General features: G+C 40.7%; 2 protein-coding genes across 3 annotated transcripts; one reads left to right on the top strand and one right to left on the bottom strand.

Annotated features, from left to right (window-relative positions):
• Positions 1–4,444: 4,444 nt before the first annotated feature.
• Positions 4,445–19,995, bottom strand: cenpx (centromere protein X). The gene is made up of 5 exons (XM_060844793.1): positions 19,927–19,995; positions 13,699–13,750; positions 13,006–13,059; positions 10,110–10,198; positions 4,445–5,243 (listed from the first exon to the last, which is right to left on the bottom strand). Exons 1-5 carry the CDS (start codon positions 19,960–19,962, stop codon positions 5,229–5,231), a joined length of 246 nt encoding a protein of 81 aa, XP_060700776.1. The 5' UTR covers positions 19,963–19,995; the 3' UTR covers positions 4,445–5,228.
• A 403-nt stretch (positions 19,996–20,398) lies between these two features.
• pcyt2 (phosphate cytidylyltransferase 2, ethanolamine) lies at positions 20,399–85,660 on the top strand. Of its 2 annotated transcripts, XM_060844461.1 has the most exons (13): positions 20,399–20,584; positions 41,897–41,985; positions 43,930–44,091; positions 44,284–44,350; positions 45,201–45,285; positions 52,839–52,883; positions 70,239–70,377; positions 71,912–71,994; positions 72,675–72,752; positions 72,887–72,952; positions 77,001–77,066; positions 80,984–81,072; positions 84,114–85,660. In XM_060844461.1, the coding sequence occupies exons 1-13, from the start codon at positions 20,502–20,504 to the stop codon at positions 84,232–84,234; spliced, it is 1,173 nt and encodes a 390-aa protein (XP_060700444.1). In that variant the 5' UTR covers positions 20,399–20,501; the 3' UTR covers positions 84,235–85,660. The 2 variants fall into 2 exon arrangements, with proteins under 2 accessions (XP_060700444.1, XP_060700445.1); XM_060844462.1 differs by lacking the exons at positions 20,399–20,584; positions 41,897–41,985 and adding an exon at positions 43,498–43,566.
• The last annotated feature ends 22,684 nt before the right edge of the window (positions 85,661–108,344 follow it).

Here is a 108,344-nt window from a genome sequence, read left to right as displayed (position 1 = left end):
AACAAGTAACAAGACTTCACAATGTTTGTTAATTTAAATTAGCTGGTTCTGATACGTTCATATAGCACTGTGCATGGCAGGGCAGTTTGCTCACATGCAGGCAATACTGATTATTTATACAGTCAATGCTTCCAGCGTTCAGAATTTTACAGCGGCCTTCAAATTGGTCAAATGAACTTTGTCAATAATTATTCTCCATTGTATAATTGTGTTTTGTTTCTTGTAAGCTGCTCCGTGTATTTGGAAATTCAAAAACTGCTGGTAAATTGACCGTAGGGTTGCTCTCAGTCAGCTGATGAATTTAAGGTACATTTTTGAAAGACAGTGTTGGAGTTGAGAAAGATGTTGGTAAATTGCTCTACACAGCCATCTTGTGGCCATAATCTGGAAGTACATCATGACAGGTGATGGACTAAAATCCAAACTTTTGTTTTTTCTTTAATCATTCATGGTATGAAGGTGTGGCTATCTGAGCAGCATTTATTGTCCATCCTTAGTTGCTCAGGCAACACCTTGTTGTGGGTCTGCAATCACATCTCGGCCAGACCAGGTAAGGATGGCAGTTTCCATCCCTAAAGGACATTAGTGAACCAGATGGGCTTTTCCCATCAATTGGTAATGGATCCATGATCATCGTTAGACTCCTAATTTCAGATTTTTAAAAATGGAATTCAAATTCCACTCTGTACTGTTTCAGGATTTGAACCCCAGCCCCAGCCCAGCCCCAATATGGGCCTCTGGGTTCACAGTACAACAATAATAGCACTAGGCCATCACCTCTCCTCATAATCATCAACTGGAAAGTGCGACCAAACAATGTGACAAGCTGCAGCCAGGTCTCTGGACAAGAAGGAAATGCCCCACACAGCATTTTTGACACACACAATCTGACTTCGCTGTTGGTTCCCTTTAAAGAGAGATACAGCTACTCTCAGGGGTTGGGTAAGACAGGATTAGATCCTTTGTTTAAAATAAAACAAAGAACTGCAGATACTGGAAAGCTGAAACAACAGAAATTGGTGGAAAAACTCAGTATCTGCGAAGAGAAAATGTTACCGTTTTGGGTCCAACAAACCTTCAGAACTTAAGGCAGCTAAAAAAAGGTAGCATTTATGCTGAAGACAGCGGGTTAGTGAGGGGGAAGGTGGGCACAGGGTAGGTGGAGGTGGAGCTCAGAGAGAGAGCAACAGGCAGACAACGGGATGGATAATGGTGGGCCAGGGAGAAAGGAAAACTTGCCATGGGGATCATACATAGATGAAAATGGGTTGACTGTGCTGAAAGCAGTCCATTTCTCAACATTGTTTGGAGTGGTTAAAGGATATGGAAGATGATGTTCCAGCCCTAAACGTTTTGAACTTGATATTGAGTCCAGAAGGCTACAGGATCCACAAGCAGAATATAAAATGCTCTTCCAGCTTGTGCTGAGCTTCACTGGAACAACATTTCGTTGTATATGTTTGAAGTAATCCATTATGTACGTAATGTTTATTTGGCCACCCTGAGAAAGACAGTTCTAACGTACACATATTTAATGAAAAGTTAAGCATACTTTCTGAAGGATGTAAAGTCGACCTCTGTGAAGTTGAAAAAATGTCATTGTAATGTGGATTCATAAAGCTGCTACAACTAAAGGCAGATGGGTTTTGCCACTGTGGTCAACAATGCAATAGCAAATGAGATAACTTAACTGCTGAAAACGTCAGCATTTTAGTGAATGAAGAAGGAATGTTTGGATTACTATGTGTATTTGGATGAGAGTAAATTTCTCTATTAAACAAGATATTAACATGAAGGATGATTAGGATGAATCCTGATGAAGGGCTTATGCCTGAAGCGTCGATTCTCCTGCTCCTTGGATCTGCCTGACAGACTTTTCCAGCGCCACATTCGGACTCTGATTGGAATGAATGTCTGCTTTACAACGTACTGGCATCAGAAACTCCCTGATCATTTACACAGTTGTATAACTGCTACAACAATGGTCAAAAGGTTCCCTGCAAAGCCACATAAACAAGTCTTTATTGGTCAGAATCTCTATTTTTCACATTATTTAATTTCTACTACCACCTATTCAACAGAAGTCTCTCCTCCTTCCACTACCTCCCTACTCTTTACAACATTGGGCAACTTGCCACAAGTAGTTTCTTTGATAGAGTAAAATGATGTTCACTGAAAACTAAAGGTTATACTTATTCTAATTCAAAGTCCTGAAAATCTTCATGTTTCAACCAATATCCTTAATCAGCTGTAAAACAATTACAGTTCTGTATTTATGGCATATTTCCTGAGCGATCCAATGACTTTCTCTCATGTGCAGTCTTAGAATAGTTGACTTTATGTCTGAAGGCAGAAACCCTCATAACACTTAAAATGTATTTGTGATGCCAAGGCAGTAGGCCAGGTGTTGTCTAATGGGATTAGAATGGTTCCTGATGAAGGCATTATGCCCGATACATCGACTGTCCTGCTCCTCAGATGTTGCCTGACCGGCTGTGTTTTTCCAGCTCCACACTTTCCCACTCTGACTCTCCAGCTCTGCAGTCCTCACAGAGTTCGCCACCAATGTTAAAATCTCAGGTTTGTATTTCAGGGTACAAGAATAAAATCTAAGCTTACAGCTTTTGAAAAGATGTGTAGCTTGGGTTGTGGATGCAGTCATAATTCATTCGCTGTGCTGGTGTGATTCACAGAGACATGCCAGAGAATTCCTGGAAGCCTGGCACTCCAACTGAAACTCAAATCAATAAACACATTGAACTGTATCCCATCTACAAACCACTCAAATACAGAATCGGAAGTACCAACAATACGGGGAAACACAAATAGCAGGTGGGACAGACCACCACATTATCAAAGACGCACTGACTAGGTCACCTAACAAGGCAATGAAATGTCTGCAGAAAAACACACCAGCTCAGCAAACATATCTACAACCTCAAAATCTATGCTGGTTAGGATGGATCAGAAGCCTAGTAAAGTAAGGGTGAATCGCTGTCGGGAGTGAGGTTTTTTTTTATTTGTCCCAGGGATATGGGGGTCGGTGATTCGGCCACATTTATTGCCTATGCCTAACTTTCCTCAAAAAGGTGAATGTGATCTGCCAGCCAAATGTGATTGCTATCTGGTATTGAATAAACACCATGTGAATACAAACCATATGACCCACTTACAAATAATGAAGATTTGAAATCTTCCTTCTTAATGTGATATGATAGCATAAGGAACGCACTCAATTTTCAATGACTGTTTTACAGTTTAACAATGGTGTTAATGTAAATGGTAATGATAACAGTATATTTGCTCAAGCAATATTTGGTATGCACAATTTGTAATTTCTTATGTACTAGGATTAAGGGACACGAGTTTAATTTTTAAAGTTCATGATATCTTAGGTGTGGTATAATAGATTAAAATAATTATTCACAATTGGATGAAGTTATAACTGTAAGCATTAAAAATCAGCTGCTTTTGTCAGAAGGTTTTGATAGCTATGGAGTTACAGCCCAATTAACGACAGAAGGAGGTAAGAATAGTGTAATTGGAGGTAAGCAGATTATAGCTAATGAAGCCAATACTGAGGCTGCCTTTAAGACCATAAGTCATAGAAGTAAACCATTTGGCCAGTTAAGTCCACACTGCCATTCAATGAGATCTTGGCCGATCTGATAATCTTCAACTGTGTTCCTGCCTTTTCCCTTACTAATTAAAAATCGGAGTATTGAATATACTTAACAACCCACCACAGAAAACAATTCCAGATTCACTTGCCTCAAAAAAGAAATCACTTCCCATCTCAATCTTAATTGGGTGACTCCAAATGGAGATGATGCCCTCTCGTCCTAAACTCTCAAGGGGAAACAACCTCTCCACATCTACCATACCAAGAAGCTCATTAAGAATCTTGTACGTTTATTGGAGCATTAGTCCACATGAGTAATGCTTGAAAGCAGAATACCTAAAAATCAGATGAGTTCATTTTTTTTGAGCAAGTGTTTTCCAATTTCCTACCAAAAACACAAATCTCCAGATGGTTCGATGCTAAGCTTCCTTCTGGGTGAAGGAAGAACCAAACTAGTACAGGGCCATTTGGCGATGCAGCTGGTTTTCAGCTGTTCTCGGGATTTCATTAGTGCATCATTGCAAATGCTAACCAACCCGAACACAGCCTGTAGCACCTGGTGGTGCTGTTCATGCAGACTCTTGGCCTTGTCCTGGCCTGCTGAAGACAAAGTCATCCTTTAAACTGTAGACTTGTAATATAAAAAAAAGAGTGGGGGAAAAAAAAGGAACAGTGAAATTAGTCAGTAATTTTTAATTAATACTTATTTATGTTTACAAAATAATGAAAATAGTCAATCACAAAAACAAACAATTTTAATTGATTTCAAATGAACAATTAAGGGTGTATGTTGTAGAACGAACTTTTGAGATGAAAAAAGCAAGATACGCATCAATGTAAAGATTATTTTGTAGATCAGTTCATATTGACTTCACTGTTAATTTCTCCTTACCATTTTGTTGGGAAATATAGTTTCAGCACAATCAGTCCAAGTGGATTAATTGAAATAGGTTTTATCCAGGAGTTTATCTTCTGACAGTTACTCAATATTTATATTTCACTCAGAGTGGCAATGCAAATATAAAAACAGATAAGTACAACAGCCAAAAATTATTTTTCTAAACTTCTATTTTTAATTTATTTGTACGAGAAAACTGTTACAAATGGCATACACCAGAAATACTAACATTAGAATCATTTTGTCTTTGATATTAATACCTCTCGACTGTAAACTTTGAGCCTTAACCCTTCGTTTCCAAGTAACCATGCTATTGATTTTTTTAACATGCATTTATGAATTGATTTCTATTGAATTGTAATTTCAAAACTTTCAGAAATCCATCAGTGGAAAATTACACCATTAGGTCCACTTGGAAATCAAAGTTTAAAAGCTCAAATGCTACAAAGCATATTTTTGCAGGTCTTGTTTTGACTGTACATAAATTAAATTTTAGATTTGACAATTTATGAATGATCAGGAAAATAGGAACAATTACTTATATAAAATAACAGTACAATATATAATTTAAATTATAAACAACTGTGAACAAAGACCCATAACTTCTATTACAGGGGACTGATTTCAAAAAACGATGTTATCGATGTGGCGATCGAATGTTGGTGTAATATTATAGATCAGCAGTACCTCATGGGAAAAGTCCAATTTCTAGAAATCCAAAAGCTGTAAGAACAAGATGAACATTTAAAAAAAAAAGACAAGCTACAATGAAGGTTCACAAATTTTAGAAATCAAAATGAAATGTAACAAATTTCATTTTAACTAAAGCTCAAAGTAATTGCTGCCCTACAATTAATGGAACAGATCACTTAAAGATATTGTTGTGAAGATGTGGGTGTATTGTATTTTTAGGAGAGTTAGAAACTAGAAGAAATATGTGACAGCACAATTGTTCTCAATAAGGTAACAATGTAACACTGGGTCAAAAGCTAGATTAGCTGGGTTGCCTGGAAATGACAAAACATTCAAATTAGGCCAATCAGTTTAAATGATACCCTGAAAAAAATACCAAATTCCAATCAAGTTTGAATTGAGTATATTGACAATCTTAAAAGCCCATGACACAATCCAATGCATTGGGGGTATAAGACCAGGGAAAATTGAACAGTTGGGAGGAGAACTGCCAGGCTAGCAGCATGTAACGACTGCCCATCAAATAGCTCTCTTAAAGGTATCTTTATTGGTCAGTAACCTATGAAGCAGAATCCACAAGAAGAAAAGAAGACAGGAATTCAGAGAAAACTGAATGCTGCCTGGTTTTGAGATAAGAAGTTTTGTTTTGTAAATCTTAATCGCAGGTTTTCTTGGACTAGTATTATACAGGGGAAGGTAAAAGATAGGAGTTGTAAATATTTTTTTGTTAATTATTCTGTTATACTTTAAGAAATAAAGTTGTTAATTTTTACTTTAAATAGTGCTCGACTTCGAATTTTCACAGATTACTGCACAGGATAAATCTTTTCTGTGTTGCTGATTTTAAATCAGCAGGAGGGTTTACCCTGTGTCGTAACAATATATTAGGGGAAAAAAAACAGAAGTTGCTAGAAAACCTCAGCAGGTCTGGCAGCACCTGTGAAGAGAAATCAGAATTAACGTTTTGGGTCTGGTGACCCTTCCTCAGAACTCGCAGCATCCACAGTTCTATCAGTTTTCACTTCAGGATATCTGTTGCCTTTCATACCCAGCTCTATAAATTGGTGGTCAGGGAACTTTTCTGGAGTCTGCTTTACTCTATTATACAAGTCCTACATAAAATTTCCACCAAGTGTCTTGTAAAGGAATAACAACATCCTCTAACATCATGGGGCTATTTTCTCATTCAAGAGAGACGACTAGTTGGGGTTGAACTTGGGGTCAGATCAGGAGAGATGTTGAGAAGGGGGTTGTTCATGGTAACCTCAATCATGTGGGAATTGAACCCATGTTATAGGCATCAATCTGAATCACAAACAAGCCATCCAGCCGACCAAGCTAACTGACTCTCTACACCAGATGAGGTCATCATGACGGGGCTCTCCTCAAACATGCTTCTTACCTGAGCCATAGTAACAATGTTAAACCACTACTGGTCATATTCTCTCTCGCTCTCTCTATAATTATAGCATCCCTGTGGTTCCCTAGAACTATAGCAGCCTTACTGACTTCTTTCAAAAAAAGTCCTCTACAAGTATACACTTCCCACTTCAGATTAGTATCTGGCACCCTCTGCTGGAACCCTCACTGCTTCTCTACTCCCTATGCTGTGGACTGATGTTTACTTACATTAATCTCAACTAAACTACCCTGTGCTGCTCAATAATCAAATCTTCTTTCAACTCAATTCATTAGATCCATGTGAGGCAAGGGACACAAACAAATAAATGCCTAGAATATTTACATTTATCATTTTCTAGTTAGATTTTAAGAGGTTAGTTTCAAGAAAAGGATTAGCATAAAGTCAGGATTTATAAGCATAAATGAGACAGGAAGCTTTACTATAGTTTCCCTCTATATTTTAATAGGCCTTTTCAGATAGTTGGTAACTCTCTTAACTGATACAGGTTGTATCATAATAGCGATCAATAAAACATCATGTTGTACCTGTTAAAAAAAATCCCAACTTAGTCATACAGTCACAATTCTACTTCTATTTTCTCTTATGATCAGATGCAGTCTTCTGACTATTGATTCAATGTTATCTTAAACTTCAATAACTTGAATAATTTAATTTTCAATTTAAAAGTGGTCTTTTGCTTCTCTTTCAGGCTTAAATTCACTTTCCCTCCCCTCTATTCCCTCCCTCCTTCCGGAATGGACAGAAATCCTTTGTCATAGCCATGAACACACATTGTGATTAGAAACATAGAAAAGTTTATTGCACATTCAGCCTATCATATCTGTGCTGAAGTCATTCTCATGCTGATTTTCCTATTCCATTTCTGATTGTGGTTCATGGCCCCCTATTTAGGGAAGTAAATCAAACATTCCCCATTACAGTCCAACCAAAATGCTCGAGCTTCATAATTTTCTTTTTAAATATTAAATGTGTTACTTAAAATTTAGATTCATGTGCCTTTTTAGAAATGTTCTATCATCCAATCAGCTTTATAGAACTAAGTGTTTACTGTGAAGATTTATAAATTTTATTCTTTTGTTTGGAAATTGGAGATTCTAAAATAGAGCTCAAGTTAGTTTGTTTTTTTAAATCTCAAAGTCAGTTTTAACAGAGTTCAAATATCACTTCCCAGTGGGTATGTGACTTAAGCTAAATGACGAGATAAACTCCCTGGTAAAATAATTGCTAAAGTATTTACAAAGTTTTCGGGTTTTGTGACCTATAGAGATGTGGGGGGTGCAGGAACCTCAATCAGGTTCAGTCCAGAAGAAAAGATCCATTCAGCAGAAGAGCAGCTTTTAGCTTTGGCAGTCTTTTTTTAAAAATGTATTCATTCATGGGAGAAGGGCACCATGGACAGTAAATGCAAGCCTAGCCAGCAACCCACGTAACCTGTGTGCAAATGCTTTTAAAAAGTAGATAAGGCTGGAAGAAACCCAAAGCTTTTCTTAGAGTTCATTAAGAAAAATCAGTGCCTGAGCCTGTGCCTGCATATCCTCTGCTCACAAGAATCTTGCTTTTTAGATATTATTACTTACTTCTGAAGCAGTTGGGACTTGAAGCCAGACCTAGTGGCTCAGAGGCCAGGGACACTATCACTGTATCATTAGAGCCCTCAAGGCTCTTGCTTTTTAAGATACACCTCCTTTCAATATGCCACCTGTCACCACCCTCCCAACAACTGCTCATTTTTCTGTATCATTTACTCTATGAAACAGTTGAAGTCCCTTCAAATTCATAAATTTCCCCTAATTTGTTAGTTTCTATCTCTTTATATTAGCTCAGCTGGCTGGATAGCTGGTATGCAATGCAGAGTGATACCATTAGCTTAGGCTCAGTTCACACACTGGCTGAGGTCATCATGAACTGCAGTGATAGGAACGGTGGATGCCGTTAAAATAGTGGGAGTTTAAGGAGGGTTTGGTGGATCAGAACAGTAGCCACTGCTTTGGATTGTGGCAGCATTGGTGAAGAGGAACTGCTGTGCATTAGCAGTTTTGGATGAGCTCAGAATATTGAAAAAGCCAATCCTAGAGCAACAAAAGCATGGATGAGTGTTTCAGTAGCATTTGTTCAGACACAGGAGTGGAGACCAATGATATTGTAGAGATGCCCCTAATTTGCCATCAACGGACTATTAAAATGGAAGAGAGACCTAAAGGGCAACTTTTTCCACACATAGGGCGGTACCTGTATGGAATGAGCTGTCAGGAGAAGTGGTGGTGTATGAATAGGAAGGATTTGGAGGGATATGGGCCAGATGCTGGCAGGTGGAACTAGATTGGATTGGGATATCAAATCGGCATAGACGGGTTGGACTGAAGGGTCTGTTTCTGTGCTGTACATCACTTTGACACTCTGATTCTATAAATCACTAAGAATACTGGCATAGAACACAAGGTGCTTTTATCAGCTGTCTGGAAAAAGGAATAGCACTTTACCTCTAAGTGTGCTATGACCGTCTCCTGACATATGTAGCTACATCAACATTGTCTTTATATGCCTTCATTATAGCACCTTCTCAAAAAGCCACCATGTTCATTTCCATCAAAACAACACAATAACGCAGCAAGCCTCTTATAAGCCCCCATTACATCCAGAACATTCAGAAAATCACTCCTATCATTACAAAATGCTCAACATTTAACCAGACTGCATTTGCACTTCCAAATAATAGAACACAAAATTCAACAGTGGGAATTTTGTTACACAAGATGGAGTTGGTTACAGCAGCAGAATGCCCTGTCTTTGTTAACATGTTGCCAGTTTGAACACTTAAACATACAATCATGTCTTAAGAACTGCAGCAACTTGTCATGGTCTATTTAAGGAGGTAATTCAAGTGCCAACGTATTCCTTCAAATGACAGTATAACAGCAGAGTTGTAAATAGATCCGAGTTGTTTGGGTGTTGTTAACTTGTTCCAAGTAAGCAGTAATACACCCAAGTTAAAAGACTTTGAACTCCAACCATGCAAATACTTTGAACTCCCAATTGTGCAAAATTGATGTACTTTGACAAGAGTAATTTGATTAATGTCATCTGCAAAGTGGTATCTACTGCCGTTTCTCTCCTTTCCCATTTTCTGTTTGTTTTACTACAAGGAAATCATGCTCAAAAGGGAAAGATGCTTGCTGTGTGCAGAACAGATTTTGCTGACAATAGTAAGAAGAAAATTCCATCATTTCTAATTTAACATTCTTAATTAAGATCCACAGTGCATGTTCCTACTCAGACTGTTTAGATTCTCCCATTCAAAACGGTGAACCTACATACAAGCTACTCAACAGATATTGTGGATAAAAATGGTAGGCTGGACAAGCTAACAAACAATCACATTTTTGGAAAGGAACTGCCAGCTACACTGTTTTAATTAAACCAATGTTTTTCTTTCTTTACCCTGTTACGAACGTTAAGTAATTGTTGTTACATACCAGCTGGGGCAAAATCTTCTCAAAATGGTCAAGGTCTGCTGTCCTAGAATCTTCATTAGATGCCTGTCTGGCAGTTCGTGCTGCTGCCTCTGAATGTGATACAAGTTTCATGTTAAATTGTGTAGTGTGTACATCATGCAAAACAAAAGACTTTGAAGCTTTTATGGCAAAAGTATCAGTTTATTCCTTCCAGGAAAACCCTCTAGTGTGTTGAGTAACATTTCCAATTATTGTTGACATGAAGAACATCAACATGTTGGCTGCAACACCATCAATCAATAAATGAAATTCATAGAACACTTTTAAAATAGAAAGGCATCAAGGCATTTCACATAAATCAGACTAGCATTGACAAAGTCAAAAGAAATATGACAATTGACTGATGGTTAAAAATATAGATATTGGAAATAGCTTAGGGAAAGGTAATGCTGACATCCCTTAAATGAGTTTTTAAAAAAAAGAGCGGTTTGGGGAATAAATTATAGGATCTAAATGAATAAAGGTAAGACAAGCAAAGAAAGTGGAGAATACATGAGGTTGTCATTGGACTGCTGTAGTTCTCAAAAGATTACAAAGCCAGAAACTACACTGATAGAAATGGCAGATGCCATCAAAATAACACTAGCGTGGGAATTTAAGGAAGGTTTGGTGGACCAGAGCAGTAGCTATTGTGTTGGACTGTGGTATGATGGGTGAAGAGGACCTGCTGTGCATTAGCAATCTTGGAGGAGTTCAGAAGAGCATTGGAAAAGCCAACACTTGAACAATAAAAGCATGGATGAGTGTTTCAGTAATACAAGTACAGAGACAGGAGTGGAGAGTAATGACATTACAAAGGTGGAAACAGTGGTGAAGAAGATATGCAGTCAATACTGAACGGAAAGGGCAGGGCTGTGAACAGTATAGTTCTGCCTGAAACAACGCCTTGGTTTTTGCAGCCTACAGCAAAGAAAGCGTAGTCACCACTTACCTAGAAAACATTTTGTTGAGATCTTTGCAATCTCAATTGATTGTGGTATCATTTACTGGGGATTCCCACTGTTGAATACCAGTGAGATCATCATCAGCCAATCAGGAAATAGAGTTTTTTTTAAGCAAAGATCAGAATAATGTTTTGGACCCAGAGTCACAACAGAAGTCGAAATATCAGAACAAAAAATTTAAAAGTCTAGCTTGTATAAATCTAATATTTATTAAGAAGGGAAACATTTAATGACATGCACATCTCTTTCGGAGGTAGATTGGTTGTTCAGTGGTCATAATTATTTAAATTCCCACTAAAAACCCAGTTACACTTCAATGAACAAGGTACAACTTAATTTTTCAGTTCATGCAGAAATGGTTATTTGACAACAGTGAGGTTGAAACAGCCCATTTCATGGTCTCTACCAAATGCACCATCCTAATGCAAGAGGGAATATGTTTAATTAGTTTGCCCTGTCAGTCTGCTCTGCAGGAGTGCCACTTTAACTGCTACACTAACCTCTCAAAATAGATGAAAAGGGAGTTTCACTTTTCCCTAAACACTGGGGATTAAAATGGGTGAACTTGAATACTTCAGCCCTTAACTTCCATGTTAGAAGTGATTCCTCACCCAAGTTGCCTTCATTGGGATTCTCCCTTCTTTCCTGCTTTGCTTTTTATCTTCTGCAATTCTCTTTCCTATTTTCTCTGTTGGAATTGCACTTCTAATCGTGGCTGTTCCAGTTTTATCAGTTGCCAGTCTCTACATATTAGCTCAGTTAGCTGGACTCAGTCTGGCGATGCAGAATGATGCCAACAGCACAGGTTCAGTTCAAACTGGCTGACAGTTCACCATGAATGTCCTGTCTTCTCAGCCTTGGTCCTCGCCGGAGGCCTGGTGACCTTCAGATTAAACCACCACCAGTTCCCCCCACCCCCTCAAAACACTCTCTCTCTCTCTAATGATCGAACAGCACTAAGGTCTTCTGGGACTATGGTGACTTTACTTATATCACTGCTAATTTTTCTGTCCCTGGTTTTCTGGCTTTCAGATGGAACCTCACCTCTGTGTGCCTAACTACCCCTTTTAATTCTTCCAAGAATGATGCTTTCAATTTTTTCAAAGTTGTCTTGATCGACAAAAACATTCACATCAAAAGGTAGACATATTATAGACCCAAGAAAACTATTTTTGCATTTTTATTTTTTAAAGAAAGCTTTAGGAACAATTTAATTTTCCTCTACTTCAATTCTTTCATTCACCAGTGGGAACTGCCACAATCTCAGAACCCTCTCAATTGGGTGGGTGGGGGGATGATGAATTAGGTCCTGTCTTTTAAACCCCCTCGTTAGCCACAAAGATTTTTAATTCCTTTACTATACAGCTAAAAAGTTGTACTAATCAGAAAGAAGAACTCAATTATAAGGTTTTGAGTAGAAGATGAATTCTTATTATTTAGCAGCCCCACAAAAAAATAATAAAATGCAACATCAAATATCAACAAGTGCAGGCATAGAGTGTAAAAAGGGGAGAGTGTATTACTAAAAGCAAGGTCAAGTATAGACATCATGAAATATCTCAAGAATCAGATGGAAGTCCAAAACTGGTAGTCTATTTTTACCACTATCATAACAGTGCAATCAAAGTAGGATTTCCCCTCCCCTGCATCCAATCTGTTTAATTGGCTGAACATCTCTCCTGAAATTGTATTCAAATCTTGATGAATTGTTTTGTTTGTGTTTTACTAGCTTGTAACTTACATTAACTGTTGCTAATATGTTCTAGAAATGTTCCTCCATTGGAAAGAATGGTCTGTTTAACTAATTCCACCCTCATGTAATGAACACAAAGTCCAGTACATTTGATTATTTTATTGTATTGTATCACACACACACACAGAGTCTATTAAAATGACTCATCTTACATGCTTACCTACAACAAATATTTTCAGCATTTCAGACATAATGATGACAGCGTCACTGTTAACTGTAAGTAAATACAAAATACAACATTTAGTCCTTGATTATGAACCATACAGCCAGTTCAAAGCACATTACTATTTCTATCCATGACCTATATTCACTGCAAATGGTTCATGTCTCTGATAGCAGAACAATTCTTTATCCACATTCTGACATCAAAATTCCAGGAACAAATAAAATATTGTCCAAAAGGTGCTCACTCCCTATTCTCTCCAATTTCTGTTCAAAACATCTTTTGTTTTCCACAACCATGGGAGGTCTGAATGAGTTCTCATCCAATGGAATACATTTTGTCAAATTTATTTTTTTACTGAGAACTGCACTCAAAGGACTTGAGTACAGTCTAGCAGTTAATTGTTACAATGTACAACCTGCTCTAGATTTCACCATAAGAGGGAAAATACATTACATCAAATATACAAGTATTTGTCTCTGGCATATCAACTCAGATTACACACAAACATCCTGTTGGAAGTTAGAACTTGAACTTTTCCCCTACTATGCCACACTGCATTAGTTGGGTGGACTTTAGCACCTTACCATTCATGGAAATCACCCTTTAACTATTTGTTCATTTAACAATCGGAAAAACAAAGTACTTTTATTTGCTATCCCACTTTGATCCATTCAAAAATGAACATACCTTTGGTTTTCTGATCCTTAAAATAGAAGTATAGTAGTTTACTGACCAACTCCTGGAACAGAAAATAATATGTTTTGCTGAGCAATGCTCTTAAGAATATGTGAAGCTAATAAATAAACATACACAATTCAATTTTTCTCCAGCTCAGATGTCTATTTTTCTTAAAAATAGCATTGTTGATGCATGGAAATTCATCACCATGTGTTCTTTCATATGTTCAGTTGAGTGTGAATCTTAAAGAATGATTGAATTTGAGGATTGATTTATAATGCAAGTCCCACAGCAATGGAAAATAATTACCGTAAGGCTGACCATGACGTTTTGATTGTGCTCGTGCAAGTTAACTTAGCAAATAGAACACTTTGAAAAATTACGAAGTCTTGTTAAAATCAAGCAATCCACAACATGTCATGTAGTCAATCAAACAAAGTGAGCTAGCTGTACTTATAGCTGGCATTATGGAAATACTCAGCTCTTTTAGTCACTGACAAATTTGCGAAAAGTACACTTGTACACTAACTACAGGTAATACCTCAAGCAGCCTATGTATTCATCTTCAGTCCTATAAAGCATAGTTTGTTACAAGACATAATGCAAGAAACATTTCAACATGTTGCATAGCAAATTGACTTTAAAAGGAAGAATCTAATCCAAAGTGGTCATGCACTTCAAATTTTGATCAAAGATATCATCCTTGCTTCAGAACAGCTGGGCTACACATATTTTACTTGGAATTTCTCCCCGTCACAAAACCTAAGTAGGGACAATGAATTATAATTAGCAATCTTCTTCAGGATGTCTTCGGGAGCAAATTCTGTAAAAATCATCTATTCTCAAACTCATCCAACTGGGGCTACTATGTATAAAACATGGAGACACCTGGAGTTTTAAAATCAAACATTTAAGTCAGTTACAATCAACCAAATTAATATTCATCCCTTTAAGCACAGGAAACACATTTTGACACTAACATGCTTTAGCACGATCCATATATTCATTTTTAAAAATATTGTAAGTAAAACTGCACATGCAAAAGCAAAAAGAGTGAATTTGCTTATTTTATGGGCGGCACGGTGGCACAGTGGTTAGCACTGCTGCCTCACAGCGCCTGTAGACCCGGGTTCAATTCCCGACTCAGGCGACTGACTGTGTGGAGTTTGCACGTTCTCCCCGTGTCTGCGTGGGTTTCCTCCGGGTGCTCCGGTTTCCTCCCACAGTCCAAAGATGTGCGGGTCAGGTGAATTGGCCAAGCTAAATTGCCCGTAGTGTTAGGTAAGGGGTAAATGTAGGGGTATGGGTGGGTTGCGCTTCGGCGGGTCGGTGTGGACTTGTTGGGCCGAAGGGCCTGTTTCCACACTGTAAGTCTAATCTAATCTAAATATTACTTCATTCAAGCAGTGACAGTTCAGTGCTGATTTAGGTTGAGACTTCACAGTACAATGAAATGGATGGAACAGAAAAAGTGGGTGATTTATAAGGACGGAAATACTACAACTGTTTTGTGGACTAATGAAAGGCTATTCCTGCATGTTATTCAACACACACAGCTGCAAAATGATCAATGCAATTGGGATTTCCAAACTTTAGGGAATTTAAGAAGGTGGAATACTGGGACCATAAAAGTTTTGAGAATTTCTCATGAGTAGTCACAATGGACAGTGCCTGGTCAGCTTGAGTGGACCTGAAACCTACTTCCTTGCCCTGCTACGATGGAGATTTGTGCACTAGGTTTGACAAAGAACTGAAGAATGTTTCCATTGAAGTGATGTTGTTCAGTAACATTTGAGAAGACACATAACTACCACATAAGTAAAAACAATGACTGCAGATGCTGGAAACCAGATTCTGGAGTAGAGTGGTGCTGGAAAAGCACAGTAGTTCAGGCAGCATCCGAGGAGCAGTAAAATCGACATTTCGGGCAAAAGCCCTTCATCAGGAATACAGTTGCAAGCAAAATGCAAAAGTTGAAAACTTCGTATAAGTGGGAATTCAGTGGAGAGGTAGATGTGTGCGCTCCTTTTTACATGTAATACTTGTTGTGGTTTATGTTACAGTTAAAAAGAAAATAATTTCATATACCTGACTTCAACTAAATCAATAATTAGTTAAAATTCTAGATGCTACATACAAGTTGATGACTTGCATGAACTAAGCAATTCAACAAAATACAGATGACAGCACAAGTGGTGTGTCACAAATGCAATATGTGGGAGTTTGTGGAGAACACTGATTCATAGATAGCCCCATCAACAATAAGTATCTACATCTTGAGGAAATTTAGCTCAGAGTTGATGAATTAGAGTCTGCCCCCTTCCTCAATTTGGTGGTCTGTATTGCCATTAGTGGGCTTTGCATATAAATTAATCAATTGGAAAACATGAGTGATTGACTGGTGGTGGTTAATAAATTGAAAACAGACAATTTGATGATGGAGGATAAAAATAAGTAACATGAGTGATTTGGTGGTGTGTAATTTATCCAGCTTCTCTGGATAAATTAAAAGAAACACTGAATAGGCAAGTTCCTTGTGGCACAGTGGTACTGTGCCAACCTGAGCCAGGAGACCCAGATTCAGGAAAAAACAAACAAACTGGAGTCTGAAGCGCAGACATTTTGGGCAGAAGTATAATTCACAGGACATGTTAATCCAGGCAGAAATCATACATTCATAGTTGGGAAGTGTTGCAGATCTGGTAAACAATCAGGTCAGGAAGATATGACTGTGAGTCAGGTGGATAAGGGGACATCTGGAGATAACCTTTGCTGTTATCCAACATGTATTAGGTTCCTTTTGCTCATATGTTTGATGTGAACATTCTGTGGGTAATCTCTCCATGATTTGTAGAAGTGGGAAGAGTGAGACAAATGAGACAGGAAAGGTATAGGTAGGGGTAGTTGCTGTTCCCTATAGTACCCTGAAGAAACAGATAACGAGGGTTTTAATTAATAAAACAGGACAGAGTAGAAGGTTCAAGGAGAAATTTATAGGAAAAAAGTCAATGCCAAAGAATAACGTCATATTTGGTTCAAGATAAGCAGAGAATGAAAATAAAGGACAAAGTTGAAGCAATAGTACGAGAAAAGCTAATTCAGGAAATAAGTTAAAATCAAAGACATTTTTTCTGAGTGTACAAAACGTACATAACCAAACAGATTTATTATACAGTGATAAGTGAGGTTTGTTTTAATAGCCGTTACAGAGTAGTTTCATGGTGAACAAGACTGGTACCTGCAGAATTCTCTCCATCCAACTACAAATTTGTATAAACCTGGGTACAATTAACTGGAGTACAGCTGCACACTAGTCCCAGGATATGAATTACACAGGAGCACCTCTGATGGTCTACCATTATTCTTCTAGTTTTAGCTTGCACACTGATGCCCACAAAATCAACCAGCACCACTCCATTAGTTCTAAGCTTTCTGTACACTCGCAGAAAACCAGCTTTTCACCACCTTTAATATTTCCAATGCCTTTGTGTCACTTGATTGCTCATCTGTTATCGGATTGTGGATTAGCCAAAAAAGTTCCAAGAGTTAAATATCAGCACCATTGTTTCAGCCTCTCACAAACTCCATTCATCAGCTGCCAATTCCATCCCTGGTTACTACTTCAGGTTGAACCAAGTAATTTTCCAGCACAGCAACCATAAATTTATCTTTCAACTCCATCCATAAACATCGCCAACCACCCCCAAGTTTTACACCTTCATAACATTATCCAACGTAACTATGCACAAATCTCTCTCCACAGATGCTGCTAGACCTGCTGAGTTTTTCCAACACTTTTTAAAAAAATTTCAGACACAGGGTGACCTCCATATCCACCGGTTTCCATGGTTTCAGTTACCTGCGGGTTACTGCGGTCGGAACCAGGGACCAGCAGGCTGCCAGGATAGTAGGCTTCCCTTTTAAGTGAATGGGTTCGCTCCTATTTGCGGCTTCGGGCTTCTGCAGTAGGCCTTGGAATGTATCCCCCTGTGGGTATGGTGGGACTACTGTATATATTTTTTAATAGCTATGTTGTGGAAAAAGGTCATTGGCCCAACACGTCCACACCGAACCTCTGAAGAGTATCCCACCCTATAGTTCCCAAGGCTAATGCACTTAACCTACACATTATGGGCAATTTAGCATGGCCAATCCACCTAACCTGCACATCTTTGCACTGTGGCAGGAAACCCATGCAGTCACAGGGAGAATGTGCTAACTCCACACAATCGCTCGAGATTGGAATTGAACACAGGTCCGTGGTGCTATGAGGCAGCAGTGCTAACCACTGAGCCATTGTGCCACTCCACCCAGCAGCAAGATAGACATGTTGGTGGAAAATTCAATGGGCCAAATGGCCTCTACCTGTAGAGAGAAGAAATCTATGATAGCACAAGAACTAGTGTTAGAAAGCTGAGGGCAATCTCGTAATCAGACAAATCAGTCCAACTCCCAAAGTAGAACACAAAACTGCAGGTACTGGAGACATAAAACAAAAATAGCAATTGTTGGAGAGGTCTGGCAGCACCTGTGGGAAGAAAACAGTTAACTATTCAGGTCCAGTGACTCTTCATCAGAACTCCAACTCATTAGTCTATCAAGCCAAGTCTCTCCAAAGCCTTCCACACCCTGGTCCAGTTCTTACCTCTTGTATTTAATCACAACAAAAAGAAAATGACATGGCTCTCTAGGTCTCACTTCTGCTGACCACTAGAGTTCAACTGATTCTTATTTCAGCATTACTGTACTAACTACAAACAAAGACCTGAAAAATGAATTTTTGGGTGATAAAGGCTAGATCAGAGTGGATTTGATTAGATTTAAAAACTACGTGGTTTGATTGTTTGAAGTAAATACAAGGGACACGACAGTATACATTTTGGGCATAAGCCCTTCATTAGGAAGGTGGGAAGCCCCGTGGAGGCTGAGAGATAAATAGGAGGGGCTGGAACAAAAGGTAGCTAGGAAGGCAATAGGTAGATGCAGATGAGGGGTGATGGTGATAAGTCAGAGTGGTGGATGGAGCGGATAGGTGGAGAAAAAAGATGGATGGAGGGGGGGTTCAAGAAGGCGGTACTGAGTTGAAGGGTCTGGGATAAGGTGGGGGGAGGAGAATTGAGGAACTGGTGAAATTGACGTTGATGCTGGGTGGTTAAGGGTCTCGAGACGGAAGAGGAGACCACATCAAGAGCAACAGACATATCCAGACACCTTATTTACTGTATCTGTTACTGTCGGTGTGTTCTCCTCTACAATGGGGAGACAGGACGCCAACTTGCGGAACATTTCATCACCAGGCCTCAAGCACCAAATAACCTCACTGCCGTGGCTGACCACTTGAACTCCCTCTCCCACTCCGCCAAGGACATGCAAGACTTGGGCCTCCTCCACTGCCAAATTCTAGCAACGCAACACCGGGAGGAAGAACACCTCATCTTCATCCCTAGGGACCCTCCAACCACACAGCATCAACGTTGATTTCACCAGTTTCTTCTCCTCCCCTCCCCTCCCCTCACCTCATCACAGACCCAACCTCTCGACACTATCCTCTTGAACTTCTCCCACTGTCCATCTTCTTTCCCACCTATCAGCTCCACCCTCCTCTCTGACCTAGGTAAGGGGTAAATGTAGGGGCATGGGTGGGTTGTGCTTCGGCAGGTCGGTGTGGACTTGTTGGGCCAAAGGGCCTGTTTCCACACTAAGTAATCTAATCTAATCTATCACCAATCACCCACCACCTGCATCTACCTATTGCTACCTTCACACCCCCAAGCCCCACCACCTGCTCCCATTCATCTCTCAGCCCCTACTCCTGATAAAGGGCTGATTAAACATTGATTCTCCTGCTCCTTAGATGCTGCCTGACCTGCTGTGCTTTTCCAGCGCCACACTTGTTGACTGATCTCCAGCATCTGCAGTCCTCACTTTCTCCCTGAAGTGAATACAAACCGTTCAACCTGCACTTACTTGTATTTATTTTGGGGGAGGGGAAGGGGGGAAAAACAGAGACAGACACAGAGACAGAGAGAGGACAACAGAAATTGCTGTGAAAAAACTCGCTGGCCTAGCAGCTCTGAGAAAGGGTCACTGGAACCGAAACTCTGATTTCTTTCTGCACTGATGCTGCCAGACCTGCTGGGTTTCTCCAGCAATTTATGCCTTTGCTTCAGATTCGTTTGGAATTAGGGCGGCTTAATAAAGGCAGGGCAATTAGCGACGCTGCCTCGACGAACTTACTTTCTTGAACTTGGCGCCCTCTGCTCCTCTCTCCATCCTCCCACCTTCCCGCTGTCAGCCACTGATCCCACCTCCTCCCGCTCACCATTGGCCCGTTCCTTTATGACGTCGGCGCGCCTCCGTCATCCCGCGCCTTCATTGGACAGTTCCGCCATTAATCATCTGTCCGCCCGCCCGCCCGTTAAAGGATGGGGAGAAGGGGGGAAATCACCTGACAACCGGTTTTTAAAAAAAAGCTGATAGGTGACCGCTACTTGGTAAAATCGTTGAACATTCTGTTTTTTTTTGGAGTGTGAGTGTATATGCACGATTTTAGGTGAGACTAATATCAAACACCCCCTTCTCTTGGTTCAGCCGCCCTCCGCGATCTGCCTTTCAGCGGCTCTGCGCTGGGGACAAGAGGGCTCGCGGTGACTCCGCCCCTCCTTCCCCGCCCGCTGATTGGCCGAGCGCTGGTGGCGTGAGGCCGCGACCGACGTCACGGAGCGCGAGCGGCGGCTTCCAGTAAATTCCTGCGCTCGAGCGGCTTGGCCCTCCTTGGCTGGAGAGAGGTGGTAGCAGCAGCAGCAGCAGTAATGATTAAAAACGGTGTAGCTTCCAGCGACAACTGCTCCCCGGAGAAGAGGAAGCGGACGGTTCGGGTCTGGTGTGATGGCTGGTGAGTGAAAGCGAGGAGTGCGCTTTAATTCTCGCTGTCACCCGGCACCTTTCGCTTTTAATTTCATCTTTGGAAGAGCGTGAGGCCTCCCCCTTCCCAGCCCTTGTTGTTTAATTCACTCTCCTCTGTTGAGTAGCAAGCAGTCTGTGTATCTTAATTTTGCTTTGGGTGCGGTAACGAGAGGTCTCCTCATTCCCAGCCCTTGTTGTTTAATTGACCCTCTGTCATCTCCATCCTCTCCTGTTCAAGTCTCCCTCGACGCTTTCTCCCCGGACACACACAGTCGCTTTGGGAAAAGGGGGAAGGAATAAGTTTATTTCTGTCACCCTTGGAGCCTTGATTTCAAGGTTGACTCCAAATGGAGTGTGCACCGACCCTTGTGTTGCCGGTATAAGGCAGGACCTGTTAGGGATCTGATCGTTTGTGATGTTTCTGTGGTAACCGAGTGCTGGCTTCCCCTGTGTTTGGATGAATTGCGTTTGCATTCGTTCACTTTTTTTTTCCGCTCAGAAATACTATAACCCAGGCACAAACACGCCAAGTATTTGAGGCGAGTGACCGCGGGTCCATTTAAAGGGAAACTAGATACTCGGAGCAGTGAAAGGTGCAGCTGGAAGTGCTGCTGGAGTTAATTTAAGTGGTGTTGGTGTTGGGGGGTGGAATAAGCCACAGCATGGAGACCAATAGCCCCAATGACATGTTTTCATGTCCCAAAACACATACTGACGTGACTTGCGTTGCGGACACCTCTGCCCCCTCTTTTGCCCTTGACCCATGCCTGTGGTTGTGCTAAAAATTAAGCTGTCCCCGAGTCACGGTGACATTTTGGAGAGTTGGTTTTATTTTACAAGGGAGGTGGGTTTGTTTAGTGTATTATGTAGACAGCTTAACTGGATACACAATGATTTGTTGAGGTGGGAGGAGGCTGTGACTGTACAAGGTAACGAATTGTGGAGTTTACCATTCCCAAGATGAGAGAATTTATGTGGGATGAACTCAGATTTCTCCAGTTTCCTCATTTCCCCTCCCTCCACCTTGTCTCAGTCGCATTCCTGATGAAGGGCTCTGGCCCGAAACGTCGAATTTCCTGTTCCTTGGATGCTGCCTGACCTGCTGTGCTTTGACCAGCAACACATTTTCAAGTTGATTATGTTACCAAGGCTTGACGATCAATATGTAACTAGTTAATAAGAAGAAACCGATATGTGATTTGACATGGATTTGTGTATAAAAATACAATTGTAAGTGCTGAAAGCCCGACTGTCCAGATAAGGGTGACTGTTGTCCCTTGCATTGCAATAATAAAGGCACTGTGTATGTGAGAAACGAGAATACTATATCATCTGACTGAACAAAGAGGCCTCGGAGTGCAGGTTCATAGTTCCTTGAAAGTGGAGTTTCAGGTAGAAAGGATAATGGAAAGTGTTTGGCATGCTTTCCTTTATTGATCAGGGCATTGGGTAAAGGAGTTGGGAGGTATTGTTGCAGCTGTACAGGACATTGGTTAGGCCACTTTTGGAATATTGTGTGCAATTCTGGTCTCTCTCCTACTTGAAAGATATTGTGAAACTTGAAAGGGTTCAGAAAAGATTTAAAAAGACATTGCCAGGGTAGAAGGATTTCAGCTATAGGGAGAGGCCAAATAGGCTGGGGCTGTTTTTCCCTGGAGCTTCTGAGGCTATGGAGTAACCTTTTATACAGGTTTATAAAATCATGGGGCATGGATGGGTTAAATAGACAAGGTCTTTTCCTTAGGGTGGGGATGTCAAGAATTAGAGGACATAGGTTTGTCATCCCATTTTCCCCCCCTCAGTCGAAGCAAAAATGCTCAAACAGTATAGTTTTACCTCCTTCGTCTTTATTCCAGGCCCTGCAGGGGGAGAGAATGATCACCCATATGCACAGAGACATAAGTTCTCTGTCCCTCTGGAATGGCATTAATGAATTATATAGTCATTATACAGGGAGAAGCATCCAGATAAGACAACATACATATTGAGTGGGTGACTGTTACAATCAGTGAGCATCAATAGTAAAGAGCTGAAAATGTGTTGCTGGAAAAGCGCAGCAGGTCAGGCAGCATCCAAGGAATAGGAGATTCGACGTTTCGGGCATAAGCCCTTCTTCAGAGCTTATGCCCGAAACGTCGAATCTCCTGTTCCTTGGATGCTGCCTGACCTGCTGCGTTTTTCCAGCAACACATTTTCAGCTCTGATCTCCAGCATCTGCAGACCTCACTTTCTCCTCAATAGTAAAGATTAAGCCATCTGCTGTTACGCAATGAATGTTCTTAACTTTAATTGGCTTTGCATAATGAATACCTTTCACCTTGTTAACTAATCTTACTGGTTGCTTCCAATATTGTTAAATGGCTCTACATAATGTATGCTTTTCTACGTTGTTAACCCATTACCCTTGTCTCCAGCTCCCCATTGTTAACTAAGTTCTTATCTGATCTGACTCATGCTCAGCTGAACCCCTTGTTTAACAAAACTCAAATTTCTCTGCCTGCTCATACCCTATATACATTCTCTGGTTTAAGGTGAGAGGGAATAGATGTAAAAGGGACCTAAGAGGCAACATTTTCAGAGGGTGGTGCGTGTATGGAAAAAGCTGCCAGAGGAAGTGTTGGAGGCTAGTACAATTACAGCATTTAAAAGGCATCTGGATGGGTATATGAATAGGAAGGGTTTAGAGGGATAGGAGCCAAATGTTGGCAAATGGATATCTAATCGGCATGGATGAGTTGGTATGAAGGGTCTGCTTCTGTGCTGTATGTCTCTGACTGAATGTCTTTTAACTTGACAGTGATACAGGTGTCCAACTTGACATCTGCATGCATCATTGGTTTGCAAGAAACTAGAGGAATTTGATCAAATTGGAAGCAACTGCTTTTTTTAATCTGATGCGTTCTCTTTAGTTCATGGAACACATTTTAGTCATTGCAAGACTAAAGACGATATCGTGTCTCATCAGAGAAATTCAGAAAGCATTCAAGTTGGTGAGGAAACAAACAAAGCAAATTATATGTATGCTCCCCACAACTCTTGAAATGAGTTGAAACAGATCAAGAAAGCCTGGATTGTCGTTGAGTTGTTTAGATTAGATTCCCTACAGTGTGGAAACAGGTCCTTCAACCCCACAAGTTCACACCAACCCTCTGGGGGGTAGCCCATCTCCCTCTGACTAATGGGCAATTTAGCATGGCCAATTCACCTGACCTGCACATCTTTGGACTGTGGGAGGAAACCCACGCAGACACAGGGAGAATGTTCAAACTCCACACACAGTCGCCTGAGGCTGGAATCGAACCTGGGTCCCTGGTGCTATGAGGCACCAGTGCTAACCACTGAGCCACCATGCTGCCCCAAAATAACTGGTGTAATTGACATCTTTTTGGTTTGTCTTTGTTTACACAACCTCATTTGGTTTGGAAAAGTTTAAAAACACAATTCTGTATTAGATTAGCCATGCTGGGTTGCAAGAAGGGCCTGGATGGGATGCTGTTCGGAGTTTGTGTGGACTTGTTGGCCAAACGGCCTGCTTCCACACTGCAGGGATTCTGTGTTTCTGTATTTTCTTTGAAAGTGCAAGATAAAAAGCATGACTGAAAGAAACTATTTTACAACTTGATTGTAAAGAAATACATGTCTGGTTCATGACACACAATGCTGAAATTGTCAGGGCAATATTGAAAATATTTTATCACGTTTTATACTGATTGTAATCACTAAGCTCATTGAGACACTAAATTCATATGTAAGGCATATAGGGAAATGCTGTGAATGTTCTCAACTCAATCTTCATAAAGTGAACATCTGAATTTCATGAGGTTTGCAGTTTCCACATTTGTCTGTTTGTTTTGTATCAAGCTCAAACACCTGTCTAGTGTTATACAAATTGAGTAGTTTTCTGCTAAAGTTTTCCATTAAATTGCTTGTCTTCTGTGATAACTCGGCTAAGTTACAGAATCTGTAAGTAAACCATAAAGCAATCTTGAATGGTCTGTATAGCAGTAACATTAAATGGATATATTCATTGAAGCACTGTTCTTTTGACAGTAAATAAGTGATTCTTCCAGAATGTTTCTGCATGTTAATTAGAATTGTATAAAATTGACTCTCATAGTTAGTCCCTACAGGCAGTGAACAGTTTCATCAAAAGCTTCCTCTTGAGATTCAAATGTTTCTCAGTTTTTAAAAATGTCACACCCCGAACACATTCTGTATGCCAGTTGCTGAGAGAGTGATGGTGAAACAGTGCTCACCCTATTTTTTGCATAGCAACTATGCATCAGCTTTGTTTTCATCAGCTGTTAGTCTGGATAAAGTAAGAGCAGCAAGTAAAAATGGACTATTGTTTAATCAAATATTCAATATATATCAGAAGATATCAGACATTTACGTTGTGAGCCTGTTGTGAAATGTTTGTCATAATTAGACTTGTTAATATTGATCCTGGATATTACAATTATCAAAAAAGATGAAATTTCCAACCAACTATTGGGCTTTATACAAATTCATAGAATCGTGCTTGTTGGTATGTTCACCAAGCTGGGAAGTTGATTTGCAGATGTATCGTACCTTGCCTAGGTGATATCTTCAATGCTTTGGAGTCTCCTGTGAAGTGTTGCTGTACTGTGCCTTCTGGAATTTACTTGGTCCTGTTCCTGCTGCTTTCAGTTATTCATTGTAGTGGCTGGTATATTGGGTCTAGGTCTATGTGTTTGTTGATGGAGTCCATGGATGAGTGCCATGCATCTAGAAACTATCTGGCTGTCCTCGGTTTAGCTTGTCCTATGTTCATTGTCTTGTCCTAGTCGAATTTGTAGTACTTGTCATCTGTGTGTATGGCTACTAGGGACAGCTGGTCAAGGTGTTTAGTGCCAGTTAGTATTCACAGATGTGGATTGCTAGTTGTCTGTCTGTATGTCCTCTATAGTGTTTCATGTAGTTTTTTTGTATGGAATCTTGTAAATTTTGTTTGTCTTGCATATGATAGGTGTGGGGTTGTTTTGTTCTAGCGGGTTGTTGTTTGAGCATGGTTGTCGGTTTATGGGCTGTTATGAACCCCCTAGTTGTAGACGTCTGGTTGTTGGATCTGAGACAGTTTTTATTATAAGTAGCATGGCTAGTTAGGTAGTGACATGTCCTTGGATTAGTGGTGCTGGAAGAGCACAGCAGTTCAGGGAGCATCCAAGGAGCAGTGAAATCAACGTTTCAGGCAAATGCCCTTCTTCAGGAATAAAGGCAGTGAGCCTGAAGCGTGGAGAGATAAGCCCGAGGAAGGTGGGGGTGGGGAGAAAGTAGCATAGAGTACAATGGGTGAGTGGGGGAGGGGATGATGTGATAGGTCAGGGAGGAGAGGGTGGAGTGGATATGTGGGAAAGGAGATGGGCAGGTAGGACAAGTCATGGGGACAGTCCTGAGCTGGAAGTTTGGAACTAGGGTGAGGTGGGGGAAGGGGGAAGGGGAAATGAGGAAACTGTTGAAATCCACATTGATGCCCTGGGGTTGAAGTGTTCCGTGGCAGAAGATGAGGCGTTCTTTACCTAGTGGCATGTCCTTGTCACGTTGTTTGTTAGGCGTCTGCCGGAGAAGTTGAGGGAATATCGGTTCTTGGCAAGGTGTTCTTCTCTTCATAGGTTGGAAGTGCTACAATGTCTGTACCCGCTTTGAACAGGGTCCTAATGCAGCTTCTCTTGTGTATTTCAGTTGTAGTTCAGCATCTGGTCTGTGTGCGGTGTTTCTGTATGCTTGTGATGCATACACTGTTCTGTATTCTTTCTGCTATCCCATCTAGGAATGGAAGTTGATAGCTAGGAGGAAACTAACAGATAAATCTGATCCCTGCGAGCATGGTATTGATAATCCAATATGTGTTCTCGATTTCTGTCAACAGGCAGCCAACAGACACAAGGCTGTGCTAGCCTAGGGGTTCAACTACAATAAGAGGGACATAAAAGCAACAAACCTCTTAGCTGCACTAGAAAGTACGCATTGAACTAATGGATTAACTAAAGAGACACAGCAAGCAGTCAGAAAAACCATTGTACCCTTGCTAACAAAGGGTACAAGCCTCAATACCAAAGACAGAGAAGTCTTTAAAAATGACAAGAACGTAATCATACTATCTATGGATAAGAGCAGAATGATGGGTATCATGGACAAGACTGAATATATTCTGAAAGTTACTTGCAGATACTGACACATACTTACAGATGTAATGACCCCATGCCTCATAGCACCAATAGAATAAACAACACTACGGAACCTACAAACATAGAGGCCAATAACCAGCATTGACCTGTAAAGGATGAAGCCAGAAAGCAACAACACCCCAAGATTTTACAGATTACCCAAGGTACACAAACTAGATATACCGCTTAGATGCATTGTGTGGTAGAGTTCCTGGGAATGCCACAAACTGACAAAAGAACTTGAACAAAACTGAAACATCTTAGCAGCAGATCCAAACACTACTTACAATCGTCACAGGAATTCCGAGATAGCATCAAGAACATAAATGTAGACGTTGGCAAAGTAATGGTCTCATTTGATCTAAGGGCACTGTTCAGTTCAGTTGACAAAACTCCAGTCAGAGACAATAGCCAATCTGATCAGATGACCTGATGAAGAACCTATCAACAAGGACTGCATTCTCAAACTACTAGACTTGTGCTTGATGACACACTTCATATATTTGGTTGTTAAATATGAACAGACCAGTGGAACACATGGTCGCACCCATCTCTGGGCTCATAACAGAAGCAGTGATGCAAAGGCTGGAACAAACAGTCCTCAAATCTAACCCAAATTCTGGATCTACGTGGACAGCACTTTCTTCATTAAGAGAACAAATTGAGAATACCCACCAGATTGTCAATACCACGCTCACAGGGATCTGATTTTTAGGAGAGGAGGAAATCAACAATCGAGTCCCAATCCTGGATGCATTGCTAGAAAGAACGCATAACTCTGAATGCACCATAAGTGTACAGAAAAGCCATGCGCACGGACCAGATCTTGAACAACAACAGCATCCACTGGAACACGAGAAGCTGCATTAGGAGCCTGTTCAAAAGGGCTGCAATACACTATAGCAGTCTCGACCTACAAAGAGAAGGACATCACCTCTATGGAGTCTTCACCAAGAACAGATATCCCTGCAGCTTCATTCTCTGATGTCTAATAGACAAACAACTTGACAAGACTTGCCACAATCTAACTCACGAGCAACATCAACTTGTATAAAAAAGTCTCTGAACTGAAAGCCAGACTTCTCCAACCACTTGGATTCATGACAGCTCAAACCGAACAGCTATGCTCCAACAACAGTTCACCAGAACAAAAGACTATATACCCATCACGTGCAAGACAAACACAATTTATAAGATTCCATGTAAAGACTGCATGACACACCGCATAGGACAATCTGGCAGACAACTAACAATCCACATTCATGAAGACGGCACGGCACGGTGGCACAGTGGTTAGCACTGCTGCCTCACAGCGCCTGAGACCTGGGTTCAATTCCCGACTCAGGCGACAGACTGTGTGGAGTTTGCACGTTCTCCCCGTGTCTGCGTGGGTTTCCTCCGGGTGCTCCGGTTTCCTCCCACAGTCCAAAGATGTGCGGGTCAGGTGAATTGGCCATGCTAAATTGCCCGTAGTGTTAGGTAAGGGGTAAATGTAGGGGTATGGGTGGGTTGTGCTTCGGCGGGTCGGTGTGGACTTGTTGGGCCGAAGGGCCTGTTTCCACACTGTAAGTCTAATCTAAAAAAAGACCAACTAGCCACTAAATGCCACGATCAGCTGCCTCTAGTAGCCATACTCCGATCGCAAGAACCGCAAGTTCAAGTGGTATAACACACTGATCATAGGACAAACTAAACAGAACAGCCAGGGTATTTCTAGAAGCATGGCACTTATCCATGGATTACATAACAAACACACAGACCTAGAACCAATAAACCTGCCACTACAATGAACAATCAGGAATGCAACCAAATAAATTGTAGAAGACAGTACAGTAGTGCTTCCCAGGAGGCTCCAGAGCACTGAATATATCATCTAAGCAGGTGATGAAACGTCTGCAAATAAACTTCCCAGCTCCACAAACGTACCCACAACTATGATAATCTACACCTGAGCTGCAAATCATAGCATCAGTTTAACTAGTGATTGTCTACCTCATTGGCTTATCTTTCAAAGTATCCTAAATATAATTACTAAAATTAAAATTTATAGATGTAGCCACAGGTTGGTATGTTTGTTCCATAGTGCCAATATCAAGCTTGTCCCAGACTGCAAAACGCCATGAGGTTACCCCAATCAGTAGGAACATAAATAGGAAGGGAGAGATGTAGTTCTGCATGCAGAGTTTAGGGAGCAAGGTAGGAAATCGGTCTGTATAAAAGTAGTGATGTGAAAGTTACCTCCAGTAGAAAAGCCAGATGAATGTTCAAATTGGAGAATTTAGCACATTAATTTGCAGCTGGACATCCAGTGCAGGAGGACTGGAAGGTGGAAATATTTTAGAATTTTGAGAAGTTTGGAATTAGTCTTGGGGAAAATGGGACGAGTATTGATTGGGTGCCATCTAAGCAGAGCCACACTTCCAGAAGGCATTTGATAAGGTGCCATAAAGGTTATTGCAGAAGATTAAAAGCTGTTGTGAATCGGATATCATATTGACATTGATAAATGATTGGCTGGCTAATTGGAAGCGGGGTCATAGATCACTTTCTGACTGGCAAATTTTACAAGTGATGTGCCATGAGGGTCAATGCTGAAATCCCTAACTGATCCCAGTTTACATAAATGACTTTAAAGATATGGAAGGCATGGTTGGAAGGATTAAAATATTGCTGCTATCATAAAGGTAACAAAGCAAGTTGAGACATGTGGCTCCAAAAAATGGAAATGGACATAGATTTGGAATATGGAGTATAATGCAGGAAAACGTGGTGGTGTCCATTTTGACAGGAAATTTGTTTTTTAAAAAAAGCATAGTCTAAATAGTGAGATAGTGAGGCTCAGAGTCAGAAAACTGAATATCCTAGTCCATGTATCACGAAGCTAGCATGCAAGTATAGCAAATAATTAGGAAAGCTGATAAAATGTTCTCCTTTACCAAGAGGAATATGAAAGTAGACAGGTTATACTTAGTTATACAAGGTACTTGTGAGACTCCTCTGGAGTACTGTGCGCTGTATTGGTCACCATTTTAGTAAGATGCAAAAGTGTTGGAAACAGTTAAGAGAAAATTTATTGGACTAATATGTAGAATGGACAGATTGCCTTACAAGGCAAGAGTAAACAGGCTAGACCTACCCTTTAGAATCTAGAGTTAAGAAACAACTTAATTGAAATACATCACATCCTGTGGTGGATGCAGAGTGGTACTTGTGGGATAATCCAGAACTGGGATCACTGTTTCAAAATAAGGATCTCCTATTTAAAACAAATGGAATTGTTTCTGAGGCACATGAGTCTTTGGAAGTCGCTCCCTGAAAAGTTTTGAATAGGTTATTTTGTCAGCAAAAACCTTTGCTATCCAAACAAAAAATATTGCATGCTGCCTTGAATGCCTCGTGAATTTGCCTCCATGCATTTTCAAGCCGTATTCATGAACACAACTTGCTGTGTTTTTTTAAAAAATCTGTTTGTCACCCTTGCTTCATTTGGACATTAATTTTAAATCCATGTCCCCTTATTCTTGTTTCTTTTACAAACCAAAATGGCTGTACCCCATCTGTTTAGCTTGATCTTGATTTTGAAAACCTTGATCACATCAGATGAGAAATGAAGGTGCCAGTGTTGGACTGGGGTGGACAAAGTCCACTTTATCTGATGAAGGAGCAGTGTTCTGAAAGCTTGTAATTTTCAAATAAACCTGTCAGACTATATTCTGGTGTTGTGTGACTTCTAACTTTGTTTCCTCCCCGCCTCCCCAAGTCAACACTGCTGCCTCCACATCAGATGAGATCTGATCAAGGTTTTCAAAATCATGATCCGTTCGGACAGCAGAGAATGAAGCCATTTCTGTTTGTAAAAGAAACCAGATTGAAGGGGCATGGATATAAAGTGATTTCCAAATGAAACAAGGGTCAGGTTGTAAGTTTGGTAGATTTTTGTTCTCTGTTACCTTGCATTATGATGAAACAGCATAGAACATCAATGAGCCTTAATTAAGTGTTGATGTTCTGTTCTGCTTGCTATTTGTATCTTGGTCTGTTATGGTGGGTGAAATCACTTCTAGCTCTTTAAGAGTTTGGGAAATGGGGTCCAAATCTGTTTATTGATGGAGTGCTAGTTTGAATGCCAGGCCTCTAGGAACTCCTGTACATGTCTCTGTTTAGCCTGTCCCAGGATGGATGTATTGTCCCAGTCGAACTGGTCTCACTGGATATTACTGATAGTTGGTCATGTCTTTTGGTGGCTGCTTTTCTGCCTATCTGTCCAATGTAATGTTTGTTGCAGATCTTGCAGGATATTTTGTACTTGACATTCATTCTGCTGGCTGTTGGTATGGGGTCCTTTTTTAAATTCATCAGGAGCTGTTTCAGTGTGGCGGTAGGCTTGTGGGCTACCATGGTGCCTAGGAGCCGGAGTAATATGGTCCTCGTCTCCAATATCTTTTCGTGTATGGCAGGGTGTCTAGAGTTTGTATGTTGTCTTTTTTTGTTTAGGTCTGTTATGTGGGAATCTACTTATTGGGTACCTGTTCCAGAATACTGCGTACCGGTGTTTTTTCTTGGCTTCTCTTTGTGTGTTGTGGCTCGTTTTAAATGTCCTGATGCAGCTCTATTTGTGGGTGTTGGGATGATTTACTCCTGTAGTTGAGTAGGTAGTCAGTGTATGTGGCTTTCATGTAAACTCTTGTTTGTCGTGCTCCATTGGCTTGGCGTTCTACAGTGATGCCTATGAAAGGGAGTCTGTTGTTCTCTTTTTGAACTTTGCACCAGTAAGAATGTTGTTTTGTGTTTCTTCTAATTTGTTGAGTTTCATGATATATCATCCACATAGTGGACTCAAACCTTGGGCTGGATTGTGGGAAGTGCTGTTTGTTCTAACCTCTGTGTAACTGCTTCTGCTAAGAGTCCTGATATTGGTGATTCCATAGGTGTCCCATTGATCTTGTTTATAGGCCTTGTCATTGAAGATGAAGTGGGGTGTGAGGCGCAGGCCTCCTAGTTTGAGGATGCTGTTCTTGCTGATGTAGTTGAAGCTGTCAGCTTTTTGTGTCCTTGGCTAATCTAGCCGTGAGGCCAATGTTTCTTTGGCTAGGATGATGTTTATTGATGTGAGTGGTGCCATCACGTTACAGGACACCATGGCCTAGTTATTCGTTACCTTGGTTTCTTTGTTAAAAGAATTTCTGGGTGGAGTGGATGGGGTGGCTTGAGTCTTCTAGGTGTTTCAGTTTGCGTTGCAGTTCCTTTTCTAGTCTGTATGTTGGTGTACTGGGAAGTGAGACAATGCGACTGAAGGTGGGGGGGATGGCCTTGTTTAGTACCTTTTTTTTAGTAATCTGTAGAAATTGGTGTTGGATTCTTCAGGTTTCATTCTTTTGGAGGCCAATTTTGTTAATTTCATCTGTCCTGTGAAGTTTCCTCTGAATGCTGTAATACAGTTTTCTAGCTATGGAGTTGGGTCCATTGGACATTATTTATTTAAATGAACCACAACACACTGCAGCACCCAGGGACTAAGAGAAGCCAAGGAAAAACACCTGTACAACGGGTACCCAATAAGCACATTTCTACACAACAGACCTAAACAAGAAGAGACAACACGCCAGAAACTCTAGCCACCGTGCCATACATTAAAGCAGTCCCAGAGATGACGACCAGACTACTCTGGTCCCTAGGCATCATGGTAGCCCGCAAACTTATCACCGCATTGAAACAGCCCCTGATGAATTTAAAGGACCCCAAACCAACAGCTAGCAGAATTAACATCCTATGCAAAATACCCTGCAAGGACTGCAGCATACATTTAGACAGACTGGCAGGAAACTAGCCACCAGGATACATGAGCACCAACTAGCCACCAAAAGACATGACCAATTATCACTAGTATCCATACACACAAACTGCAAGGGACACCATCCTGGGACGAGCTAAACAAAGGCACGCACGGTAATTCCTAAAGGCTTGGCATTCAAAGGAGGACTCCACATTAACAAACGTTTCAATTTGGACCATACTTACAACCCCTCAGAAAAAGAACCAGAAGTGATATCACCCATCACAATAGACCAAGACAGGTAAACAGCAAATGGGCCGGAACACCAGTGCTTCATCAGAAGTTCACTGATGTTACCTAGCATGGTTTTGAAACATCTGAGAACAAATCTACCAGCTCAGCAAGCAAACTTACAGCCTGAACTGCAAGTCTTCTCCAAAACTGAAAACAAGGTTGACAAGAAAAAAATGTGCTGAAAATGTGTTGCTGGTTAAAGTGCAGCAGGTCAGGCAGCATCCAAGGAACAGGAAATTCGACACTTCGGGCACAAGCCCTTCATCAGGAATGAGGTGCCCGAAACGTCGAATTTCCTGTTTCTTGGATGCTGCCTGACCTGCTGCGCTTTAACCAGCAACACATTTTCAGCTCTGATCTCCAGCATCTGCAGACCTCACTTTTTACTCAAAGAAAAAAATGTGGACTTGACCTGATAAAGCAGCGCTCAGGAAACTTGATTTCACACAAACCAGTTAGGCTATAACCTGGTGTTGTGTAACTTCTGACTGGACCTCATCTCCAGATTCTTTTCTCCAAGGAAAACAGTCCCAACTACTTCAATCTAACTTCATAGCTGAAGTTTCTCATCCCAGGAACCATTCTTTTCACTCTCTTCTGCCCTTTCTGAATTGCATTCACATCTTTCCTATAATGTTGTACCTGCAGTTTTATATACCATACTCCAGCTGAGTTCTAACAGTTGTCTTGTACAAGTTCAATAGTACCTCCTTGCATGTGTACTGTATGCTGTCACTAATAAAGCCAAGAGCAGTGTTTTGTTTTAATTGCTCTCTGCCACCTTCAGTGACTTGTGCATGTATCTACCTAGGCACCTTTGCTCAACATCCCCTTTAGAATTGTACCCCCTGTTTTGTATTACATTTCAGTGGTCTTTCTACTAAAGTGAATCACCTTGCGTTTTGTAGCTTTGGAGCTGATCTGCCACCTATCTGTCCACTCCAGAAACTTGGAATTACATGCTATCCTCCTCCATTTACAGTTCTTCCAATTTAGTGTCATCTACAGAATTGGAAATTGTCGTTTATCACCTAGATCCAAATTATTAATAGTATCAAACAAAGCAAGAGTGCCAATGAGCAACGTCATCTTCCAGCTCAAAACATCTATTGAACAGTGTTCTTCATTTTTATATCACTCTACTAACTTTGCCCATGCTGCCACTGTCCCACTTTATACTATGACCTAAAACTTTGCGAGGTCATAATTTGAGAGGCACTGTATTCAGTGTCTTCTGGAAATCCATGTATCATATCATGTCATAATCCTCGTCCTCGGCAACACTTTTTTGTTACCTCTTCAAAAAAAAGCTTCCAAGTTGGTTGAACGTGATTTCAGCTTTAAAAAAAAATACATCCCAAAGCTTTTCCATGTGACTATTGATTCTATCATGAATAATTGTTTCCAAATGTATTCCTGCTACTGTAGTTAAACTAATACAGAATACTGGGATTGCAGTAGAATAAGAAAAAGTCAAGTACATTCAGAATAAAGAGGGAAGCAACAAAACCTAACAGCATGCGAAATCTTGGATGTTATCGGGGTGGGGGAAGCTGAATTCCGAAATGGAAAAAGAACTTGTGTTAATGCTAGTTTAGCAACTAACTGGAGCTTTGTGTCCAATCTGAGCACTGCATTATTGGAATAATCAGAAGCATTACAGAGCATGCTTGTAAGATCCATGGAATGGGTCCAGAAATGTGAGACTTCAGTTGCAAAGAAAGAGATTAGTAAAGGTGAAGCTGTTCTCCTTGGAAGAGATATTTGAGAGGAGTTTTGATAGGCTCTGTCACGAGGGACAGCACAAACATGGTGAGAGGAGGGGAGAAGAATTCTTCTTTGAAGGATTAAGAACTAGAGGATGCATGATTTTAGATGAATTGGCAAAAGAGCCAATGACATTGAGGAACAAAAACAGCAAATGGAGGAAAAGTTCAACAGGTCTGGCACCCTCTAGAAGAGCAAGGGTCACTGGACTTGATGTTAGCGCTGCTTTCTCTCCACTGGTGATACCAGACAGTTTCTCGAGCGATAACTTTGTTTTAGATCTTCAGCATAAAGTCTTTTGCTTTACACTAGAAGGAATATATTTTACTGGCATTAAATAGCTAAAATCTGGAATGCACAGCCTAAAGGTGCAGTGGCAAAAGATTCACTGTGACTTTCAAAAGAAACTTGGACCATTATGTGAAAGGGGAAACAGATGCTGGGTGAAAGAAGCAAGCAGCTGCCTGTATGGCTAACAAGTAGTTCAGAGAACATCAATAGCATGAATCTGATTCCTATTCCAGATGTAGACTTGGGGACTTAGTGGAAGATTACAGTGAACCCCCACTGTCCAAAACCAAACTACAATACAAATCATCTCCGAATAAAGCATCAATAGGAAATGAGCCAAGGATTTGTCTGGTAGAGTGAACGTGGAATGGAACAGGCAAAAGATGGGAGTGGCTCTGAGTGAGTTACTTTTTCAGAGGGCCAATACCGATCTTGCAGACAAATTTTTTGTGCTAACTTAGTTTAGTATAAGATGTGTTCATGTTTATAAGAATATATTATTTAGTTCATTAATATTTTTTAATCAACAGACACTGGTAAAGTTAACGCTCAAAGTGGCCATCTTTATTCATGTTTATCGGGCTGCTTTTGAAGAAATGAGCTGATTTTGTTTTAAATAAAAGTATTTAGCCTTCATATTGAAAGCATATTATTCCACACAAAATGATGCTACTGATGGTACAGCTGGGGCAAGTCAGATCTCAGTAAAATATAGCTTGATTTTTTAAAATATTTTTGTACCAGGACAGGTTGCTCTGACTGCTTCAGATACTGGTCATGATTTGGAGATGCTGGTGTTGGACTGGGGTGTATAAAGTTAAAAATCACACAACACCAGGTTATAGTCCAACAGATTTAATTGGAAGCACACTAGCTTCCAATTAAACCTGTTGAACTATAACCTGGTGTTGTGATTTTTAACTCCGATACTGGTAGCATATACAGTACTGACCCGTAGCCTACCTCATGCACCCAGAATGTCTTGGCTGAAACCCTTCAGGGAGAAACCGAGGACTGCCGATGCTGGAGATCAGAGTTGAAAATGTGTTGCTGGAAAAGCAGGTCAGGCAGCATCCAACTGGAAAAGCGCATGCCCGAAACATCGACTCTCCTGCTCCTTGGATGCTGCCTGACCTGTGCTTTTCTAGCAACACATTTTCAGTTCTGAAACCCTTCATGTAACGGTGTTGAGGCTGCAACATCTGTTGTTCAATTTTGTCATCTGAGGTTTCTTTTGTGAGCTGGAGCAGGGGGAACCCACAGGTTCTGAAGGGCTGAGTATGTCTTGCTTCTGCCCCATCTGGTATTGGTGTTCTTGATGCCATTGCACACACCCCTGCCCTAGATCTGGGAGGATCAGATTTAGGAGCAAATTACTGCAGATTCTGGAAAGATTGCTGGAAACCTCAGCAAGACAAGTCGCATCCACGGAGAGAGTGTTTTGAGTTGAGATGACATTTCAGCTCTGAAGAGTCATGTAAAGTGTGCTGGGGACAACATTTTGTGCAATTGTGGAGGGAGTGGTGTTGGAGTGCTGGGGGAGAAACTATATTGATAGTTCAGATTAAGTGATCAAAATGTGAGAATGGCAGAACAACTGTCTGATTACCAGACTGGAAAGAACAGACAGTCCTACTGAGGAGGAGGGGGAGAAGAGTATGGCAGAATGTAACCAACCAAGCTAAAAGAAAAGATGAGAATGGGTTCACAATCTGAAGGTGTTGAACTCAATATTGAGCCCACGGGCTGTAGCGTGCCTAGTCTGTAGATGAGAAGTTTGCACTTCTCGTGAGTATTGCAGCGTGCTGAGGACAGACAGGCGAGCATGTGGGCAAGCTGCTGTGTTCCCCAGCTGAGGGAAGTCAGAGTTCTGCTTGCGCACTGATTGGACATATTCCACAAAGCAGTCACCCCGTCTGCGTTTGGTTTCTCCAGTGTAGAGTGGGTCACATTGGGTGCAGTGAATACAAAACAAGTTTGGAGGAGGTACAGGTGAAATGCTGCTTCACTTGGAAAAACTGTTTAGGCCTTTGGGGAGGATGTTAAGGGATAGGTGTTGCATATTCTGCAGTTACATGGGAAGGTGCAATGGTATTGGTTAAGGAATGGACTACAGATCCCAAAGGGAAGAATCCCTGCAAAATCTGCTTTAACCTGATGTGGTGTCATTGCCCCAATGCAACTCTGCTGGAGCTGTCCATGTAATTGTGTGAAGGGTGGTCCTATCATGTAAAATGCAACATTTTCATATGCAGGTATTTGGGTTGAGCTCTACAGGGAGATACTTGAAAAACCAAAAAAAATTAACTTTAGTCAAACTTTGGTTAGAGCGTGCTTTTTGATTACTGACCAAAGTCCTGCCCTCAGTGTCAAAAAGATGTGGAGTAGCAAAATCCACAATATGATCCATATGCATCTCTCCTGCAGCCTATTGGCATTGATGCTTTCAAATCTTTGCTCAGTAAGGATATGAGAGTAAGTGTGAGTGGGAAGTTGGGAGTGAAGCTTTGAGCAACAATGAAGTTGCAAGAGCATAAAGACAAAGGAGCAGAGTAGATTATTCAGACCAAGTTTGTTTCGCCATTCAGTTGGATCATGGCTGATCTGATCACTCTCAACTTCACTTTCCTGCCTTTTCCCTTTTTAACCCTTGACTCCCTTATTGATTTTAAGACCTCTATCTCTGCCTTGAATATACTTAATGACCTGGCATTAGCAGTTCTCTGCAGTAAAGAATTCCGAAGATTTATTACCCTCAGAAGGAATTCTTCCTCCCCCTTCTTAACAGTAACCTTATCTTGGAGTAAGGGATTGATGAGGTAGTTAGTAGAAAAAGTTGTAATTTAATAACTATTTAGTAGGTAAAATTACTAATATTTATCACTTTATCTCATGTACCATGATAATTTATAGATTTATTGGGATTGGTTTATAAGGTATCTTTCAGTTGCAACTTCTCATTACCCATGTGATGATGCTGCTCCTTCAAGGTTATGTTGTCCGTGGTTTTTTCTAAAAAGGGGTTGTAAAAGGTGGAGGATCTGATTTTGTCTGGATTAGGCCACTTTGATTGCTGTAGACAGTACCTGTTAGCTGCAATCAGGAAGAAGCACTTTTAGGGATTTTGTAAAACACTTTGTACAATGAAAGGGGAGTGGCCAATTCTCCTGGTCGACGGGTTTTTCTAGTTTGGTTTAGTTTTAAACTGGGGACCTAGAGAAACGGCTGCAGTGGAAGAGATTCTATGTTTCAGCCAATGATCCCTGGCTGACAACCCCCCCCCCCCCCCCCCCCCCCCCCCCCCCCCACCATCTCTCCTGTAAGAACCTGTGTATGTATTTACCTCTTGGCTAAGGGGGTATGTTTGAGATGTTGCAGGAAATCGGAAGAGCATCATTAAATTGCCATAGAGTTGCTTGGGTTTTCAGATAGATTGTTATTCTATATTCTGTTTTATTATGCTTGTTTCATTTGATAGTCTGTAAATAAACTTTTGTTTGAAACTGTAATTTGACCAGCTGCATCACCCCTGGAATATTCATCCTATACCTGCTTAAAACAACTCAAAGCTAGGGTCTAAGCTACCTTTTGACATGTTTTGAGGGGGTCTGGTCTGATTTATAACATTTTCAGGCTTGAAAACTTCAAGTTTTGTAAGCATTCTGTCATTGGTGTTTGCCTCATGGTTATTAGCCTCTGAAAGTAGTTAAACTGAATATCTTCCATGTCTTAACCTGTACTGGAACAGTACCTGACGTGCTCTAAGAATATTAAAATGTGGCTTCATCTGACTTGTACTGTTTTGGCTACTTTCTTTAGCATTTTTTGTTAACTTTTATATACTGATAGTTTTCCTATAATGCAATGGTTCTTGTGCAACCCTGTAAGATAGAAACCTCGTGCTTTAGAAGCAGCGCTTAGTGTTGGCGATGTAGTCACTTCACAGCCAACGCGTTTAAAAGTTTGCTCTTTAGAAACAGTGTCCCAATTCGTCAATTACATCACATTAGTGAATTTGTTAATGGAGCACATGTTATGGCAAATCGATCTATATGTATAGCATATACCCTGTGTATGCTTTATGGTTGGACCTTCTGGGCACTACAAAAAAATCCCAAAGTCTTTGAATATTATCTCCATGTGTAACACAGAATTGAAACAAAGTATTTTCTTTGTGATTGAGTGTTTAACTATCTGCTGTAAGATGCATACAAATACAAAGTTATTTAGCCTTTCTAGTACCTTCAGTCAAAATGCATTATATTTCTTCCACCTCTTCCCACATCTTGACTTCAAATACATGGCAAAATTGAAAATTTGACTCAGCAAGATGGTGGCGATTCTGTGGACAGCTCTGCCTAACAGCCAAGGCATACTGGTGTTTTTTGCCATTCCTGGCCAGCTTGTGGTGGAATTGTTAGTTTAAAACCTTAGAGCACATTTGTTAATATTTGAGTGGGAAGGATGCCAAAGGGAAAAGGATTGAGCAAACAGTAGCAGGGAGGACACTCCCCTGCAGCACCTACCACACCAGAGACTGCCTCAGCAGCAGCCTCTCCTGAACCTCCCGGGGACCTGACAGACTTGCAGGAATTGGTTGCAGTGATGGAGAGATATACCTTGAAAGTTGGGGCTGTGATTGAGGAGATCAGTGGGGAGATTCGTGCCCAGGTCCAACCTATCTAGTCCATGCTGCAGAAGCATGACCAGGAGATCCAGGGCTTCTTGGAGAGGCAGAGGGTCAAGCTAAGGCCTCGGAAGCTGCGAGGGAGTAATCATCCAGTCTGATCCAGGTGCTGGGGCGAGAGGTGCAGGCCTTGCGAGACCATATCGATGACCTTGACAATCGAGGTCGGAGGATAAATCTCTGAATTGTGGGCTCCCTAAAGGTGAGCAGCCATTCAGCTTCTTTGGAAGTTGGTTGCCGAAGTTTTTAGGCCTTCACATGGAGTCCAGCAGGCTGCAGATTGAAAAGGCTTATCGGGTTACAGTGCACAGGTCAGGGCTGGTGCTAAGCCCCCACCTGGTCCTAGTGCACTTCCACTCATAAGGACAAGCAAAAAGTGATGTAAGCTTCTAGATTACTGGGAAATGATCTGCAGGCACTGCTCTAAAAGGAGTCAAAAAAAATTCACTTTTTCCAGGATTTCTCAGCAGCTTTAATTCGAAAGAGGAAGTCTTTTGATGAAGTTAAAAAGGCTGAGGAACCTGGACATCCGGTACTCCATGAGATACCACGCAATGCTCCATTTCAGCCATGAGGACTCAGTTATACATTTGACTCAACAGATAAAGCCAGAAACTTTGTAGACACTTTAAAATAGATGGACTGGCCTGAAGAATACAGTTAATGTTTGTTCTCTTTTCCTTCCTTCCTTCCTTTTTTCTCTTGTTTTCCCTTTTTTTTAACTCCTTTCTTTCTCCCTAATAATTTCTCTTTTGGAAGGGAGGGGAAAAATATACTTGGGATAAGTTGTTCCATTTTTTTGATAACTGGATTTTCTGATGGGAAATTTTGTGGATGTTCCCCTATGGGCAGGGGAAGAGTCTTCCATTCAAGGTCTTATGGTTGGTTTTCTACGTAGTTTTTTGGTAGTATTAGTTGTTTATAGTTATGATAGAGTAGTTTTTGTGTATGTATGTATGTGTGTGTGTATATATATTTTTTTCTTCTTCAACTGAGTCTTTATTTACTTGTGCTCAGCACTTTGAAAGCAGGGTTCTCCCTCCCAGGGGTTCAAGGGTCTCTGAAAGGGGATATGACTAAGTGTCTTATTAAATGATGCACCTGGAACACCAGGCGAAGTCATTTGTCTGTTAAAAGGAAAAAAGTGCTTTCTGGCCTTGAGGGAAAGGGGTTGATATTGCTTTGTTGCAGGAAACCCATTTTGATGCAGAACACCTGAAATTACATTGGGGGGTTATGACTGGGTATCCTTTTCATCCTTTACTACTAAAAGTAGGGGAGTGGCAGTACTTATCCAGAAAAATCTTCCGTTCACATTATTAGAATAGGTGAAAGATGAGCAGCCAAGCATAGATGTTCTGTATTGTGTTTTATTGTTTAAATTTTTCATTTTTTAATCTGTTATTTACTTATTTATTGGTGTTGCTTTGCACAGTTAGGGTTTGTTTTGTATTATAGGGTAGGTTAGTAGTTAGTAGACTGTAGTTGTATTGTAATTTTTTTATTATATTGATTTTGGTTGTATTTTTCAATTTTGTAAAGTTAAAAATTTGCTAATAAATATATTTTACAAAAAAAAATTAACATTTGCTTCCATTTGCCCTGAGTAACCCATGCTTGTGTGCATGACATGAATTCAAACTTTTTTACCCTTTTTTCATCTGTGTATCCTTGTTCTTGTGTTGTGGCATAGCTTGAAGTTCAATTCTGGAATAATTCGGAGTCCTTTCAATGAGAAGCATCCCAGTTGCAATCATTCAAATGTTGTAAGTTCTGGAATGAATATCTGTTTTGGGCAAATTAAATAACAGGCAGTTTCTGAGCTTGGACATTGAACTGAACTTCCCCAAGTAGTAATTTTTGCCATTATGTAATAGTGGGGTGAGGATTGTTGGAAATGTCACTTTGCTTTACTGATTAGAAATCCTTATCCTTGGACAGCTTAGTATCTAATATTTTCTGCAAACTAGATTAAATATAAATATTTGTAAATTTTGAACAATTAATCGCAATTAGTAAATTGTAACATTGTGAATACTTGAAGAGACAAAGAACCGTTTATTGCGTATTTTGTCTTTGTGCCAAAGATTCTGGAAATATTTGAGAACATGATGCAAATAACACAAGAATGATCAAGATCAAATAAAAAAAGACTTTTTTTTTAAAGGCAGAGGAGAAACAAGCCACTATTTTCCAATGATTTTAATTTTAGCTAAGATTTTGGACAGTATATATAATGCTTTGTGAATTATTATTCACAAATGTTGGAACGTGTACTATGTTTGTTTGTCTGTCTTTCAGCTATGATATGGTGCATTATGGTCACTCCAACCAGCTGAGGCAAGCACGTTCTATGGGTGATTACCTCATTGTGGGAGTGCATACAGATGGTAAGTTGCAAAGTCACTATTTCACACTGCTTTAGTTGTAATCACCCAGAGCACATTGCTTCCATAGTTATGGTATTAGTTGAATACTTAGTTGTTCAAATCAATGATCTCCACTAGTTTTCCTTGTTTTGTAGAAATAAAATTCAACTTTTCTACAAGTGCAAAGCCGTGATTTAATGTTTTTAAAATACTTTATTTAAATGTGCCTGCAATAATGTGACTCTCAAACTGTTGCTTTATGTCAGCATGTAAAAAGTGAGGTCTGCAGATGCTGGAGATCAGAGCTGAAAATGTGTTGCTGGTTAAAGCACAGCATTTAACTTGAACTCCGCACCGCCCTCCTAACCTGCAATCCTCTTCCTGACCTCTCTGCCCCCACCCCACTCCAGCCTATCACCCTCACCTTGACCTCCTTCCACCTATCACATCTCCTCATTCCTGATGAAGGGCTCTGGCCCGAAACGTCGAATTTCCTGTTCCTTGGATGCTGCCTGACCTGCTGTGCTTTAACCAGCAACACATTTTCAGCTTTATGTCAGCATGTTTAGTTTTAATATTAAAAGTATAAAATGTTGTATGCAGTACTTATCTGTAATCTGCCAAAGAGAATCAACTGTCTTCAAGCTTTCTTTATTTGAATGTGATGTGGAGGTGCTGGTGTTGATCTGGAGTGAAAAAGTTAAAAATCTCAGCACCAGGTTATAGTCCAACAGGTTTATTTGGAAGTACAAGCTTTTGGAGCACTGGTCCTTTGACTGGTAGTGGACCAGGATTATAGGACACAACATTTATAGCAAAAGATAATAGTGTGGAGGCAAGCAAGAAAGCCTCCATGAAAGAAGTAAACCAGAAGAGTGGTCAGTAGGATCAGGATAATGAAAATAACATTAGTGCAAAGTACAGTAAGGATAAGAGCATGATTTTAGGAAAGAGTAGGGTGCTTAAGGATCATTATATATGCAGCCAGAAGACTCTGGTAGGGTTCTAAATGAATACTTTGTGTTAAAAATAGAGCAAAGGCAAAGAGGAGATTCTGAATGGTCTGACAAGCTTAAAAGTAGAAGCGGAAATTAGGTGAGAGAATGATGAAGTTGATCATTCTTCTTTTCTTGATGTTACCTCGGTAGGGATCAGCTAAGATCAAGGATCAAATCTGAAACGCCCTAGTTTGTTTGGCTGAGGTACTGTTATGTTTTGGCCACCAGAAGTATTCGGGAAGCTCTTGCAAAAGTGACGTTTGCAATGTGTCTTTGTCAATAGTTATAGGTTCCGTGCTTGCAATCCATATCATCCATGCTCCACAGATGCAGTGCTGAATTTCTATTGTATGAAATTCATTCTGAAAGAATAATTAATACATCGGAATTTTTTAATTTAAAATTATCTTACAAGGTACTTTTTTTTGTAATCTATTATGGTAACAAGTTCTGTATTTATCTTGATCTGTTTATGGGTAAACATTAACTTCAGTCTCTCATGCATATTAAACTGTTCCCCAGTTCTTGTACTAAAATTAATCCTGAACACTACTTGATAGTTTGACTCCTGCGTCCATTGAGTTGATGTTTTCTGGAGGTTTTAGTAAGGTCTTTTTCCTCTCCCCTTTTAAATGTCTGTCTTTCTGTCTCTGTCTTGCAATTGGATATTCAGTGAAATTTGAGGATATCTCTCATCTGTAAACTGCATTGATCACTTTATGATCAATCAATATTTTGTATGTTGTACCAAATGTAAAAAGTACCAAATGTATCCTGCCAATGACCCAATTGTTAAATTTAAGAACAGTATGTTAGCACAGTGTTACATATTACTTTAAATATGCTCGATAGGTCATTATTTAATGTGCCTGATGTGACTGGGGTTGGAATACACCTGGTAATCATTCCATTCAATTTTCCCTTTTTAATTAAAAAGAAGCTAATAATTAAACATTTTTTATTTCAGAGGAAGTTGCCAAGCACAAAGGTCCGCCTGTATTTACACAGGATGAACGTTACAAGATGGTCCGTGCAATTAAGTGGGTTGATGAAGTCATTGAAGGAGCACCGTATGTAACAACACTTGAAACGCTGGATAAATATAATGCTGATTTTTGTGTACATGGAGGTATGCTGTGTTCAATGATGTAATCAGCTTCTTTTGTCATTCAAGACTATAAAATTAAGATTTTAAATATCTATGTTTGAACCTTTTTTGAGACTTAGAATGAAATATATATTTCAGACACTTCTGTAGATGTTATTCCATTATTGCCTTAGATTAGTATTGAATTAAATTTTTTGCTCAACTGTTTTGTAGATGATATCACTTTGACTGCTGACGGAAAAGATACTTATGAAGAAGTGAAGAGAATGGGCAGATATAGGTAACCATGCTGCTTAAAAGCCAAGTTCTGGTATTTTTATACTTGTCAAAGGAATTGTTATAATAAAAACATTTAGAAATTTGAGCCTGCTCCACCATTCATCGCGATCATGGTTGATCGTCCAATTCAATAGCCTAATCCTGCTTTCTCCCCAAAATCAGTTCAGAGGGCATAAATAGAAACAAAAAGTTTGTATTCTTTATTTTCATGTTAGTGAAGAACGTAGTGCCACCTATAATGAAAATTCTACCCTTGCTCTCCCTCAACAATGCCTTGAATTTATATCGTGCATTTAACATGGTAAAATGTCAGGCACTTCAGAATAGCAGTATCTAACTAAGTTGGATACTGAGCCGCACAAGGTTAGCTTAAAACAGAGCTAAAACCTTGATTTGAAGAGAGGCTTTCTAAATCTAAATCAAAAGGCCATGGCGTTTGAAGACTCAACCATCAGTAATGAAGCACTTTAACCAGTAATGTACAAGAACAGGAGAAGATAGAGGTTGAGTGGGTTGAGTTCATGGAGAAATTTGGAGATATGGATGTGGATTTTACACTTGAAGTGTTAACAGCCTGGGAGCCAATGTTGGTCAATGAGCACAGTGGTGATTTTGACTTGGCTGAGTTCGGATATGTCTTTTTTAATAAGTTCAATTTTACAATTGGAAAACTAAGGCCAACCAGGAAAATACTGGCTTAATTAGGCCAAAGTATGAAATGGACTGGCTGAAGGTTTCTTCTAGCAGTAAAGGAACTAGTGCAGGAGCAAAGTCTTTTATAAATCAATTAAGTGAGAAGCGTGACTACCAATGCTCGAGCCTTTCTGATTTTCTTTTAAAACAATTTTCAGAGAGTGTAAACGCACACAGGGCGTTTCTACTACAGATCTGGTTGGCCGAATGCTGCTCATGACTAAAGCTCATCACAGTAACATTGTGAGTAAATATAGTTTTTTAAGGAAGCGATTTTTGAGCCCATATGTGCCAGATGTTACTAATGTTGGCATTGTGTATTTAATTTGTGAAAGCCAAATAGATTTGTACTTGAGTGCTTTAATCCCCTATGCTAAAACCAATTTTAAAGAACAGATCCTATCTAATTTTAATGTCAGCAGATATTACAGATATGAGTTATTTGCTTTGAAAATTGATTATGTTGTGTTAATGTCAAGGAGAATTATAAGCTATGATACAAATAACTAGATGTTAGACTATAATGTAAACTGAGTTGGTACAAGTGTTGAGAGTTGAACAGTGTAGTGCTGGAAAAGCATAGCTAGTTGGGCATCATCTGAGGAGCAGGAGATTCAACGTTTCAAGCACAAGTTCTTCATTCCCGATGAAGAGTTTATGCTCTAAACATCAACTCTTCTGCTCTTCAGATGCTGTCTGAACGGCTGTGCGATTCCAGCACCACACTTGTCGACTCTCATCTCTAGCATCTACAGTCCTCGCTTTCTCCAAGTGTAGAGAAGAAAACTAAGATTGAAATATCATGTGCCAAATTAAAATTCTACACTTTTAGTAAAAGTGACTTGTCTAGTTCTGATTTGATTTGATTTGTAATTCAGCAATACCACTTAAGCATATTGCTGAGCATTTTAAAAGGTGCTAATCTCAAAGTATAATTGTGGCATGTTTTAATATTACAAAATATAGCTTAATTGACTAAAATCCTCAAGCAAGATACTAAGCATCAATGCTTTATTGCATAGTATAATAGAATAACTACAAAGCTGAAAGCTTTATTTTGCCATATTTCGTCCACTTTCTGAATCAGATCAAAACAGGAAACTATTCATATTTCAGAGGAAGATGTGACTTGGAGATTACATGATTATAGATGAGGAAGGCTATCTTGCAGATCTTAAAGTTTCTTGGATTCATGAATTAAACATCCACTTTTGTAACCTGCAATTTCTTGTGAAGGATAAGAAGGCTAGAATGTGCAAAAGAATAGGTGGCATCACAAAAAACTTGTGTTTTTGCAACATAAGGTTATAATCTGGATTGCACTAACTGAAAGGGTGATGGAGACATTTAAGTTGTGGCTATTAAAAAGGAATTGGATGAACATCTAAAAGAAAATTTGCTAGGTAGAAAAGTGGATTCACTAAAATTTCATTTTGCAGAGAACAGAGGTAGGTTTGATAGGCGGAATAGCTTTATTTTTCTCTCTTTCTGTGGTTCTGTTTCTTCTGATACTGGACTATTGCTTCCTTCAGAGTATGTGGATGTTGTATGACTCTATCATGAAGAAAGATGGGAGGGGATGAGGGAGCAATTGTCATGCTGATTAAAACTAACATTTTTGTTACAAAGTAGCACTGCTTTGTTGGAATTAGCATGATTTAGGATCTTGATCTTATTATGCCCTGTATCTGAATTCTTGACCTGTGCAGTATGGTAAATTTAATTGTTATAAATTTGACCCATACTGTTGATTTTGGACATTTTATTGCAATGGGAGGTGATTTACAATTTATCTCACTCTTTCAATAACTTTTTAAATGTTAAACTTTTGGGGGATCCAAGATGGCGACGATCTAGCAAGTCTGAGTCTACAGTGCTCCTCCCAACACTTGGGCAAAGTGGATCACCCACCCCCACCGCACTCACCAAATCATTTAAAATAGCTGTTTAACTTAATTAGTTGCTTAATATTAAATTTAAACAATCTAATCTTCAGTAAAAATGACTAAAGGGAAGGGAGCCTGCAGTTCTCAGCAAGCAGGAACCCCTCCCCCACCCTCCAGCTGCAGCAAAGGCGTCAGCAGCCGCCCCGGGGGACTTACCTACAGTGGCAAGCCTCGACAATCGAGGTCATCGAAAAAAATATTCGTTTGCTGGGCCTTCCTGAACGGGAAGAGGAAGGCCAGCTTACAGCGTTCCTCGAACAGTGGCTGCCATAGCTTTTAAATCTGGAGGCTGGATCAGGCCAGGTAAGGGTAGAATGGGCCTACCGGGTTGCAACACATGGGCCCGGCTCGAACCAGCGTCCCCACCCGGTCCTGTTCCGGCTGCAGAGCTATAGGGAGAGGCAGATACTCCTAGAAGCCTCTAGAAATCTTGGAAAAGATTCCCAAGCCATGATCTATAAAGGATCCAAGATCATGTTATTCCAGGACTTTTCCCCAGCTCTGGTCTGAAAGAGAAAGGCATTCGATAAGGCGAAGTGTTTAAGGGACTTAAGTATTCAGTGCTCCTTACACTACCCAGCGACGCTACGCTTTAACCATGAAGGATCCGTGTATAACTTCGGATTGCCGGAAAAGGCTAAGGAATTTTTGGACTCTCTTACAATTTATCTAAGAGATAATGGATGTTGGTTTGTTTTCCCCCCACTCTGGTTTATATCCCCCCTTTTTCTTTTTTTACCTTACTGTTTAATATTATCTTGGGGGTTGGGGAGAGGTGGTTACCTTATTCTATTTTACCTCTGTCTCTAGGAGTGGGGTTGTTTTCCCTTGTTATTTTATATTATTATTATATTTAATTATTATTTGTTGAGGTTGTAATTTTGTAGTTATGTTTATACATGGTATTTACATTACCAAATATATCCAGGTGGTGGTTTGTGGGTGGGTGGGTGGAGGTAGGGTGCTCACTGTTAACTCTAGCTTTGTAGTATATTTGAATTCTCCTCATCCTATTGAGGAGCGCCTGGGTCAAGGGTGGGGCACTGGTTGGGAGCGGATACGTTGGACCTTTGGAAAGGAAGTGACACCCCCTGGGAGCAAGGGGGCAAATCTCCATTTAAATACGTTTTTTTAATTTAGAACTAGTTTTTTATTATACTGTTGTGTATTAGAGAGCCTTTATTTTTGTGAATTTTTATATGCTCTATGCTCGGGATGATCTGGATGGGGTTTCCCCTCCCGAGGGGTCTCTGATTTGCCTGGACGATTATGGTTGATCAGTCGGTTAAGTGGTGCACCTGGAATGCCAAGGGGAGTAATTCGCCAGTCAAAAGGAAGAAAATACTATCCAATCTCAAGAAAGAAAGAGTTGATATAGCTCTCCTACAGGAGACACACCTGTTGGATAAAGAACACTTGAAATTCTGACAGGGTGGATTTGATCAGGCCTTTTTTTCTTCTTTTAGCTCAAAACGTGGGGGAGTTGTTCTTATTCAGAAGAATTTCCCTTTCAAAATCCTAAATCAGAGAAAAGACTAATCTGTACGATATATTCTGATTAAAGCCCTTATAAATGGAGAGAAATATGGGATTTAAAATTTGTACTGGCCCCCCCCCCGGGCACGCCCCTTTTAAATTTATAACGGAAGCCTTCTCAAAATTGGTGGCTCTTGGTGCCCGTCATACAATTAAAGTCTCCCCCTATGGGGGATCCAGAAATAGATAGGATTCCCAAGAGTACTGCAGGAGTATCTCCCAGATCTAGACAATTAGTGGATCTGAACAAAGAATTAGGATTAGTAGATGTATGGAGATGTCTTCTTCCACAGGGTAGAGATGTTTGTTATTACTTCAATCCACATAAATGTCATACCAGAATTGATATGTTTTTTGCCCCCTCGATTCTTTTAAATTCCATATCATCCTGTAAAATAGGTAGTATAGCAATTTCCGACCACGCTGCTGTATATATGGAAATAAAGGCGAGGAACAATGGGACATCCCCTCTGCATTGGCGTATGGGCCCTTCCTGATGAAAGATAGTAAATTTGTGAAGTACTTCTCTCAAGAACTTAAATTAATTTCTAAAAAAATTTTAGGTATGGCTAGCAACCCATCAATGATGTGGGAGACCATCAAAGCTTACGCGCGAGGTTTGATTATCTCCTACTCAGCGACCCAGAAAAAATTAAAGGGAGAACAACAGCGTCTGCTCGAAGCTCGCTAAAAGCAGCTGAAACAGCATACGCTGACAGACCTTCTATTATCAAATTGCGAAGGAGTACGGGCCTTAGGACAGCTCTAAACACCACGCTTACCCAAGAGGCTAAGAGGGAAATATTATTTGCAAAACAAAGGTTATATGAATTTGGCAACAAACCGGGTAGATACTTAGCATTTCTTGCAAAGGAAAAAAAGGCCCCTCAAACTATCATGTCTATCAAGGAAAGTACAGGTATTTTGACTCATGATCATAAAAGGATTAATGCAATCTTTAGAAAATTTTATTCTGATTTATATAAATCGCAGGATTATGAAGACAGGACTAGGAAGATGCAATCATTTTTTAAAAATTTGACCTTTCCGGACCTCAATCCAGAACAGGTATTGGTCTTAAATGCTCCCCTAACAGTCCAAGAAATCCTTGACGCAATCGGGCAACTTCAGACCGGTAAGGCACCTGGCCCACCTGGTTTACAAGCTGAATTCTATAAAGAATTTATAGGAATGTTGGCTGGTCCACTTATGGACATGTATAACTATGCATACAGTCAGGGCTGTCTCCTGCCTTCGCTGAAAGAGGCAAATATCTCTCTTATCCTTAGGAAAGGATCCAGAAGATTGTGTGTCATACAGACCAATATCCTTGCTAAATGTAGATTTAAAATCCTTTCTAAAATGTCAGCATTGAGACTAGAAAGGGTATTGCCACATATCATAAAGGAGGATCAGACGGGGTGCATTAAGGGCTGTAGATCATCCAATAATATTAGAAGGGTTTTGAATATGATTCAAGCCTGCCACCAGGGAAAGATACCAGGAGTAGTAGTCTCATTAGATGCGGAAAAGGCATTCGATAGGGTTGAATGGTCATATTTGTTTTACACATTGGAAAGGTTTGGCATTGGAAAGGTGTTTACCAAATGTGTCTCGACACTGTATAGTGATCCCAAAGCGGTTGTGGTTACCAATGGATTAAGTTCGGATTGCTTCAGTGTAGATAGGACATCCCTGATGGCAGCCCCTTTCTTGCCATTGTTATTTATGCTAATAATTGAACCACTAGCAGAAGCTATACGGACTGATCCTAATATAACGACCCCGAGGATTGGTACAGGTAAACATAAAATTACCCTTTATGCAGATGATCTTCTATTCCTCAGTAATCCTCTGTTGTCCGTACCTCCCTTAATCCAAGTTATTAATACATTTAGTGCATTCTCGGGCTATAAAATTAATTTCTCAAAATCGAAGGCTATGCCAATGGGTGGCCTTGCTATAATACCCCACTTAGTGAACAGATCCCACTTTCCCTTTCGGTGGTCCCTGGATGGTTTCTTATATTTAGGCATTTTTATTACCCCAGTATTTGGTCAGTTATACAAGGCTAACTTTGTGCATTTACTGGAAAGGATAAGGCAGGACCTCCAGCGACGGGGAGACCTTCCAATTTTTTGGTTGGGTAGAATAGCACTAATTAAAATGAATGTCCTGCCCCGTCTCCTATGCCCCATGAGAATGCTTCCGGTGATACTACCAAGCCTGGCACTTCGTAAATTATATGGCTGATTGGGTTCCTTTATCTGGAATCATAGCTGGCTCCTCATTAAGCTGAAGAAGCTACAGCTTCCATAGGCAAGGGGAGGATTGGACTTCCCAGATTTTAGGAAATATCAGTGAAGTTCCCTATTAAGTTACATAGCTGATTGGGTCTTGTCTGATCCGCAATCAATCTGGCTGGACATCGAGGCTTCGCAAGTAAAATGCCCACTTATTAACCTTTTATTTTCAGACAAGGGGAAAATCATTACGGATCACTGTAAAAACCCTATAATACTAAACACAATTAAAGCTTGGAATATAATGCGGCAAATTGAGGGCAACTCACATAAAACATCCCCCTATGCGCCAATAGTGGGAGCATGGGGATTCCAACTGGGGTTTACAGATGCCACTTAAACTCTGGAGATCCAGGGGTATCTCATGTCTAGGGGACCTATTTAAAGATGGGGTCCTGATGATGTCTTTTGAACAGCTGTGTCAGAAATTCGGATTACCTAATGGAGACCTCTTTCGATACTTCCAAGTTCGAGATTATATACAGAAGAAGACTATGTTATTAGATAGTCTTTTTATAAATCAGATAGAGAATGTAGAGTACTACAACCAATGGGGGTATCTTCCGTCAGTACTATTTATCATTTATTACATGAAGTATTGCGAGATATGGACAATCTGCTTAAAACATGGGATCAGGATTTGGGACTAGAAATCTCCTCCTATAGAAACGGGGAATGATATTTGGGAAAACACCAGAAGAATCACCATCTGTAACAGAACTCAGGCTATCCAGCTGAAGATACTTCATAGGGCCCATATAGCACCGGATCGATTGGCAAAATTTAAGGCAGGAGCATCTCCGATGTGTCCCAAATGTAAAAGAGGTGGGCACTCTTGTACATTGCCTATGGACCTGTCGTAAGATCCATAGATACTGGACTAAAGTAGCAAGTACCCTGACAGAAATTTTAGCAACGGAAATCAAAGTAGACCCTGTATCTCTCCTTTTGGGCTTTTCGAACTTACCCTCCCTGGATATGCACAGGAAGAGACTCTTTTGTATTATTTCTTTCTGTGCAAGGAAAAATATTTTGGTAAACCAGGTGGCTGAGGGCTCCCCCCCCCCCCCCCACCACTCCCCGGACTTACAAATTGGCACAGATTAATGATGGAATGTATTCCCCTTGACTTCCTTACAAATATGGTGCACCGAAAGACCGAATTATTTCATAAAATATGGCAGCCTTACTTGAATTATATGAATACAGATATTTCAGCTATCCTAACAAGGTATTTTATTTAATTGAGATTACGATCCTGGCTGGTCCGGGGCCCCTTGGGAGAAGAATCCCGCACGAATACAGGTTTTGTTACATTTGATGTTAACACATTCCGAGCATGTATCTCACTACCCAATTTGTTATCCGTTTTTTTTTCTTTCTCCTATTTGAATAATGTAAGAGACTTAAATATACACTCTGGTAAGTTGTAGATTAGATTAGTAGTTTTTTTTTCTCTCAGTATTTTTCTTTTGTTAAATTTTGGTTATTATTTATTTAAAATTTAATTGTATAATCAATGTTTGTACTTGAGTTTTATTTCTTTTTGTAAATTTGTAAAAATGTTAAATTTCTAATAAAATTTAACATTTTTAGATATTTTTTAAACATCCCAAATATCAGTGTTTAAATTATAAACTTCATTGAGCAAGAGGCTTGCTATTTAAACAGCCTCTTCCTTTTTATTTTTAATGCCTGGTGAAGCATTTTTGCCTGCTTTTCAACTTATTTCATTTATTACCTAATGTGGGAGTTTAGACTTTTCTACTCGGAACCAAAGAGGCATCTTCTATCTTACATTGCTGTTATATAGATCAATTCAGTGATTTTTGTGAAATTAGTTTCATATCTAGAAGAAAAACTAACTTTCAGAAATTGGCCTCCTATCTTGAGGTTCTGTACCAACATCTAAGGAGAAATGGTATACAAATAAAATGTTAATTTTAATTGAATGAAGTTTACTAATTAACTTTGTACAATTATTTAAATATATAATACCCAATTTCTACAGGAAAAAAATTCAGACTACCAGGAGCACACTGACAACTTTGGCAAGGTATTGATTTGTTTTTTTTTTCTGTATTCGTTTGCATGCTTTCCTTTTGTTTTACATAATTTTAGGTCTCCTTTCTCGACCTGTCTTTAATTCCTTTGAATTAGCATAATTGTGTTCCCGTACTTGAACGTGTGTTACGATTTCTGCACAATGTAACTGCTTGCAAGAAAATCAGAATTTTTTCCATGGTAAGCATTCTCAATGCCCCTCCCCCAAGTCCCTCCTTCCTACCTTTTATCGTGGCCTGCTTGGCGCACACCCCTCATTCCTGAAGAAGGGCTTATGCCCGAAATGTTGATTCTCCTGCTCCTTGGATGCTGCCTGACCTGCGCTTTTCCAGCAACACATTTTTCAGCTGGTCTCCAGCATCTGCAGTCCTCGCTTTCTCCTAAGGATTTATCTGTCAAATGTAATTTTAGAAACTAACTGGATGGCAATGAAAATTTGCATTGCCCCAACTTCCAAGATGCTGGATTGCAAGAACTTTCATAGTTGTGTATATTGCTACTAGAGGGACTAGCATATCAGCAAAAATCATCTTTCAAATAGAAAAATGGAATGGTAAACTAAAAGTTCAAGATACTTTATGTTGTAGGAAGTTCATGTTTATTCAGCAGCCTCTGGAATTTTGGAACAAGCAATGTTTTTCTGTACTTTGCTGCTCTTAACAAAAGTTTTAACATTTTATAATTAACTGGTTATAAATTGGCCCCATAGTTTTCTTTACCCCATGAGGTTACTCTCCAATAACTGGTATTAACTTAAACCCCCTTAGGATGTATGATAATATGCTTAAAGTTTACTTTTTCATAAATTATTCATGGGTTTCTTGAGTTGATGTAATATGTTTTGAATTTTCAGAATGTGATTGAGGTACCACATATTAGGCTACTTGACCTAAGAATCCATGGTGTTTGAAGGTAGTATATTAGCATGGGTAGAGGACTGGCTAACTAATAGACAGAGTTAGGATAAGGAGGGAGATTTTTGGAATGACTAATTCTACTTAGTGCCGGAAGGGCACTAATTCTACTTGGGGCCACAATTATTAACAGTAAATATGAATTGGGTGAGGAAAGTGAATGTACTGTAGCCACGTTTGCAAATGACGCAAGTATGAAATAAGGTGCTAAGGATGATAGTCTACAGAGGGGTACAGACATATTAAGCAAATGAGCAAAATATTTGGCAAATGTGGGAAAATATAAGGTTATGCACTTCAGTAAGAATAGAGGAGCTGAATATTATTTGAATGAAGAAAAAGTGCACAAAGCTACAGAACCGAAGGATTTTTGAGTTCTTGTGTATGAATCACCAAGCTAAAATCCAAGCTCCGTAAGTAACAGGGAAGGCAAGTGGAATTTTTTTTATTTCAAACGAAATGGAGTACGAAAGTAGGAAACTTTTGATAAAGGCACGAGCCAGACCAAAGGCTCGAGCGTTGATTAGTTTAGGGCCCTTTTGCCTACAGAAAGATGTTCTGACATTGGAGGTACTCTGGAGAGCATTTTGATACAAGAAAGGGCAAGTGTGGCTGTGTCACAGAATGGTGATGTCTAATAAAGTAGTCATACTTTGAAATAAGTTTACAAATAGATCTATATTCGGTGTTCAAGAAGTCATCTCTCATTAGTAGAAGTTAATTTTGGTTATTCTAAAAATTAGGAAATTAGATGAATTGAGTTTGAGTTTCTTTGGTTCAGTTAGGTAACCATATTGATTTCTCTTTTTATTCTCTTTATGATAGCCACAAAGCTATCTTTTTAGCATGTGTGATCTTAGGAGCAATATGTGTGTATGTTCCAACCGCAGAAAATGTTCAGCTGAAGTAAGATGTTTGACTAAATATTTCCACTAGATGGCAGTTTGTGTTACTTGTTCTAACTGTCTTGGTCTGCAATGCCCTTGTGGTATTACAGTACTTGACAAATTTTTCTTCAGTTTCTGGAAGACTAAAGCTCTGAATACATCTGACAGCATGTCCAGAAGTGAATCATTATCCAGCATTTTTCAAATCAGCATTCCTTCCACACCAAGTTTCTCACTTCAAAAAAAACTAATCTCCAACCTGTATTAGTTGATTAACAAAACACTGGTTTATTCTTTGAACAAGTAAGCTCTTCTAACAAAAAAAAGGATAAACTGCTTAATACACAGCGTGTATGACACAGTAGCAATGTGTGACCTAACAAGGAAAGAAATTAAACAATTAAATCTGAGACAGTCAAAATCTCTGAATTTTTAAAGCAATGTTTGGCGGAGCTTTCAGAAATGGTTCAAGGCAAGTATGGCTGTGCTGAAAATGTGTTTCTGGAAAAGCACAACAGATCAAGCAGTATCCAAAAAGCAGGAGAATCGACGTTTCGGGCATGAGCCCTTCAGGAATGAGGAGAGTGTGCCAACAAGGCTAAGGTAAAAGGTAGGGAGGAGGGACTTGGGGGAGGGGCGTTGGAAATGCGATAGGTGGAAGGAGGTTAAGGCGAGGGTGATAGGCCGGAGTGGGGGTGGGGCACCGCATGGGCCACAGCTATGCCTGCCTCTTCTTAGGATATATGGAACAGTCCATCTTCCACAGCTACACTGGCACCACCCCCACCTTTCCTCTGCTACATCGATGACTGTATCGGTGCTGCCTCGTGCTCCCACGAGGAGGTTCATCCACTTTACCAACACCTTCCACCCCATCCTCAAACTTACCTGGACCGTCTCAGGCTCCTCCTTTCCCTTCCTAGACACCTCCATTTCTATCTCAGGCGACCGAATCAACACGGACATTTACTATAAACCGACCGACTCCCACCGCTACCTAGACTACACCACCTCCCACCCTGCCCCCTGTAAAAACGCCATCACATATTCCCAATTCCTTCGTCTCCGCCACATCTGCTCCCAGGAGGACCAGTTCCAATACCCAACTGGCCGCCTCCTTCAAAGACCGCAATTTCCCCCCAGACGTGATCGAGCTCTCCATCGCATCTCCTCCACTTCCCGCTCCTCTGCCCTTGAGCCCCATCCCCTCCAATTGCCATCAGGACAGAACCCCACTGGTCCTCATTACCACCCCACCAACTTCCATATATATCATATCATCCGTCGTCATTTCTGCCACCTCCAAACGAACCCCACCACCAGGGATATATTGCCCTTCCCTCCCCCTATCGCATTCCGAAAAGACCACTCCCTCCGTGACACCCTTGTCAGGTCCACACCCCCACCAACCCAACCTCCACTCACGGCACTTTCCCCTGCAACTGCAAGAAATGCAAAACTTGCGCCCACACCTCCCCCCTTACTTCCCTCCAAGGCCCCAAGAGATCCTTCCATATCCACCACAAATTCGCCTGCACCTCCACACACATCATTTATTGCATCCGCTGCAACCAATGTGGCCTCCTCTATATTGGGGAGACAGGCCGCCTACTTGCGGACCGTTTCAGAGAACACCTCTGGGACGCCCAGACCAACCAACCAACCCAACCACCCCGTGGCTCAACGCTTCAACTCCCCCTCCCATTCCACCAAGGACATGCAGGTCCTTGGACTCTTCCATCGCCAGACCATGGCAACACGACGGCTGGAGGAAGAATGCCTCATCTTCTGCCTAGAAACCCTCCAACCACAAGGGATGAACTCGGATTTCTCCAGTTTCCTCATTCCCCTCCCCCCACCTTGTCCCAGTCTCAACCCTCGAACTCAGCACCGCCTTCCTAACCTGCAATCTTCTTCCTGACCCTTCCGGCCTATCACCCTCACGTTAACCTCCTTTACCTATCGCATTTCCCAAGGCCCCCCCTCCCTACCTTTTATCTTAGCCTGCTTGGCACACTCTCCTCATTCCTGAAGAAGGGCTCATGCCCAAAACGTCGATTCTCCTGTTCCTTGGATGCTGCCTGACCTGCGCTTTTCCAGCAACACATTTTCATGATCTCTAGCATCTGCAGTCCTCACTTTCTCCTGCAAATATGGCTATGGACTTGGAGCCTTCATGAGAGAATTGTTTTTTAATATTTTTTAAAAATTGTGCCCTGAAAACCAAACTATAATTGGGTAATATCAGTGAATTCAAAAAAATGATATGATAGCTCAGTTTGTACTTATCCTAAACCATCTGTACAGGCAAAGCATTAACTCTGATGATTACTGGAATTTGAGCATCACTAAAGCAAGTATAGTACAAGCTTGAAGGCTGAATACATCACACTAACACAACTAAGAATGCCTACAGTTGGGATTCAAATCCTGTGTGTAGTCCTCATGGGAATGAAGGATAAAAAGTGAAATTCAAACCCACGCTGCCAGTTACAATGATTCACAACTATCCACATTTTGTCCTGAAACAACAGGTTAATAAAAGGGCACTTTGCCTGGGAGGCCTCAATGTCTAACCATCTCGACACAGAGTCCTAACAGGCCCAATCACACTGAAAAGATAGAAGGGAGCTCAATTGATATCTTCTGCCGTCTAGGAGATCCACTCATCCCAATCCCTGGGGCATTTGCAATTTTGCAGGCTTGATAAGGGGCTGCTTATGGCACCAAATAAAAGAACTAAACCAACTATTTAGTTTCTGAAATGTTTATCGAGGAAAAAGCAAGTCAAGCATCTACAGAGGGTACAATAAAAGTGAGGAAGAACATTCATTTTAATAAGAACAACTTGACTTAACCATGATATTGGAAGGGCTCCCTGTCTTTGAAGGTCTTGTCCATTTGTTTAACAAGAATAAACAAAATTAACTTTGAATACCTGATCAAAACTAGGGGCAACCGAGGCTCGAGTAAAGAAAGCCTCCCTGTGCCCATTTAAAGGGGGACCCACCTTCTTCATCCGGTATCCCCCTAAGACCCCCATAGGCATACTTCCAATTTTGAAAAATTGATCTCGTAACCTGAGAAAAAGCCAAATAAATGAATACATCATACAAATATGGCACTGAAACTGCTGGGTTTGAAAGAAAAATAAGAACAATATCCATGTGTAATGTGATCTAATGCATCTTTGACCCTACCTTTTGGGCCAGCTATGTTAGGGTTCCCATGAATGCCCTCTGCCAGTGGCTCAATCACCAATGTGAACAGCAAAGGTGAGAGGGGGCAGCCTTGCCGACTGCCTCTATCAATGTTTAAAATGATCAGACCGTATAACTTTACTGAGAACTGTCGCTAGAGGATTACTGCAAAAGACCCTTTCCCATCTAGTAAACGCTTCACCCAGGCTGAACTGCTCCAGGGTATAAAAAAAATACAGCCATTCTACCCAGGCAAATGCCTTTTCCGCGTCCAAGGGAACCACCAACTGACCATTGCTGACACACTTGAATCATTTTACACAGTCTCTTAACATTATTTTTAAAATATGCGACCCTTTTATAAAGCTAGTCTGATCCTCCTCAACAATAGAGGGCAACAGCCTTTTCAACCTCCATGCCAGAATTTTCAATAATATTTAATTATCAGTTTAAAAGCGAGAAGGGTCTGGAAGAAGCAGTCTTCCAGGTCGTCCCTTCCTTGAGGATAAGGGAGATATTCACGTCTCTCAAAGATGGCGGGAGGCAATCTGACTATGAATAGTTATACATGTAAACATACTGTCAGGACCAATGCTAGACAAGTTCTTTATAAAACACTCACTGGGCAATCCATCAGGGCTGGGTGCCTTACCACTTTGAAATTGCCTCACCATCTCCTGTATCTCTTGGGCTGTTAACACACCACTAAGGAGAGATGCCTGTTCAGCAGATACACCAGGAAGATCCAAATTCCTAAAAAAAAACTCCATCTTATCCCATCTGTCCTCACAGCATTCAGAGTGGTAGAGTTCAGAGTAAAACCTCTGAAATGCTGCATTGATTTTTTTTTTAGTATTGTAGGTAAGAGTCCCATTCCTTTCCATAATAGAAGCAATAGACTGGGAGGCATTCGAATATGCCAAGTATTTACCTGGACTATCACCAAGCTCAAACAGCCTCTGCTTTGCATCAGAAAGTTCCTTCCTTGCTGTATGCACTAACTTGGTGTTAAAGGTGGATTGGAGAGCTGTGATCTGCTGCAGCTTAGTCACAAATGGTCTATTGTAATAAGGCATCTCAGCTGCCTTCAAGCAGACACTGCTGCTCTCCCTTCTATCGCTTCGGGCTGCCAGAGTGAGAGATAATTATCCCTCTAGCATAGGCCTTAGCAGTCTTCTCAAGAATGGACTGATTACTAGCTGCACCTGAGTTGGTGACCAAAAAAGCTTCCCCAGAGAAGTATTCTGCAAACTTGCTGGATGAAAGGATCCATTCACCAGTACTGTGAGCCCTTTAATCTTAACCATTAACTGCACTGCTGCATATCTTTTAAGATGGCAATATTCCCAATTGAACAGGATACCACCAAATCTTAAAAAAAAGCCACGGGACTTAGGAAATGATCAATCCTTGTGTGGCATTTGAGTATTGGAAAAGAATGTAAAATCTCTGACCATGGGGTTTAAACGTCTCCCAATCCCAGTTCCACACAGTTCACCCAATTGCTTAGATTATGAAGAAAGCTTTGGGGGGACCTTTGGGCATTCTATCTAGCACAGGATCCATAAGGCAATTAAAGTCACTCCCATAATAATATGTCGCAGTGCCAAGGCCATCAGCTGAGTGAATCAGTCAGAAATTTAAGGGTGGGCCAGAGGACAATAGACATTCAAAAGACCATATTCCTCACCTTAAGAATAACAAACTGATCATACTTATTAACATAATCTATTAAATTAAATGGGAGACCCTTCAGGAGGAGTATTACCACTCCCCTGCTTCTACTACTAAAAGATAAGATAAGAAAAACACCTGATCAAACTCACCCTGCTGCAACTTCATGTTCCTTGTCATTAACATTACCTTGTCATTCTCCTGCAGCAGGGCAAATCCACGCACTTCTTTCTAAGGCTCGCCAACACCTTTTTTTTCTTAACTGGTGAATGAATGCCTCTGATATTCTAGATGCACCATTTAAGAATGCTGCTAACCGTGATCCTTTACAATCACCTTTGACCTGCCAAGAGGAAGAATTCATTTTGTAACATGCTGAGCATGCTCAAAAGGAAACTGAGTCTATTTACAAAAAAAAGAAAAATCTATAAAACACAAAAGGTACAGGTTTTCCCCCTGTCCACAGAGGGCACTTACATTTCTCTCTCACACCTTCCAGCTTGGCTGCACCCCAAATCTAAGCAATGGAAGAAGCCAAACAAAGGACATTGTAAACACAAAGATATAACAAAAACAGTGAGCACTCTGCCCATTCCCCACAATATGTCAATACCACTGTGCATTGGACAGAAGAAAAACTCACCAACAACCGTTTCTTTGGAAAAGAGTGAAAAATATCCAAGAAGCTTTTGGCTTGCTTCAAGGAATCCAATGACTGCACAGTCTCCTCGTAAGTAATGTGAAGCACTGCTGGATATTTCATCAAATATTGAATACCGAAGTCCTTTTAACCTTCTCTCAACCTCATCAAGCGATTTCCTCTTAGGAATCACTGCTGCAGAAAAGGCTTGGCAAAACATTATCTTAGACACCTGCTAGGTCAGGGCCTGCAGATCTCTCCCCAACCTTCTACAAGTTTCCATGACTCTCTGCTTGTCCCTATAAACATTGAAATCATATCAGAACTGGGTAGTGGCATTGATCCTGACCGGATCTGCGCACCACACCCGATGAGCTCTGTCAACCTTCATCCGGATCCCAGCCAAGAAATTGTGGCACCCAGGCTTCAAAAGAACTTGCTGGCTGCCTACTTTCTACTCCCAACGACCTGGATATTCACCTACCTCTATTTTCCAGGTCATCGACTTGCTCAGTCAGGTCCGAACCAGTTTCTCAAGGGCCTGGATCCGCCCTGTCGAGGACTCTACCTCTGTCTCCACCGAGCCGCCGCTCAACCTCTTCAACTTGCTTCCTGAGCCCTTGCAACTCCTTTACATGCTTTTGCCGCCTGGCTGAGATGGGCTCCAGTTGATTACGAGTCTCTTCCCACATCTCCTGGATCAGCTGTCTGACCGCTCAGCGTTCTTCCATAATCTACTGCACAGGCATTTAGAGTCATCAAGATGTATTGCATGGAAACAGACCCTTTGGTCCAATCTGTCCATGCCGACCAGATATCCCAACCCAATCTAGTCCCACCTGCCAGCACCCGGCCCATATCCCTCCAAGCCCATCCAAATGTTTGAGGTAGGGGTGACCACCGATGCTGACTTCACCTGCAGGAAGTGCAGCCAGCTCCAGTTCCTTAACGCGGTCTGTGAGGAGCTGGAGCTGGAATTGGATGAACTGAGGATTATTCGAGAGGCTGAGAGGGTGATAGATAGAAGCTACAGGGACATAGTTACGCCAGAGAACAGAGGTAGCTGGGTAACAGTTAGAGGTGGGAAGGGGAGGAAGCAGGCAGTGCAGGGATCCCCTGTGGTCATTCCCCTCAACAATAAGTATACCACTCTGGACACTGGGGGGGAGGGGATGGACGGCCTAGCAGGGGTAAGCTGCAGTGACCGGTTCTCTGGCACGAGGTCTGGCTCTGAGGCTCAGAAGGGAAAGGGGGAGAGGAGGAGAGCGCTAGTTATAGGAGACTGTATAGTTAGAGGGACAGACAGGAGGTTCTGTGGACACGGGCGAGACTCTTGGATGATTTGTTACCTCCCGGGTGCCAGGGTCCATGACGTCTTGAACCGTGTCTTCAGAATCCTTGAGGAGGAGGGTGTGCAGCCAGAAGTCGTGGTGCACATTGGAACCAACGATGTAGGTAGGAAGAGGGGTGGGGAGGTCATTCAGGAGCTCGGAGTTAGGCTAGAAGCTAAAAGCTAGGACAGACAGAGTCATCATCTCTGGGTTGTTGCCAGTGCCATGTGACAGGGAGGCAAGGAATAGGGAGAGAGTGCAGTTGAACACGTGGCTGCAAGAATGGTGTAGCAGGGAGGGCTTTGGGTATTTGGACAATTGGACTGCATTCTGGGGAAGGTGGGACCTGTACAAGCAGGGCGTGTTGCACCTGAACCAGAAGGGCACCAATATCCTGGGAGATAGGTTTGCTCGTACTCTTCAGGGGTGTTTAAACTAATTTGGCATGGGGATGGGATCCGGACTTGTAGTCCAGCAAGTAGGTTAGCTGTTTTTCAGGATGTCCAAGAATGTAGGGAGGCTGTGGAGAGGGTAGCACCGACAGAGAATACTTGCGGACACAGAGATGGACTCAAGTGTGTATACTTCAACGCACGGAGTATCAGAAATAAGGTGGGTGAACTTAAGGCGTGGATCGGTACTTGGGACTACGATGTTGTGGCCATCACGGAAACGTGGATAGAAGAGGGACAGGAATGGTTGTTGGAGGTTCCTGGTCCCAGATGTTTCAGTGAGATTAGGAGGGGGGTGGTTTAAAAAAAAAGGAGGGGGGGCATTGCTAATTAGAAATGGTATAACAGCTGCAAAAAGGCAGTTCGAGGGGGATCTGCCTTTGGAAGTAGTATGGGCTGAAGTCAGAAATAGGAAAGGAACAGTCACCTTGTTGGGTGTTTACTATACGCCCCCCAACAGCAGCAGAGATGTGGAGAAACAGATTGGAAACAGATTTTGGAAAGGTGCAGAAGCCACGGGGTAGTAGACATGGGCGATTTCAGCTTCCCAAATATTGATTGGAAGCTCTTTAGATCAAGTAGATTGGAAGGGGCAGTGTTTGTGCAGTGTGTCCAGGAAGCTTTTCTAACTCAGTATGTAGATTGTCCGACAAGAGGGGAGGCCATATTGGATGTGGTACTCGGTAAAGAACCGGGACAAGTGATGGGCTTGTTAGTGGGTGAACATTTTGGTGATGGTGACCACAATTCTGTGACTTTCACCTTGGTAATGGAGAGAGGTGTGTGCAACAGGGCAGGTTTTACAATTGGGGGAAGGGTAAATACAATGCTGCAAGACAGGATCTGAGGGGCATAAATTGGGAGTATAGGCTGTCAGGGAAGGATGTCGTTGAAATGTGGAATTTTTTCAAGGAACAGATACGACGTGTCCTTGATATGTATGTACCTGTTGGGCAGGAAGGAGATGGTCGTGTGAGGGAACCTTGGTTGACGAGGGACGTTGAATGTCTAGTAAGGACGAAGAAGGAGGCTTACATAAGGTTGAGGAAATAAGGTTCAGACAGAGCGTTGGAGGGATATAGGATAGCCAGGAGGGAGCTGAAGAAAGGGATTAGGAAAGCTAAGAGGGCATGAAAAATCTTTGGGTAGGATCAAGGATAACCCCAAGGCCTTTTATGTGCATGTGAGAAACATTAGAATGACTAGAACAAGGGTAGGTTTGATCAAGGACAGTAGTGGGAGACTGTGTATTGAGTCGGAAGAGGTAGGAGAGGTCTTGAATGAGTACCTTTCTTCAGTATTTACAAATGAGAGGGACCGTATTGTTGAAGAGGAGAGTATGAAATGGACTGGTAAGCGAGAGGAGATACTTGTTAGGAAGGAAGATGTGTTGGGCATTTTGAAAAACTTGAGGATAGACAAGTCCCCCTGACAGGATATATCCTAGGATTATGTGGGAAGCAAGAAAGGAAATTGCAGAACTGTTGGCAATGATCTTTTCGTCTTCACTGTCAATGGGGGTGGAGCCAGGGGACTGGAAAATAGTGAATGTTGTGCCCCTGTTCAAAAAAGGAATAGGGATAACCCTGGGAATTACAGGCCAGTTAGTCTGTCTTCAGTAGTAGGTAAAGTAATGGAAAGGGTACTGAGGGATATGATTTATGAGTATCTGGAAAGAGACTGCTTGATTAGGGACAGCCAGCACAGATTTGAGGGGTAGGTCTTGCCTTACAAGTCTTATTGAAGTCTTTGAGGACGTGACCAAGCATGTGGATGAGGGTAGAGCAGTGGGTGTAGTGTACATGGATTTTAGTAAGGCATTTGATCAGGTTCCCCATGGTAGGCTTATGTGGAAAGTCACGAGGCATGGGATAGTGGGAAATTTGGTCAGTTGGATAGAGAACTGGCTAACCGGTCGAGGTCAGAGAGTGGTGGTAGATGATAAATATTCAGCTGGAGCCCAGTTACAAGTGGAGTTCCGCAGGGATCAGTTTTGGGTCCTCTGCTGCTTGTAATTTTTATTAATGACTTCGAAGAGGGAGTCAAAGGGTGGGTCAGTAAATTTGCAGACGATACGAAGATTGGTGGATTTGTGGATAGTGAGGAGGGCTGTTGTCGGCTGTATGATGCAGAGCTGGGCTGAGGAGTGGCAGATGGAGTTCAACCCTGTCAAGTGTGAGGTGGTCCTTTTTGGAAGGACAAATAAGAATGTGGAATACAGGGTTAACGGTAGGGTTCTTAGTCAGGTGGAGGAGCAGAGGGATCTTGGGGTCTATATTCATAGCTCTTTGAAAGTTGCCACTCAGGTGGATAGAGCTTGTAAGAAGGCCTATGGTGTATTAGCATTCATTAGCAGAGGGATTGAATTCAGAGTTGTGAGGTGATGTTGCAGCTGTATAGGACCTTGGTAAGGCCACATTTGGAGTACTGTGTGCAGTTCCGGTCGCCTCATTTTAGGAACGATGTGGAAGCTTTGGAGAGGGTGCTGAGAAGATTTACCAGGATGTTGCCAGGAATGGAGAATAGGTCAAACGAGGATAGGTTGAGAGTGCTAGGCCTTTTCTCATTGGAACGGCGAAGGATGAGGGGTGACTTGATAGAGGTTTATAAGATGATCAGGGGAATAGATAGAATAGACAGTCAGAGACTTTTTCCCCGGTACAACAGTGTTACAAGGGGACATAAATTTAAGGTGGAAGGTATAGGGGGGATGTCAGGGGTAGGTTCTTTACCCAGAGTCGTGGGGGCATGGAATGCGCTGCCTGTGGGAGTGGCAGAGTCAGAATCATTGGTGACCTTTAAGCGGCAATTGGATAGGTGCATGGATAAGTGCTTAAGCTAGGACAAATGTTCGGCACAACATCGTGGGCTGAAGGGCCTGTTCTGTGCTGTATTGTTCTATGTTCAAATATACCCATCCAAACGCCTCTTAAATGTTGCAATTGTACCAGCCTCCACCCCATCCTCTGGCAGCTCATTCCATACACGTATAACCCTCTGCGTGAAAAAGTTGCCCCTTAGGTCTCTTTTATATCTTTCCCCACTCGCCCTAAACCTGTGCCCTCTAGTTCTGGACTCTCCAACCCCAGGGAAAAGACTTTGTCTATTTATCCTATCCATGCCCCTCATAATTTTGTAAACCTCTGTAAGATCACCTCTTAGCCTCCAACGCTCCAAGACAAACAGCCCCAGCCTGTTCAGCCTCTCCCTATAGCTCAGATCCTCCAACCCTGGCAACATCCTTGTAAATCATTTCTGAACCCTTTCAAGTTTCACAACATCTTTCCGGTAGGAAGGAGACCAGAATTGCATGCAATATTCCAACAGTGGCCTAACCAATGTCCTGTACAGCCGCAACATGACCTCCCAACACCTGTACTCAGTACTCTGACCAATAATGGAAAGCATATCAAACGCCGCCTTCACTATCCTATCTACCTGCGACTGCACTTTCAAGGAGCTATGAACCTGCACTGCAAAGTCTTTGTTCAGCAACACTCCCTTGGACCTTACTGTTATGTGTATAAGACCTGCTAAGATTTGCTTTCCCAAAATGCAGCACCTCGCATTTATCTGAATTAAACGCCATCTGCCACTTAGCCCATTGGCCCATCTGATCAAGATCCTGTTGTAATCTGAGGTAACCTCCTTCGCTGTCCACTACACCTTCAATTTTGGTGACATCTGCAAACTTACCAACTGTACCTCTTGTGCTCACATCCAAATAATTTATATAAATGACAAAAAGTAGAGGGCCCAGCACCGATCCTTGTGGCACTCCACTGGATACAGGCCTCCAGTCTGACAAAACAACCCTCCACCACCACCCTCTACCTTTTGAGCCAGTTCTGTATCCAAATGGCTAGTTCTCCCTGTATTCCATGAGATCTAACCTTGCTAATCAGTCTCCCATGGGGAACCTTGTCAAATGCCTTACTGAAGTCCTTATAGATCACATCTACTGCTCTGCCCTCATCAATCCTCTTTGTTACTTCTTCAAAAAACTCAATCAAGTTTGTGAGACATGATTTCCCATGCACAAAGCCATGTTGACTATCCCGAATCAATCCTTGCCTTTCCAAATACATGTACATCCTGTCCCTCAGGATTCCCTCCAACAACTTGCCCACCACCGATGTCAGGCTCACCGGCCAGTAGTTCCCTGGCTTGTCTTTACCACCCTTCTTAAGCAGTGGCACCACGTTTGCCAACCTCCAGTCTTCTGGCACCTCACCTGTGACTATCGATGATACAAATATCTCCGCAAGAGGCCCAGCAATCACTTCTCTAGCTTCCCAGAGAGTTCTCGGGTACACCTGATCAGGTCCTGGGGATTTATCCACTTTTAACGTTTCAAAACATCCAGCACTTCCTCCTCTGTAATCTGGACATTTTGCAAGATGTCACCATCTATTTCCCTACAGTCTATATCTTCCATATACTTTTCCACAGTAAATACTGATGCAAAATATTCATTTAGTACCTCCCCCATTTTCTGTGGCTCCGCACATAGGCCGCCTTGCTGATCTTTCGAGGGGCCCTATTCTCTCCCTAGTTACCCTTTTTTTGTCCTTAATATATTTGTAAAAACCCTTTGGATTCTCCTTAATTCTATTTGCCAAAGCTATCTCATGTCCCCTTTTTGCCCTCCTGATTTTCTTCTTAAGTATACTCCTACTGCCTTTATACTCTTTTCTAAGGATTCACTCGATCTATCCTGTCTACCTGACCTATGCTTCCTTTTTTTTTCTTAACCAAACGCTCAATTTCTTTAGTCATCCAACATTCCCTATACCTACCAGTCTTGGCTTTCACCCTGACAGGAATATACTTTCTCTGGATTTCTTTCACAACTGCCGAGGGAGCTGTAAATCCTTCCCCAGTTAGCTTCGGGCCTGTCCGGTGTTTTCAAGTGTCCCAAGCATTGAGGCTTGGCCTTTACTTCTCCGTTGTCATTCTTGCACACTCAAAAGGATTTAAACGTTTGTATTAACATTTAACAATAATTCTTTCCAAAAAAACTAAGTGGGCAATGAAAAAAAATCTTAATACCCTGGGTTGGGATGCAGAGTTCAGCAAAGATGATTCATGCAGATTGCTGTCCTCTTGAATTCCTGGGCACTGTTTTGATAGACATAGTGATTTTAAAAATGTTTGGGGTCTTGCGTACCGATTTTAAATAATTAAAGAACAAAATAGATATTAAAAAGGATGGTTTATTTGGAGCAAAAAAGTGGGTTATAAACAAAGAGCAGCAAAATGAAAGTGAACACTTTTTTTCACACTCCATTTGGCTTTAAATTGAATCAATAATTCAAGGGGGACCTGTATTTTTTTGGGTTCAGAAAAAAAAAAGAGGATCTCCTTGAAACCCAACATTCTGATTGGGCTGGACAGACTAATGTAAGGACGGTTTCTTTTGTTTTCCCCTCTGCCCTAGGGGTCCAGAATAAGAGGTCACCATCTCAGGCTGTGTGGTAGATCATTTGGAACTAAGGGGAGCAGCAATGTGTCACTCAGTTGGTGGTAAACCTGTAGGAGACTCTACCACAGAAAGCTGTGGAGGGCAAGTCAATGCATTTGAGGAAGAAATGGATCTCTAGAAACTAAAGATATTGAGGAAAATAGTGAGCGCAGGAGCAGATTTTGGACTGCGTTGAGGAGGAACTTATTCACACAAAGGGCTATGAATCCTTAGGAATTCCATGCCTAGTGAAGCAGTTGAGGCTATCCTGTTAAATCTTTTTAAGGCAAAGATAGATTTTTAAACAATCAAGGAGTTGAGGGTTATGATGAGTGTAAGGGTAAGTGGACCTGAGTCCACAAAAAGAACAGCTCAGTGGACCTACTTTTGCTTCGTTTCCATGAGTGTGAAGTAACGTCTCTTCTAACCTGAAAAGTCATCTGATACGGAAGTTTCTGTATGTGCTTAGTATAACTCGTTCCCCATCTCCATCTCCATCTGTTTGTACAGTTTCAAAAAATTAAAATTGAATTTTAGTTGAACTCACTCCTTAAGTCACAGAGCTCTCTACCACATCTTGATAATCACTCCTCTTAGAAGATGGGATTCATTTTACAGAACATGTGTTGCAAAAGGCATCACTTTACAAATATTAATATTAGTTTATAAATACAAAGGTCATGATAATCATAGGGCCAACTCAATCACTGGTATGGGTTTCTTTTGGGTTATGTTTAAGGATGGTGCATGAATGGAACAAGCTGCCAGGGGAGATGGTGTCGATGGGTAAAGTTACAACATTTACAAGGCATCTGAATCAGTGCATGAACAGGAAAGGTTTAAAGCCATGTAGGCAAACACTGGTAAATGGAACTAGATCACCTTAGGATATTTGGCACTGACCTGTTGGACCAAAAGGTGTGTTTCTATGCTGTACAAGTCTATGACTCCAACTTCCAGATTGTGCTTCTGACTATACTTCATTTCTATTCTGCTTGATCTATAGCAAACATGATTGCTTTCAGCTACAAGAGGAATATAAGAAATAGGATATACCTCCATGTATCATCTTTTCATACACCTCAGTAAATTATTCTTCAATCAGTGGTCCAGGAGTCTTCCCACAAAAACATGCACTGCACTGTACGTATTGAGGACACCAGTTCTGACTGTTTTGGTGACCAGAATGGAGTGAAACAGTGCTGTGTCTTAGCCCCACTGATATCATCGTCTTTATGTCGAAATTTTCCTTCCCTGCAGATTTGGAAGGCATTTATCTACACATTTGGTAGCATGATGATCTCTACAATCAATCTAGACAGGCAAACCAGAATAAAAATATAATGTATTTTTGATAATAATACCACCTCTATGCTAATGTCGCACGCAAACCACTTACAAACACTTTTTTATTTCCCCGTGCCTGTAACTTGTTTTCCCTGACTACAAGTATCAGTGAACTGTGGTCATTTAGCCAGGCTGTGCTGGTTTCACTCAATAACTCCCTGATGGGAGGAGTTAACATTCTGCTACTTTGGCTTTCACCAAAACCCATCTGTCTGTTAGCACAGAACTTAATACTTTAGTAAACAAAGCAGATATCCGGTTTCCTGATTCCAAAAAGGTGCAATGAGCAACTTTTTAAGATGAATCCTGGGATGCATACGTTGGGATGAGGCCTATGTTTTTAATATCATGATGCACGTTATGAAACGTGACAACTTGTGGCTATGATGAAGCAACTGGATTCAGATGCCCAAAAGTATGCATAAAGGATACTTGTAAGCAAGGTATGAAGTCCTTAAACATTGTTTGAACGTTTGGGCCGTACTGGTGGAAGACTGAAGATGCACCACCGTGATCATCTGCTTGGTAATGGGTGACTATAACAAAACCAATATCTGATAGCCGCCTTTCATCTGGCAATTTAAAGCAGAACCTGCCTGTCACAAATTGCTCTCACCAGCAAGAAGGATGACCAATTAATTGCAAATTACTTTAATTTGCTGCACAACCATCATGTTGCATAGATAGGATGCTAAGAAAAACCTAAACAAATTAGAGGAACTTTCAGATGTAGATTTTGATCAATAATTTCCATTGTTTGAAATAGAACTGATTGCAAACATTCCCTAAGGTAAGTGCTAAATTAAAGCTTAGTTGGAAAGAAAATACTAGTCTGGAAGTTGTCTTGCAGTCACGTAAGCTTTTTAGCCTTTCAGAGAATAAATCGCGCAGAGGCTTGGAAGTAGTCTATCCTAAAATGTCAGAGGCATTTAACAGAAGGCTTTTAGCTTAAATAAAGAGTGGGAGTTTGTGCTATAAATGTGACAAGTAAAACCTTGTTTTTGAATGATTGTTCATAAATCTTGGCAAAGTGTGAACAAATTAGATGTACTGAATGTACACTAAGAATGAAGAATCGTTTGTTTTTTTTAGTACATTTTGTAGTCAATATTTTGTTAACTCATTTGTTTTTAATGTAATGTTGATCAAATGTTTAGTGCTAAATGACACTTCATTCCAAAATTTAACTATTTTAAAATGACTCCAACTAATAAAATCAAATGAGAAAGATTGTATCTTTGTTGAATGTATCTTTGGTTCATTGAGATTTACACTAAGTAATTATCCCAATATAGCCTAATAAAGATTAACTTTGCTTGCAAGGTCTAGAGATAAAGTATATGATGTATCATTTGTTTTCTGATTTAACAAAAAGCTATATAAATACAATATAAAGTCATTGCACGCATCCTAAAATTTTTTTTTCTTTGTTTGAAAGGGGCCGAAAGGTCACAGCCCCTGGACTGGAGTATCTCAATTTTTGCAGACTTCCCAAAAAATTATTCAATTTGCTTCTGGAAAAGAGCCTGAACCAAATGACACTATAATTTACGTGGCAGGAGCATTTGACTTGTTCCGTATCCTTATTGAGTTAATTTTTGTTGATGTTAAAGCTTCTCTGTTCTGTAGTGTATAAAGTGTATTAATTTTAAATATCTTGTAACATCACGTTATAGTCCAACAGGTTTATTTGGAAGTACAAGCTTTCAGAGCACTGTTCCTTTGTCAGGTAGCTAGTTGAGTAGGATCGTAGGACACAATTTATTGCAAAAGATCATAATGTCATACACTGATGCATTATATTGAACAAACCTACATTGCTGTTAAGTCTTTCATCTTTTAGAATGGGCTGGAGGTTTCCATTCATTAATATGTAAATCCCAGAACAACTTTCAAGTCACATTCCCAAGATACTTTTATGTAAAACCTTAAGTTAATATCTCTGCTCGGACCATGCATTAAAGGTGTGAGGTTAGGTTAGGTTAAATTAGATTCCCTACAGTATGATCTTTATCAGTTTGAAGGTATTCCAGTCTTAGATTAGATTAGATTAGACTTACAGTGTGGAAACAGGCCCTTCGGCCCAACAAGTCCACACCGACCCGCCGAAGCGAAACCCACCCATACCCCTACATTTACCCCTTACCTAACACTACGGGCAATTTAGCATGGCCAATTCACCTGACCCGCACATCTTTGGACTGTGGGAGGAAACCGGAGCACCCGGAGGAAACCCACGCAGACACGGGGAGAACGTGCAAACTCCACACAGTCGGTCGCCTGAGTCGGGAATTGAACCCGGGTCTCAGGCGCTGTGAGGCAGCAGTGCTAACCACTGTGCCACCGTGCCGCCCAAATTTGCTTTTGCAGATACATTGTGTGCTTTTTAAACAAAATGGAATGTATCTGCAAATACAGTTTTGCAAATGCATATTGTATAATCCATGTGACATTTTATAAATTCCTACTTTGGAAATAGAACCAGTCTGACTCAAAATTGGAATGCGTGCAGACTCTAACCTCACACCTTTCAATGCATTGTCGGAGCTGAGATGTCACTTTTTAAAAAATAAAACCTTAGTTATCTTGGGAATGTGACTTTAAGTCAGAGATGTGCAGCACGGAAACAGACCCTTTGGTCCAACTTGTCCGTGCTAACCAGAAATCTTAAATTAATCTAGTCCCATTTGCCAGCACTTTGCCAATATCCCTCTAAACAATTCTTATTCATGTACCCATCCAGATGCCTTTTAAATGCTGTAATTGTACCAGCCTCCACCACTTTCTCTAGCAGCTGATAAAACTTAAAGAAGTTCTGGAATTTACATATATTAATGAATCAAAACCTGCAGCTAATTTTAAAAGATACCAGACTTAACAGCAGTCCAAGTTTGTTCAATTTATTGCATCAGTGTATGACGCTATGATCTTGTGCTATAAATTGTGTCCTATGATCCTACTCTACTAGCTACCTGACAAAGGAGCAGCATTCCGAAAGCTAGTACTTCCAAATAAATCTGGTGGTGTGATTTTTAACTTGGTCCGGTCCAATCCAATATCAGCACCTCCAAATCATGTCTATTGATTGTCGTTCCTTTACAATTTGAAAAGATATTGGTCATGTAGACTTTCTAGAAAATGTCTACAAGTTGGCAGAAAGACCCTATATTATTGTTGGTCTGCATTTTGACCAGGTAGGTTGTAACTTAATTTTATCATCTTTACCTGTTTAAAGTTGTGATTAATTTCTAGAAAGAGGTGGTGAAAACTTTATGCATGTATGGTTTTCATTTGTTTTGTAATCACCATGTTCATTTTTATTGTTTGGGATACTGGGACATCTGCTTGAGCCTAGGTAGTGTGAACACTACAACACAATTCTGTTACAGGTTTAAATCTGCCATTTTCACGTAGCTTGATTCTGGTACAGAAAGAAAGTACATTATGTAAGCTCAAGTTGCAACATCACAATTATTTTCTACTGCATATTGATACTTGCACAATTAAACAATGGAAGATTATTTGTGGAGTAGTAACTTCCACTAACATGGTTTTTGCCCTTCTGTCAGGCGGTAATAATCAAACTGCATGATTTAAACAAGTTTTAACGTAGTTTAAGTCGTTAGGTATATGTATACTCATTTGTAATTTACAATTGGGCTATGTTTTCCTTGTGTTCCTTTTGAGTGGTGTGTCTAGCTGTCATTTTATCGTCAGTGTTCATGTTTTTGTTTTCCATTTTTGCTTTGAGTTAATCCAGCATGACTGAAGTACTTGTAGGATTAACCATTTAACTATAGGCATATGTTTTATGTTCAGTGAAAGCTTGAAATTGAGCATTGATTATTTTTATTCAACATCCTTCTTTTTGTAGGAAGTGAATCGATACAAAGGAAAGAATTACCCAATAATGAATGTGCATGAAAGGACACTAAGTGTACTGGCCTGCAGAGTGAGTGAAGTGGGATGGATTAGACTTTGAGTATATAGTGACTTTTTAAAGTTATTCTGTAGTTTTCCAGTGTGTGAACTACTTTCAATATTCATTTATTATGTATTGGTGTAATGAGTTTTTTTTCTTTTTAGTATGTATCAGAAGTAGTAATAGGAGCGCCTTATTCTGTGACTGCTGATTTACTGGATCACTTCAAGGTATGATTATTCAAGCTAAAAAATGGGCATTAGGTAAGGAAATCACTTTCAGTTTAACTGTGTAATCATTTCCCCTCAAACCCATGATGGCTGAGAGGCACCTTTTGAGATATTTGAAATCAGAAACAGAAACACAACTTGTGTTCCTACAAAACGAACGCAAGTATATAATTCTAAAATTCCTGCCCAAATCCTTGACTTGCCTTCTCGCACTACTTAAGGTATTGTTCACAACATTAGTAAACATTAATGGTATGATATTGTTCTGAAGGTGTAGAGGTATACTGTACCTTTTTAAGAGAGTTGAAAAGCCAGCAAAGCTACCTGACACAGCACAGTGTTCTGAACAAGGTAACAATGTAACATTTGGTCAAACAGCCAGCAGTAGCTGGGTTGCTGTGAGACAAAAACAATTTAAACTGGCTGAATTTGAAATTTATGTCCTAAGATACCAAACTCCAATCAGATTTGAACTTAATATTTTGATAAAATTAAAACGAATGAAACAATCTGATGTTTTGGGGTGTAAATATTGGACATTTTGAACAGTTAGCCAGAGTGGCAAAGAGAACTGCCAAAAGACCAAGACGTTGGCTTCCAGTAAGAACTTTGAGAGGCACCTCTCTGGAGGAGGGGTTTGCACAGAAAAACACATTGGAACCAACATGGAGAAAGATTCTCTTAAAATCTAAAGAAGAAACTCAGCAAAGCTGACTGGTTTTGAAACGTGATTTTTTAAAAATTGTAATTGATTTTTTTTTGTCGGACCAGTATTTTGGAGGGGGGCAGTAAAAGATGGGTTTAAAGAGAATGGAGTTGTAAATAGTTGTTAGTTAATATTCTGCTAGACTTTAAAATTTAAAATTCATAAATTTTTACTTTAAATAGTGACTTTGGGGGTAGTTCTTTGCCTCTTGAATTGTAACAGATTACATCATGGGGGAATCTTTTCTGTGTGGCTGCTTTAAATTAGCAGAGGAATTTATCCTGTGTTAGAGCAATGGTGACGGGGGTGAAAGGAGAACAAATGAAAATCTGTTTTCACAAATCTGCATCTATTTAAAAATGTTGTAAAACCAGCTTTTGCTCATTTGTAACGAAATAGCCTGACAAAACGATTTAAGGTTTCTCGACTCAGGCGACTGACTGTGTGGAGTTTGCACGTTCTCCCCGTGTCTGCGTGTCCTCCGGGTGCTCCGGTTTCCTCCCACAGTCCAAAGATGTGCGGGTCAGGTGAATTGGCCATGCTAAATTGCCCGTAGTGTTAGGTAAGGGGTAAATGTAGGGGTATGGGTGGGTTGCGCTTCGGCGGGTCAGTGTGGACTTGTTGGGCCGAAGAGCCTGTTTCCACACTAAGTAATCTAATCTAATCTAAAACAAACAAATTATTAAGCAAAAGAAATTAAGCAGAATCAACCAAACTATTTACATATCGCAGAAGTTTAAATTCCTGAAACATGGTAAAATACAATTGCACTAAACCCTTAAGCAACACTTTACAGTGCTCACATCAAAGATTCCTTTCCCTTTCACAACAATAGGGCTTAACTTTAACTGCGACTTCAATTTTGAGAATCTGATTAGCTGTTCCTGGACCTTCCATACAACTGAGATTAGACTTTCACAAGTCACAATAACTTCAGGTTTGCATCCAAACCGGTTCTGTTCTAGAACTTTTAAATTAAACTCCTTTACTCATCCACCTGTTTGGTCACCTTCTGAAAGACCTCATTAAGGTTTGTGAAACCTTTCACAGCCATGTTGACTATCCCTAATCAACAAATCTCTAAACTGTTTCTCATGATTTTTAAAAGCAAATCATCATGCCTACAGAACTACCTGCAATTTGATCCTTAAAACCCAAATATCATTAGTTCAAAACCGATATGCATCATATTCTTTCTATCACAGTCCATGCTGACTGTGGTCAGTGCATTGAGTAGAGCAGTTGAGATGTCATTTTGAGGCTCCACAGGACATTGATTAGGCAATTTTTGGAATACTGCTTGCATTTCTGATCTCCCTGCTTATAAGAAAGATGTTGTGAAACTTGAAAGTGTTCAGAAAAGATTTACAGGTATTGTCACCAGGGTTGGAGGGTTTGAGCTACAGGGAGAAGCTGAATAGGCTGGGGCTGTTTTCCTTGGCGTAGTGTAGGTTGAGGGGTGACCTTTATAGAAGTTTATAAAATCATGAGAAGCATGGATAGGATGAATAACCAAGGTCTCTTCCCCAGGGTAGAGGAGTCCAAAACTAAAGGATAGGTTGAGGGTGAGGGGAGGGAAGATTTTAAAAGGGACCTGAGCAGCAATTCTTTTTCAGAGGGTGGTGTGTGCATGGAATGAGCTGATAGAGGAAGTGGAGGAGGCATCTAGATGGGCTTTTGAATAGGAAGGGCTTAGGGGGATCTGGGCCAAATGCTGGCAAATGGGACTAGATTGATTTTAGGATATCTGGTTGATATGAATGAGTTGAACCAAAGGAACTGTTTCTATGCTGTACAGCTGTACAACTCTGAACAACTCATCTCCCAATTGTCTTTGCCATGTGGTCCTGCAATGTTTTTTTTTATTTAGGTCATTCCATTCTCTTTTGGAAGCCTTTAATTGAATTTATCTCAAGACACTCCTGACTATTCCAGGTATTAGTTAGATAAGCCTTTTCTGAACTACCTCCCAACACATTTTACATCCTTTTCTTGAATAAGGAGACCAGTGATGTACACACTTCTCCTGATATGATATTGCTGTTATCCTGTTGAGCTGAAACATGACCACCTCAAACTGGTATTTGATTCCCTTTACAGTAAATTATGCCATTATGTTAGCTTTTCTAATTACTTGATGCAGTTACATACTGACTTTAATGATTCACATTCCTTTTTTTCTGCTAATTTACCTAAGCGTGACCATTTGGTTTTTACTTGATCACTTGTAACCACTTGTTTAAATTGTGAATGAAAGAATAAATAGAATATTTCTAATGCTTCAGTACCAAAAAGATAGATAAATTATACCCTTGATGAAGTCAAATTGGGCAATTGTCTTATTGTATTGATAAACCTTAATATTGTACTTTGAGATACAACACTGTATAGTGGTAGTTTTCTGATACCCCTGAACATTTACTATGGTAGGTGGGCATATGTATGAGAGAAAGGGAGGGCAGAAAGTAAAATCAGTTTTCATAAAATAAACCTAGAGTTAAATTTAAATACTTCTCCCTGTTAAAAATGTACCTTGTCTGTAATATGAATGACAGCGTGGGTGTTTGATAGTTGGTCAGAAAATGATTCAGTTTATTGTATAGAGAATCCTGGTCCTATTAAATTCAAATTGCTTTAAAATTAAACCTTAAAATTCCGCTGAAAATCATGGAAATATTCAACAGGTCAAACAGATGGAAGAATAAGATATTAATATTTCAGATCAACAGCCCTTCTAACAGAATTAACCTTTTTTTCTAATCAACTTGTTCTGGAGTGTACTGAAGTATCTCTGGAGCTGTTGGGACTGAGCCATCTGGTCCATGGTGAAGGGCACTATACTGTACCGCAGGAGGGCCCTTACTCAGAATTAAGTTCTCTATGTTGATTTCAGCTGAGCCATTGTGCCATTAGTTTGTGGAATCATCATCCTGCACCTGGCCATTATTAAATAACATTTATTGTCCACATCTGTTCAATGTGCAGATTAAGATGCTTTTTGATATTGAGGCGCTTAGCTGGCCAACAGTTCCTATGATCGAATGACCATCAATTGGTAATATGAGGTCAACCAGTACCCTTGCACAAGGGTTAAAATCTTCAGGAAAGAGGCTGAAATGGAATGTTAAAAATCCCAATTAAAATGTACAGCCACTTCAATAATCTGAAAATATTTTGTTCTGTTTCTGATGCTTAAGGGGGATGAAATGATTACTGACATCAAAGAACTTGAACCTTGAAGCTAAGCCATATCCAAACTGTTTTCTGTTACTCATTAATCTATTCAGTATGAAGTGATGAATGAGCTTTGTGAACTGTTTGCTAATGGTATTTTTTTTCCAGGTTGACTTAGTTTGTCATGGAAAGACAGAAGTTATCGCTGACAAGGATGGTTCAGACCCATATGCTGTAAGTTAAGTTTTGTCATCTGAACTCTTTTTTTTTATAAAGATAATACTTATTACAAGCGCTGCATGAATGAAAAATTCCTTGTTTGAAGAATATCTGATTGGCCCCCCAGAAATCAGATAAATTGAATAATGTTCAGACCTTAAGGGCTCATCTAATGTACAATACTTAAAACAAGCCTCAACTCTATCAATTAGTGAGAATGAGAACTGACTAGAACAATGATTGGGGAAGTTGTTAGCATGGGAGAGACTACTCCTCCAGTCAGATTATTTCTCCCATGCCTACTGTTCCAGATCCTCAAATCACACTTGTGCTGCTCCTCCAGAGACGAATCTGAGTGGACATTGAGGTGCAGTCATTGTAGCTAGCCTGCTATTACCAAACAGGAAACTGTTGGCTTCACCAACCCAATTGCATTTTGACCAGCTGCTGGTTGAGGATTCTGACCTGTTTAAAAATCATCTTTGAGGGGCAGAGGGCAGTGGTGGAGTTGAGTGCTAGAAAGCCTGGAATATCTTTATCAGTAATTGACAGGAACCACCCAGCCAGCTTTGCACCAGCCCACTGTAGGTTGTCAGCCAAGTAGATGGAGGCAGGGTTCTTGGCTGATTTGGTAACAACCCAGATGAGTTGCAGGATGTAATTTTGAATGGAGGTGAGAAATGGAGAAAATTTGCAGATTCATCAGTTAGTGAAAGGATTAAGAGGACTGGTAGTATAACATAGCTTGCCAGTTAATGATGGAGATCTGGGCCTTCCATTAAGAAGCCTCGGTCTGTTAACTGTTGCATCTGGAGGTGAAAGAACTCTGACAGCTCCATGAATTTCTTTATCATCTAGGCTCTTGCTGGTTGTAACTGGTACATTGACAATTGCTGCCTGCATTTTGGATATTTAATGTTAGCTTGCTTTACATTTTCATGTCTGATGTTTTGCATATATTTTTGACCCTATTAATGAGTTTTTTTTCGAAGCATCAAATTTGTTTGATCCCTTTTAGATAAAATCGGCGATTGTGCCTAATCTTCAGGTTTATGAGAACCAAGCTCTTGCACATTGGGCAAGTCTGTTCTTTCTAAGATCAGTACCATATTTCTTTAAAGTATCTGATATTGTTTAACCCGTTCTTTCAATTGGCATTTTTGACCTTTTAAGTGACAGCATTAGCAGCATATAGATGTGCTATTTATCATCTTTGTAGTAATCTAGGGATATCTTGAGTGCTAATTTGTCTTGCTCATAGATGCACATAAATTTGACCAATATTAGTAAGAACATTAAATCCACCATAATATTTGAGCTGCTTAAGTTTCGTGCTAGTTTCTAAGGGTAATTGTGAATCTAATGTAAACACCATTTATTAACAATGATCATCTGCATTCCACCACTGTATGCTTCATGCACATAAGACTTGAATGATCAAATACTGTGTATTGACAAACTGTCTGTAAAATTGATCAAAAAGATTTATTGGCATAGCATCTAGTATGTTGAGTGAAGGTAGTTGCTAATTTTGTGGTTAGCTTTGCTGTTGCAACTTTTTGATATACTAATTAGCCATGATCCACCAAGAGCTATATGTATATTAGGTAAAAACAATGACTGCAGATGCTGGAAACCAGATTCTGGATTAGAGGTCCTGGAAAAGCACAGCAGTTTAGGCAGCATCCAAGGGAGCAGTAAAATCGACGTTTCGGGCAAAAGCCCTTCATCAGAAATACATTGTCAACACCGTTTCATGATATTTTAAAGACTAAGTTGTCAAGACTTTTTTTGTAATAAAAATGCAAGTTTACTTGTTTACAGCAATAGTATGCTGATGGTTGCAGCTGTTAAGAACAAATACAGGAAAAAGGAAAAATGCTGCACATTGCTAAGCCTTTTTTTTACTTAAAAGGCATGGATTCAAGTTCTTGTGAATTTGAGATGCTCCCTTTTTATGCCCAGGAGCTGCTAAAAGGCAAATCAAGTTTGTACACTAAAGGATACATTCAGTTTGTACCAAGAGATGACCTTGAAACGTTACCCGTGTATGATGTATGCATGTATGAATTGCATTGAATCCTGAAATGAATTTTGTGATGTTATGCAAATACACTAGAACACAAATAGGGGAGGTGATGGCTTTGTGCTATTATTGCTGCACTGCTAATCCATAAACTCAGCTGTTCTCGTGGCCTGGATTCAAATTTGAATTCAGTTTTGTAAAAATCTGGCTCACTCAGTTGTTCAGAGAGGCAAGTTGCAATACTTACACTTACATGTGATTCCAGGCCTGCAGCACTGAGGTTGACACTCAACTATTGTATGAAATGGCCCAGCTAGCCACTTAATTGTATCAGACGCTATGATGTCCATGTAAAGCATGTGGACTGCAGCGGTTCAAGAAGGCAGCTCACCAGCACCTTCTCAAGGGCACCTGTGGATGGGCAACAAATGATGGCCAAGTAGTAGATTTTTAATTCTCAAACCTATTGAGAATTAGGGTAACTATTAAGCTTAGGTGAGTTGGAACCCATATGTCTCTGACTTGAAGTTAATTTCTTTCTGTGGAAGATTTGTAGAGCCTTAGGAGAATTGCTTATCAGCAGTTATAGTTTCCTGGGCAGTCTCTTTAGAGTCATGTGTCAAGAATACCACATGGTCTTGAGATGCAACTTCAATCCAAGGTGGTCCAACAGCTGTCTGTCCACTGGAGTGTCCAAATCATTATTTCTAATTTCATTCACTTGAAGTTGCATTTTTAAAAAAACTAACATTCATGACCAATTAAAGTACTTAATTCCTTGTCACAAAAAAGTTTCAGCTCTTATTCTTCGTTCTGCCTTTATTCTTCCCTGAGAGAGACAGAAAGGGAAAGAAGTTGCAGGGATGTGGCAAGTGTGATTAGCTGAGTTGCTTTTGCAATTACTAAGCCATGTGGCACCTCGTAGTGCTACATCATGAGTAGAGAGTGGAAGAAAGTAAATGTCTTACTGGGGATAATGACATCATTGGCAACAAGGAGTGATTGAGGAATCAACAGCTTCAGCAGTATTGTAGACAATCACAGTATCACATTCAGGAGTTTGAAACTTTGACTTTGGAATGAGATTTGCAAGGTGGTCTCTGAACACTTATTTTTAAGCCCTTTAAAATCCTTGGGGAGCATATTTGAACAAAAGTTTGCACTTGCTTCCTTCATTACTCATTCCAACCCAAAGCCAAGCATTTTGCCCTTTTTTAAAAAAGAGAAATCACCAAATATGGCTAGACTTTATTAAGCACTTCTTTGCATTCTGCATTCCTATAGAAGAACCACTTCAACATCGTACGTATGTTAAATGTTAAGAACACGTATTGGTTATTTATAGACCTTAATACTAGATTTCTCCAATTGCTTAAGAGTACTGCTAATTTTGGCAGTCACAAAGGCAGCTTTCCTTGCATATCTATCAAAATCTGGGATAAACTGTCAGTAACGTCTTCACTGGGCTAAATATGAGCTAAATATTTAATGTGGTTTTTACTACTGATGTTCCATATATGTAGGCAAGAATCTGTATCTTAAGTAATTTTATTCTTTTCAGATTCCTGCAGCATGTTCCACATTTTGACTGGATGTGCAAAGACGTGTGTATACAGGCTGACCTTTTACTTTATTGCATATTCCTTCATTCAAGTTCACATAATCAAATCAGTGATTCACTTTTAAACCTAAACATCTTGATCCAAGCCACATTTCTTTAATATTGATGCAGACATTTTTTTGCCACCTGAGAAAAGTGCAAGAGGTTTTATGTGCTTGATATTCTAAAGGGAGTGAAGATGCCAAATGGTAGTTTTAGTAAACATAAGCAAAAATTTTTAAATTCTTAATTGTTTTGCCTATTTCTTGTGTTCAAGTTGTTCATCACATCTTACTTTCCTTGCAGGAGCCTAAACGGCGCAACATCTTCAAATCCATCAATAGTGGGAATGATCTCACTACGGACCACATTGTTCAAAGAATAATCAAGAACAGGTGGGAAAACTATTCTGTTTTGAGTAGACCAAACTCCCTGCAAATATATCAAGATGATAGCCTCGACCCAAGTGTTTATTTTGAAAGCAAATGTAAGGTGCTATGTTCCGGATGTAATTCAGTTAGTCACACTATTCTTCTTTAAACAAAACACACTTTAATCCAGTTAAAATACAAGCAAAGGAAAGAAGAATTGATATAACTTTAAATCTTAGAAAACCAAACAGAATAATAGATTATTTAACTACTAAACAGCACTATTGTAATGTCCAGTAAACGCACAATTGACAAAGACAAAATCAATAAAACTGATTTTCTGCTGTCAGAATTGCATGTGAGACAGAACCCAAGCTTTTAGCTGTATCAGAAAGATATAGCTGCTTCCACAACCAGCTTCAAAACCCAGCAACTAGTGAAAGTTCAACTAAAATCTTTGTTCTATGGGAGTCTGACTCCAACCATTCATGCTGCAACTATAGTTTCAACCTTTTTAAATAAAAAAAACGCAAAGCCTCCCAAGATGTTTACTTTATTAACTTGAAGGATTCGGCTCAGCCCCCACGGCTCAAAATCTCTCCCAAAAAAAACCAGGACAAAATGCACCTCTAAAAGCCATAGTATTGTCACATTACCCTTTTCTCAATCTCCTTGATTACCTACCCCTTTCATCCTACTCATTCTGTCTCTGTCTTCTGCCTGCTCACTCTGACTGTGTATCTCTCTGTCTTGACTCAACATCAACTCTGCTTTTGTCTGACAGACTTGCTGAGTTTCTGCTGCAATTTGTTTTTTAAAGATCTCCAGCATCCACACTTCCTTGTTTTCTGTTAGGATAGTGGGGAGGAAGCGGGGAGGTTGCACGACAACTTGAACAGGCTAGGAGAATGAAGTGGCAGATGGAATACAGTGTGGGAAAGTGTGAGGTTATAACTTTGGTAGGAAGAACACCAACATAGACTATTTTATAAATGTGGGAAAGCTTGGAAAAACTGAAGCACAAAGGGACTTGGGAGTCCTAATTCAGGATTCTCTTAAGGTTAGCATGCATGTTCACTTGGCAGTTAGGAAGGAAAATGCAATCTTAGCACTTCAAGAGGACCAGAATACAAGAGCAGAGATGTACTGCTGAGGCTGTATAAAGCTCTGGTCAGATCATATTTCGAACATAGGGGGCCCAAAATGGCTCACAATCTGAAGAGTGAATTGGCCTTGGAAAAGTTCCAGATGAGATTTACAAGAATGATCTCTGGGATAAATGGCTTGTCATATGAGGAGCAGTTAGATTTAGATTAGACTTAGTGTGGAAACAGGCCCTTCGGCCCAACAAGTCCGCACCGACCCGCCGAAGCGCAACCCACCCATACCCCTACATATACCCCTTACCTAACACTACAGGCAATTTAGCACGGCCAATTCACCTGACCCGCACATCTTTGGACTGTGGGAGGAAACCGGAGCACCCGGAGGAAACCCATGCAGACACGGGGAGAATGTGCAAACTCCACACAGTCAGTCGCCTGAGGCGGGAATTGAACCCAGGTCCCTGGCGCTGTGAGGCAGCAGTGCTAACCACTGTGCCACCGTGCTGCCCTCTCAGTTGATGGTCTGTACTAGTTGGAGTTTAGAAGGATGTGGAATGGGGGTGGGGGGGTGGGGGGAAGTGGTGTCTGATTTGAAACTTAAAGGATGCTCAGAGGCCTGGATACAGTGGATGTGTGGAAGATATTTCCACTAGTCTGAGAAACTAGGCCTGAGGGCAAAGCCTCTGCTTGAAGAGACAACATTTTTGGAGCTGACGTGAGGTGGAATTTCTTCAACTTGAGAGTAGTTGATGTGTGGAACTCATTGCCACAGAGGCCTGTAGAGGCCACGTCATTTGAGTGTATTTAAGACCAAGGTTACAGGGAAAAGGTAGGAGAAGGGGCTTCAGAAATGTATCAGCCATGATTGAATGGTGGAGCAGGCACGATGGACCTATCAATGGCCTAATTCTCCTACTATCTCTTATGGACGTTGAAACTAAAGTATATTGTTGGGGAGCGTTAAGGGAATTTTGAGCTTAACTAATCCATCGTGTACATGTCCTTGGGGGGAAAGCATTGATAGAAACTTTGTGGGAGCTTTGATAGATTAGATTAGATTAGATTAGATTTCCTACAGTGTGGAAACAAGTCCACACTGACCCTCTGAAGAGTAACTGCCTCCCTCTGACTAATGCACCTAACACTGGACAATTTTAGCATGGCCAATTCACCTGACCTGCACATCTTTGGATTGTGAAGGAAACCGGAGCATCCAGAGGAAACCCACATGGGGAAATGTGCAAACTCCACACAGTCACCCAAGGCTGGAATCAAACCTTGGGACCCTGACGCTGTGAGGCAGCAGTGCTAACCACTGAGCCACCATGCTGCCCCAATGTGCTTTACAAATACATTGTATACCTGATCCGTAATTGTTTGAATTTAAAATGGGGGTGGGGGGGGGGAGAAAGGTATAAAATCCAACTTTCTAAATGTTTGGCAATTTCAAAACTATTGTAATTACATGACATTTTCATAACTGTTGCAATGTTTAACTAGAAAACATGGCTTAATATATTGTTTTATAACTCTGTTTTAGGTTCAATAGTTTTTTGTTAGATTCAGATTTCTTTCATTCTGTTCCAGCTTTGTGCACAAATCTGGTTAATTGTCATAAAGTGGATGGGAAGAATGTTTCACTTAGTCCAAATATCTCTTGTTTGGGCCTAAATTTGTGTATCTAACCAAAAAGCATTCCAGCAAAAACGACAATTAACAGGCCAAATGTCAAGAATATATTTCCTTTTGCATCTGTGTAGCCTTAACTTTTGGTAGGGAGGAGGGAATAGCTTCATGATGGCGCCTTTTTCTCAAAAGACATTGGATCCTTTGAGGAAAAATAAACTAAAATTTTGTAGGTGTCACCTTGAAATGCATTTTGAATTTCATACCTGCAGCAAGAGCTAACTTATTGAATATCTTCCTTTTCTAAACATTTTTTTTTACTGCCACTGACAGGTTACACTTCGAAGCAAGAAACCAAAAGAAGGAAGCTAAAGAGTTGGCAGCAATAGAAGCCATCAAGAAGAGATGTGATGAACGAACAAAAGGAATCCTTGACACACAATCTAGTGAATAATTCTAACCATGCATAACTGCTGACTTACACCAGTACACTTCATTTAATGAATGGTTTTTCTTCAGCACTATTTGTTTTATGTTGACTAGATTTTTGCATTTTAGGTTTGCAGTGGGTTTAATTGGTGAACCTTTCAATATTTTTAGTAATTTAATTTAAAATAATGGGATACACTAAGGGGTAGTCTGTACTTTGTGGGCATACTAAACCGGCTGCTTGTAAATATACAGATAGTATTTACAGTGCAGAGCTGTAAAAATGTAAGTATATAATTTTAAAATTATATATTCTATTTGCATATAATTGACCTGTAAAAGGTCTTATAACGTAGACTTTACAAATATCTATAATACTTTTTTGGTGATTTTGGATTTTATGTAACATGCTGCTTTTCTATTTATGAAGAGATTTTAAGATGCAATTAAAACTGGAGCAGTTTTGATGTTTACGAATGTCAGGAAAATTTTGCTTTGTGTTTGAAATAGTCATAGTTTATTTTTTAACCTCCTCCTTCATCATGGAAGATGAGACCATTTTAATTGTCCCCCTCGCCCCCTTCACTCCAGCCCCCTTCAAAGAAAAACCCCCCTGCCACCTTCAGTCAAACCTCAATGCTTCCTTTATTAAATTTTTTCCTTAGCATGTCTGGTAGTTCTAATTATGGGCACAATGCATTCTGCCAGCAGTTTTATTTCTTGGGACCATACAATATTATAATAAATGTCTGCAGTACATATTTATTACAATTATTGAGATCGAACAATTGAAATTTAAATTTTAACTCTGCTTATCAGCAGTTTAAAAGAAGAAAATGTTCAAAGTTAATTTTTTTTCCAACATGTTCTGCACTAGCACTATACTAAATTTCTAGCTCTTGAGTTTTTAATGCTTGAAATTATGAAAAAAAATTTCTTAAATTTTACACAGCACCCTCAGTCTTTATCTCATTGCAATTACCAAAGGCAGAATTGTAAAATTGAGAGCCAGTGGCCTTTGAAACTGAACCAATTGTGTCATAATGGTCAGCATTCTGTCCAACATATACTAGTAAGTAATATTACTGTTGTATTTGTCTTCATACTTCTAGGAAGTAATTTTTGCCTGAGAGGTTAAGTTTATTGTTTAAATTTTTAATGGTTGCTTACTGTCATTTTTAACCTGTTGAGTTTCCTTTGGAATTATTTTGTGCTATATGTAAATACCCTACTTTGTGTTAACCTTGAACTTGTTGCAGTTTTAATGAATGTACAGTGTGGCAAATGTCTGTAGAAGTTTTTGAATTCAATGTCTGCTTTTCTCCAATGGTGCATTAAAACATGGCTGAGTATTATGTGCTGATGTAACAAATAAATCAATGCACAGGTTGTGTGTGGGACAGCTATGAACTAGCAATGTGCTGACTTCAGAAAAATTGGAATTAATTTAATTTTATTTTCTCATGTCCTTTTGTTACTTCTCCTTTTCAAGTACTTTATTTCAGTTTTTAATTTCACTTTTACACCATATTTGTCTTAAATTGCAATCACTTACTGAGAACTTCAATGCTATTACTGCCAGTCAGTGAATTAAAGATCTTGGTATCTAGGGAAATGGCACAGAGGGAAAATGCTGGCATAGGGTGTTGTGCTAACACTCCATCATGGCTACAATAGATTGTATTATAAAATATGTACTTGTTGGGACACTTCTATGATTTAGCTACAAATTTTTCAACCTTTTGAAACGTGAAATTTCTGATGTGTGGAATGTCTTAATTGAAAATGACTTTTGTTCTCTCTGGCAAAGGATCATCTTTGTGACAATGATCAAGAAGCTCATGAAAAGATGCATTTGTTTGCACTAGGTTTCTAAGTACTTGCGTGGACTTCAATCAACATCAGAAGTGATAGGAATGTATTTTGTAGTGCAGGCTGACCTTGATGTTTTAAGTACAGTGTTGAAAACTGGAGAGAAAGTGGAGACAAACACTGGATTAGAGGTGAATCTGTTGTGAAACTATTCCTCTTTTCACTCATTGGAATGCAAGAGACATCAGCTGGTCCCTATTTTGATCTAGCATATTCATCACTCCTCCATACCATCAATGGAGAGTGAAGGAGGGGGATCAGGTGCAACACCAGGAATTCTGAAAAATGATGCGTCAACCTGGTGAAGCTGCCAAACAGAAGTAAAAATGATATAGTTTAGCAATCCCACAACCAATGAAGCAGATCTAAGCTCTGCAATCTTGCCACATCCAGTCGGGAATGATGGTGGACAATTTAAACAACTCACTGGTGGAGGAGGCTCCACAATTGGCCCCATCCTCAATGTGGAAGAGCTCAACACATCAGTGCAGAAGATAAGTTGAAGTGTTCATAACAATCTTCAGCCAGAAGTGCCAAGTGGATTATCCATTTTTTTTGCCTCTTCCAATGCTCCCCAGCATTAGCTTTTAGCCACTTTGATTCACTCCCCATAATATGAAGAAATGGTTGGAGGCACTGGATGCTGTAAAGGTCTCAGTACTGACATCATTTTGGCAATAGTACTGAAGACTTATGCTACAGAATTTGCTGCTTTCCTAATCAAACTCTTTGGTAGGAAAATGTCAGTGTTGTGACTGTACAATGTGGAAAATTGCCCAGATATGTCCTGGACCTAGAACAATACAGTGCAGTACAGACCCTTCGCCTCTCGATGTTGCGCCAAACTGTGAACTAATCTAAGCCTATCCCGCTACACCATCCCATCGTTCATCCATGTGCTTATCAGAGGGCTGTTTAAATATTCATGTGCCTGAGTTAACTATGTTGGCAGGCATGTCATTCTACACCCTTACCACTCAGTAGAAAAACTTGCCTCTGACATCTGTCTTCAATCTATCACCCCCTCAAGCCAACATAATCATCCTAGGAAAAAGACTCTCATTGTCCACCTTATCTAATCCTCTGATCATGTACGTTTCTATTAAATCCCCTCTTAGCCTCCTTCTCTCCCTCAGCCTTTCCTCATAGGACCTTTTGCTCTAGACCAGGCAACATCCCTGGTAAATCTCCTCTGCATCCTTCCTGTAATGAGACCAGAAATGCACACAATATTCCAAGTGTTTTGTATAGGTGCAGCATGACATCATTGCTTCAGAACTCCAATCCCCCTAGCAATAAAACCTACTGTATGCCTTCTTATCACCACTATCAACCTAGGTGACAACTTTCAGGGATCTATGTACATAAACACCAAGATCCCTCTGCACATCCACACTACCAAGAATCTTTCAATTGATCTAGTATTTCTGCATTGTTATTCTTCCCAAAGTGAATCACCTCATATTTATCTGTATTTGAGCTCCATTTGCTATCTCTCAGCAGTTTATCAAAGTCCCCCTGCAAATGTAACATCCTTCCACTCTGTTCACCACTCCACTGACTTGTCATCTGCAAACTTACTAACCAATTCACCTTTGCCTTGTGTTGAAGTCATTTATAAAAATGACAAGCAGCACATTACAGAAGGCTGCTTGAAGGGCTTATGCCCAAAACAGCGAATTTCCTGTTCCTTGGATGCTGCCTGACCTGCTGCGCTTTTCCAGCAACACATTTTCAGCACATTACAGAAAACCAGTTTCTATCAAATTGCTAAATCACCCTCAATCCCCTGCCTCTGTATTTTCTCCAACAGTCTAGTATGTGGAACCTTATCAAAAGCTTTACTAAATTCCATGTACACCATGTCAATTGCCCTATCCTCATCCACATGCTTGGTCACCTTTTCAAAAAAAAACTCTGAGGTTTGAGAGACAACCTACCCTTGATGAAACCATGTTGACTATCTCCAATCAAATTGTTGCTTGCTAGATGATTGTAAATCCTATCTCTTATTATCCTTTCCAACAACAGACGTTTGTTTCCAACAGTGAGTTAGGCTCACTGGTCTACAATTGCCTGGGTCATCTCTACTGCCCTTGAACAAGGGCTCAACCTTTGAAATTCCAGTCCTCTGGTACTAAACCTGTAGACCATGGTGACTCAAAGATCAAGGCTAAAGGCTCTGCCATCTCCTCCCTAACTTCTCAGAGAATCTTCTGATAAATCCCATCCAGCCCAGGCAACTTGTCTACTTTCACACGTTCTAGAATTGATTAACACCACCTCCTTACTAACCTCAATCCTTGAGTCAATATTCTCCTTGAGTGAAAACATGAGAAATATTCATTTAGCAACTTTCTGATTTCCACAGGCTCCACACACAATTTCCCATTTCTGTCTTTAACTGGCCCTATTCCTACTGTAGTCATCCTTTTATCCTTTCATACCTATACAAAACTTTAGCGATCTCCTTTTATTCTACCTGCTAAAGACTATCATACCCCCTCTTTGCTCTTAACTCTCTTTAAATCCTTCCTAGCTAATTCGTAACTCTTCATCGCCTCCTCTGAGCCATCTTGTCTCAATATCATATAAGCCTCCCTCTTCTGCTTAATGAGATACAATTTCTTTAGTAAACCACGGTTCTCTTACCTTATCGCTTCCTCCCTGCCTGACAAGGACATACCTAGCAAGGGTATGCAATATCTGTTCCTTAAACCAGCTCCATGTTTTGATTGTCCCCATCCCCTGCATTTTGGTATCTCATTCCATGCCTCCTAATCTTGCCTAATCGCATTATAATTGCTCTTGCCCTATGGGATGCACCTATCCCTTTCTATCGCTAAACTAAATGTAACCAAATTATGGTCACTCTCTCCAAAGTGCTCACCTACCTCTAAATCAAACACCTGGACTGGTTCTTTACCAAGTACCAAATCCAGTGTGGCGTTCCCTCTTGTCGGTCCTTCAACATACTGTGTCAGGAAACCCTCCAGCACGCATTGGACAAAAACTGATCCATCTGACATCATAATAGAGTTATAGTATTTCCAATCAATGTTGGGGAAGTTAAAGTCCCCCATAATGATCACCCTGTTCCTTTCACTCCTGCCCAGAATCATTTTGCCAATCCTCTCCTCCACATCCCTGCAACTTTGTGGAGGCCTATATAAAAATTCCCAACAGTGTGACCTCTCCTCTCTTGTTTCTAACCCAGCCTATACCACCTCAGTAGATGAGTCCTCATCAAAAGTTCTTTAAGCCATCGTTCTACTGTCCTTGACTAACAAAGCTTCACCCCCTCTTTTACCGCCTTCCCTGATCCTAATGAAAGATCTAAACCCTGGAACCAGCAACATCCATTCCTGACCCTGCTCTATCTGTCAGCTTCCACCCTAGCTCCCTGAAATCCTGCCTTACATCCCAATCCCTCTTTCTACCTTTTTGTTAGTACCAATGTGGACTATGACTTGGGCCTGGTCACCCTCTCCCTTCAGGACTGCAAAGACAAGATCTGAGATATCATGGACCCTGGTGCTCGGAATGCAACACACCAACAATGCGTATTTCCTTCCCAACAAACCTTTTATCTGATCCTCCAACTATTGTGTCCCCAATGACTAATATTCTCCTCCTTTTTCCCCCCTTCCCTTCTATGCATCAGGGACAGACTCTGTGCCAGAGACCTGTACCCCAATGCATGCTCCTGAAAAGTTATTCCCTACCCCCCAAACACTATCCAAAACTGTATATGTGTTTTGCAGGGGAACAACCACGGGGGATTCCTGCACTAACTGCTTTTTCTCCCCCCTTCAAGCAGTTATCCGGCTTTCTTCGAGCCTAGGAGTAACTGTATTTCCCTGTAACTCATATATCACAGACTCTGCCTCCCGACTGATTTGAAATTCATCCAGCTCCCGCTCCAGTTCCCTAACACAGTCTTGGAGGAGCAAGAGGTACATACCAAGCAGGACAAATCCAATTTGGCCAATTATTGCTCTGTCAGTCACTCTTGATCGTGAGTAAAGTGATGCAGGGTATTATCCACGGTGCTTTCAAGCAGCACCTGCTCAGTGATACTACCCAGGGCTGGTTCCACCAGGGCCACTCAGTTTCTGAGGAGCAGGAAAGTCAGCATTTCATTTGAAATCCTTTTCATCAGGACTCATTTCAGCCTGAACCATTGATATTCCTGTTCAATTGCTTCCTGACTTGTCCTCTTCCAGCTTCACGTCTATTGACTCTGGCTTCCAGCTTCTGCAGTCCTCACTGTCTTCAACTCAGCTCCTGACTTCATTATAGCTTTGGTTCAAACATGGACAGAAGAGCTGAATTCCAGAGGTTATGTACTGAAGCAGTCAATGTGGTCTTTTAAATCATTTGTGGGATATGGGTGTTGCTGGCTGGCTAGTATTTATTGCCCATCCCTAATTTCCCTTGAAAAGGTGGTGGTGAAATGCCTTGCACTAGTGCAGTCTGCCTGTTGAGTTGTCACACAATGCTCTTAGAGAGAATATTCTAGAAAGTGGTTGTGGATTTGAAAGGTGCTATCTAAGATTCTTTGGTAAATTTCTGCAGTGCATCCTGTAGATATTACACACTGTAGCTACTGTGTCAGTGATGGAGGGTGTGGATGTTTGTACATGTGCCAGTTACACAGGCTGCTTTGTCCTAGGTAATGTCAAGCTGCTTCTGTTGATAGAATTGCATCAGTCCTGACCATTAGGGAGTATTCCATCACTTCTGAGTGTACCTTGTAGATGATGGACAGGCTTGAGTCAGGATAAAAGCAAATTACTGCAGACACTGAAATCTGAAACCAAAAGAGAAAATGGTTTCTCAGCAGGTCCGGCAGTATCTGTAAGGAGAGAAAAGAGCTGATGTTTCGAGTCTTTAACTGACCCTTTGTCTTTTTAATTCACTTGGTCAAAGCTGAGCTTTAACCAAGGGTCAGCTAGACTCGAAACATCAGCTCAACTACCTCATTTGTGCCTGTAGGTTTATCTAGTTGTGTTGTTGCTTAACTCTTTTCAGTATATGACTGTTAATTTCCGATATTTTGTAAGTTTTTAAGAATTGACAACAATGATATGTACGAAATGGGACCAACTGTTTCATTGCTATAGAAGAAGCATTGTTGAATTTATCAGAACATTTGGACCATTACATCACCACTGGTAGTCAGTTCACCCTTCATCTGAGAGCTCCCCTCTGCACAATATCAATGAGCTCTTCTAATAATTACCATCCTCTACCACTAAAACTAATTTAAATATTCTCACTGAAAGGCTTTGTAATCACCGCATATGTAACAGATTGAATCACGGAGCAATCGTTTTCTTTGTCAGATATTTGAATCTTGCATTATGTGGAAAATTGCCCAGGAATGCAGTAAAATCTAACCCAGCCCATTACTATTCCATCAGTGTACTTTTGATTATCAGTAATGTGATGGAAGGTATCAGAAACATCACTATCAAGCAGCACCTCTTCAGCAGTAACCTGCTCAGTGATGGCCAGTTTGAGTTCCACTCGGGCCACTCAGCTCCTGACCTCATTACAGCTTTGGTTCAAGCATGGACAGAAGAGCTGAATTCCAGAGATGATGTGACATCAAGGCTGCATTTGACTGAATACGGCAGTACGGAGCCCTAGCAAAATTGGAATCAATGGGTATCAGGGGCTAACTCTAGAGCCATAACTGATACATAAGAAGATGGGCTGAAAAATGTGTTGCTGGAAAAGCGCAGCAGGTCAGACAACATCCAAGGAGCAGGAGAATCGACGTTTTGGGTATAAGCCCTTCTTCACGAAACATCGCTTCTCCTCCTTGGACGCTGCCTGACCTGCTGCACTTTTCCAGCAACACATTTTTCAGCTCTGATCTCCAGCATCTGCAGTCCTCACTTTCTCCACATAAGAAGATGCTGATGGCTGTTGGCGATCAGTCATCTCAGCTCCCAGATCCTCTCTGTCAGAGATCCTCAGGGACTGTCTTGGACTGAACCACCTTTATCTGTTTCATCAATGACCTTCCCTCCATCAGCAAATTTCCCCACTTCTGACCATATGATGATTGCATAATGTTCAGCACCATTCACGATGCAGTCCACGTTCAAATGCATCAAGATCTGAACAATATCCAGGCTTGGACTGAAAAGTAGCAAGTAACCTTCGTGTGACACAAATGCCAGACTATGACCATCACCAGTAAGAGACTACCTAACCACCACACATTGACGTTGAATGGTGTTACAATATCTGAATCCCAGACTATCAACATCCTAACCAGAAACTCAGCTGTAGTCACCAAATAAACACAAGGGCAGTACAGAGCACTACAGTACAAGGACACTACAAGAGCAGTACAGAGCCTAGCAGTACTACAGTGAGTAACTCACCTTGTGATTTCCTAAAGCCTGTCCACCATACAAGGCACAGGTCATAGAAAATAGAACAATATAGCGCCGACCTGTGAACTAATCTAAGCCCACCCCCCTACACTATTCCATCATCATCCATGTGCTTAAATTGTTTAAATCCCATGATGTGGCTGAGTTAACTACATTGGCAGGCAGGGCATTCCACGCCCTTACCACTCTGAGTAAAGAACCTGCCTCTGACATCTGTCTTAAATGTATCACCCCTCAATTTGTAGCTATGCCCTGTCATACAAGCTAATGTCATCATCCTAGGAAAAAGACTTCCATTCTCTACCCTATCTAATCCTCTGATTATCTTGTATGTCTCAGTCAAATCCCCTCTTAGCCTTCTTCTTTCTAATGAGAACAGTCCCAAGTTTCTCACCCTTTCCACATAAGACCTTTCCTCCAGACCAGGCAACATCCTGGTAAATATCCTCTGCACCTTTTCCAATGCTTCCACATCCTTCCTGTAATGGGGGGGACCAGAACTATACAAAATATTCCAAGTGAGATATGTGATGGAATCCCCACTTGCTGGATTAGTGCAGCTCCGTCAACACATAAGAAGCTTGACATCATCCAGGAAAAAGTAGCCCCTTAATTTGCACTGCATCCACTCGTTCCACCACCATTGCTGAGTATCAGCAGTATGTACTATCTACGAGATACACTGCTGAAATTCAAATATCCTCAGACAGCACCTTCCAAACACATGACCACTTCCATCTAGAAAGACAAGGGGAGCAGATATGTAGGAACATCACTAAGTTCCCCTCCAAACCACTCACCATCCTGACTTGGAAATATATCACCTTTACTCATTGTCTCTGGGTCAAAATCATGGAATTTCCTCACTAATTGCACTGTGGGTCAGCCCACAACAGGTGGACTGCAGCAGTTCAAGAAGGCAGCTCACCACCATCTTCTCCAGGGCAACGAGGAACAGGGAATAAATACTGGCCAGCCAGCAATACCCACACTCCATAAATGAATACTTTTTTTAAAAAAGTGTTTTGCCTACAGACTTGCTGTTTCCTTTTGAATGTATCAATTAAACCATAAGACATAGGAGCAGAAATTAGGCCATTCAGCTCATTGCATCTGCTGTGCTATTCAATCATGGCTGATAAGTTTCTCGACCCATTCTCCTTTCTCCCTGCAACCATTGATCCCTTGATACGCAAGAACCTATCTATCTCAGTCTTAAATATACTCAATAACCTGGCCTCCACAGTCTTCTGTGGCAATGAAATCCATAGATTCACCACTCTCTTGCTGAAGACTTTTCTCCCTATCTCCATTCTAAAAGGTCATCCCTTTATTCTAACTCTATGTCCTTGGGTCCTAGTCTCTCATCACTTGAAGCATCTTCCCAACATCAACTCTGACTAAGCCATTCAGTATTCTGTATGTTTCGATTAGACTTCCCCTCATCCTTCTAAAGTCCATCAAGTATAAACCCAGAGTCCTCAAACGTTCTTCATATAGAGTCACAGAGTGATAGGGATGTACAGCATGGAAACAGACCCTTTGGTCCAACTCGTCCATGCCGACCAGATATCCCAAACCAGTGTAGTCCCACCTGGCCCATATCCCTTCAAGCCCTTCCTATTCATATACCCATCCACATGCCTTTTAAATGTTCAATTGTACTAGCCTCCACCCCTTTTTCTGGCAGCTCATTCCATAATGTACCATCCTCTGCGTGAAAACAATGCCCCTTAGGTCTCTTTTATATCTTTCCCATCTCACCTTAAACCTATGCTCTCTAGTTCTGGACTCCCCCAACCCATGGAAAAGACTTTGTCTATTTATCATATCCATGCCCCTCATGATTTTATAAATCTCTATAAGGTCAAGGTCACCCCTCAGCCTCCAACACTCCAGGGAAAACAGCCCAAGCCCATTCGACCTCTCCCTATATCTCAAATCCTCCAGCCCTGGCAACATCCTTGTAAATCTTTTCTGAACTCTTTCAAGTTTCACAACATCTTTCCGATAGGAAGGAGACCAGAATTGCATGTAATATTCCAAAAGTGGCCTAACCAATGTCCCATACAGCTGCAACATGACCTCCCAAATCCTGTACTCAATACTCTGACCAATAAAGGAAAGCATACCAAATGCCTTCTTCACTATGCTATCTACCTGCGCCTCCACTTTAATGAGCTTTGAACCAGCGCTCCAAGGTCTCTTTGTTCATCAGCACTGCCGAGGACCTTACCAATAAGTGTATAAGTCCTGCTAAGACTTGCTTTCCCAAAATACAGCACCCCACATTTATCTAAATTAAACTCCATTTGCCAATTCTCAGCACATTGGGCCCTCCGATTAAGATTCCGTTGTAATCTGAGGTAACCTTCTTTGCTGTCCACTGCACCTTCAATTTTGGTGTCATCTGCAAACTTACTGACTCTACCTCTTATGCTCACATCCAAATCATTTATATAAATGACAAAAAGTAGAGGACCCAGCACCGATCCTTGTGGCACACCATTGATCACAGACCTCCAGTCTAAAAAACAACATTCCACCAATACCCTCTGTCTTCTACCTTTGAGCCAGTTCTGTATCCAAATGACTGTATTCCAAGAGATCTAACCTTGCTAACCAGTCTCCCATGGGGAACCTTGTCGATCGTCTTACTGAAGTCCATATAGATAACATTTACCATCTCTGCCCTCATCAATCCTTTTTGTTACTTCTTCAAAAATCTCTATCAAGTTTGTGAGACATGATTTCCCCCGCACAAAGTCATGTTGACTTTGCCTAATCAGTCCTTGCCTTTCCAAATACACATACTTCCTGTCCCCTCTGGATTCCCTCCAACAACTTGCCCACCACTGATGTCAGGCTCACTGGTCTATAGTTCCCTGGCTTGTCCTTAGCACCTTTCTTAAACAGTTGCACCATGTTAGCCAACCTCCACTCTTCCGATACCTCACCTATCACTATTGATGATATAAATATTTCAGTAAGGGGCCCAGTAATCACTTCCCTAGCTTCCCACAGAGTTCTAGGGTACACCTGATCAGGTCCTGGGGAATTATCCATGTCTATGTGTTTCAAGACATCCAGCACTTCCTCCTCTATAATATGGACATTTTTCAAGATATCACCATATATTTACCTAGATTCTATATCTTCCATGTCCTATTCCTTAGTAAATGCTGATGCAAAATACTCATTTAGTATCTTTCCCCCATCTCTTGCGGCTCCACACAAAGGCCACTTTGCTGATCTTTGAGGGGCCCTATTCTCTGCCAAGTTACCCTTTTGTCCTTAATGTATTTGTAAAAACCCTTTGGATTCTCCTTAACTTTATTTACCAAAGTTATCACATGTCCACTTTTTGCCCTCCTGTTTTCTCTCTTAAGTATACTCCTACTACCTTTACACATTTCTAAGGATTCACTCGATCTATCCTGTCTATATCTGACATATGCTTCCTTCTTTTTCTTAAACAAACCCTCAATTTCTTTAGTCATCCTGCCTTCACTACACCTACCAGCCTTTACTTTCAACCTACCAGGAATACTTTCTCTGGACTCTTGTTATCTCATTTCTGAACGCTGCCCATTTTCCAGCTGTCCCTTTACCTGCGAACATCTGCCCCCAATCAACTTTTGAAAGTTCTTGCCTAATCCCATCAAAATTAACCTTTCTCCAATTTAGAACTTCAACTTTAAGATCTGGTCTATCCTTTTCCATCACTATTTTAAATCTAATAGAATTATGGTCACTGGCCCCAAAGTGCTCCCCCACTGACACCTCAGTCACCTGCCCTTGCTTATTTCCCAAGAGTGGGTCACGTTTTGCACCTTCTGTGGTAGGTACATCCACATACTGAGTCAGAATATTTTCTTGTACACACTTAACAAATTTATGGGAGTCCCAGTCTATGTTTGGAAAGTTGAAGTCCCCTATCATAACCACCCTGTTATTCTTACAAATAACTGAGATCACTTTACAAATTTGTTTCTCAGTTCCCTTCTGACTATTGGGTGGGTCTATAATACAATTCCAAGGTGATCATCCCTTTCTTATTTCTCAGTTCCATCCAAATAACTTCCCTGGATGTATTTCCGGGAATATCCTCCCTCAATACAGCTGTAATGCTATCCCTTATCTAAAACGCCACTCCCCCTCCTCTCTTGCCTCCCTTTCTGCCCTTCCTGTAACAGTTGTATCCTGGAACATTAAGCCCCTAGTTCTGTCCATCCTTGAGCCATGTTTCTGTAATTGCTATGATATCCCAGTCCCATGTTCCTAACCATGCTTTGAATTCATCTGCCTTCCCTGTTCAGCCTCTTGCATTGAAATAAATGCAGTTTAACTTATCAGTCCTACCTTGTTCTCTGCTTTGTCCTTGCCTGCCCTGACCATTTGACTCGCCTTTGTTCTCAACTGTACCTCACTATCTCCCTGGGTCCTATACCTTCACCGTACTAGTTTAAATCCTCACGAGCAGCTCTAACAAATCTCCCTGTCAGTATATTAGTCCCCTTCCAATTTAGGTGCAATCCTCCCTTTTCGTACAGGTTGCGTCTACCCCAAAAGAGCTTCCAATGATCCAAAAGTGTGAATCCTTCTCCCATACACCAACTCCTAAGCCATTCATTCATTTGCTCTATCCTCCTGTTCCTGCCCTCACTAGCTAATCCAGATCTTACTACTCATGCACCTTCTTAAATTCCTACCTAACTCTCTGTAAGCTCCCTTCAGAATCTCAGTGTGTACAATGACCTCCTGCTGGCCCCTCTCCCCCTTAAGAACATTTTCTCAAGAGACATCCTTGATCCCGGCACCAGTGAAGCAACACACCATTCTGATTTTTCGCTGCTGCCCACAGAAACATCTGTCTGTACCTCAGACTAGACAATCCCCTAACACAATCGATCTCTTGGAACCTGACGTACCCCTCATTGCATTAGGGCCAGTCTCAATACCAGAAACTTGGCTGTTCGTGCCATGTTCCCCTGAGAATCATTACCCCTACATTTTCCAAAACAGCATACTTGTTTGAAATTGGGATAGCCATAGAAGACTCCTGCACTAATTGCCTACCTCTCACCTTTCCTGGAGTTAACCCATTTACGGGACTGTATCTGCGACTTTTCCCTCTCCCTATAACTGCCATCCACCACATCCCCTTGCTCTTGTAAATTCCTCACTGCCTCTAACTGTCTCTCCAACCAACCTATTCAATCTGATAGGATTTGCAACCAATGGCATTTATTGCAGATATAATCCTCAGTAACCCATAAACTCTTCCCTAAATTCCCACATCTGACAAGAAGAGCATATCGCTCTACTAAAGGCAATTTTTGCTTCTTTCAATCTACAGACCCAGAAAATAGCACTGTATTATTCATCTACAAAACACTGCTCCAGGTTAAATTAATACTTATGGCGTATATTTTAAGTTTAATCAAGAGAGACATATCTCAATAAAACAAAATCAAGAATGAACCCACTCTACTCACTACTGCAGACTTACTGTAAGGCCACACTTAAAATATCCACTTATCTGTTTCTGTGCTGTGACCCATCCTAAACAGGTTCCTCCAAGATCAGTTGTGAATTTCACTGTTTGTTCATTTTCCCAGACGCAGTCCGATGTCCAGTGATACATAAATTCAAACAGCCAAGGCAGTAACTATACAGGTTCACTGCTCTGTCAGTTAGCAACATGGGTTTCTGTCTTTCTTTCTCTCTCTCTCTCTCTCTCTCTCCTGCACTGACCTCACCATGTGCTTCCTTTTAAAAGTGCTGTTGTTTTGACTTTTTTTTTCCCCTGAAGTTCCAAAACAATGCAACAGCATATAAAACAGTAATCGCTGCTCCTGGAATTCAAAGAAATCACCTCCAGCACTTAAAATACCTCAAACAAGGAGCAGCTGTTACAGCCAGAAATTTTTCCCATGGGACCATTCTTGTGAACCTTCTCTGAACAGGCTTCAGGCCAGAACATCTATCCTGAGATATTGGGACCAAAACTGTGTACAATACTCCAAATGTGGTCTGACCAGAGCCTTACATAGCCTCAGAAGTACATCCCTGCATTTATATTCAAGTACTCACAAAATAACTGCCATCATTGTATTGCCTTCCTAACTACTGACTCAACCTGCAAATTTACTTTGAGAGAATCTTGGACTAGAATCCCCAAGTCTCTTTGCACTTCTGAATTTTCTCCCCATTTAGAAAATATTCCATGCCTTTATTCTTCCTTCCTTACACTGTTCCGCGTTGTACTCCATCTGCCACTTCTTTGTCCACTCTCCTAACCCGTCCAAATCCTTCTGCAGCTTCCCCACCTTAATGCTACCCGTTCCCTCTACCTATCTTTGTTATCGTCTGCAAATGTAGACAAAATGTCCTCAATTCCTTCATCTCGATCATTAATGTATCAAGCGAAAAGTTGTAGTCCCATCAGTGAGCCTTGCAGAACACTACTTGTCACTGGCTGTCATTCTGAAAAGGACTCTTTTATTCCCACTCTACTTCTTTCCATGCTAGCTCCTTGCTTCTGACACCATGGACACCACAGTAGCCTCCTGTGTGGCACCTTATCAAAAGGCCTTCTTGAAGTCCAGGTAGACAACATCTATTGGCTCTCTTTGGTCTAATCTGCTCATTACTTTCTCAAAGAATTCTAGCAGATTTGTCAGGCATGACCTCCCCTTGATGAAACTATGCTGACCTTGCCCTATTTTACCATATACTTCCAAGTATTTAGATATCTCATCCTTCACAATGGATTCCAGGATCTGACCCACGACCGAGGTTAGGCTAATCAGTCTGTAATTTTCCATCTTTTGCCTTACTCCATTTTTAAACAGGGGTGTCATGTTGGCAATTTTCCAGTCCTCTGGGACTCTCCCTGATTCTAGCATTTCCTGAAAGATCACGACTAACACCTCCACTATCTCTTCAGCTATCTCCCTCAGAAATCCACCTTCAGGCCATTTGGTTTTCCATCACCTTCTCCTTGGTGATGGCTGCCATACGCAGCTCCAATCGCTCACTCTTGAATTTTTGAAATACTACTCGTGTCTTCGAAGCACTGTGATGACTGATGCAAAGTCATTGTTCAGTTCCTCAGCCATTTCCTTGTTCCCCACTACTATCTCTCCAGTGTCATTTTTCCAGCAGTCCAATGTCCACTTTTTGCCCATTATATATCTAATACTTTCATGGTGTGTAAAAAAAAATTCTCACATTTTGTATAGTTTTATTCAGAGGCTCATTTATTTCACTGGTCATGTCTGCAAGGTAACCTAGAGTAGCCAGACACAAATTATCATGTTTTACTTCAAGTTCAGGTCTCTTATCAGGGAAGAAAATAGGTACTTCTTCCTTGAGGTTCAGTACATAGGCATCCTGCTTCAGCTGTTCTTAATGCAAAACAGTATTAGTATTAAATGAGGAAGGATCAATTTGATTTTGATACCTTTTGCAGTGTCTTGGTTGCTTGCTCTTTTAATTGTTTCCTTATGATTTCAATAGCACACAACATTCTCAAATCAGCAATGATGCATAATTTTTCTCATGCTTTTGCAATTTTGTGCACTACTCAATAGCATGAGGCTATAACTTTTTTTCAACTAAATGTAGTTGTGAAGTCCGTTACTGATTGAGCACAAGAAGCTTCTCAAAAAATGCACATTACTTGTCTTTACTGCATGCTTGATATTTCTATAAAATTGAGGTGGTTTTAAAGATTCATCATTCAATGTGTTCAAATTATGCACTGCAGAGAAGGTATATCTCCACTTTTAACTTACACGCAGCTAAAATTGAAATAGCTACCATCATATTTCCTTAGTTGAGCATTAACGCAGTGTTTACAAATACTTCAACCTATTGAATGTTCTTCAACCTTCAGTTTTAAACCTGAAGTTCTGTTGTTTCTCTGCTTATTTTGAAGCTACAATGAATTAAATATCTAGATCTGTTTCTTGTGCTTTCAGGATTTTTTCCTGCTATTTGTAGGTTATCTTAGAGAACCTTTCGAAGACAATGTTCATTATATCATTTAGGAAATTAAGTTGGTTATGGAAAAGGAAAGTTAAATGTTGGTAAGGATGAATCTGGGCCAAATTGGAATAAATGGTTATACCATAAGAAGTAGAAGCATAAGTGGGTCACTTGGCCCATCAGGTCTGTTCTTCCTTTCAGTGGGATCATAGCTGATCTGATAATGCTCACTTCCAACTCCACTTTCCTACCTTAACCCTATAATCTGTCTACCTTGACTCTGAAAGAAGGCATAGTTAGTAAATTTGTGGACCAAAACTGATGGCATAGTAGACAATGAAGAAGGTTTTCTGAGATTACGAAGGGATCTTGATCAAATGGATCAATGGGCTGAAAACTAGCAGATAGTGTTCAGTTTGGATAAATGCGAGATATTGCATTTTGCGACAACAAACAGGGGCAGGTCTTATACAACTAATGGTAGGCCCTTGGGTAGTGTGGTAGAAGAGGGATTTGGGAGTTCAAGTACATAATTCTTTGAAGTTGTGTCAGGGTGATTGAAAAGATGTTTAACATGTTTGCCTTCATTGCTCAATCCTTCTGAGTATAAGAATTGGGAAGTTACATCGAGGTGATCTATGTCATTGGTTCTGGAATACTGTGCTGAAAATGTGTTGCTGGTTAAAGCACAGCAGGTTAGGCAGCATCCAAGGAACAGGAAATTCGATGTTTCGGGCATAAGCCCTTCATCAGGAATGAGGAGAGTGTGCCCACTCTCCTCATTCCTGATGAAGGGCTTATGCCCGAAACGTCGAATTTCCTGTTCCTTGGATGCTGCCTAACCTGCTGTGCTTTAACCAGCAACACATTTTCAGCTGTGATCTCCAGCATCTGCAGACCTCATTTTTTACCTGGAATACCGTGTACAGTTTTTCCAGTGCAAGGTAGGTTGGATTTTGTTTCACTGGAATATAGAAGGCTGAGAAGTGACCTTACAGAGGTTTATAAAATCATGAAAAGTATAGATAGGGTTAATGGTAGGTGTCTTTTCCCTAAGATGGGGATTTCAAGGATGGGTATTTTTTAAGGTAAAAAGAGAGATTTAAAAAAGACATGATGGGCAAATCTCTTACACAGAGGGTGGTTCGCATATGGAATGAACTTCTTGAGGAAGTGGTGGATGCGGGTACAGTTATAATGTTTAAAATAACTTCCGATAAGTGCGAGAATAGGAAATGTTTGGATATGGGCCAAGATCAGGCAGGTGCAACTAGTTTAGTTTGGGATTATGTTCGGTATGGACTGGTTGGATCAAAGGGTCTGTTTCTATGCTGTATTAGTCTGACTCTATGTATGTAATTTAAAGTCCTGACATATGAACATTTCCTGTACTTATGAACAGCTGCAAATAAATCGACTTGTGAACAGACTCCAGAACAGGACCCATTCACAGCCTGTGGACTGTCTGTAGCACATTCATTTCCCTGATCCAAGATATTAATATATATTGTAAATAATTGTCAATTATTGATCCATGCAGTCCTCCACTAGTCACAAGCAATGTCCCTTCTAAACCATACCTGCATTACTGTTCTGACATTGTGCAAATGTGCCAGAAAAGATCGCATTATTGACTTCTGATTGTCACTATACATTTTTCCTTTCAATTTGATACAGTCCTTAACTTTGGTAAATTATGGTTGTTGTATTCTGTTACTATAATCTTTCTTCCTCACTGGGATATATCTTTGCTATGAATCCTGAGCTATTTTCTTAAATATCTGCCATTTCTTCTGGTAAATTCTAGTAAATTGGTAGGATTAGACATTAATTAAGTAATTGGCCACTTTGAAAGAAGCTACAGTTCAAATGTTGCCAAGGTATATTCTCTTACAAGAGAAAGGTAGGGCTAACAAGTTCAGATCCCCCGGACGTCTAATGAATCACATTTATGATAAATTCAAATGTGATTGAGACCCAAGCTGAACATAGAAGTTTCAGAGGGAAGGTGACAAAGCAAATAAGAGAAACAAAGATGAAGTTTGAGGAAAGACAGGCATCTATCATAAAAAGGAAATTCCAAAGTTTTCTAGAGACAAAATTAGCAACAGTAAAGCCCATTAGGGATCAAAAAGTGTATTTATTCTGGTGAAGGTAAGGGCCATGGTGTTTTTTTGTGCATTAGGTCTAACCAGCTTTAGTCTCCCACGTACTGATTCTTGAGCCCAAGATGCTTTCCTTATTAGAGTCCTTTTATGAACAGAATAGTGGATATATGCATTCTCTTAGACTCTACTTCCTTCCAGCTCTCTTTACATAATCATATGGCAGTGACATAATTATATCTCGAGACATGAACAGAACTTGTAATGAAATATAATTACATATAGCTGAGGTATTCAATTCAGCATCTGGCTTTACCAAGTAAAAGGCTGCCACCCAGGCCATGACGAAACAGGAGTTAAGTCAAAGCTAAAAGGGTTTACAATTCAGAGGTGGTTTTGGACAGGTTATCTGTGCTTAACATCAACAACATGTCAGGAGCAATTGAGATAAACATCTAAGCATACTGAGTCATGATTTGAAGATGCCGGTGTTGGACTAGGGTGTACAAAGTTAAAAATCACACAACACCAGGTTATAGTCCAACAGGTTTAATTGGAAGCACACCAGCTTTTGGAGCATCACTTCTTGATTAGGTGCTATCACTTGATGAAGGAGCGACACTCTGAAAGCTAGTGTGTTTTCAATTAAACCTGTTGGACCATAACCTGGAGTTGTGTGATTTTTAATTAAGTATACTGAGGAAAGTGAGTGGAAATTTTGGAGGTACTGGCCATTATTTTCCAATCTTCCTTCAACCTTCCTTCGATACCCAAAGACTGGAGAATTGCAAACGTTATACACTTGTTGAAGAAAGTGTATTAAGATAAGCCAGCAATTCTAACCAATCGTTTTAGCTTCAGTAGTGGGAAACATCCCAAAACAATCATTCAGAACAAAATTAAGAGTCACTTGGACAAATGTGATTTAATCAAGGACAGCCAGCATGGATTTGTTGAAGGAGAATCATGTTTAACCTGGAATGTTTGGAGAGATGATAAGCTGATGAAGGCAATGCTGTTAGTGTAGTGTACATGAACTTCCAAGACATACTTGGATTGCCAAGCAACAAATTCATGACCAAAATTATAGCTTGTGGAATAAAAATAGAGACAGTAATATGGAAATGAAATTGGTTGAATAACAGGAACTGATGTAGTGATTCATGGATATTTTCATGCTTGGGAAAGTTTGTTGTGGAGTTCCCTACCAGTCACTGTTGGGACCCTTTTATTTTCCTGACAGACATTAATGACATAGACCTTGGTGAACAGGGCACAAAATCAACATTCACAGCTGATGTAAAACTTGGCACCATTACAAGCTTAAGTAGGATATTGTATAACTTCAAAAGAACATAGACAAGTTGATAGAATGGATGAATTGGTGACATGAATTTGAATGCAGCGAAATGTGAGGTGATACTTTCAGTAATAAGGACATGGAGAGACATTACAATGATAAGGAGTACCGCAGAAAAAGAGGTGATGAGGGATGTCATTGTATATTTACATTTGTCATTCAAGGTGGCAGTACAGGTTGAGAAAGTGGCTAGAGTATGTAGTGTTCTGGGTTTTATTAATGGGGTATAGAGTAACTTATATAAGACACTTGTCTAATGTTAACAGAAGTATTGTACTTAAGAAGAATGGAGGTCTTGGAGAGAGTGCAGATAAGCTCCACAATACTGATTCCAGAGAAAGGAACTTCAGTTATGGAAATAGATTGGAGGTATTGAGAATGAGAGGGTACAACTTTAAAGTAACTTACAAAACAAATAAAAGTGATAGGAGGAATGAACCACTTGAGTGTGACTGGAATTATAACTCACTTTATGAAATTGTAGTGCTTTATGAAATGTACTACAGTTCAGTTCCTTAATTATTACATGGCACAGTCGACACAAGGTGAATGGGATAGGCAACTCCAGCATCGGCTACATTCAGGTTCTCCCTTCCATTCTCAGCAGAATGGCGTGGGAAGGAAAGTGAGGTGGAAGTTACCATGTATGTACCATACACACACCAAATAAAAGAAAACCAAAGAAATGCAAATTCTGGAAATTAAAAAGAAAAATAGAAATCGTTGGAAAAACTCAACAGGTCTGGCAGCATCTATGGAGAGAAAGCAAAGTTAACATTTCAGGTCCAGTGACCTTTCTTCACTTCCAGCCATTTCTATTTTAGTTTCCCACTCACTCATCATTTGTCCTGTGTTTCTGTCTGTCAAACAGAGTGTGAGCAGTAGAAGTGAAAATACTGCTTAACCCTCTACGTTCTGGGTCGGTAGGGGTTTTGTTGCAAGAAAGTGTCATAAAAATATTTTTTAATATGTATAAATATTGGCCTAGAGTATTGGCAAATCTGGTAGCACAAGTTCCTGGAGATCTTATGATGAAATGTCTGATTGTGAGATTATGTAGCCAGGTGACACTAGCAAATGAATTGTGAAGGTTAGTTTTGTTATCCTTGAGTGCTCATTATTTTGGTTATGTTTCCACATCCACTTGAACAATGCTGGCTGTTGCTTGGACATAGTGAGCAGCTTTATGGAGCTTTTCTTCTAAAGAGTCAAATATTCTGCGAGAAAAAGGCTGAAAGGAGAGCCATCGTGAGTTGGGAGATCAGAGTGCTCACGCGTCCTTTGTTTGTTTTTCTCTCCCCCTTTCTCATTGATTCAGGCATGCAAAGATTGTGAAAAAAAACAAGAACAGAAAATGCTGGAAAAACTCAGCAGATTTGGCAGCATCTGTGGAGACAGAAACAGCGTTAGTGTTCCGAGTCCAGTCAGGACAAACATTAACTCTGTTTTTCTCTCTACAGATGATGCCAGACCTGCTGAGTTTCTGCAGCACATTCTGTTTAAATTTGTAAGATGTGAACCAGTTGCTTGGTGCCTCCTGCAAGCAAGTGAAATACCTGGGGAGAGAGATTGACAAATAGCAAGTTCTGACAAGCAAAAGAATTACTTCAGCAAATCCTATGGACATGGGCCATTAAATTTCCCTCCAACCATAACACCAATGTTATGTGTCTGTCTGCATATATGTAGGGAAGAGTTTTATAAAGAGGTTAAAATTTTAACTAGTAGAGTTACATGGTGATAGTTCATAGTTGTTGATCTGTAGCTAGAATCAGTTTGTTTTTAATAAATTGTAATTCTCATTAAATACAGAAACCTGGTCCATGCTTTTGGTTAACCTGGATGTAACTAGACAGATACATTTGGGATTTTGTATGCTTTGATAAAGTCTTTATCTTTTGTGCAAACTCCAGGAATAGTGGGACTTGATTTACATTGCACCATCCCAGGAAGGTATGACAGGCATTATGGAAGCCCTCTGGCATTGGCTGAACCACTTGACCTAATTTTCAAATTCCCATATATGTCCACTCCTTTAAACCAGAATCTTGCTATTTTTTTCATTTCTTCTGCTTCAACTTCACTCCTTTGGGCCGCACAGTAGGTCACTGCTGCCTCACAGCGCCAGGGACTCTGGTTCAATTCTACCCTGAGTGACTGTGTGTGTGGTGTTTGCATGTTATCCCTATATCTGCACGGGTTTCCACTGGGTGCTCTGGTTTCCTCCCACAGTCTAAATATGTGTGGGCTAGGTGGATTGGCAATGGTAAATGTGGGATTATGGTGTTGACTAGGGGAATGGATTTGGGTGGGATGCAGACGTGATGGGCTGAATGGTCTCTTTCTGCACTGAAAGATTCTAGCACAAAGACCTCATCATTTTATCACTTCAGTTATATACCTTTTGTATTCAGTGCTCTTCACAATCTCTGCTTTTTAAAAACTCCAGGTAACAATTTTCTTCTGTTGCACCTTTCATTTCCCAACTTGCCCTTTGTTTTTTAAACTTCCTGTCACCTGATTATTATTCTGCACTCTTTAATGTAAGGAAGTTTGAACTGTGAGCCCACATTAGGAGTTCTGTAGAACAGCAGGTTGTTGATTAATTGTTTTAACAGAACAACACAACAAAACAACTACAGCATAACCAAACTACTGCAGATGCTGGTAATCTGAAATAAAATGAAAAATGCTGGAAATACTCAGCAGCAGATCAAGCAATATCTTTAGAGAGAGAAAAAAAAGTTATCTTTTCAGGTCTGTAACCTTTTGCTTATGAACCTATCGATATTGATTTGTGTTTGAAAGAAATAATAATTAAGTCTTGATGTTTATACCAAATGGGTTTTGAGAACGTTTGTAGCTCAGGCTGAGGTTCTGGATGTAGGTTTGCTCGCTGAGCTGGAAGGTTCATTTTCAGACGTTTCGTCACCATACTAGGTAACATCTTCAGTGAGCCTCCGTCTGGAAGCTCGTTGAAGCAAATCTACATCCAGTTTATATCAAACCTCCTCATTTTTGAGAATTTGTACCTAGTCTGTGATTTGGTAACAATGAATGGCCTTCTCAGATTATCTCACATGGAAGATGAAAACACTTGATACCCAAGGTATCTGAAGAAAGGAACAGATACTTCCATTCCTTCTGAAGGAGTCTCCCTGTAGTTGTTAACTGACCAATGTAGAGGCTGTTGCAGTCATTCACCTTTTATTACCTTCCTAAAGGATACAAAGGAAAGTTTGCTCAGATCCTCCAGCACATACATTTCCAATTCCTGCGGTTTCAGATAAACCTGTTGGACTATAACCAAGTGTCGTCTGATTTTTGGTTTTGTCCACCCCAGTCTAACACTAGCACCTTGTCGTCATGATTCCCAGTTCTGGGAAGGCTGCTGTGGAATGAGCTGCTGGGCCTGACCTCCTGCCTCACAGGTTAAAGCAGCTGCCTACAGTTCACTGCCTACAGAGGCAAGTCAGTCAGTGGCTGCCTCAGCAGAATCAGGTACAGGGGAAGGTGGAGCCCCGACAGTCTGTGGCTGAGGCTGCATCCATGGTAGTGGTGGAATTAGGATGCAACTATCAACATCACCCTCCCCCTAGGGCCTGGGACTTACCGAGAAGTTTTGGTTTCACTTACTCCAGCTGAGCTGCTGTGACCAACCCCACCCCAGTCTCTGGGGACATCCTTCACCTTTCTGTGCTGCCTCTTCCCGCTCACTGTCTTTAAATCTCTGCATTGCTGCTGATGGTTTCTGATCACATCCATTCTCCAGCAGCCTCACCATAATACTGTGTGCACCAAGGCTGTGTCCCCTTGGGAATGGCTGCTACCACATCTCATTGAGACATGTTATTGGTGGTGATGTGTCTCAGTCCCCTCAGGGAGCTCAGGTCGTCCCACATTACAGTCTGGAGCTACAGAGAGTGATGGCAGAAGCTCTGTCATTTCTTCCATCACTCAGTTGACAGGAATATCTCCTGCAGTTGACGGGTATTGCAAGGATTTACTCAATCTGTTTGGCCACTTGACAATTGCACCATGCTTGACTGTCAAGTGGGTTTATTGGAGGATAAGGGCCTTCAGAGCATGGAACAACTTTGCAATAATATCTAGAAAGAGTGGGTAAGGTTTGAAATCTGCCCTGAAAAGCACTCTCTAGTTTTAATGCATAATAAATACTTTTGAATCTAAGACTGGCTTTGCCATCTTCACAGTGTGACTTGAACCCAACCTTCTCGTGTCACATCAAACTACACAATAAAAGTGGGAATCCGACTTTTTTTAAAAAAGTACTTTTGCCTAAATAGTGATATGCTTAGGACTAGCGTCTCCCAGATGCCAATGGGATTGGTATGCCCCTTCATTGACAGTGCCATTTTTGGAATTTGGG

The sequence above is a fragment of the Hemiscyllium ocellatum genome, chromosome 25 (assembly GCF_020745735.1).
Source record: "Hemiscyllium ocellatum isolate sHemOce1 chromosome 25, sHemOce1.pat.X.cur, whole genome shotgun sequence".
Classification (NCBI taxonomy): domain Eukaryota; kingdom Metazoa; phylum Chordata; class Chondrichthyes; order Orectolobiformes; family Hemiscylliidae; genus Hemiscyllium; species Hemiscyllium ocellatum.
This window is presented reverse-complemented; position numbering and strand designations above follow the sequence as displayed.

What these genes read in the sequence shown, in the direction of transcription:
- pcyt2 (XM_060844461.1), top strand. Translation starts at nt 20,502, where the DNA reads ATGATTAAAAACGGTGTAGCTTCCAGCGACAACTGCTCCCCGGAGAAG. An exon ending in TGATTTTTGTGTACATGGAG is followed by an intron (nt 44,092 to 44,283) that starts GTATGCTGTGTT and finishes ACTGTTTTGTAG; the next exon opens with ATGATATCACTTTGACTGCT. An exon ending in ATTTACTGGATCACTTCAAG is followed by an intron (nt 72,953 to 77,000) that starts GTATGATTATTC and finishes TTTTTTTTCCAG; the next exon opens with GTTGACTTAGTTTGTCATGG.
- cenpx (XM_060844793.1), bottom strand. Translation starts at nt 19,962, where the DNA reads ATGGAGAGAGGAGCAGAGGGCGCCAAGTTCAAGAAA. An exon ending in TAAGGATCAGAAAACCAAAG is followed by an intron (nt 13,060 to 13,698) that starts GTATGTTCATTT and finishes ATTTACTTACAG; the next exon opens with TTAACAGTGACGCTGTCATC. An exon ending in GCTGAAAATATTTGTTGTAG is followed by an intron (nt 10,199 to 13,005) that starts GTAAGCATGTAA and finishes TATCACATTCAG; the next exon opens with AGGCAGCAGCACGAACTGCC.